Genomic DNA, 142686 nt, shown 5'->3' on the forward strand with positions numbered 1-142686 from the left:
CAACAAAATTAAATTAAACTAATCTCTACTTTTGCTCAAGGTACCAAGGGCAATCAAAAGTCTGCTACGTACCCCTTGACTTCAGGATTTTTATGGACACTACACACAACTGGATCACAACATACAGGAACAGGGCTCCTCACTGACACTTTTTATTAAATGGCACATTATTAGACTGGCCACGACTCCTCTTCTTGTTCAGAAACTCACAGAGCAGTACAAGGTAAACATGAAATTTTACCTGAAACACAGAGATGGCACACACTGTAACTAGGATCACTATTGTGACATCTACTTTTGGTGCCAGTCTTCTGCTGTAGTAGTGGTAATAATGCCTGTAATACTCTTCAGGATGATCCAGCATGTAGTCATAATCTTTACGTGTTTCTTCATCCTGCAGGACGAGATGAAAAGCTCATTCAGGTTTAAATTCCTGCATTCACTTGCTCTATTATACTTGCTCTGTGTTTTACATCTCATTAACGATCATGCTGCTGTAAAACTGGTGACAGCCCAAGTGAGTATGAAACAGAGAAAATTTGTCCTCACTTATCTGTCCAAGCACACATGACATGTTTAGTCTTAAAATGAATAAGCAGGCACTATGCAAAGGCATTTAAAACTAGAAAACAGACAAGCAACTAAAATGCGCAAAGTTGTTTAACTTCAGAATGGGAAGTCCAGACGGACTGGAGTTAATAAGCATTGCTCAGGAAAAGATTTTCAGATGAAGAACCTATTAGGAGATTGTTTTACAAAACTTAAAGGAATTAGTTTACAGGGCTATGGAATCTGTCCAATGGAAAGCCAATTCAAAACCTCATTGTTCTCATGTTCTCTGAGTTTTTCATCATTTTCCTCCATATAATTGTGGGATGGGAAATTTAATTTTGCCAGGGTCAACTGCATTCCTTTCAAACTCCGTTCCCCACTTCCCCCGAAAAGAAAAAAAAAAGGGAAAAGAAAAAAAAGAAAATAAAATAGTTCCTTTTTCTAATCCCCTGTAGCCTTAAAACACTTACAGGTCTCCTTCCATTCCTGGGTTCCATCTTTGCCAAGTCACACATGCTTTTCCCTGAGAAGCCTTCCCTTACGGATCCCATATGCTACCCGAGTCACTGCTACTTTTAAAGGTGTACAGACCTCCAAGATAAAGTCGGTTCGTTGTAAATAAATATTTTTTTTTAAAACAACGCATTCTAGACACAGGAAGATTTTCAAGAGCACTCCATCCTCCTTCCCGCACTCTCGGGCCGGCTACGGAAGGAGGATTTTTCGGGGTGTTTCTCCTCCCCTCCCTGACTGCTTACCGGAGCGGCTCCGGCCGCGGCGGCGGTCCCGCTCTCTCACCTTGAGGGTCTCGTAGGCGGCGGCGATGAGCAGGAACTTCTCGTGCGCCGCCTGCGCCCCGCTGCCCTCGCCGCCCGCGGGCTCCCCGCGGTAGCGGTCGGGGTGGTACTGCCGGGCGAGCTGCCGGTAGGCGCGGGCGATCTCCGCCTTGCTGGCCTGCCGGCTGACGCCCAGCACCTCGTAGCAGACTCGGCGGCCGCAGTAGAGGCGGTCGGTGAGGCCCCGCGCCGGCCGCGGCAGCAGCGCCGCACACAGGCACAGGCACAGCGCCCACCGCCCGCCCGGACACCGCGCCGCCGCCGCCATTTCTCCGCCGGGGCCGGGGCCGGGCCGCGCTCCGCGCCGTGCGCGCGGCCGGCGGCGGGGCCGGCGCGTGAGGGCGGGGGCGCGACAGGGGGCGGGTCGCGACAGAGCCCGCGCTCGGGGGCGGCGGGGGCAGGCGCGGAGCACGGCCTGCTCGACGGGCCCAGCGCTAGCGCTGCTCCTTTGTCCCCGGTTCCTCCCTCACAGGCTGCTGCCGGCCCGTTCTTCCAGCCGCGGTGTGCCCTTGCGTTTCACCCGCGCCAACGGAATCCTGGGATGCGTTCGGAAGAGCGGTGCCAGCAGGTCGATGAGGTGATCCTGCCCCTGCACTCAGCCCTAGTGGGGCCGTGTCTGAGCTGCTGTGTTCAACTCCGAGCTCCGCAGCTCAAGAAAAACACGGGGGGTCCAGAGGAGGCCACAGAGGTGATTTGGGGCCTGGAACATCTCCCTCATGAGGAGAGACTGCAGGAACTGGGCCTGTTCAGTCTGGAGAAGAGACCACTGAGAGGGGGTCTCATTAATGCATGTAAGTGTCTCAAAGGTGGGTACCAAGAGTGTGGTGCTAGACTTTATAATGGTGCCCAGCAACAGTATGAGGAGCAAAGGCTGTAAACACGAGAAGTTTCATCTCAACATGAGGAACTTCACACTAAGAGTGACAGAGCACTGGAACAGGCTGCTCAAGGAAGTCATAGGGTCTCTGTGTCTGGCTGTTTTCAAAACCCACCTGGACACGTTTCTGTGTCACCTGCTTTAGGTGACCCTGCCTGCAGGGTGATTTGAGTAGATGATCTCCAGAGCTCCCTTCCAACCTCAATGATTCTGTGGTTCTTTGAGGGAAGAAACCTTTTTCCTGAGCCTCTACCTGGTTTAGGCTTGCTTCTGGTGAAGTTCAGGGTCTGACCACCTGCCATGTGGGGTCCAAGGCAATTTAACTTGCAGTTCCCCTCATCTGAGAGATTCAAGAACTGTCCAGATGTAATCATGTGCCATGTCCTGCTTGAGCAGGGAGGTTGGACCTGATATCCTTCCAGCCTGACCCATTCTGTGATTCTGAGTGATTCTTTATGCACAGCTACGTGAAATGGTGACTTTGACAGCAAGTCTTCCACCTGTGATGTTCTGTACCCAAACACTTCTGGAAAGGATTACATCTCTGCTCTGATGTAACCAGCAGGAACATCACAGCAGTGTTTGACCTTTCCTAGAAAAGGAGATATGGGCTTGATGCTGTAAATATTCAGTGCAAAAATGCTCAGCTCGTCAGAGAGTATCTTCTGTTCTTAAAGCTAGAAATGAGTGTGCCTCCCATGTGGCTGGTCTCTGCCTGTCTCCTTTCTGCATTAATAAATGCTTATAATTTCCATCAGTTGTGAATGGGTCCCAAATCTGCTTCCAAAAAGAATAATAAACAAAACCACCTCCACCACCAAATATATATATAAAAGGCTACCTCTTTGCAGCTCATTAGAGCCCAGCCTCTCAGTATTGAAGGCTGGGAGCCAACTCCTCAGATCATGACCTTAAAAAATTGTGGTGGGTTGACCTGGGCTAGGTGGCTAGTGCCCACCAAGCTGCTCTATCACTTCCCATTCTCAGCTGGATGGGAGAGGGAATAAGATGGAAAACGACTTGTTGGTTGAGATTAGGCTGTACTAAAGCAAAAGTGGAAATTTATGCACACATAAGTGAAGAGAAAGAAAATAATTTTATTCTTTGCTTCCCATCTGCTAAGCCATGTCTGGCCATTTCCTGGGGAGTGGAACTTCAGGATGCATAGAAGTTGCTCTGGAGTGCAATCACTGTAAAAAAAATAATGCCCCCATCCCCAAAAAATGAATGTTTCTCCTTCTTCCCTCAGCTTTTGTATCTGAGCTGACATAGGCAGTGGAATATTTCTTTGGTCAGTTTGGCTCAGCTGGCCTGGTTGTGTCCCCTCCCAGGACGTTGCCCAGCCCCAGCCCCCTTGATGGAGGGAGGAATATTGGAGAGACAGTGCTGATGCTGTGCCAGTGCTGCTCAGCAATGACCAAAACACCGGTGTGTTACCAGCACCTTTCCAAACACCTGTGCAAAGTGCAGCAGCACTGTGGGGGCTGTTACAGGAAAAGAGCTCCTGCTCAGCCAGACACGTTGCACAAGTGTAGTAAGAATGGTGCACAGAAGCTTTTGTCACCCTTTTTTTTTTTTTTTTCCCTGACTCGAAAAACAAGCTAGTCCTATCGACACCTGTCACTTGAACTCACGTCTGCTTTGGGACTGGCCCTGGAGCTTTAGGGGACGTGGCCCTGGAGCTTTGGGGGACGTGGCCAGCTGCCCCCGTGCCGCCTGCAGGAAGCAGTAAGGGAGCTGCGGACCGGGCGCCACGCTGTCTGCTGCCAAAGGGGCCCCAGCGACGCCTCGGCTGCGGCATCTTGCCAAGATGCTCCATACAGAGATCACATATAGCATCCCAGAGTTTGGGACAAAGACGCAGTGTGGTGGTCTCTCTGAGCAACCTCAGAACGGTAGGCGAGGAGTTCCACGAGCACCTTTATCCCCGTCCGGGAAACGGTTTTGGAAGAACGACTGGGCATCGCCGGCGGGGGCGGGGCTGCGCCGCTCTGTGGGCGTGGTCCTGTCCCTCAGCGGGCGGAGCCACGCCCGGCTGTGGGCGGAGCCCTCCGCCCTCCCCGTTAGCGCACCCACGGCCGCGCGGGGGCGCCCCACGCCGCTCCCGTCCCGTCCCTGCGCCGCCGTGCCGAGCGCGGAGCCGGCGCGGCCGCCATGGAGGTCAGCGCGGACTCCGGTCAGTGCTGCCCCCGCAAACCTCCTCCTCGGGGCCCGCCGGGCGGGGCGGCGGCAGCGGGGCCGGGCCGTGTATGCGACGGGGGCGGGTGGCGGGGACGGCGGCTCTCTCTAAATATAAACTGGCTGTGACAGAAGAGCGGGCGCTGCTGTCTAGGGGATCCGCAGGGAGCAGGAGGAGGAGAAGGAGGGGGTGGAAGAGGTGGAGAGGGAGGAGGAGAGAGGCGGCCGCCGGCCCGGTGCCGGTGCCGGAGGGGGTGGGAGGTGCGGAGCGTCTCTCGCCGCCTCCCCTCCCTCCCCAGCCGGCAACATGGCCGCGGCCGCTCAGGACGAGCTCAGTAAGTGCTCGCGGCGCAGGGACTCGCAGCGGGGGCTGGCGGGCGGGCGAGGGGGCGGGCGTACCGGGGTTTCCCCGCAGAGGGTCTCCTCTGCGGTGGGGGGTCCGGCCGGGCGGTGACGGCAGCGGGGCCGGACCGGCGCTGGGAGGCCATCTCAGGAAGCGGAAAGCGGGAGCAGCGGCACCTCGCGCATCCCTGGCCCCTCCGCGGACTCGCCGGCTGCGTGACCTTGCGGGGCGGCGGCGGCTCCTGGCCGGGACGGAGCCTGGGGTCGCGGGACCCCCGGCGCAGGGGGAGCGGCCTCCGCCTACCGCTCGTGGACGGGCACGAACGGCTGCGCCTCTGCCCGTTTGGAGCTTTCGCCCCGCGTTGTGCGACTGCAGCGTCCGAACCCCAGCGGCGGTGTGACACAGGGCATGTCCAGGGGCGGGTTCCCGCAGCCCCTGGGGCGCTGTGCCGGGCGGTGGGTACGGCAGCGCAGCGCGGCCGCCCCTGCGGCGCTAGGCACATGACCGGAGGTGCCGCTGCCGCCGAGCATTCGAGAGAGCTCGGCCCTGCCTTGTCGCCTCTAAAACCTTTCTCGGAGACTCTGGGAAAGCGTATGATTAGCCTAGCTCTTTGGAGAAGCCTGTGGAACTTAAAAGAAAAAAAAAAAAAACAAAGGCGGTTCTTCTTTCCTTGGTTTTCCTGGCCTGGCATAAAGCTGGTTCCTATCTGGGAAGAGTTAATAGCAAAATAGCATATGACTCAGCCAAATGAGAGGGCCTTTGGTTGCCCTGAAATAGTACTTGGCAGTCGTCAGAGAGGAAGGGCAGAAGAAATGCTTTTAGCATATTTGAGCACTGTTGGCTTTCAGTACTCAGGAACTTCTGTGTGCTGTTTCTTAGTTTGTGTGTGTGTGTGGGGGGGGGTTGTTTGTTTGTTTTATTGTGAGCTTCTGCTTAGACAACATCCTAATTCCGCTCTTTGTTAGATGTTACTGAAACTAGGCTGAGGGATGTGAAAATGGTGGGGATGTCCCTTATGTTGCCAAGGTCCCATGGTGGAGTAGAGAAGAATCTTGATCCTGTACTCGTCCTAGAACGGGAGGACCCAAATGCCAAGCTATTTTTTCCAATGACAACTGGGATAAATTGATGTAAGGACAGTGGAAGCTCTCACTGCTGCTGTCATCCAAGTGATTCTGTTAGTTTTACAGTGTTAATGTGATTCCCCTTTGGTGAAACCAGTCAGTGTGAGTTCTCTTCCTTGTAACTCCTTGACTTTTATCTGTGTGTAATCTAGCTTTCCAGGCTCCAAATCTGCTTCTGCAAAAAATTAGTCCTCAGCCATGTGCCTGTTGCTGCACAGACCGTTCTCTTAAACTGGGCTAAAAAGACAAATGTCCCTAGACTGAGATTCACATTAATCATTTTGCCATCCATGCATTTGACCGCTGCATCCTTCAAAAATGAGAGAGTTTTATTGCTTTGCTTAGAAACCTTTTTTTCTTTGAGTGAGAGGAGGAATCTCTTTTTGGAGATTTTTTTTGTTTAGTTTGTTTTTTTTTTGTGGTACCTCTCTGTCACTGAATAGAAAGTACTGTAATCTTAAATAAAAAATTATTTAAAGCTAATGGAAAAAAGAGTAACTTCATGTAGAGAAAGAGAGGAAACTAAGTCTCCATGTGGGCTTGCTCCCTTTTGATACATTCGGATAGTTTAATTTCAGCATATTTGAAAATAAATAATTTTTCTAATAGGATGATGACTAGTCCTGAAATAACAAGAATAATTACCATTAGTTTTAGGTTGAAAAATCAAGTTTCCTTGCTTTACTTTCACATGGCTGTAGGCATGAATTTGTCTTTAGCCCCAGTCAAACATGGAAACTGTGTAGATGCTGTGTAAGGGTTGCTTCTCCTTTTAGAGGACAGATTGTTTGAAGGCAGCATAAGATGTGGCAGTTTAAAAATTTGTGCAAAATCAGTAAGTTTTCCATAAGAGTTCAAATGCAAGAGAGACAAATCATCCATTCAAATGGAGAACCTATGCTTGGCATATTGCAAATTATTTGGGTTCTGGTGTATTATTCAAGCTTTTGTGTAAACTTTTCTATAAAATGAAAGAATAGGATGGGAAAAAAACATAATATATCTCCCCTCTAACAGGCCTTCCTAGCCTTTTCAAGTGAAATCTTGTAAAACAGCCTGGTGACTATTTGTACAAATGCTCCCTTAAGTGTTTGGTTGTAGGCACACAGTGGGTTACTGGTAGAGACAAGAATAGCACCAACAAATCCTGGCTCGCTGTTTGCTGCTATAATCATACTAGATATATTTTCTTTCAGAGTCTAATAACATTTAAACAAGAATTTGACTCCTATTTTAGTAGTTGCACAGCAGATGAGAACTTTCTTCTTTCTTCTGCATGTGAAATAATGCAGAAGCAATTGCTTAGTTCTAGACAGACAAAAGGTTGTGTTAGAGCTTTTGCTTTAGTAGGAACCTGCCCCTAAAACTACCCCTGCCATCTAGGAGGTGAAGTTGAAATGCTTTTATGCCTAGGACTCTTTATTTGGTATAGGATCGTTTGGGGAAAATGGGGTGGAATGCTTGTGCATGTAATGGTTCTACAGAGTTCAGGTAATAGAGGAGGGTCCCAGGGGTTTTTTTGTCTGATTTACTGAAACTGTTAGAAATTATTTATTTAGCAGTTCTACCAATCTGTCTAAGTGATAGTTCTCAGGAAAGTGAAAATAAATTCTGACTGCATGCAGAGGTCTGCTCTTTTTAGTTCCTCAGATGTTTTGTGGCTAACAGTCAAACTATGAAGTACAGCTAGTTTGACATGTCCTAGCCCTAGCAGTTTCTTGAGTCAGTTTTCATAAAAGGAGAGGTGTGTGTTTTACTTGATACTCTGCTACACAAATGTGCATTGCTGACGGGTCTGTGTGGAATAACTGGTGTACTGTACATAATATCTACAAATACCAGAGGGAGCTGATTTGAAATGGAACTGTGCTTGGCTGAACTGAGAGATTTCTGTGATAAAAATGCAGATAAACAGTGGCATAGCTATGTCAGTAAAGTCAGGCCTTTTTTTTTTTTAATAATTAAAATAATGAGGGTAAGCTCTTAGAATTCTTGGCTGTATTGAGGTTGCTATTTCAGTGTTTATCTATATTTTAATCCTTTTTGTGTCTTTCTCTCAATTCTCTTTGTCAGAGTCTCTGTCAGTATTTACCAAATGGAAGGAAAGGGCATGTTTTGTCTATCAGCAGGCTGTGGGGTTTTACTGTTACCTTGGGTGACCAAAAGGTCTGTTCTGAGGTAACGAAATTACTCTGACCTTTTTATGGTATGGAAATTAGTGTGTCATTGTCAATGCAGCCTTTTTTTTTTTTTGTAGAATTTGTATCCTTTATCTGTGTTTTGAAAGTGATTCCTTTCTTTTTTGTCTTTGCAAGGCTAAGTGCTGAAGCCTGTATTTCTCCTTGTAGTCTTAAATGGAGATTGGAAAGAACCAGAAGTGAAACGCGCATTTTCTCACAGATAGGTAGCTGCATTGCCATGGTAACTTGGGAATTGCAGATTCCAAATACACTATGTCAGTTTACACAAATTGGACACTGGTGTTGGAAATAAGGATACAAAGATATATCTTGGTTTTCTGCCCCTTTGTTTCTTTTACATACAATGGAAGGAAATGTCTTCTTCATATGCAATGCCTTTTGTTTGGTTCTCCATATTTATCTTTGTCTTCTTGTAAATGTCTTTTTTTTCCTCAAGACAGTGCCACAAAATTGGCTTTTTTTTTGTGGAAGTACTGCACAGCAGCATAAAAAGAAGTGATTGTGCCAGAATACATGACTAACTGTTTAAAATTCTGCAAGGACTTAGTTGTACATTTTTTAAAAGTAGAACTACTTACTGATTTTTTTAACTCATGCACCTTATTCTTTGATGTGTTGTGTTTTTTAATCCATAGTAAAATGCTAACTGTCATAGCTGTAGCACACATACAATGTTTCTAAGGTTGGTTTCCAGTTGCTAAGGCTTTTTCCAAACAGTGTTTGTCCTTTCTGCCCTCTCCCACTCTCCTTGCTATGTAATAAAGCAAGTTAGACATCTTGCTTTATTTCTACTATCAGATAGACTCCTAAAATTGCAAATGTGCAGTTGTTTGGTTGGCAGTAGGGGCTGTAAAATCAGATGGAGGAGATTTTAGCTTTATACTTAAAACTTGGGAAATGCACAATGTGGGAAATTGAGACCAGTTGCTAGCCAACTATACTGTGTGATATCTGGTGCATAGTGGTCTGCCTGCTGGCTGAGGCTGAGTGGAGGCTGTGAAGAGATATAAAGGAGGGAAAGACACTTTCCTCATGCCAGCCAGGAGGTCTGCAGCAAACATGAAGACAGGACATAGCACCTGAGACCCAGATACTTCATCCACAGTTACTTTCCTGGACCATTGTTTGTGGTGCTTTAAGTCTCTAGTGTTTATGCTTTCCTGTAATGAATGCTGTCAGCTTGAGAAATGGTCTTAATTGTTAGTAGAATAAAAACTGTGGAGGAAATATTTGATGTACAATATTTGGGAGGTTATATGGCTCTTTGTTTTCCTGTCCCACTGCTATGGATACAGCCTCCATCAGCAGCAAGGGAGAGTGCTCTGACCAGAAACTTGACCAGTTTCTTAACTACATTCAGGTGACCAGTATCCTTGAATTTGCTGAAGAATCTTGTCATGATTATGGTTAAGGGCAGAATATCTGATGATGTATTAGGGCTTAACTGGCTTTGCAACAGAGGCATGAGAAAAGTAATAAACTTACCTCACAGGCTGCATAAAGAAGGGGTAGCTTTTTGTCCTCTTGATCTCTGTTATTGTTGTTGGTACTATTTCCAACATTCTGGTTGCTGCTTGAAACAAGAGAAAATAGAGGAAGGTGGAAATGGGGCAGATGCTTCTGATTCAGTGCATTGCTGCATTTCCTGAGTGCACATGTGAAATGGTTTCTCTGCCTTTCAGAAGGTGTGTGTGTAGTCCAGTGACTAGCAACAAATCACTTTAGAACTGACTTTGGTTGTGTTTCCTTGCACTTGTTTTTGGTATATTGCTGTGTGAAAGAACATGTTGAGAAAAGTTCCTCAGTTGATTTACTTGATGGATCTGCAGTGTTCTCCTGGCATTCTAGGTCCAGGGGGAGAGATTTGATAGTTTTTATTCATTGTTTGAGTAATTTCAGCTGCTTGAAGTGACTTCAGTAGCCCCTTACTGCCTGTGGGGTAGTGAGACACCAAGGAGGCCCTTGAATGGGGGTTCATTGGGATGGGAGGGGTGGGGGAAGGATGACACAAAAAGGAAGGTGAAAAGAAATCAAATGTCATGATTTTTTTAAAAAATTGAAGCATGAGATATGTTGTAAAGCCATTGATTAGCTGACAGCCTGAGTGGTCTTTGAAATCTGAAACAGGATTGACTCTTACCTTCAGTTTATATTATAGATGCTGCAGAGTTTTTGCTTGTAGTTTCCTTGACAGTAAAATTTCATCGTCCTCTGTTCAGCTGTCTGTCATATTTGCTTAGCAGAAAATGAAATCTTGGAAGGGGTATTTTTTTTGTTTAATGTGCATCTGGCAGACGAGGAATGATGATAAAAATACAGGGATAGCACAGGTTTTAAAAATAGAACGGTAAAGGCTTCTGAAGCTAAGTCATCATATGTTTGCTGGTTAGAGCTGTATTTGCATTTCAACATCCCTTTTGTTCACTTTGATTCTAACCATATCCGTTCACTTCAGGCATTACTGCTGCCCTGTACCTGTGCATTTTTTCTTTTTTTTTTCTCCTCCGTAGTCCTTTACAGTCAACTTGGTGATCCTCCTCTGCTCTCCTTGGTCTCCCTCTAATCTGAATTACTATAGGTCACTTTGCTTTAGTCTTCGGAGAAATTACTTCCTCCTTATCTCCTCCTATTTCCTTCCTGTCTTAAGACATTTAGCCCTTCAAAAGCGTTGGACCTCCTTACTACCTGTGAGACCGGGCTTCATTGTTGCAGGATGAAAAACAGATACTTCTGGTCCTGTGTGCAAGGATTCTTCTCCATCCAGCTGTTGGCAATGCTGCTGTTGCTGGGGAGGCTTGGTTTTGCTTCTGGTACCTGTTGGGGCAGCTGCATGCTGCCACTTGAAATAAGGACATTTAACCTTGTTTTTATCAAAACAAATGGTCCTCACCCTTTGTGCTTGAGCTCTTGACAGAAGATTTTGGTGCCATCTGTTTTTGTGAAATGATTTATTGTTTCTTCCTTTCTGGGTTTGGGGTGTAGATCAGCTGGCCAGAGGAAGGTGAATTAAAACACTCCAGCCACTTTGTAGAGTGATAATAGGATCACAACAACATGTCCTACCTTTCACGCTTGCGCTCTTACTCCTATTGATGATAGTGCTGTCTTTTTGAAAATGGATCAGCTGCTTATAACAAACAAGTAACTGCTACAGCCAGCATTTGTTCAGATTTTCTGGGAGACTGAATTGCCCCAGCTCACACGTGCTTGACAGGTTAGCCTGTGTCAAGATGTCATTTGAATACTTCTGTAACCCTAACCTGTGAGTATCGAATTTACCCTGGAGCAGTTGTCTCGAGCTTCAGTTTTTCTCTCTAGTTTGTTTCTTGTGCTTTCAGACGTGAGGACTGTACATGCAAAGGCAGCATTAATTACTTTTGTCTTTGCTAGGAGAGCTCTCCATGCACTTGTGAAGGCTAATACTGGAACTCATCAGGCTGGTTTCTACCATCATTAGTTTTCTTAGTGTTAAAAATCTGTGATGAATACTGTTGAGATATAAGTACTCTAATGACTGCAGCATTTCTTATAAGTCAATTATGGATGTTCAGAAAAAGTTTTCTTGCTACAGGAATTTTGAGTTCCAACCAGTTTCTCTTTTTCTTTATTTTTTTTCTTTAATTAACTGCAGATCAGCTGGAGCGCGTGTTCTTGCGCCTTGGCCATGCAGAAACGGATGAGCAGTTACAGAACATTATTTCAAAATTCCTGCCCCCTGTTCTCCTCAAGCTGTCCAGCACACAGGAAGGAGTTCGCAAAAAGGTAAGGGTTCAATTTATTGTAAAGATACATTGTCCTAATCGGGGAGATTGAAATGCCCATGATGTATCATGGATGTTCTCTGTTGAGAAAATTACTCTTTGAGAAAAAATTATCATTACTGTAATAGAGAATTGGTTCATTACACCCGTTAGAGCTTAAACAAAACAGTCAGTGCTTGTGTCAGCACAAGCTTTGCAGATGTGTGGAGGCTGTATTTGTTTCCACTTGAGGCTGGCCAGCTCTGAGTTAGCCTGGGACCGAGGCTTGCTGCCGTACAGACGGTTGTCTTAGCTTCCAGGGCTGTTGTGCTTCCACCTGACTTAGGGCACATGTGAAGCAAACTTGCTTCTGTGCACAAGATACCATGAAGCCATACTCATTGATGTCATTCACTTGGCTGATAACTGGAATGGGAGCAAGAACCAAGTAATTTTGAAGGTGGACTGTGGAAACCTGAAAAAATTCAGTTCCCTGGTATGGAAGGCAGCTTTGTCACAGAATTTGTCCAGATACTTTAATATGTACATGAATGGCCAAAACTGTTTGTTTGGTTTTTGCCTGTAACCGGGCATAGGGAGCAAGGACCAGGCAGTTTTAAAGGTGAAATTTAATTTTTAACTGGATAATTCAGTTTCCTGCATTAGGTATTAGGTCTGCTAGTAGGGGTGGACTGGAATGTTTTGGAGCAGAGTGCAGATGAAGTATTGGGGGTTACTGGTGGAAAAGAAGCTTGTCCCTCTGTCTTGTAGAAATAGGGAAATGATCATTCAATGCACTGTTACTGCATTTACAAGTAGATTTCAGAACTTGCAAGTAACTGTAGCATAGATTTTTCTCAAAGTTTTGCGCAAAGCATGGCCCTAAGAGTGATTACATGAAAGTGGATCTGTGGATGTCATGCCATTCCACTGGGCTGAAAGGCAGGTACTTCAACTCAGATCTGTTGTTTGTCTGAATACCTGATTACCATGTGTGCTTGAAGCTGTGAAGAAAGGCATTTAACCAGCTGGTGAAATTTCTTAGGGTATTTTTGTATGATTTTTTTTTCTCTAAGATGGAATGTGTTGTCAGTTATTTTGGAGTGTTGGAAGATCCAGGAAAGGGGGAGGACTAGTCTTTTGAAAATTAAATTTTAAGAGGCCTCTTGAAATTACCCAGCCTAGTTCAGGTTATACTGTAGTAGTAATTAATAGTTTTTGTGTTAGCATGAGTAATGAAATAAAATGCATTTCTTCCTCCTTTTTTAGGTGTTTAAACTATTGATTTTCATCCACACCAGATAATAATAATACAAGCAGTTATAGAACTTCCACATACTTTTTGATTTTGTCAAATTCATTGCAGTCATGTAGATTACCCTGAATTCTGCCCTTGCCATATCAGTGAAGGGCATTTGACCTTTTCTGTATTCTGTTTTCATTATAAATTTAAAATGTAGCCAGAAAGCTCGTATGGGTTGACTTTTTTCAATGTTATACTTTTTCCATAGCAAAATAAATTGTCAGTGAGACAGAAGTGAGGGGAAGACTTGCCAGTGTTTTATTCTAACTGATATCAGTGAACATTTACTATGTTGCATATAACTTGCAAGTAAATTTCTTCTATGTGCACGTTCATCTTTCCCATTACTTACATTGGAACTCAGCTTGTCAATCTTCTTGCTCTTATGTTGTTTAATGTAGTGGGAAAACATGCTAAGAATTCTGCTAAGAATTGCCTTTTCAAATTCCTAACTTTCCATTGTTAATTTTGCCTGTTGGATACTAGGCAAAATTAGCAATGCCTGGTGCTTGTTGTTCAACAGCAGCTTAAATAATATTAAGCAATGTAAGCAAAAGGAAAGCATGTATTTTTTGTCATGAGCATTCAGGTGATTGGAAAGCTGATCTAATAAAGCTAATAAATGAATAGAATAGAAAGAGAATGGCAAACTCTCTATTAACCCAGTGACTCCTATTACCAGTGACAAAACTGACACCTCATGTCATTCGTGTCTCTCTCCCACAGTGATTGTTGTAGTTAAAAACCCATAAACCCACCACCAACAGCAATAAAAGTGTGTGACAATATAGTTAACCATGGTTTAAAAACTTATATAATTTTAATTGAATTGGCAATATCGCTTTTGATAGTAGAGATATGAGCAAATGAGAACATTTGTGTTTTGTGAGTATACTGCTAAGTGTACAGCATTACAGTTGTTCAATGATTTCTTTCACCCAACTTTAGAGGCATGGTTTAGTTCACAAGTACATCAGAAGGGTTGACAATGTTCTAAGCTTACTTTGACTCCTCAGACTAACTTTGTCCTCAAGCTTGTACTGCTGGAATAAAATGGGGAAATTAAATTCCATTTTTCTTCCTGTTGCCTTAATGTATTCCTTTGTTGGTTTTATTGGAGCCCTTAATTTTTTGACTGTTATGTCACTGCTGCAATGAGTAGTTTGAGCTCATTGCCCTCATACATTTTCAGATCTAGGATGTAGTCTATCTGTGGGGATAAGCTTGTAATGCCTATACCTTCTTAATTCATTGAGGCTGAAGAAGTAATCCCTTTTCAGACCATGGTTTCACAAATGAGTTAAATTTTACTCTAGGATGTCTTCTACGAAATTGGTTATCCTAGTGGTGTCACATAAAGAATGAATCCAGGGTAAATTCACTCTTCTTCTTCAAATGAGCTCCAAGAGGTGTTTTTACACTGGCAGCATTTGTGCCAGACTGGATACCATTGGCACTTTAAATGTATCCTAAGTGAGGCCAGCAAAAATGAAGTCAAAAGTTGCACATGTTTGCTTGAATCAGGTCTGAAGGGTAGGACTGATGACATCCTTAGCTCACTTGTTTGACATTAATGATTAGAGAAATAGGACATGAGCTAAACCCTCACACATAATGCCAGTTGCAGCCACATGTTTTTTTACCAGCCAACACTGGTAATTTGAACATGTTTCTTGAGTTGTCTTAGTATCTCCTACCCTTTCACAAAGAGATCTGTGCAGACAGGTTTTTTTCCTCTCTAAAATATTATGAATTTGTAACTGTTGCAGTAAATTTACAGCAGCAAAATTTGGTAGCTGTCAATGTTACTTAGTTTGTTAGTTTATCTCTAGTTTTGATCACCAAAGATGGTGCCTAAGAGGCTGCTCCTAGGCATATGTAGGTCTAGGAGCACACATCTTATGTAGGCTGTTCAGCATACATATGGTTCTGCAGTTTCCATTACGGGCTTCTGTGATGGCAGTTTAGCTGCTTTTTCGGCATACTATGACCAAAGCAATGATCCCTTGAAAACACAGGATGCCCTATTTTTTTTGGCTTGAATTGCTCGAAGTCACCATGAATCTAGGACTGGCTCTGACTGGTTTTGCTGGATCTGAAGGGATTTCATCTAACGTCACTTCCATTTTTTTTTGTGCTGCCTTTTTTGAGAATCTGATTAAATTTGCAAGCAAGATACATCAGTGTGATATCTCAGAATGGATAATTATTCTAGAGTAGAAATTGTAGTTTTTCAGTTTCCTTCATTCAGTTACAATACCTCCTTCAGGATATTTAAAAATGGTGCTTTGGTGATGCTAAGAAACTCCCTAATGGGTTTGTAGAATCATGGGGTAATTCAGCTTGGAGGGGACCTTAGGAGGTCACCAGAGTAATTTCCTATTTAAAACAGCCCATTACAAGTTCAGTTCAGGATGAAGGTGAAGGTTTTATTGAGATGGGTCTTGGGAAACCACGGAGGATGAAGACTGTACAAATGCTCTGAGCACCAGCTTCACTGCTTGATAGTCTTTATCGTGGACCTCTCAACACACTCAGATTGTGTTTCAACACACTCTGGCCCCAGTTTTGCTTGCTGTCTGTCAGAGCCCAGGGTCACTCCCCTTAAGCAGCTGCCTGTTCCCCTTGGCATTGCTGCTGGGACTCTGCCTGCCCAGGGAGGACTGCACATTGCTTCTTACATTCACAGCACTCCTGTTGGCATCTCCTCTTGTTTGAAGGTTTTCAGTTCTGTAATGCTCCACTTCAAGCAGCTCAGTTCTTATACACTTATTTGGTGACTTTATTATGCTTTTGTCTGTTTTGTGAATTGGAGTTGTTCTGCAGATTTCCAAGCCAGAGCCATTTTGACAGATAGTAAACAAATTGTGGAGAGAACTTGTCGTCTTCAGTAATCCTTCCTTTCATATTTTTCTGTTGATGGATGTTATTGATTGTGAGGTTTGGGACTACTGTGTTTGTCTTACCAGTGACATGGTTTCAAGATAATGCTATAAATTATGGCTTCTGTTTTCTTACAGGTAAAATAATCTGTTAGATCAGACTTGATTTGCCTATACTAAGCCTGCTTAATGGACTGATCTTGATAATTGGACCCTGAAGTAGCAACATTAATGGTGGTTCTTTCAAGTTCTTTTGTTTTTTTCCTTCTTGTCAGGTCATGGAGCTGCTGGTTCATCTGAATAAGCGCATCAAAAGCAGACCAAAAATTCAGCTTCCAGTAGAGACATTGCTAGTTCAATATCAAGATCCTTCTGCAGTGTCATTTGTCACTGTAAGTGTCTGTTTTCCAAGACTGTTTGCTGTATTCTGCTTTAGCAAGCAGAATATTCTTTAAAGCTCCTTTATTTAGCTCTGCAGTTTTCCTAGCAAGTGTATAATTGTTACAAGGTTGATGTTTTAAGAGCTTTTTTACACTCAGTTTTATAGTTTGGTGTGGGTGAACCTTAGTTTCATAAAGCATTTTGCTGTTCAAATTACTGACAGTTACTCTTGATATTTCATGATTGCATGAATTGTCATTGTTTGTATTGTAAAGGGTCTGTTAATTGGTAGAAGCTTCATTTTGCAAGCATCTACCAATCCTTATCCTGAATCTGCAGGATCAGAGTTTTACTTTGAACACCTTTATCTCTTGAGGACCTGTATTTTTTTGTGGTTTTAGGGTCAGGACCTTAGCAGAGCAAGATAATGTTATAGATGGTGAAACTTCAATAGATTATTTTGTTCTATCTAATTTAAAAAGTGAAAATAGTTTTTAAATGTTTTTCTGAAACTTATGAAACTATGAATCAGTTTGCATTTCAGTTTTGATAGGTCTGTTGCAAATCATCATGAAGAAACAGAAGTGATTAAATCATAGGGAAACTTCTTACTTTTTGTTTTAAACTTTAAATAGCAGTTACATACATAAAAGTAATCTTAGCTTGTCTTAAGCAAGTGGCATTGTCTGGAATTCTTTTCTCTGGAAACTTTTTTAAAATTATCAAGACTTCTGGAGCGCATATGTTTTGTAGAGCAAAATGAACCATCTTGTTTGAAGACATACTTGACAAACTCTGCATTTGGCTGGACTTGTCCAAAACATTTTTTCATTCACATGTCTCAGCGATGCTTATTGCTTTTCATCACAAGTCCTCATAGCATTTAAACTCAAGTGTCCTCTACAAAGTAGTGTAGTGCACTACAGCACTCTTTGGCACTTCTTTCAACCATGTCATGGAACACAACTCTTTCCTCTGCGCTTCTTGGCTGGATTTAGATGTACAGCCTAACAGTTGGATAGTCCAATATTCAGTACTGGTCTGCTATGCTGTCCTGTCACTGGACTCTTAATTGCATTTGCAGTTTTTAAATAAGGTGATTTAGAAACATGTTTTCAAGAGAAATTTTGTCTATGCTACTGACTTTGTGTTTATTCAATATTGTTTTCTATTTTATTTCAGAAATAGGTAAGAGAGATCATTACATTTGCCTTCTTTTAAGCTGTTGCTTAGTTGCAACTGCTTCTGGAGAAATTGGCAGTGAAAAAAAACAAACCAAGAGAGAGGTTTTTTTCATTTTTTTCCACCTTTTAAAGCAGAGGCCCAGCAAGACCTGCTCTGAGTAGTCCTTGCTGGTCTCCACTTTAATGGTTGTCAGTTTGGTCAGTCTTAGTCTTACAAAATTGGTCTTAAAGAACGTACGTTATTTACAATACCCAATTATGTAACAGGACATACAAGAAGAGGTTAAGGAACACATACTTCTTTTCTGTTGCTACAATACTGTGTGCTTTTTCTATCCCTTTAGAATTTTACCATAATTTATGTTAAGATGGGATACCCCCGTCTGCCTGTGGAAAAACAGTGTGAATTGGCTCCAACCCTTCTCACTGCAATGGAAGGGAAACCTCAACCACAACAAGACAGGTATAACTACTTACTCTTGCAGCAAATTTTGTTGGTGTTGTTTTAGTTAAATAACTTGCATAAGTTTGTAAAAGACTTCTTTTCCTTAGTGCTGTCTTCATTACTTAGGATGTTATTGGCATGTACAATTTGGATGAGTAATTCAGTCATTTGGATGGTACAAAAAATTATAGTCTAATGATGTAATAATATACAGAATCTGCAGCAGCAGACTCCTTGTATGATAAGGGGTCTGTGTTATGATGGAAATGAAATGTTCGAGTTCTGGTTTCCAGCTGAAGGCCAGACTTTCAGTAAATAACCTCTGACCAGCTGCAGGAGCAGTGCTAGATGTCTGAATGCCACTCCAAATTGAGAAACAGTGTTTCAAGTAAGTAGGAATTTTAGCTAAGTTGTAATGTGTGGAAAAAAGACCGTTGGGAACTGCTGTATGCTAAGAACCTCTAGAAAACTGTGACTAATGGTCCTGGGTTCTTACCTACACTGAGATGAGTTTCCACTGTGCTGGCATTGAAAAATGTCATTTAAATCATGTCTTTGTTCACTCTATGTATTGTGATGATGTAAAAATATTTTTAAATGGCATTGCTAAAAAGTTTTGCAGTAAAATCTTGCTTCCATCTATGAGATTAGTGTGAAAATACCCTGGAGCATGGCTTTTCTCTGTTGGAAGGACCAAGTACATGAGTAAAGAGAGCGTTGGAAAATCTTTGTACTAGTATACAACCAGTGTATTTGCCAGCATTTCTTAAGGATGTGACAGACCTAGACTGTATTTTGTGGCATAATTATGAAACTGTCAAAAATCTGGATTTATTTCTCCAAATGTCTGCATGTATGCAGACATATATGTTCCATTTTAAGGACAAATCCTAATTTATCTTCTGCTTTCCATTTTTAAGTATATAAGGTGACAAAATATAGACCACTGGATTGTGAATATGTTTTAACTTTTGTTAAGATTTTCTTTTTTTGCTACTAAGAACCAGGTTTGTTGTAAAAGGTTTCTCTCTTGTGTGTTTTAAACAAACAGGTGTGGTTTTTTTAAATGGTTGCAGTAAATGTAATTGTTTTTCAGCCTAATGCATCTTCTAATACCAACCCTTTTTCACATGAAATACCCTGCTGAACCACTGAAAGCAGCAACTTCTCCGTTTAATCTTGCTGAAAAACCAAAGACTGTACAGCTGCTTTTGGACTTTATGTTGGATGTTCTTCTCATGCCTTATGGGTGAGTTGATACCAGTCTTCTCTGGCGTTGATATGTGAAACAGTACAAGCTGCACCCTTGAAAACTCATTTGAAATATGCTATTACTTCCTGGCTTGAATGAAACCAGTGGAAAGGTACTAAAGAAGTTGATAATTTTAAGAACAGAAGAAGATGAAGATTTAAGAAGATGGAGCACCATCTTCCTTATTTTACAAAACATCTATTTTCTACTGAATTGGGTGTTACAAAATTCTGTCCTTACCTCTTTTGAGATCAAAGTGAAACTGTGAGACCTGTGAACTATCTGATAAATAGCAAACCCTTTCAAATATAAGCCTGATAAAAATGCATGCTCATCTCTCTGCAGTTTTAAGGCTTATTCCTGTGAGGTCATAAGCGAGAATAATCTCTAAAAACTTGTGCTTTCCAGAGTTGAATGTTTGAACAAGGTTTGTCTTTTGTCTGTCTTCTGGTGAAAAATGTTCAAACTGCAGTGGTGTTGTCTTAGTGTGAATACTGTTTTTGAAACTAAGAAGAATGTACAGACAACTTGAATTTACTGATCACTGCTTGTTAGGAAGCTTCCAGTGTCTAAAATCAATACTTTCTCAAAATGTTTTTTCCAATAACTGTTTGGTTTTTTTTTTTCGTGTCTTTGTATTGCTAGGGGAGCTTTTGCTTTGAAGGAAAACAGAAATAATTTTGATGGTAGACCACATTTCTCTTTTTTCTGGCAATAAAAGTCTTACAGGATTGGTACCAGTATGATTTTTTTGAGCTCATAACTCTTGCTCACCTGAATGGATTAACCTGAAGGAATGAATTTAAAATAGTGATCACTATGGTTTTTCTTCATGTAGATTTGCTGGAGGCCATGCTCCCCAATTAGGGGGGCACACTTCCCTTCTGTTTGAATGCGCAGAATCCTGCAGCTTGTAGTTTTGAATGCCTGTTCTTCTGTTCATCTGTTCAACACTCTAGTAGGTCCAGGTTAATTGCACTGTACTTCATCCATGGCTGTAGCTTCAACAGATGACATCCTTGGGCTTTCCACTGAGACTTCATTCCCTTCCATGCTTTAATATTCTGGCCAAACATGAGTTTTTAAATCACAGAATCATTTTGCTTGGAAGAGACCTCTGAGAAAGCACTCAGACTGAGAGTATCAAACTGAGAGACACTGGAAGTAGGAGGTGAAGGTTTTAATTTTCTTTCCAGAAGGTGCAGAAAGTGTCTTGAGAGAGCTTGTGGCTCTGGATGTCTGTCTGTCTTAAAGTCTTGCTCCCTGGGGTGAGGCTGCTCACACTGGTTTATAACTAATTTGTACTTGTTAGAGCTTGATTTGTCATTGTCCAGTTGTGAATTAGCCTTTCACTGCAGTAAAGCAACCACAAAGCTTAACTGTAGGGTTTAAAGCTTGTAATAAAGTGTTTAAAGTTTTAACTAATGAGACTTGGAATGAATCCTTATTGTTGATATTGTTTACCTCTTTTTGTTGTCTTGTGTGCTGAATACAAAATGGGAGGCTGGCTGGGGTGAAATAATTCTTGTTGGTCTCTGTACTGCAATTTTGAGGCCATTTGGCCAACTTCCAAAGAGGTGGGCTGTCTTTTATGAAAGCATGGAGGTTAGCACCGGGCAGCTAGATCAGATGGTCTTACAAAAGAACAATCTCTGTAAACTTATTATTTTTGCTTTGCTTCCCTGCCCAGTACTAATACTGGGCATTTTCCAAAACAGTATCTCATTTATTTATTTTTTTATATCAGGATTTGTTTCCTTCCACTTATGTTACGTATGCTTCATTGTTTCCCTTGTTAGGTTTGTGTTTTTTATAGAAATCATACAAATGTTATTGGAGCTTTTGGTATGTGTTCCTTGAATGTAGTACTGCATGAGTATTTACTTCTAATACAAAAGAGATTTTTTTTTTTCTGGTTTATAAGCTAAGAACTCTTTCTGGAAATGCCAGTGGACAGTTCCCTTTTCGAACTGGAATTTGTTTTTGTTTACAATGACATTGTTATGGCTCTTGTAGAATATGTTGGGATGATTTGTAGCAGAGCTTCAAATTCTATCTTATGTTACAGCCATGGGATTAATTAAAGAAAAATAATCAAGTTGGACAAGCTATGTGTCTTTCTCAATTCCAGAACTTATTTCAGCTGGCAGTGTGGATTGGAAAAGGCACTAACAAGTCTTTCCCTGCCTGCTTAGGTTTGTATTGAATGAATCTCAAAGTCGACAAAATGTGCCCTCAGCCCAGGGGTCTTCATCAAGTAGCGTTGGAGGTGCTGGAATCCCTCAGCCACCTCCAGGGATGAGCTTTTATGCAGCCAAGAGGGTAATTGGAGATAGTCCATGGACACCAGAGCTGCTGGAACAGGTATTTAGGGTCTGGTCCTTGGTGAGCTGTGTGTGGTAATGGGGATGGTTGTGGATGGAGGAATGGAAAGCTGGAGGGAAAATATGTAACTGATTCTGGGCAGATCTTTAGTTGCCCTGGGGGAATTTATTGAGGAATTTTGCAGTGGGGAGGAAGGTGATTTGGAAGCAGCCCTGACTGCAACCTAGCCTTGTGTTTTATTCCCAAAGGCTGCAACAGTGTCTTCTGTTTCTGAAGCATCCTTTTTTAGGAGTGGTGTAATAAAGTATCCTGTAATGGTAATGCTGGTACTATGCTGTAGATAACTTCAGCAAGAGGCAAGCTAGAGGTGAAGAGCATGTGAACTTCTCCTTAAGCAAACTGAGGCCACGATTTCAGACAGCTGAGCTCCTACAGTTACTGTAACATCTGTTTTCTTGTCTGTAAAACTGTCTTTCCATGGTGTTCAACAGTGTAAGCTGGGGATAGTGAAGTTCATTGAAGCTGAGCAAGTGCCCGAACTTGAAGCTGTCATACACCTGGTTGTAGCCTCCAGTGATACAAGACACAGTGTTGCCACTGCAGCAGACCTTGAACTAAAGAGCAAGCAAAGGTAAGTTCTGGTTGGTTGCAAAAGATGGTGATAATATTCCTGAAACAGCTAGCTGCAATGAATGTAGTGCTCCAGAGAGGCTGTGCTCGAGGGGAGGAAGGCTGAAGTCCCCTGTATATCTGTGAAGCTGCCATGTATTCCCACTGGGCTTGGAATGGTGTGGTTTGCAGTCTTGCAGCTGTAAATGTCCCTTAGCTCCAGAGATGACAGCTTTAACTGTGTGGGTTTGATCATTTTTGGTATAATTTTTGATCCATTTTCTTACCAAATTGTAAAGAATAACAGTGGTTTCCACATTGCCCTCTGTGGATTATCAATTGTCAATAAGGCTTTAGTAAATGATTCCCCAGAAAAGTATACTTTCACTTAATTTATTAGGAGAGTAAAGAGCCTAATTGTGAAATGGATCATAGTCTAGAAAGTTTAGCAAACACTGCTGTCATTATTACTGAAACTTCTGCTCAGCTGCAGTTCACCCTACATCATCTAAAGACAATGCTTCTGTCTTTAACTCATCAAGAGGCCACAGTAATGGCTGCTGATACTGTTTGCTGATACACAGACAGTGGGAGTTCTGCTGGCTCGTGTAGGAGGTTGGGGCAAGACAAGCCCATCTTTAAAATGTGTAGGTGGCTTCTGTACGACTATTTAAAAGGGAGTCAGATTTGTAATGTGAAACCTTCTGCAACTGCTACCTTCTGTTGCTTTACCTCAGTGATGACAGGGGAGATAATTCTATTAAATGATGAAGCCTGATTAAGTAAGCTGGGCTCTCCTTTGCTGTTTGTTTCATCTTTCCTTTTGAGTTGGTACTCTTTGCCCAGAGAGAAAAATAACTGTGTGGACAATATGTGATGTTGAATGTCTTTTATGAGAAATATATGCTAGTTCACAGATTATTGTTCAATATTCAATTGGTAGATAAATGTGGTCTGCAGGTCTTATTTCAGTGGGAGAGAAGGGAGCATGTAGGTATCTAACAAATTAATTGATACCATGTTGTCAGAAATTGTTAAAGTGTAATTAGTTCACATTATTATTATATGTGATGTGGACATGGGAGAAGTGGTTGGAAGTCAAACTGAGGAGTTCTGTGTAAACTTTGGGAGTAATACTAATATGATGGAAAATGCTGTATTTTAAGAAGTAGTCAAAGGTCAGAATCATAACATGTGGGTGTTCAATGTGGTTTTTTCCTTCAGTTTAATTGACTGGAACAATCCTGCTATCATCAACAAAATGTATAAAGTGTATCTTGGGGATATACCACTGAAAACCAAGGAGGTAAGATTTGCCTTTAGAATTGTCTATCTTCTTAATTGCTGAAGAAGTAATTTTAGTTGTCTTATTAAAAAAAAAATACGTATTTCTTAAATCTATCACTTCCTTTGATATCTGCTTTCACAGAATATTTATGCTATTTGAATAATTTTTTTCTCTGTGCCAGTGTGTTCTGATTTGCAGCAGAAAGTAATTTACTGGTGTCTAAAGATGCATTACTTCATCTCTGTTTCTGACAGGGATCTGTTCTGAAACCAGAAATGAAACGAGAGTCAGTCAGCACCCGTGTTAAATTAAAGATAGTTCCTCATCTTCTACGATCCCGGCAAGCTGCAGAAATGTTCCCAGCTAACATTCAGGTGATGCTTATTTTCTAAAGCTACACTTCCTAATCAGTTTGATACATTTCCTCCAGTACTTAGAGGTAGGAAGCATTGTTACTGATGACAGTGTTTAAAGAAGCGGGGGAATGAAAATATTTCAGAGTTAAGACAGACACTCTCTAATCTCCTCCTTCCTTTTGGTCAGGTTGTTTATGATGGACTCTTCGGTGCAAACACAAATACAAAACTGAGAAGTCTGTCTTTGCAGTTTGTGCATCATATTTGTATCATGTAAGTAGTTCAGAGCGCCAATGTTTTTTAGCTATTTGCCTGGAAGCCACTCTTTTTGATAAAGATAAAACTGAACTTATGAGTTCTAAAACTCAGAGAAAGTACAATTCTTCTTACTTAATCTCAAAAGCTCAGTGTGTCTGTGCCTACACACAATAACTTGTAATTTCTCATCTTAACACAGTCAAGAGAAGTGATACTAGAGAAGATCCTTCTCAGGGATAATATTTTAAGATAATATTTTGTTGGTTTCTCCAATTGCAGCTGTCCAGAGAGTAAAATAAAGCCCTTAGGTCCAATGCTTTTAAATGGACTTACAAAGCTGATCAATGAATACAAAGAGGTAAGATGAAAAATTCTTTGCTATAATTCTTCATGTGAACCAAAGCAAATATAAATAAATTTATGACAGAAACTAGTGTATCTTTTTTTGTGCTTGCTTGAGAGGTTGCTAGAGGATACCTTGTAAGAATTTTTGTTGGAAGAGAAGCAAGTATTTTAAAATGCTATATAGAAAAACTCTTCTGTTTGTTTAATGCCAGTAGATATGTGCTTGGACACCAATTGCAGCATCTCAGGAAACAATAGTGATAGTAATATAAAGAGAGAAATCAAAGTCATAATAGTTGCTCTTACTCTGGAGTACACAAGGATCTCAACTCTGGATGCTTATCCATTGTGTTACGCATCTTTGTAGGCCTGCTTGTTATACATTCCATTTGGTCTATCCAGGAATGGTATTACTTTGGAAGGGATGTTGCCAAAGAGAATTGCAAATGCCAGTCTGGCCTGGAGAGGTGTTTCCAGTGCCATTTCAGAAGTCAAACCCCCATGATATTCCTACATGTACCTTAGAAAGGGCAGATGTTGCAGATCACCTCTTCTGCAGCTTTGAACTTTTTGCAGCTTCATTTGAACTTTGAATGTGACCTTCTGGCCTGAGTTAGCACTTGAATGCATGGGACACCCTTCCACTGGGAAGGGAATGAAAAATGATGAAGTAAGCCCCTGTTTATAAATGGGCTGTATTGGTCACCCACAGGATGCACTGTACAAACAGCTTCCTTTGTTTACAGCTGCTTTTCAGAGCTAATGGAAGATTTCTGTCCCTGTGCTACTGTTTCATATACACTTGCTGAATCTCCTTATTTGTTTCTTTTGAACTAAAATGTGGTTAGCTGAGACCAAAGAGATTTACATTTTGCCACAATTTGCAATTTCTCTGTTTCTTAGACAAGAGTGTGCTCCCTCTGTTTCTATATAATGTTTTTATTCTTGGCTAGAAATATAAAATATTTTAGAATTCTTTTTCCATGAAAGCCTTCTTGAGCAATTTGAAGACAGGACTTAAAGTAAATATGTATTTATAAAAGATACACCTGTATGTATTTCCTGTTTTGCTAAGTTCTATTTATTGTTTTATTGTTCAAGGATTCAAAACTGCTCTCAATGGCCTATTCAGCAGTTGGCAAGCTCTCCAGGTAACTGAAGCATCATTTAAGCAGCGGGACATTTGAATAACTTTTCCAGAGTAATTAGTTAATTTATCAGCAGCAATCTTTATGCCACCTGCCAATTTTGCAGTTGAGTGCACGGTGCAGAGAAAAGCTTTCTTCTTCTGACAACTCCAGAGATGTAAAAAGAAATGGTTTTAGCTGATAGCTTTTTTAGCAGTGATTAATGGCAACTCATGAATTATGCACAGAATTTAAGAAATGGTTCTACATTCTGGATTGTCAGAAATAAATATTTAAGGAATGCTCAGCAAAGACCAGAGTGCATGAAGCTAGGCAAGTGGTATGTTCAGTCATTGCTAGTGATCTAAGTGGCTGTCCATAAAAGTCACACTTTCCAAACTGTATGAAGGGAGGAAGAATGTACTGCTTTATGGTGGATATAGCTAAGATAGAGCAAACTTTCTGTGCTGACTCTTAATTGTTTGACACTTAAAATTTGGAATGAGGGGAAGACCAATGAAATGTGAAGCATTTTAATTAAAAAAAACCACAAAAGGTTCATGGATTAAAATGTCTTGTTTCAGCCGAATGCCTCAGCTCTTTACCAAGGATATAGCACTGGTACAGCAGTTTTTTGAAGCCTTATGCAAGGTAAGGTGCTGATGGGGCTTTGGGAAATCATTATTATTTTCTTCTGATTCTCCTCAGTTCTTGACACTACACACAGTAAAGTGAGAACACTTTTTTAATGCAGGAAGATGCTGATACTAGGCTTGCCATTCAAGAGGCGTTGTCTATGATGGTTGGAGCATATAGTAACTTGGAAGGAGCCCAGCGTACCCTGATGGAAGCTCTTGTAGCATCATATTTAATAAAGGTATTTTCAGTGAAATTGAAATCGCATACCTTAAAAAAAGAGCAGTTAATTGTCCTTCTATTTCCTGACACTTCCTGTTAGGTACTTCTGGAGCATACCTTCCTTTTCTTACTGAATGTATTGGCCTGCCTGTAAGAAGTCAGGGTGTGTATGCTCAGATAAAAATATTTTTAACATGGCTTGATGACAAGGAAGGTAACACTGCAGTTCTCTATTTGTGTTCTGCTTAGCAGAAAAATGAATCCATTGCTACTGCATTATATGTTTCTCATAGTCTTCTCCTTAGAAAACTTTGAGAAATAAATGCTTCAAGGGGAGTCTTCTGAAATGCTTTGGGACATGGAGAGTTTGGTAGGAAGAATCATTCACTGCTAAATGGGGTTTCAGCAGGCTGTGTGATATCTGACATAAGGCACCTGTGAACCTCTCCAGGAGTTCAGCCTTGAGACACTAGTCTAGACTAAACCAGACTTAACTTACTCATACTTTGAGTACCTTGCTTGTGTACAGAATACACCAGAAGTCTGGATTTTCGGAAGGGAGTGAGTGTTGTGTACTCGGTGTTTGCATAGGTGCGCAGGCTGACCATGGAGGTGTATGTATTTCTAGTGTAAGAGATAATTTTCATGCTGATAACTCCTTTGCTCAAGGGATCTAAGTCTCCAGGCATTACCTTTTTGAGACTATCTCTACCTTACAGACAGAATGACCACCCTAAGCTGATGTTTGTTCCCCCTCTCTGGCTATGCTGCTCCTAAGCATAGCTCTGTTTTCTGTAGAGAGAGGATGTATGTCAGTTTCATCTCAAAATTGCCTGGATGGAGCAGTTCAGTTTTTCAAGAATTAGTATGATTCCCCAGAGTGTGTATGTGTTTAATTAAACATTTAATTCCCCACTTGTGTATATATGAGAAGTTTGCTTTTCTTTGCTCTGTCTACTGCCATATGAAGTGTAAGCACAAGTAATGTCTCAAAATGTCTAAACTTTTTGAATCATATCAATACCAGAGGTAAAACAAATGACTGATGTACAAGTGGTGAAAGTCATTATTACTGCTGTCATTTACAACTCAGTCATATGTTTGTGTCTTTTTCCTTTAAGCCTGAAGTTCAAGTCCGTCAAGTGGCTGTAAAATTTGCTAGCACAGTGTTCCCTCCAGATCATATCCCTTCCAGATACTTACTCCTGTTAGCTGCGGGAGACCCGTAAGTTGTTTTCCTTTATAAATTATTTTCTCATATATATGTATGTATGTTTGTGTGTGTGTGTGTGTGTATATATGTGTGTGTGTATATATATATACATATGCCTATGCACACACACATGTATATACATTCTATATATTTGGATTAAATACGAATACATGTATCTGTGTGTGTTAAATTTGCACATAAATAACTCAAAGAAGATTAAAGATGGTAACTTGGAAATCAAACTTCACATTTTTGATGTTCCTGTGGAGTACTGTTACTGTACTGTGACAGTCTTTAGATTGTTTTTCTTGTTTCAGATGAACTGCAGTCACTAAAGCACTTCATATTAATGATCAGTTGCAGTTGGAAAATTAAAACTGCATTAACTAAAATCACTTTTATAGTGTCTAGAAATTATTTTTTCCTGGCAAATTCTATCAGCCTATTTTTAGCTTGTGTTTGAAAAGAGTTGAGCATGCAGTTTTGAGAGTTGCCACTCTTTGTTGAGTAGTAGGTGACTTGTTAAGTTACAGTAATAATTTCATTTGCAGTTTTCTGTTACTGCAGTGTAAGTGGTGGGGGCTTTTTTCCAGCTTACTTTAATTACTAAATTTTTGATGTGAGTAGCTATTGTGTAACTAAGGAAGCTAAACAGATCAGTTGCAACAACCAACTCCGTCATTGTAGTGTCTGCACTGTTTCAGGAGTAGTTATCTATTGTTAAGTAAATGATAATAAACCTGGTAGGTTGCAGCTGAAGCTTGACTACAGGAAGTGATAGGGAGAAGTAGCAGATAGGAGAACCAGGAAATTATGGTGAACACTGGAAGGACATAAGAGGAACAGAAGTGAGCTCATCCAGACAGTTTTGCAAAGTGCACTCAGTACTATCCCTTTTTATTTCCTGTCTCTAAAATAAACAAATACTAAAAGTTGTAATGGGAGATTTTTTTCCTCCCTTTCTTTCAAACCACCCTCCACAAATCCAATTTAAAAACTGTTCTCTCTCCCCCAGCTTCCCAACATACCTTATTGCTCATTAAAGTCTGTTTGTTCTATGAAGATAATGCTTGTTTCTCATATTTTCTTCTGAAAGGCGGGAGGAGGTACATGGAGAAGCCCAGCGGGTATTGAGAACATTTTCTGGAAAAAATGAAAAGGAGAGTTCTGGGAAGCAGATGCCTTCCTTCCCTGAAATGGTCCATTACATTCAAGACAAGGTACAGTGCTTCTGTCACAGTAAATGACAAAATAGATGCGTGATGCTCAGGCATGGGGTGCATGGTCTTGCCTTCCCTGTGTCTGTTTCCTAGAGCTGCCCCAAGAAATAAAGTTAGTGAAAATCAAAGTAAAGACAACACGTAGTATTTAATTGCCAAGATTACCACTTGTCATCACTTTCTGCTGGCAGCAATTGCAAGAGATCCAAGTGTTAAGTAGTAAGGCAGATCTTGTAAAAAAGATGAATAAAAGATGAGTCTTTTAAAAAGGGAATGTTCTGCTTTCTTGAAATTTGTGCAGATGATATGTGGAGTGAGGAATCCAGTTTTCAAGGCTGATAATCTGGCATGTTTCACATACACAGTTCTTGAAGATGCAAGAATACTACTTTTTATGTAGCCCAGTGAACAATAATGTACATAAACAAAGAAAAATATCCTGGGCTATGAAAGGAGACACTAGGACAAGTGCAGAAGCCTGATATTTTTGACTTAAAGGCTTGATTTTTCATTTTTGTTGCAATTTGTGGAATAATGGCCATATAAATGGCCTTTCATGAGTTTAGTGAAATGATGCACTATAAATTGTGCCACTCGGTTTACTCTCAACTGTTTGCACTGAGAGCTCATCTGGAGAAGTGCTAAAATACTGTCTGTGTTACATACTTCTGTGTATAGTAGCTATACTAGGTTTACAAGCAATGAAGGATATGTGGAAAGTCACTGACAATATTTTTTCCTGTCATAGCCTGCTATTAAAAAAATGTCAGAAGTATGTAATGTTGAGGCACATTTTGCAAGAGATCTGTGATAGCAGATCTTACACTAGAGAGATTTTTTCTGAATTGTGTTTTCTGATGATGTAGTACTCTACTAATATTCTGAAGTATTTGAAGTTCTATGAGAAAACTTGCTTTATGTCCAGAATGCTGACTATTTAAGTAGATATAAAAAAAATTAAGAAGCCAAGATTGAGTTTTAGATAAATTCTTAAATTCTGTCCCCCTGAAGTTAGTTTTAATTTCTTTTAACATTTGTGATATCACTGAATAATTATGGATCAGTGTAGTTTAATCACTACTGAGAAAAGCAAAAGTCCCTCAATCATGGGGGAATTAATTTTTTTTGAGTACTTTTCTGATCTTTGTGTCCTGAAGGTGTAGATAAAAATCCTAGAGGTATAATTATTTGTTTACTTATCTGAAAGTATGATTTTTCACATGCTAGCAATATTTTGGAGATTGCTTGAGAAGTCTGTATGCATTGCTTGGCACAGTTGGCTGAGATGAAAAAGGACTGCATGATTTAGCATTATCCTGTTCTCCTTCTGTAAGAAAAATATATGTGAAAAAGAGTAGGACCCAATGGGTGGGAAATCATTCCTCAAGGGAGTTACTGTCTGTTCACTAGATCAGGTTTTCTTTAATAAATCTCTGTCGTTGAAATTAGTATTGCAAAAGATCATGGTGTGTTAAGGGGAGTGTGGCTCTGTTGTCTTCTGCAACTACCTCGTGTGTTTAATCAAGTACAAGGCTGCCTGACTGAATCAAACCCCTTCCATGGATGTGCATGTTGCCTGTTTAATACATACATATTGCTTTTCTGCAACGTTTGCAGTGGGTGTCACTTAAAACATCCTGTTTAGATGTTTTTTGGCCGGCATATTCCTGCTCATCAATGCTAACATTTACATGGAAAGAAGTTGCTCACTTGATGCTGCAGCCTTCCACACAGCAGGTAGAGAGGTTCCCTCTGAGTCTCTCTCAGTCTGAGAGGCTCCCTGGACTTGGCTGGTGCAGCACAGGTACCCACCACCCAGTACTGGGGAAGCCTGGCTGCTTTGCAGCCTTTCCAAGCAGAGCTGCCATTTTAAAGCTTTCAGGCTGCCTGTTAGGGGGAGGCTCAGAGTAGGCTCAGAGTTTGGAAGTTTGAGATACTTTTTTTTTAAATTCTAGAGTGCTTCTTTGTTTCCTGGAAATAATGTTGTACTCCTTCAGCCTCCGCTGCTATTCCCTCTTATGCATTCTGAGTTTCCACTTTCTGAATTGATGTAAAGTAGTAGATCGACCTATTGCCAAGTGCACTGTGCCCTTTTTATTACACAGCTGTTACACATTTTTGGTTGCTAACTGAAGGATTAAGTCACATCAGCAAAATTTCACTGAGCTTTCCAACATCTCTGCTGTTATGGGTCTGAAGGTTCTACTCTTAAAATATTCTGTTGTTTAGGCTACTCACCGAATGAAAACTCCAGCTAAGTATATGACTGGAACTGCAGCGTTGCCTTTTAATCCTGCCACATTTGGAGAGGTAATTGTCCAGTTTTACTTTCTGAGATACGTGTACCACTGTTTATCTAGAGGACAGGCTAAGAAATTAACAGGTACCAGAAGTCACCCTACATTCCAAAATTCTTTGAAACAGATGTTGTGATTAACTCTCCATCCTTTGTCCTTAAATGACACTTTGAACAAGATTTTCATGGGGCTTTGGGAGGAATGTTCACGAGAGGGTTGCTGCACTGCTTTTCTGCAGCATCTCTAGTGAGTAGCATTAGCTATCAGATGGGCAGTCCTGTGCAGAGGTCCCATTATATGCTCCTTGGGGCTCTTTTCCTAACAGAATCCCAGGCTTCAGAGTTTTGTAGACACAAACTGAGATGGGAAGGGAGATCTATATTGGCAATGTGTCAGGTTGCATTTGTACAAATGCAGAATCGGTATGGGGTACAGGCTGAACTCTGCAAGGAGTTGCTTCAGCTGATGCTAAACCAAAAGTCTGCATATGATTTAGTCTTTAGAGTGATGTAGGGTTGTCAGGCCTATTGCAGGAAGAGGTCCTAAGGTTTGTTACACTTCATATTTGTACATGGTACTGTATTAACTCTTCTGTCTGTATTTGATAAAAACAAAAATTACTCTATTTTGGTTACATTAAATACAGCATATTCTCTCCTCTTTTGTCTCCTGCATAGTTTTTCAAGTGCTTATGCATTCAGGATCCTGTGTTTTTATCTTCTCTACTTAGATAATTCTCTATCTACGGATGTGTCTTGCTCACAGTGCTGGTGTAATGCCAACCTCACAGAGCTTGGCAGATATGCAAGATCATGCTCCAGCCATTGGACGTTACATAAGAAACCTCATGTCTGGCAACCACATATCTTTCTCTTCTTCCTCCTCCTCTTCAAAAGGTGCAGAAACCAACCCTGTACATATATATATTGGCCTTCTTCAGCAGCTCTTAGCTGGTGTTGGAGGTAAGAAGCTATGTGCAGCAGTATCCTGAAGAAACCAATATCTTCTCTTACTAAAAATGAATTGTCTTGTGTTTTGAACTTGGCTTCAGCAATAAGAGTTGAAACGCAGACTATGTACTATTTAGTTTAAACTTGTTTTTTTCTGTACTGTTTTGTAGGTGGGAGAAAGCATGGCTGTAAAATTGCAGCATCAGTTGACATAATAGTGTAAAATTGTGAAGCAATTGTATATGACAGCTTCCTCACCAGTGAATGCTGTGCCTTCCTCACTCTGATAATAGCCTATCTACCACAAGTGTAGTCTAAAACATTTGAATGCATTTTGAATTAATTGCTACTTGAGTGTTTGCTTTTATTAGTTTCCCTAATATGTCTGAGAAATATTACACCCTATTATTCTGTATTGTTTGTTATTCCTAATGAATTACAAATAAATGCCTTGAAATGCCTGATACTTCTTTACCTGTTTTTAGCACTGAATGTTACATTGTTGTAAATACTGGAATTGTTTAATAACCTGGTTCTTTAATTATTGTTTAGGTTTGCCGGTCATGTATTGTCTCCTGGAAGTTGTTTCAGTGTATCCAGAAAAACTAGCCACCAGATTTGTAGACAAGATGGATTGGATTAAGGTACTGTGAAAACCCCATTTTTGGGTGGGTTTTTTTGGGGTGGATAGAATTTGGCATTACCAAAATCGGCACATTTCCCTTAGTGAAACAGAGTATTATTTCCAAATATGCACTTGATTTAAAATCTCATATTTCTTCTCATAGTCAACACCTCATGAAATGTTTTATGTGCCAGGATGGGGAAAGTTATTTTTTGGTTCTTTTATATTACTGTTTTTGTTCATTCACTTACCTGTTCTAGTCTGTCATCTATCCTGTTGATATAGTAATCCATTTTTTCCTCTGTAGAAGAAAACAGAAGACAAAATTCTGCACATTTTTGGCAGTGTGAGTGTTTCAGTGGGAAGATGTGAATGACTTCTTAGAAGATGAGATTATTACATCCCTAGTTGTTTTAGAGAACTTTCTGTGGAGGTGTTTCTTTTTTTTTCCCTGTTTATTAGCCCCAGACAAAAAAAAGCCCTGTTACACTGGAGTCTGACTGGGAGTAAGCCAAAGAGAATTCTGCTTTCCCTAGATTCTTTTCTCAGGCAACACTATTTTTTCATTATTTGCCTCAAACACCTAGGATTTTTGAAGGTTTTGCAGCTTGCCACTGCTTTCATTGGAGCAATCTGGCAGAAACAAATACTTAGTCAAGGTTAAAAAACATTGAAATGTGTTCTAGCAGTTTCTCCTGATGATATCTGAGCTGCATTGCTCTGTATGCAGGTTATCACTTTCCATTTATTTGCAGGTATGAACTGCACAGGAGAATACTTAAAAACTTGCCCCTTTTCAGTATTCCTCATCATTTATAGAAAACTCTTCCTTGTCCTTGGCCCAGTGTCCATTCAAAATTAAGTTTCTAGGAGTAGTTGTTGGTAGTACCAAGTTTCAGAAATAGTGTTGTAAATCATATTTAATGTGTTTTTGCCTTGCCGAGTGAAATGAACAGGTTGAGGGCTTTGTTAGAAGTCAGATATGTGATCTGATGCTAGATTGAAGTTAACATTACATTTCATGACCCTGACAGATTATTTCTTGTTTGTTTGCGTGGCTCACTTTGGTTTCTTTGTGGTGGCCCAAGGCACTCAAAGATTTGGGTATGAATTTTTCATGGGAGTGTGTTGTGCATTATACATCAAGTTGCTGGTAGAGGTAAGATTGTTATAACAAATTACCTGAAGTTTACAAAATTTAAATTTTAATATCTTACTTTGACAACACCAGATTGCAGGTACAAATTGGGTAATTTTGCTTTGAGAATTGTGGTTTCCTGGACACTTCTGTCATGGTTAGATTTGAATTGTTAACTCTCTTGAGGGTTTTTTTAAAGAAGGGTATGGAAGCCTCCAGCAGCTTAGGGAAAGTAGTAGTTTGGGGTGTGGGTTTTTTAAGCACAGTATGAATGCAAAACCTGGAGCTCTTAGCTGAAGACAAAATTGGGCCAAGAATTCAATCTGCATGTTTTGACACAGAAGGTGGGTGGCCCTCTTGTGGTCTTCTTTCTTCAAAACACTCAGTGTGTTATGAATGTTTTGTTGAATTGAGGACTTAGTTTCTTAAGTGATAGTGCTGTTGGTTTAAAGAATGCTTTCTGAACTAATAACTATTTATGTGTCTCCATGACAATTGTCTTTGTATATTGAAGCTCTTTATGAACAAACTGGGTAAGAAGCTGCTTCCGTATTTCATGGTTTGTTTTTTATTTTTTTTTAACTTCCACAGAACCTGATGAACACTAACAAAGAGGAAATGCGTGAGCTTGCAGCCCTGTTTTATTCTGTAGTGCTGTCTACCATGTCTGGAGATGAGCTTAGGGCGTCCTTGGAGCAGCTGATCAAGATGACAAAAGACAGCCATGTAATTACCTTCCTTTGTCTGCTTCTTGTTTTTTTTCTCATGTCATGTAACTGATAGGATAGTTGAATCTGACCCTGTGTCCAGGATGTATTAACCTTAATCTGGGTGTAAAATTAACTAGCTGACTTCCAGTTGGATTGTGACAAGGGATTTTTGTTTCAGGTGAGTGCAGCAGATCTTTAAATAAATTAATCCCTGAGGCTGTTAAGGTCAGTAGGAGGATTTCATGGAAGCATGAAATCCCAAGCAAAGCACTGTCAGGTATTCAACCACTTTTAGCCAGCTAAATAGTCACGTCTGATTGAGTGGTTATGAATCGCACTACCTACCTCAAACTGTTTACCAGTTCCTTATTCCTGAGCACCCACAGAATAAAGACAGTTTTTAGCTTGTTAAAATGTTTAACTCATTCCCTCCTGAGCCAGGGTCGCCTCTTGCGTCCTCACTGCCTCAGGATCTTGTGCTGTGTTAGGGCTGTGCCTTCTTTCCTCTTGCCCCACAGGGACTGCTGAGCAGCCCTCCACAGCTGTGTCTTTACATGCTGAGTTTGCCTGCCTTCCCTTCTCCAGCAGCTTCTTTCGCCTCCCCTTATCCTTATTTCTCCATTTTGCCACTGCAAGCATGGAAAAGGAGTCCTGAAAACAAATTGGTCTGATTTCTGTGCTGGTGTGTCCTGAATCCTGTGTGGGAGGGAAAGGAGTAGTATTTCTAGGTTCTGTTTCCCCAAAATGTTTTTGTATCAGTCTCTCTAAAGGACTTAAAGGGTCACCATTTTACATTGCAGGTAGCAAACTGACAACAAGTGTTGATTGCTTTATGTTGTAGTTAACAAACATGATTTATTTTGAATTTGTGAAAGCTCTGCATGTGAGCCAAAGCCATGTCAGTGCTCAGTTTTGTGTAGGGCACAGCTCCTGCAGTCATGAAACCAGTATAGATGGGTCCCAATGCCACACTGCTGCTTTCAGCCCCACTTACCCCCACTCATAGTAAAAGGAAAAAAAAAGCAGAGTGTTCCCATGCCGTTGTGAATCTGAGTCAGCTAGAGCTTTGACTTGCTGCTACTGTACAAAAGCACTTGAATTTGTACAGCTAGGGGTGTTGGTGATCCTAGTGTCTCAATAAGGACTGCAGTGTGAATGGATAACTAAAATGGAGATGGAGGAAGGATCCATCTTCTGGTGACTTTGCTGCAGTGAGACTGCATCAAGGAACAGTCCCTGGTGGCCAGGCTAGGTTGAGGCTCCCATTCTGGCAGCACAATTGCACTGGCGCAATATATGTGATGTTAAAAAACAAGAGGGATGAGCTAATCCGAGATTAAGCTCCTGCACCCTTCCCTTTGTTGGTTTGGTATTTGTTTTGTTGTTGTTTTTTTTTGTTTGTTTGTTTATTTGTTTGTTTGTTTTATTGTTTTTTTCAGTTTGGTGGCGTTTGAGTCTCACAGCCTTGTTTCTCCAAAAATCCTTTTGCTAGAGTTCACTTGTAGGAATAAACATGGTCATTAAATAGTTCCAGCACCAAATCAGCATTGGAGAAATTGGTATTCTTAACATTTAATTGTATTAATTAGGTTTCACAATTTGTGGCCTGCCAAACTGTAGAGGCATTGCCTTCAGCATAGGCCAGGTGTTTTCTCATTCTTAGCCATACAAATGTAGAGCAATTACCCTTTACTGCTTTTTACCAAAGAGTACATTCTGTCCCTTTAGTCTGAATATGTCTGGTTTTTAAGTAGAGACAATGTAGTTTGTGTATTTTTTTAAAAGCGTAGCTTTAGGAATGTGAGTGTTGGTGATAAATTCCTAGTCTGTCCTCCTACATCCCTTTTAAGTTTTGTTAATTAATCGTAAAAAACTCCATTCATGAAAGAGCACTAACAATATCAAACTCTCTGTTGTTTTACTGTGTGTTAGAGTTCTGCATTCTTCAGGGTGCCTTCTGATCTGGCTTGTCCATATGTGTTTTTAAATCAATGCATTGTGCAAAGTGTTATGTACTTTGAAAATGAGATTTTCTTGCACTGTTGGTGTTGTCTGTAGAGCCCGGAGGTCCAACATGGATCCTTGCTGGCTTTGGGATTTACAGTAGGAAGGTACTTGGCCAAAGGGAAAATCAGAACAATGGAGCTACATGACACAGAACAACCAAACACTTCAGTCATGCCAGAACAAGAACAACTTATCAAGTTGACAACAGAGACAATAGGTAACTTCCTGCCTAAGACCTTGTTGCACGTAACTGTTGTTTTGTTGTTTTTTTTTTTTTTTTAAATGCACCCCAGGCTGAGGATTTTTCTGAGGTGCTCAGCCTATAGATAGTGTAATCTAAATTGAGTCAAATCTAAATTGAGTTAAATTTTTGTGATAGAATTTACAGCCTGTGAGAATGTAATTTGATTAGATGTATGGACCTTTCAGCAAAACCTAGGTGGACTTTGTAACTTGCAGACCAACACAGCACAATCAGGAGTGGTGTCATTGCCTAGATGCCTCTCAATGTCTCCTTTCACTTCAATTTTTTTCTAACATAATGCTTCCTACTAGCTGTAGAGGAGATTAGTGCTTTGCTTCTTGTATGAGTAAAATAGAAGTGCATGGCCACTGCTAAATAATAATAATGATGCAAAACACAAAATCTGAATCATCCTGGTTTGCTTTTCCCGGTAGGTTCTTTTCTGGACAGTACCTCTCCCTTCCTTGTGGTGGGTGCTTGTATGGCTCTTGGGGAGATTGGCAGGAATGGCCCCTTGCCAATCCCCAACGAAGGAACAGGATTTACAAAGCTGCAACTTGTTGAAAATTTACTGGCCCGAATCCCTTCCAGCAAGGAAACAAATAAGGCAAGATTTTTGTAGTGTTCTTATGATTCCTGTTCATTTCTTGAATGCTCACTAGGTATATGTATTACCTGCCAAACTCAAGCTCATTTTTTAAAGAAATTAGTTGGCTTTTTGTGAGTTGGTTTTTTGTTGGCTTCAGTGAGTTGGGTAGGTCTGGGTCTTTCTAATATTGTCTAGCACTGATTGCTTGTGCTTTTTATAGTTATAACTAGGGACTTAAGAGATGAAAATATGAATGGTCTTAATTTTAATTCAAGAAATACAGAAGTATTTTCTTTTACCTGCAAATAATCCTTAAAGGTAACAGGACATTTGTTCTGATCTACTTTGGAAAAGAGGTGCATTGATTGATCTGATAAGCTGCTTGCATGTACATCTGATTCCTTGAGTAAAACTTCAGCAAGGGTGAGAAATAGTGGGTTTACATTGCATCTTCTAGAATTACAGGAAGGTTATATGATAGTGTTATTTTTTTTGTTTGTTTGTATTTAAGATGAAGGAACGAGCAATACAGACATTAGGTTACTTCCCAGTGGGAGATGAAGATTTTCCCCACCAGAAGCTACTGCTGCAGGGTTTAATGGATTCTGTGGAGGTGAGACACTATCAATGTTTTATCCTTTATACTACAGTGAGTATTTCTCTTTGGATGCTTTTTATGTACTTTTGAGTCAGATTTACAAAGGGAGTTGACATTTTGTAATAGTGTCTCTGGCTTTTTAAAACTGCCTTGACATAGAGAGCAGAGGTAGACTTGGGGTGGTAAAAGGTTCTATGCCACAGTTTAAAAACTTGCTAGTTCAGGTCTCCACCTCAGTCTAAGACAAATACTCATTCCCCTTCAGGAGGCTTATGGCTTGTTTTTCTTTTTTTGGTACACTGTATGTAAAAAATCGTCAGATCTTATAAAAATTAAGTCTTAGGCCTGTATTTTGGCCTTCGAAAATACCCTGAAAGTAGGTAACAGAAATACTTCCGAATTAAATCAATTAATACAACTCACTTGAATTTGAAGTTTATAGGAATATATGTATCTCTTGTCCATCTAAATGCGTCTTTGAAGTGCACTGCATTCTTTCACAATACTTCAGAGAGCTTCTATACAGACTGTAATATGCCAGCTAACAAAACTAAATAAAAGGAGCTTTTTTAGTGTCCTTCAATTTACCTTTCCAGTTTGTTTTACCTTTCTTCTTTGCTGATACTGACACAGGATTCTGCATTGTAGAAGTGGCTGTTGAGTATCAGACACACATACTTTGCTGAGTGCTCCAATTCTGATGTGATCAAACAAGCAAGAGCCATAGAATTATGGAATGATTTGGGTTGGAAGGGACCTTAAAGGTGATCTAGTTCCACCCCCTCTGCTGTGAGCAGGGACACTCAACTAGACCAAGTTGCTCAAAGCCCAATCCAGCCTGACCTTGAACACTGCTGGTGTTGGGGCATCTGTGGATGAGCTCTTTAGTGCCTCACCATGTTCACAGTAAAGAATTTCTTCCTAGTAGTTCATCTAAGCCTACTCTCAGTTTGAAGCCATTAACCACTTGTCCTATCACTATACTTAAAATACTAAAAATATTGAGAATACTGTGTACCCAAACATCAAAAGATGTTTCTGAGTGCTGTGTTTTTCTTCTGTAACTGCATGGGGACATTGCAACTTTCTTTATGAAAGGTGTATGTGAAAAAATACAATTTACCTTTGATTGCAGGAAGCTAAGGGCTTAATTCTCCAAGATCCTGAGCATTCTGTGCTTCTAGAGCATAAGGAAAGCTATGTAGAAGGTACTCAGCGGTTATGGAAACCAGTTCTTCCAACATAAAATTCATCATAAGTACTGAGAACAGGCATATACTGTTCCTGAAAGCTCAGACAATAGTGTAAGGAGGACAGTGAAGCAAAACAAGTACCATCTGAATTACTTTAATGTGAAAAACAGATTTCTGTATCTTTTAAGAGATCAGCTTCTGTATGGAATTATAGGAGACTGAATAATCCCTATTATAGTAAAGCCATAATAATTTTCGCCAATCACTATCAGCATAATTTTCACTTTATTTTCATTCTACTGAATTATTTTTTTTCACCAAGTTGAGCTTCTGCAGAGACAAGTAAATCCTTTGTCAAAGGTATGCTTTAAAAAATGTGGAAATTATAGCTTTTATCATTCAATTCAGACAGTTTGGCATTGCCTCATTTTCCATCAACTTCAGTGGGTCTGAAATGCCATGTAGTCTCAGAAGCTTAGAAGAGTGATTTGACTGTAAATTGGTGCTGAACATTGGGAATGGGGAAGAGACTGTGGTTTTGTAGATTAAATGCTGGAAGTTTAGGTGTGTGCTTAGTTAGTACTGTCAGTGATGCTCCGATGTATTTTTCAGGCCAAACAGATAGAGCTGCAGTTCACTGTTGGTGAAGCTATTACCAGTGCTGCTGTTGGAACCAGCTCAGTGGCTGCACGGGATGCATGGACGGTCACAGAGGAGGAATATATCCCTCCTTCAGGTAGGCCTTCCCAGTGTAGGAGCTGGGTTGGGAAGTGTCTGGACTAAGACTTGGCTCCAAGCTTCATTTCTGTGGTGTTTGGTTTATAACTGACCATGCAAAAGAGGTTTTGTGTTTGTGATTATCTACAGGTTGTTTTACCTCTTCCTGTCCATCTGCTCAGACAGCAGAAGACTTTATTAATGGACTGTTTAAATATCCTATGTGATTCATTGCCACTTGGCTCTGTATTTGTGTGGGATTTTTCATTTTTGTTTGCCATGTTGAGTTTAATTTTGGGTTTTTAATACACAAATATTTTAAAATATCATTTTGAAGCCTAAACAGGAAAATAGGGTTATAAAATCAAATTGCAAGTGTTTTCCAATAATTCAAGTGATACAATTAAGTGGAATTTACATGCAGTAAATGCAGAAATTCTATTTAAGAACTAAGATTTTGTACCCATTGAAATACAAGTGTGACAAAAGGCTAGCTTCAAATCAGGCAACTGTAAAAGTAAAGATCAGTCTCAGACCTGCAAACACATGTTTTAATTTTGTGAGTATGGTGTTAAGTATTTAGTGTACACAAAGCTGAGGAGGTAGTAGAAATTAAACCTTGTCATTGCTCCAGAGATTGTGAGTCCTAACCAAAAAAAAAAAGTTTTGTCCTGAGTCTTAGGCAGTGTGAATGGTACCTCTTCTTCGTCACAGGCTCTGAAACATGTTCGTGAAGGGTTAGGAGGATTCTGTATTTCTATTATTCCTTCTACTATTATTACTTTCCCTGTAATTCCACTGACTTCTTAAATAAGTAGAGATTAAGGTGTCACCTGAGTACTCTTGAGTTCATTAGGTTTTTCATTGTTTTCATTAAAATGGGTGTGGACACTTATCAAAGTTCCTCCCCTCCACCTTTTTTTTTTTTTAACCTATAGATTTGAAAGTGAATGATGTGGTGCCCTGGGTCCTAGACCTTATTTTGAACAAGCACATCATCAGTCCCAACCCACATGTTAGGCAGGCAGCTTGCATCTGGCTTCTGTCATTGGTGAAGAAGCTGAGCACCCACAAAGCAATTAAGGTAAGAAATATGCCTTTTCCAGCACTGGCTCCTTGTCCCTATTCTGGCTTCCCACCTTGTTTCTGTCACTCCCTTCCCTTTCACTTTTGTTGCCTCTTTTCTCCCAGTGCTGGTACAGTGCTTACTGAGGTCTTCTTGAGACATGGCCTATCTTTTTGTTTCTAGAGGAACAGACTATCTGGCAGATGAACAAGGGTGTTTGTCACCTTTATACACATCTGACTTGCATCCAAGTCAGAGTAAGCTCAATGTAAATAGCTGTTGTAAGATGAGAAAGCACTACATCTTCCCTTAGAAGAAGAGTTTGGTATCAGTATACTTGTATCTGTATAGTTTGGTATCTGTATAGTGTTTGGGATTTATACTGGGAAAATATTGACAGTTCTAGGAGAGGAGGAAGGAGAACAGAACTTAATTTGTTTCATGATGTTTATCTTTGATACCTGGGAGCAGTTACAACAGCTTTATTTACTGTGTATTTTTGGTACACTTTTTGAATCTTGTATTTAAAGTGCTGGTTCATAATGAAAGAATGTGAAAAGTCCTATATAAGTACTAAATAAAACATTCCCAATCAAAATGTCCTCTTATCTGCATAGAGGTACTATGGACTGTGATGGGACCATTTTGTACTCTTCAGGTGTTGATAAAGAGCTTTGGGAGAAGCTGCTTTGCAAATACAAGCTTTTATATATAAAACATTGCCACAAATTGCACTCACCTAAATGGTGCACCATGTAGGGAGCTGGCAAAATTCACCAGTTTGGGGATGAAGAAAGTCCCATCTGGTTGCAAGCCAGATTTATGATGCATTGCTGCCTTGTACTAAACAAGGAAAATAAAACATGGTTTATTAATAACATGGTATATGTACATGGTGCGATGGACAAGTAACTGTTATCTTACATGAATGCCTGTCACTGCTGCTACTTGGGTGTCTGGAAAGAAGACCAGTTTTTGTCATAAGTGTAGCTCAGATGGGCATGTCAATTGATACAGTAGCCTCTGCTTGTCTGTTAGAAACTTGCCTGGAGACCAAATGAAGAATCCAAAAGAATGTCTTTTTTTTCTCATCTTACAGTCTCATCTCAAGGATATTCAAAGTGCATTTGTTTCAATTCTGTCAGATAGTGATGGTAAGTAGTGTTGCATTGTAAAGAGTTGTGTCTTTTTATGGGCATTCAGCAGAAAGTCAGTTACTCTGTCAGCATTAAAAGGTGACTGTAGGAACTTCCTATTTCTTATGTTATTAGGAATGATTTCTTTTCTAGGCATCATGTGCAGAGATAAGAAGCACAGTTTTTTGTGCATTTGGCTAAAAAGCATACTGCATTTGCCCCTTCAGACTGTAGTAACAGTAGTGGTGTTACTTCTGCACTGTTTTGGGCAGCAGGATGTATATCACAGAGTTGTTTTCTGCATGGATAGGAGCTCTGAGACCCCTTCAAACTAGCATATTTTGGCTTACAGCTCTATCCATGCCGGCTAGTGGAAAGGCATCCATCAGCCTATGCAAAGCTCACTGAAGCTGAAGAGAATATTACCACTAGTGATTTCAGGAGCCTCTAGCATGTCAGAATACCTGTGGCTCTTGGAACTCTTTCTGCTGTTTCAAAACTTGCAGTAACAGTACTTATGTGAAGATGTCACCTAATTTGAAGGGGTTTATGCCTTCAGAACAAATTGCAGCTTCAGAATTCAAAATTTGTGTCATGACAGACTAGATCTTGCCTGAAATGGAGAGCTGTCAAGTGCAGCACAGAGCTGTGTTTGCTATGTCCTGATTTTAGTTGACCCTTACTTTTGAAATTTGTGTACTGCTTAGTTACATATTTATCTTGAATTTTGCTTGGTAAAATCTCTTGCAGAGCTTAGTCAAGATGTTGCTTCAAAAGGTCTTGGGCTGATATATGAACTAGGAAGTGAAGAGGATCAGCAAGAGCTAGTTACTACACTCGTTGATACCCTTATGACTGGGAAAAGGTACAGTGAATTCAGAACACAGTGACCGAGTACTCTGAGTTATGTGTCTGGTGGGAATAAAAGCGTGCCTCTTTTTTTTTTTTTTGGGGAAAGAGATGTTTTGGGGCCAAGGGCAAGCCAATATCCATTCACAGGGAGTCAAACTGAGACATTTCTTAAACCAGCTTAGAGTATTTTGTGACTGAAGTTGTTCTGGTTTTGTTCCATTCAACAAAGCTTCAAAATAATATGTCAGTCCTGATTCAGGTGGTTCAAATGAGCTGGGATTTGATTGGATTTGCTATTTGCTGCATTGTGTAGTTGCAGAGAACAATGACCACTTGCAGCAACTCTGCATGTTGCGAATGTTGCAGAAGTGGTGACTTACTTGTGCTGAAAAGCACCTTTTACTAAGGAAGTGTTGTTAATGGTCACTTGTCAGCTTTAGTATGACTATTTAGCTTTACAAGACTCGTGACTAGAGATCATGTTGGTCAGTATTGGAAATGCTCTTTAATAGACTTTTCCTGTCTAACCTGGTGTAGATTTGGCCACTGAATGATAAAAACCTAGGCTTGGCCTGTAGGGATTCAGTCGTGGAAAGCAGGAAGAAATAAAATGAATGAAAATGGTGTTTTTTCATTTTGAAATAGATTTTTGCTGTCCATTACATGGCTCATGTCTGAACAGAACTAAAAAGTCATCATTCAGTATTTTGACTTTTTACCTTTGCACAGCAAAACTCTCACTTGCTGCAATATCTTCTTAGCATTACACGTGATACAAGTTAATGACATTCCTTGCAGTGTGTAGCTTTGCCCACCTATGTTTTTGTGGGATTTGAGCCGAGAAAAATGTCAAGTTCCTGAGTTAATAAAGCAAAATTAACTGTTCTGTAGTGTGCAGTGTATTCAGCTATAGAGTTTGGTAACGCTAATACTGGACTTCTTTTCTATCAGAGCCAAACATGAGATGACTGGAGAAACTGTGGTATTTCAAGGAGGTCTGAGTAAAACCCCAGATGGGTAAGTTTACTGATAGTCTTTGACAGAGACACAGTCAGTGTGACACAGAATTCCATAAGAAATCTGCTTCATGACCTTTTGTTCCTTCTTGTTCTCTTAAGTTACTATACTATTTCTGTGTAATACAGATGTGCTACTCACCCTTCTCTTCCTGCTTTAGGATGTGAATTGAAAATAGCTTTAGGTGTTATAGCATTTGTCTACCCGAAATTAGTAACAATGATTTCCCTTCTGCTTTTTAAAGTCAAGGTCTTTCTACCTACAAGGAGCTTTGTTCACTGGCTAGTGATCTCAATCAGCCTGACCTGGTGTACAAATTCATGAATCTGGCCAACCATCATGCCATGTGGAATTCTCGGAAGGTAATGTTCTGCTTTCATACAACTTCGATTCCTACTGTCAACTCTGGAAACCAAAATCCATTTCTCTATTCCTGTGTATATGTTTTATGTAAAACTGCATGTGGAGTTGATGCTTTGGTATCAGTCCAAGGCAAATTTTGCAGGCTGAGAAAAAAATGTATGATTACTTGAAATTCTTACAACAAGACTTTGGTATCAGAGTGTTTGTATCCTACATTGCCCTCTGAATCAACTGACATCCTTTTATTTTTTTAGTGTACTTAGAAAGACAATCTTTAATGTGTTCAAACAGTGATAGTGTTTTGAAAACTGGATGAATTTTTGGATGCCAAGAAAAGTGATCTTTGTTATCCAAGATGACAGAGCAAAAAGTAATCAGCAAGTTGCTAAAAGGTGCTGTTGTCTTAAGTGTCCCTTTTCAATTCAAGTTTTGGTATTTTAAAGCAGCCAGGAGCTTTAGAAAAGCCAAAATACTATTGGATCCACTTCCAGATGAAAAAGGAGCATAATAAATTTGAAGATTTAGGTGTACTATTCAGAGCTTTGATGTGGGACTCTTCACTGGCTTTACAGAAATGTGGAAGAACTTGTTTTGAGTCTGACAACAGCACTTAGTGCAAAAAAACAAATCCCAGCTTTAACTCTTCCAGAGTTTGACAATTCAGCATTTCTCAAGACCTTCCACAGCACTGTGACTTCAAAAGCACAGGAGCATAGTTAGGTTCCTGACCCTTGTGGAATTTCTCCAGCTAAGATGAGTGAAGAATAATGCACTCAGAAGGTGTGGATTGAGCTTTGGTATTTGAAGAATTTGCAGAATAGTTTAATTTGGAGGGAACTTCTGGAGAAATCTGTGCTCTAAACTCCCCAGAAGAGCTAAACAGAACATGCTGTTCAGCATGATATTTTGTTGGAGGCCATGCCTTGCTTTTCCTTACACTTTCTGCAACTTGCTTTTCATGGTTGTCCTAACTGAAAATGTGTCTTTATTGCTATTTTCTAGATTAACTAAAACAACACATCCTGTCCTGTGAAGTCCCTAGTGTGGAGTTTTGAGTGGCAGCTTTTGACACTGCAAGTCAGAAAACACGCAGTCATTAGAGGCAGTCACTGCACTGCCTTCATTGAGTAATTTCTCCTTGGGCTATCCTGCCAAATCCTGTGCGACTTCACAGGCAAGCATCCACTGTATCACAGGCAATTTCCACTGTATTAGAAGTGGCAGTGGAACTGACAGTGTTGGAGAAAGAAAAGGTCATAGAAGAATACTTAAGTTTAAAGTAAATATGGACAGATGCAGAATTGTAATCCCCAGGAACTTCAGGTTTTAGAAATAAGGTCAAGCTATTTTGTTTTTAGGTTTTCAGTTCCTAGGTTATTCTAATTCTTCTGAATCAGCAGAGTTATAAGGAAGCAGTGGCCCAGCCTCACCCGTTTTGCCAAGAAATAATCTCTTTTGGAAGAATGTATTTAAATCTTCATAGTTTTAATTCACCAGTACTACTTCTGCAAATGAGATCAATCAGTATCTTGAAATGAAGGTTGGAAGAAAGTTTTGAAATAGTATGTTGTCTGCTGAGTGTGATTGTACTCTTGAGATCATTGGTACTGTAGGAGTGAGGATGGGCTAATTCTAGGACCATTCTAGACCTTTTGATTTGGTCTAAATCTAAACCATGTCAGCCAACTTTGCCCCTGACTGCGGTGTGCCCATGAGCAATAACTGAGTGAGTGAACAGTGTTTCAGCAAATACTATTTTGTTGTCATTTCAGGGAGCAGCTTTTGGTTTCAATGTGATAGCTGCCAAGGCTGGAGAGCAGCTGGCTCCATTTTTGCCCCAGCTTCTTCCCCGGCTCTACCGTTACCAGTTTGACCCCAACCTGGGCATTCGACAGGCAATGACCAGCATTTGGAATGCATTGGTCACTGACAAGTCAATGGTGAGTGACCAGCAAAGTGCAGCAAGGGGCTTTGCTGACAGCCAGCAGTGTATTGGAGATCCTTATGGGACAGATGCGTTTTGTGAAAGGAGGGACAGTGCAGAAAGGGGTGAGGTACTGCGCAGGAAAGGAGATGTTTGAACCCATGGATGAGCTTGGAGCTTGTGCAGAGGATTTGCACTGTCTCTCATATGTGAAGGGGTATTGCAGACATTGTTTGTGCACTCAGCATTAAAATTTATGATTTACTTAAAATGGGGTCTTAACACTTTGATATTGCTTTAATACTGGTTATGAGAAGCTTTTCAGGAATCATTATGGCCTAAGATGCCTTCCTAAAGGAAGAGTATTTAAATATAGTTCCTCAGTTTTTAAGTGGGAGGAAGCCCATAACTGAGGGCTATTCCATCAGTCTGAGAATTCCTCCCAGGTGTATTTTAGGAATAAGTGGTTTTCATAAGATGTCCTTGCTCTTGTTCTGCAAGTCTTGGAGTCGGGTTTGCCTTTTTTTCTTCCAGGAAAGCTGATCTTAATGTGAAATCATTCACTCTGATCCCTCATCAAAGCACAACTGCTTCTTGAGTAAATACAAGTTTGGTGTTACATTTTAGCAGTTCAGCTGATAAAGGCCTTAGGGGACTTTCTTTGTTGTATCTTTCACAATGTTAAACACTCAAATAGTGCAGAGACAGACATGTCTAAAGCGCAGAGAAAGTTTGCACAACACTGGCAAGCATTAGTTCGTCTGATGTGGCTGAAAGCAGGTTGTATTGTCCAAAAGGACTTTTTTTTTTATTTTAAAGAGTACTGGGCAAGGATGCGTAGCTGTGCTTCTTTCATAATTTTTCCTTTTTTTAAATTATAGGTTGATAAGTACATGAAGGAAATTCTTGAAGATTTGATCAGTAACCTAACCAGCAGTCTTTGGAGGATCAGAGAATCCAGGTATTGCTAGGAAAATTAATAGATTTATCTTCAAACTCAGTTCTTTTCTCTTGTTCACAATAAACTTGCTAACCTGAAGAAGTTGAGGGGCAAAAGAGGACATATCCTTTCATCAGGATGGAACCCAGTCTTGTAGCCTGCCCTTGGAAGTATGATAGAATCTTGAAGCCATTTGCCTGAAATTTATTACGTTTAACTTTATACTAAACAGCATTTTCTGAAGAATGAGTTCTCTGGTTACTAGTTCTTGCCTATCCTTGAATTTGAAATAATGGTTTCTCTCAGAAAACCTTGTCAATCTGGCAGTTATGTGCTTGGCAGCCAGGATGCCATTTTTAATAAACTACTTTTTGTTTTTAATGGTTTGTAACTATGCTGTATTGAAAACTTCCGTTTTAATTTTAGTTCCATACTTTATACCACTTTGGTTTCTTATCACACGCTTAAAGAAAAGGAGTCTAAAACAGTTTTGTCACTGAAATGTTTGCAGTAGCAATTGTCACCACAGCAGGCTTTTTCACCTCCTATCACCTTTTAAGAGTTTACATGAACGACTGAGCATTTTTTTCCTCGGCTAAAGGATATGTTCTTGTCACAGATTAGATTTAGAATTTGGGGAAAGTAGGGAGTGTGAAACTATTCTGATTTTTCTAAACTATTTATTTATATTCATAAGCATATCTGTATATATACACCTGTATCAAGTAAGAACACTATGTGAAAGAAATAAAATTCCCTGTTTGCAGTTGTCTAGCACTAAATGACTTGCTAAGAGGAAGACCTTTGGATGACATCATAGACAAGCTTCCGGAGATCTGGGAAGTCCTATTCAGAGTGCAAGATGACATTAAGGTAGTGGAACTGAGAACTGAATAGGAATCTTCAACAAACAGCTCAACAACAGTGATCATGCTCTGAGGTGTTTGAGGAAAGACAAGTCAGCTTGAAGCCAATGAGAGTTTTGAGTATTCAACAGACTAGAAATTCATGCTCCTTGAAAGTAAAATTTCCATGCCACCTTGGAAATCCTCTTTATGTTTGAAGTGTTGGATTTTCTTCCTGCTGTGCTTATTCTAGATTATTTGAGATTTTTTTCTTGATATAAAAGAATTCCTGAGTTGTTGCTTAAATTTTGAATATAGAAACATTCATTTTGGGCTGCTAGTGTGCTGAATTGATATATGGTGTGCTGAACTTGGATATATTAAGTCAGAGTCTTTGGATCCTTCCAGGTTTCAGCTCTGTCAATCTATTGATTGTACCAGATATTCAGATGTCTCAAAGCCAGAATTTCTCTTAACAGTGTTCTAATACTTTATTCTAAAGATATTGCTACTTTGTTAAGTAATAGCTATGAAGACAGCCTTGTCTATTCTAGTGTTAATGCTTATCAATTAATATTAATCATTCTAGAAGAATAAAAATAACATAAATAATTGTTGACTTTTTTTTTAGGAGACTGTACGAAAGGCAGCAGAGCTAGCCCTAAAAACTTTAAGCAAGGTAAAACTACAGTTTTGTCATATGCACATGTAGACAAGACATGTATAGCATGTATAGTTTTGATGTCAGGAGTGACCATAAACTATATTTTCTGTAGACTGTTTTCTTCAGAGGATCTCTAGTGTAAGATCCATTTGAGAGAGACCGAAGAGTCCCCTAGAAAGCAATCATAATAAGCATCACCACATACACGCCTCTACTTTTATTTATGCTAGTGAAGTCCTGCTGCTTGAGGGTAATGTAATGTAATGTTAAAGTCTACACAAGCAAAGGAAGGATGTAATAAACTGTGGTTTTTTTCCTCCAATGTTGGGGGTGGAATTTAAGTAAACTTCTTGTAACTTCAACAGTTTACCAAGACTGATCTAGTTGACCAAGCCTGGTGGTACATTATTGGTATGAAATGGAGTGATTGTGTATGGACTTCTCTGTGATGCTGTTACTGACAAGGTGTTTTGGGTGTGGTGTACATCTATCACTTGATATTTTGTTGGGTAATCCTCTAAAAAAGTCACATTGGTGGCAGTGGATCTAAAGTACTGTGTTTGAAATTAGTCGTCATAGTGTACGACATTTTAATGCTGCAAGTGAGGATCTGGTCCCAAAATGTTGTTGTGAAATGTTGTGATTGCAGAATGTGTTCTCCTCTGGGACTTGCTGCTCTGCTTTGTGGAATGATTGAGTCCCTAGGACTGAGATAGGCTGTCCATCAACTGAGAGGCCATTTGGTTCATCTGTTTATCCAGATTCAGGTCAAGGCCTGCTAGGCTCTGAATATGCCTTTTCTGTAAGGGAATTGTAGTTGAAACCCCTTTTAGGAATGACTCTTAGGGCTTAACTACCTTGTTAGGTGAGGATGAAGGTGTAACAGAGCCTGGGCTTGGCTATTAGCAGTTTGCCTAGTTGCTGTTGGCTTCTCTCTAAAGGAGAAGTTGCTTTAATATAATCTGAGGAAGAGGTTTGTACATGGTTGCAGCACTGATTCTCACCTGTCCCCAGGTCTGTGTGAAAATGTGTGACCCCTCTAAAGGAGCAGCAGGTCAGAAGACGATAGCTGTGTTGCTCCCTTGCCTCCTAGACAAAGGAATAGTAAGCACAGTTGCTGAAGTCCGATCTCTCAGGTTAGTTTTGCGCTATGTAAATTCTCTGGGGGTCGGGTCATGACTTGTCCCCAAGACACCAAGTTTATTCAGCTGAGTTGCAGAATGTTCTTTGTGTTTGAAGTGGCAAGTTGCTCCCCAAAAAAGCTTTCCTGCTGAGTTCTCGTGGATTTTAAATAGCAGGCCTGTGAACTCTGCCTGCCTTTTTGGAATACATGGCCTCTCTGCAAATGCCCAGATTCAGTTCCCAGCAGGAAGTTCTTTTCTCCCTGTACAAATGGCAGGCTGATCCAGAAGAAATGTGCCATGCGAAGGCTGTTCTTTGAGACTGGCATATCTGTTCTGGTTGCAAACAAAAAGTCCTATGGTTCTTCAAACAGCCGTGTCTGATTTTAAAAGTGCATGTGAATATTGACAGTTCACATCCCAGATGTGACTGCATTTGGTCATGCCATTCAAGTACATTTTATTTCTTGTAACAGTTCGGTGTCCCTTGATGTGTAGGGACTTTATATGCTTGTCAATTTATGGCCGTGTTTATTCTTTCCTTTGACTGAGGTACAAAAAATCGGTAAAATTCAGAGGGAAGATAGCTGGCTGGTCTTCACAGAAATAATTATTAGGAAGGCTAGAAGGCTTCTAACAAAACAATATTTCTTGAACGTTTTTCATTCCTTTTGAAGATATGAAAACCCTTTGTCAAAATGCAGTATGAGAGATGTGATCAGTCTGAAACTGACTAGTAGGGTTTGAGTAGATTGTTGCAAGTTGTCTTTTCTTGGCCAGAGACAATGGATGGATGTCTCAGGGTGACTTTGCCCAGTGCTTGTTTAAAACATGGGGGTGTGTTATTTCTTCCCTCATCTGTCTGCAGTACTGCCTCTTCGCTCATTCCTTTTGCGATTCCTGAGCCAAAGTAAACAATCTCTGGCCAAAATATCCCTTGGAAGCTCAGGGCTATGGAGTAATTTTATTTAAGTAAAAATTGCACATGGTTTTGTTTGAAGGAAGATTTATATTGGTATATCTGGATTACAGTAGAACAGAGAGGCTTTTCAGATTAGTCTGTGTGTATTTCTGTTGACTTTCCCTTTTATCTTTTTCCAGCATTAACACTCTTGTGAAGATCAGTAAAAGTGCTGGGTCTATGCTAAAACCTCATGCGCCAAAACTTATCCCAGCCCTGTTGGAATCCTTGAGTGTGCTGGAGCCTCAAGTCCTCAATTATTTGAGTCTTTCTGCAACAGATCAAGAGAAAGTAAGTGCAGCTATAATGGGGAAGTATCAACAGAGCAGAGATACCAAAGATTTAATCTTCATTCAGTGAACAGAAAAATAGCAGATTTGATAGAGAGGTGTTCAAAAGCAAAGAGAAGTAGCTAGTAAGTTTCTAAAAAGTTTGGTCACAGAATATGGCTGGACAAATGTGGGAGTTTTTTTGAAGGATTTGGATTATTTCTGTATAATTCCCTAGACCACTGTATACTTCCAAAAGGGAAGAGCAGTTTTAGTAATCTTCTTCACTGCTGTTTTTTCCCAAGGGATTAACTTCAGGACTTCATTAACTTGAATTGTAAGGTGTGCCATAGTACTATATATGCTGGAGGTGAATGTTGTAAACACAGTGTCCTTTAATTGTTCCCAAAGAACCATGTTAATCAATCACAGTCTTTTTGGGAAAGTGACTGAAACCCATTGATGAGAAATAAATTAAGCTAATTTCGTTGTGGGAGGGAAGAGGGTCAATTAGATTAGTCCTTTTCAAATGAAAAGGAGTGAACAATGTGAACAGTTCAGTGAGAGGTTTTATCTCTTTGTTTTCCCTTCCTCTCTCCCCCCCTGTAGAACATCTGTCTGCCTCTGAAAGGGAAACATTCACAGTCTGTAGGCATAATTGCTTTCTCCATGCATCTGAAATAGACTTTAGTGTAAGGTTGTGAGTTACAGCTAATGTTGTTGCCCTTTCTAATGTTTTCATGTTGTGTTTACACTTGGATTTGTTTGGTGGTTTTTCCTGTTGTGTTTTTTCTTGGTTTTTTTTAGACTGCAATGGATAGTGCCAGACTTAGTGCTGTCAAATCATCTCCCATGATGGAAACCATTAACATGGTAAGTATTGATTTCAGAAGGGTTTCAGTGTAAGTTATGTTGTAGAGGAGTAGGAATTAAAATGTAAGCTTCACAGAATATCTCTTCAGGGTTCAGAGTTCATTTTCTTATCACATCTCCATGTTCCTGTCTGTCCACTTCCTTTTTCATGAACAGACTTCTTATCATGTCACCAATACTTGCCCCTCAGATCAGTTGTGAACAACTTTGGCTCCCTTTGGAGTCAGATGGATTGCTTCTTCATCTGAAGACCTGCCTGCTTAGATGAAGAGGGCATCCTTCAAGTGCTTTTCTTTGGATGGGGGCTCAGCTAGTTCTGGGTTAGCTAGCATTTCTGTTCATCTCTGGTCCACAACTCCAAAACTAACTTCTCACCTGGGCCTTCAGTTGACGATAGTCATTTTTGGTACAGCATAAATGCTGTTCAACCATTGCCTTCTGGTGCCTTAGATATTCATATCTGGGCCTTGCCCATACTTTCATGGTGGAGATATTTAGAGAAAATGCTGAAATCACTGGAAGCACTGTCAGAAAGTGATGTTCGGCACCAGAGTTTCCTGCTGCTTGAGGAGGAGCTGCTGATGCCTAGATGCTGTGCTATAGGATGTCCTGGCAGAACTCCCTGTCCTCTGTAAGAACCTGTCCCTTCCCAGAGAAAGGCCTCTCTTCTGCTCAGGCATTGCACACAGCCAGGGGCATGTGGGTATGTAGAGAATGTGAGGGTTGAGCAAGTTTTAGGGGAGTTGTATCCACCAGAGTAATTTATTGTTTTCTCAATTTATGGAGAAACAGAAACAGCAAACCCTCCTGTACATAACAGCGCGTGAAATTGAGTTTTGGTGTCGGGTGAAGTGGTCTCTATAAATAGAGTGTAAAGCAGCTTGGAATTAAAGGCTTCATGTAAAAGTGCACTTGCTGCAACCCTGCAGGCTGCAGCAGCTGCTGCCCTCCCTCCTCCAGGCCATGCCCTACCCTGCCAGCCCTGGGGGAACAGCTGTAGTGCCCTGATCATTGATTGGGATTTTGTAGGGTAGGGGAGAGATAGTAATGGCTTCTCTGTAATTTTGTGGAGATGTCCTGGCTTATGAGCAACCTCCTCTATATTCTGGGGCTGGCTGGGAGATTATATGGATAATTTCCTTCACCAAAGCAGTGATGGAGGGGGAAGTAACAGTTGATCTGACTTCAGAAGCTCAGTTACCTTCGTTTAGTATGTGATCCTTGAGTTTGCTAGAGAATGGATGTCCCCTCTGTGGACAGTGTGTTACACAGAATGTTGGTAACATGAGGCTTTCTGTTTTGCCTAGTGGCATTTTAGGCATAGCAGAATAAAAATTATACTAATCACATCCCTTTTGTACCTTTGTGTCATATGTGACTCTTTTGTCTTGACCTGTTTAGAAACTGTCTTGACTGGTTTCATGCCGTTGTCTGCTTTGGATATGTTATTGCTTCCTGGTTTCAGGGAGTTGGGGAAATGCTGGGTTTGGTTAAGATATAGACACTTTTGCATCTTATTCTTGCTAGTGTGTTAGTTTCAGGTTTCTGAAGAGTTGGAGCACATCAGTTCCAGCAAGTGATAGTTTTAGCAAGATTAGCTCAGCAGAGAAGTGGGACAGGAGAATCTATATGTGGTGGAGTCCACTTCATGTTAGCTTGTTCTCATCATGTGGCAGACTCTTGTGATTCAGCTGAGGATTAGCCAGCAGTCCTGAGGCAGCCTCCGCAAAAATACACCCACTTAAATCTGCCATTGTTACCTTTCCTTTTTTTTTTATTTGTTCCTTTTATTCTCTCTCTCCCTGTCTCTTGCCTTTCTCTAGAGCTTGCAGTATTTGGATGTGTCTGTCCTTGGAGAGTTGGTCCCTCGGCTGTGTGAACTGGTCAAAAGTGGAGTTGGCCTTGGCACAAAGGTATGTCTGTGGTTTTAATAGCTCTTTTGGAAATGAAGACGGGGATATAGACCAGTGTCAATGTAAATATGGTTCTTTTGAACTGTGTCTTTTAAAGCAACAGCTTGGGTTCATACATACTGAAGTCATTTGGCATCTGAGTCCCACTCCACTACGTCACTCTTCTGAATGCATGCTGCCCTAGGCTACCTGGCTGCTGTGCTCTGTGACATGAGTGCAGAAAGTTGTCCTTAATTGCTCCAAATATTCTAGGATCATTTATCCTGAGTGTGGGTCGTTTTTCACTTCTATTTCAATTCTTACCAGTCATGTTTTGCAAACTTTTACGACTACTACTGCTTTTGGATTATGGGGATAGAGGTGACTGGATGTAGATCATGTCTTACAAGTGCAGGTAACACCACAGCAAGTATTAACAATAATAGCAGCGGCAAATACTGTTTTATCTTACCTTTGTTTTCCATTGCAATTTTCCAGGGGGGCTGTGCCAGTGTAATTGTGTCATTAACCACACAGTGCCCTCAAGACTTAACACCTTATTCAGGTAAGGTTTGTCTCTTAGTGTCAGGTTTTAAAGGGGCTTTTGGTTGCTGTGATGTTTCTTCCATTGAGTTTAGCACAATAATGATCTTGACATGTGTATTTTTATCAGAGAGCTGTTCGAAGTTACCTGTTTTGTATGAGATTGGCATGCTTGGAGTAGGTTCAGTACCCTCACCAAATTGGAAGAGGTAGAAGGAGTTGAGGGAATTCACTAGCACTGAACAGGAATAGGCAAAAATATTTGTTTTCTTGCTTAGAGCAGTGTAACAATGCCTGTGTTAGTGCAGCACTGTCAGTGTGCACTTTTTCCTTGAACTTGAGCTATGGCTGGACCATGAACAGCAACTTTGCTTCACTGGGTGCATTCTGATAGCAGAAAGAACATTACCTTTCTGTTGCAAAATAGAAATGAAGCTGAAAGCATGATCAACTGGAGTGCTTGCATATAGGAACATTATCAGTCAAGGTGTACAAAACACTAGCACTAGTTTAAATGTAAGGATTTACAGATTTAAAATCCCATATACATGCAGTGAGGAAAAGTGCATAAATTCAGGCAGTCTAATGAAATGCAGGCTATTGTAATTCTTCCCATAACAATAAAACATGATGATTTTGATAAAGTGAAATCTCTTCTGACAGGCAAACTTATGAGTGCTTTACTTAGTGGCCTGACTGATCGCAACAGTGTGGTACAGAAGTCTTTTGCCTTTGCTATGGGGCATCTAGTCAGGGTGAGTTGTGCTTTTAAGTTTTGTGTCTTTATTGGTGGTCTTCTTTGAAGTGTTTGAATAATTTGAGTCTCTTCCTTGTTACAGACTTCCCGGGACAGTAGCACTGAGAAGCTGCTGCACAAACTCAGCAGCTGGTACATGGAGAAGGAAGGTATGTTGCTTTTGGGATATTAATTTACGGAATACAGTGCAGAAAACGTTCCTAGTGATAGCAAAAGCCAGTAAAGAAACATTTCTATACATTGTGATGCTTGGTTTCACTGGCTGAATAATTCCTATACAATGTTACACAATACTGTGCATTGCTCTGCTTTCTAAGAGGCAAACCAAGGAGTTAAAAGGATAATCCTACTTCCCAGTCATAACATGCTTGTTTTGCTCTTTCAGAGCCAGTTTACAGAGCAGGCTGTGCTTTAACTGTGCATGCTATGGGACGCTACAGCCCAGATGTACTGAAAAACCATGCCAAGCAGGTGCTGCCATTGGCTTTTCTTGGAATGCATGAAATTCCTGAAGAAGAGAAAGCAGAGAAAGAAAATCCTACTCTGTGGACTGAAGTTTGGCAGGAAAATGTACCTGGTATGTTCTGTTAAGAATAGTAAAGCTTTCTGGGAAGCATGGGACAATAAATAACATGCTTTATGGTATTCTACTAAGAAAATACAGAGTTCTCATAGTAAGAGATATGGGAAGCTTGTTCCCATTTTCTTCCTTGCTCTAGATGTCTTGTATGAAGGTTACCTTCTCTGGCTATTTAAAATAATTACAGGGACATTGATCACAAGGATGGACAGGCACAGTAGAAGTACTTTAAAATTGTGATGCACCAAATGTCAGTATAATGTGGCCCTGATGGTACAGATAGACATCTTTGGAAATGTTGATGCCAGCCTTTAGGGGCTGCTGCACACTTCAGAGTTAAGGGGCTTTGGCCTTTCTCTCTTGTTGGAGATCTCTGTGGTAATACCTGTGGTTTTAGCTTCAATGAATGAATCTTTTCTATAGAAGTGCAGTTCTTTCACTAGAGGAAGATCTGGATGCATTATAGTATTGTTTTGCTGACACTTTTAGATTTCGGATCTGGTTCCTTAATCATCAGATAATTTTTCTAGAATTTGAGAAAGGAACTGAAAAAGGTTTCCTAGTGATCTGTTCTTGGAAGAAAAAAAATAAAGATATTATATTCCTTAGGAACAGTCTAACTCAATGTCTGGAGTCTACTATATGGATGGGCTGAAATGAGCTCTGTGTCTAAAGGCACAAAAAATTTTAATGTGAAACCCCTAGCAAAGAACCCATCTTCAGTCAGTCTGGGAAGAATCCTTCATGCTTTTGCCTGGACTAGACCTTTCTGATGTGTCTCATAGACAAAAACCCCAAGAGATCTGTAACTGGTTGTTTTTTGGTTTTGTTTTTGGTTTTTTTTTTTCCCAGTGTAGGGCTAGGCTTGTTCTCTTGTGGTGTTTTTTATTGTGTTGTTATGGGATTTGGTTTGTTTTTTTTTTTTTTTCTTTAGTAAGATCAAAGGTTTGTTTTGTAACAAAATTAGTTTTCTTCCATTTGACTTGCAGGTACTCAGGGTGGGATCAGACTGTATATGCAGGAATTGATATCCATCACCCAGAAGGCTCTGCAGTCCCAGTCCTGGAAGATGAAAGCTCAGGGAGCAGCTGCCATGGCATCAATTGCCAAACAGACAGGCTCCCTTGTGCCACCACATCTGGGAATGGTGCTATCTGCACTGCTGCAAGGCCTGCCAGGGAGAACCTGGACTGGGAAGGTAAAGTGAGAATTGTCACCTCGTGGTTTGCTGTGAGCCCAGCAGTGTGCAGCCCTTGGGCCAGGAAATGGTATGTTCTGTGCTGCAGAGCATCATGATAAGAATGCTGATGCAATGAGTCTGCCTTTTGTCTTGAATTTAGCAGATACAGAAATACCTGGGAAGATAGGTAGGTGAAATTCAGACTGCTTTAGGAGTTGGGCTCCTGCTTAGACTAATTCCACTGCACCATTTGTAGCCTGGAGGAATACTAGCATGTGCCCAGAGGTGCTGCAAGGCCCATTTCTGCTGCCAGTTTCGGGCAGATTAAAAGCTAGGTCCTCTGCAGGAGGAGCGGCAGTAGATAGACAGACGTTGTTTCTTCAAACTGGTGTCACAGGCATGTTTCCCCACTGCCCCATGCAGAAGAACACAAAGGACCATGTGCAGCAGGAGTGTGCATTTTGGCTGTGTGGCACTTCTCAGTGATGTCTCTTTTATCATTACAGGAGGAGCTGTTAAAGGCCATTGCCAGTGTCGTTTCTGCATGCAGGTAAGTGGCTTGAATGAGGTGGTACCCTTGGGATCTGAGATCTCAAAAGGGAGGCTGCTGTACAGTGTTATTGCATATAGGGTATTAAGGAGATTGTAGAAAGTTTGTCACACCATCCTGATCTCCTGTCAGCATGTAAGGAGCAAGTGATGCTTCAGAGAGACCTGTAGAAGTAAATGGTTGATTTAGAGAGGAAGAGGAGGATGTTGAGAGGCCAGAATTGCTAAGAGGAAAGCAGAGACTAAGGGGGAAGATGGAGACCTTAAATGGGAAAAGGAAGAAGGGGTAGAGGAGTAGTAGAGGGAACAAGTGCCTTGGAAGCATATGAGAAAAGAAGAAAATACAACAGGGAGAACAGACAAAGAGAAGGAGCACCCTAGAGTAACTTCTGTTACAATTACGGGTAGGCAACTGGGTGCCTGGACACAGGAGTTAATTTCTCTCTGGGAGCAGTGGATTTTGGGAAGAGATTAATATGATAGTGTCTGTGTGCCTTGCATTTCAGTGCAGACCTACAGAAGTCAGTGCCTGGTCAGCCCACCATCACAGATGTCGTCCAGGCTCTTCTGAAAGAATGTCGTAAAGAAAATTTGAAGTATAAGATGGTGGCACTGCGCTGTGCAGCTGAGGTGCTGCAGGTAACCAAGGAAGACCGGTTCCAGGAACTTGCTGGTATCATCTTTCCCATGATAAAGAAGGTGACAGTTCAACTTCTTGAGTTTTCTCTCTTTCAAAGCAGAACACCCGGGTGGTGACAGTCCCAGTGATGCTGGCTGCATGGCAGGCTTCTGCCCAGAGGGTTGATAATATGAGGGACTCCCCACACTCAGACAGATCTTTGGTGGGGCTGAATACCAGACAGTTGAGCCCTACAATTATTCTACCCATGCTGCCCAAATTCTGAATTAGCTCAACTGTTCTCTAGACAGAGTCCTGCATGTGATGTCCACCACTGCCCTGTTACCACCTGCAAAGTTAATTCCTGGCTGCTAGGCAGCAAAAGGCTCCTGGGAAGCTGTGTGGAGTGCTTGTGTTTAGTATCAGCAGAGCCTTGCAGCTCTGGGCACAGGCATGAGTTTGGGTCCAGACCACAGAGCCTGCTGTGCTCTTTGCAGGCTGCTGGCAGTGCCAGAGCTGGGCTTGAGGGCTGGTGTGTGCAGACTGCAGGGGAAGACTGAGCTGCACCGCAGTGTGTGCCTAGCCTGCCCTCATTCTTCTGTCAGTCACACCTTCCCCGTGGCCTCTGCAGAACTCTCTGGAAAGCATGGGAGCGGCTTTTCCAAAGCGTGATGAAGAGGATGAGGACATGAGGGAGAAAGAGGTTCAGATGGAGTCCCTGATCTGTGCCTTCGAGACCCTGGGTAAAGCCTGGCCGAGGAGTCCAGAGACACAGTGTAAGTCAGCTGATGAAATGCAGAGCAAACTATTTTCTCTTAAAATAAAAAGTGAAAGAAGGGAAGGATGTGGAGATCACATGCACAGTGAGAAGAGTGCAGGAAAAGATGCAGGATCTCATTGCAGGCAGCTTGTAAGGGTCTTCAGTGAGAAAGCTGCCCCAACAGCTTTCCTGCAAAACAGCCCATCCTTGGGAAAAGTCTTTACTGTTGTTTTAAATTCACTTCACAAAAGTGTTCTGGGATGAGTGAGGTGGCTTGCCTGATGTAAAGAAGCCTATCTGTGCTGCTCATGTTTGTGTTTGCATCAAAGCTGGTACAAGGTGGAAGAACTGGGAATTCCTGGAGAGGAATGCTTTTATTAGCATGCCACAGTGTGTCAGCTGTTTTGTCTGCCAGTATTTGTAATGAGTTGATGTGGTGAAGATTTTCAGGGTCACTCATTACAGGATGTTGACTTAGTCATATTGAGTGATTGGCTTGATTCCACTTGTTGAGCAGTGCCTTGGAGACAGACCAGTACATGTTTCCTTCTGCTAACATGGTGATGTCCTTTTTTTGCCTGTAGGTTGCTATCGACAAGAGTTCTGCAAGTTAATGTGTGACCGTCTGAAACTGAGCACATGGAGAGTGCAGCTTGGAGTGCTACAAGCCATGAATGCCTACTTTCAAGGGTAATTCTTCTTTCTGCAACCCACTTCAATGATTTGTCTTCTCTTTCTTGTTTGAAACTGTTTAATGAACTTGATGACGCTGAATTCTTGGAAAAGTTGAGCAGGCTTCTGTCCCAGTGATGCATAGTGCCTGACTGTTTTTGCATTTGACAGGCTAATGCTGTTTGATGAAGAGCACTCTGACCCTGTGGCTTTGACAGAAATACTGTTTGAAACCTGTTCCTCTATCACCCATTCTTTAGGTAAATGGACTTCTCCTGGTTTGTGATGGATGAGGAATTGCTTGTTAATGCCGTTGTCCTCTGGGGGTTTGTGTAGTAGAGGAAATGCAGAATAAGCAGTTGTCAGAGGTAACATTTAGCTGTCCTTGCAGTGTGATTATTGTGAAGTTGCAGTGCTCAATAGAGTACTGTGCAGGATGCAGTTCACAGAGAAGTGCATTCCTCTTGTGCAAGGGAGCTCTGCAAGGGGAGGGAGAGGCAGACAGCAGACCACTCAACCTCTCAGAACACAAGCTATTCCTGATTTGATGAAACACAAGCTTTTCTCCTCCACCATTCAGATTTCTTAGATACATATACATTGTGTATCCAAGATTATAGTATCCGAAAGATACCTCAAATTTTCTCAGCCAGTGTGTGAAGCTCCAAGGCTTATAGAGGCAGTTTGCGCTCTGTTGGAGCAGGGCAGCAATATGTAAGTGCTGCTTTGTGTCATTTTGACAGTCATGGCCCTCTTCATCACTTTGGTAGTGTTCCCACTTGTCCTGCGACTGTAACAGTGCCCGTATCTCATGTGGTCTTGTTTCTGATGTACTTAAAGACAGCACCTACTTTAGAGCTGGCTACCAATTCAGAGACCCCTTTGGAGAAAGTTTCTTTTAGACTTCAGTCCTCATGGAATGAGGACTAGGGTCTTCACCTTAGTAAGATTTTAGCTCAGAGAATAAGTAACTTTTTGTGACAAGGCTGTTCTTGATGGCTGGCCTGGGGTTTATGTACCCTCACTTAATGCTACTTGTTAACATTTGTATGGTCTCCAGCCATTACAAATCACTAGAACATTCTGATATGCACACCAGTTTTCTGCCATCACCCTGCAGCTATGGCAGCATTTTGTTACTTGTTGGAATATGTAAGGAATAGCAGCTCTGTGGTAGTTGCAGAGGCAATGCACAAGGCTTAGTTGACTTGTCAACCTCCAGTTGTTGACTTTCTGCCATTCAAATGTGCCTAGCGTTCAAGTGCACTGCAGATTAACAGCACAAACAAGAGCTCAGTAAGCTGTGTTAACAAAAGTGGTCTGGAGGTCATAGAGCTGACTGCTTATTGTGAGATTAGTGCATTTGGTTCTTAACGTAGTTTTGGGTTTTCTTGTCTGTTTTCTTTAAATCCCTTAGAAAACAAAAGCTACACATCCATAAGAACAGAAGCTTTGTCTGTGATACAACTGCTGCTCACCAAACTACAAGGTGAGAACTTTTTACTTGCCACCTGGAAGAGCCACTGCTTGCTAAAGATGGTACCTGGCTGTGTGGCCTGGAACTCTAGAGAGATGGCCTTACCTTCTGCTTGCAGCACTGGGCAACCTGGGGAAGCTGGGACTTGGAAATAGGAGAGGCCTTGAAGTTACAGAGACTAATATCAAGTTCTAAAGTTCTGCTGGATATTCCTTTGGTGAGGAAAACGTTCAGCAAGGAGGGTCCCAAATTGAGCTCACAGAACTGTCTTGTCAGATATCTGTGTTGTGTTCAAGCTCCATAGAGAAGGGAGCTCCTCTTAGTTCAGAAGAGTGATTTTACCTTTTCAGTGTCCAGTTTGGTTTCTCATTATTAGTTAGTTTTCAAGCCTTGCAGAATTGATTTCATAGGGTAAGGTTCTCTTAGGGCTCAGGTTCATATGTGTCTGCAGTTATGTAGCAGATTTTTCCTGTGGGTTTCTGGTATGCATGTCATGTTTCTTTTATTCTGGCAAAAATCTTACATGCCTCTTTCATGAGCCAGTTGCAGCATGGGGAATGTGGTTTGTCAGGCCCTTGTGTTCACATGTTGTGGGCTTAGACAAAGACACCTGGTCTAGAGAGGTTCAACTCCCTGGCAGGAGGTAGCACATGCACGTGAGTGTCCAGGTGAATCTGAGTTCTCCTGGAAGCACAGTATGGACTGAACAAAAGGTTGAAGCAGTCACTCTTTTAGCCTGTCTGGAGAAAACAATGTCCTTTTGGAATTTTTTTGCTTTGTTTTCTGGTGTTCATGTCCAGTGTCTGTCTGTCTTTATCCACACAGAAACTCAAAAGTGGGAGAGCCTGACAAGAGAAAACAGAGAGCTCCTCATTCGTTCGTTGTCTACGATGGCATCAGATAGCAGACCTGAGCTACAAGAGAGGGCATTGGTGTTGAAAAAAACACTTGAAAATCTTGACTAAGTTGTAAAACATAAATTTCAAAGTGCCATGTAAAACAAAAACAAAAAAGTGCAGTGGTCTGAAAACCAAGTGGGGAAATGAAGATTACTCTGTAAGGATGCATCATTCCTGGCCAAAATAAAAAATGCCTTAAATTCTTTTCCCCATTAGTATTATTTTTACTTTTAAGATGCTTGTTAGTTGTTTTATCAGCAAATACCTCTGTCTGCCCTAGAATGTTTGTAAGTGTGCAACATAAGAAAACGCAAGGGCAAGATTACTTTTTTTTTTAAATCGGCAGAAGAATGTTGCTCATACCCCCTTTGTCCTTCAAAGAAACTGTTCAAAATCCACCAGCACAGAAAGTAAAAGCATATTTATTTTTTTTTAATTTTTTGTATGTAGAAGTCTGTTAACTGGTGTCTACTCCAGTAGTGCTTGCTTGTCCCTTGCAGCCTGTTTTCTGTGCATTATGAAAGGCAGAGTACTGTTAACTTCACTGCTTCCTCCTTCTCTGACCTCAGCATGGATTGACCGAGACTATGCCTTCCCCAGCTGGCAACCTCGGCCTCCCAAACTTTAAATGAGAACCTTTTATCCCAAAGGATGCACAAGAGAGCACTTTACTGAGCTGTGTGGGACAAAGTTGAGCCTAGTTGGTACCCAGGTGGAACACTGCTCTTCTCAAATTGTTTTGCATGGACACTCCTTAGCTCCAGGAAATTAAAAAAAAAAAAATGGAAAACAATCTTTTTTAGATATGTTTTTGAAGAGCGTTTGAAGTTTGAAATGACACATTTTTTTAATAGTGGTAATGTTTTATTCCCTTCCTGTTCGTAAACCTGTTCTTGCTTTGGAAACCTGTAACAGTTTAGACTTGTCAATATTTGTAAGAAACTGAATCATCTGTCATTTATCAGAGCCCAAGTCATACTGGTTTCTAGCAATTAGCACTTAAGAAGATTATATCTGCATTAACATGGGAGTAAAATTGCTGTATGGTGATGTGGCCCTCTGCCTCTTTCTTTTTCCTTCCTCTGACAAAAGACAAATCTGACCACTATAGCAGCAAACTTTAATAGTGTGAAGATGGCGCTGCTCCATAATCTGACCAGTATGTGTACAACTTTTTGGGGATAAATGCTTTGCTGACGGTGAAATAAAAATCATTAGTGTGGGTAATATCATGTTCATGGCTTTCAGCACTGGAAGGCTTGTTTCTTTTCTTGCAGTCTGCAGCTCCTTTTCAGATCTGCTCTGTTGAGGAGAGGATTGCTCAGGTGACATCATGTTTCCTCCATGCCCATTTATTCAGATTCAGGTATGCAGTACCTACTTTCCCCTCAGGTGCCATTCCCCAGTCAAGTGTTTCCTGGTACTGTAACAATCTTGTTGTCTGACTTGCTCTCCATAGGGAAGAATGTAATTTGTGCACCTGGTAAGAGAAGGTCAGGAAGAAATGGGCAGAGCTGTCCCACTGTGGCTCTCGTGTAGCAGAAACCTCAGCGAGCACTGTTGCATTGTACATTAGAACTGGTCAGTGGGCAACTTCTTGGTGCTGGGAGCTGGTGCTATGTTTTGATTTACACCTTGTTGCAGGGAGCTGCTCTTTGTTTACGTGTAGTTTGAATTATTGAGCACAGTGTACATTTTAAAATTTTACCGTGCAAACCATTTTGCAGTATCTTTAAAAACTTGCTTACCTTCTTACCTTGACATGTCATGAGTGCTTTTTCTTTTTTTTTTTTTTTTTTTGTTATTATTAGGTGAATATTACTGGTGATGCTTTGTTGTAGCAGTTCATTGTCTGACTTGGGTTTTTTCATATTGGTGAGTGACAGTAACAGAAAAGCAAGAGCCTCCATGTCTCTGGTAATTTGAGCTTTCACTGTGGACTGGAGTATTCAGAGGCAATGCCTAGTATAGTCAAATGACTGTACATAGAACTGTAATCATTGTCAATAGCAACCTGCATTTCTCTATTGGGGATTTACACTAGAGGGAAGAGCATATTCTAGGAACTCTATAAAACAGCTGGATTAACAACTCTGGCCAAGAGTGTTAGGAAGGTTAGAGATGGTATGACACTTTCTGAATCACAAAGCAATATGTCTATCTCGTGATTACAGAGCAGATTCAGAGCTCCTCTCTAAAGCATGTGCCTATACACAAAACCTACCTGTACAAAAGTTAAGTCAGAGGTTTGATTTCTATCCCCCTCGCATTTGTAAACTTGATAGGATTAAAAAAAATAAATAGATGTGGCCTTCCTAGAGTTTCTCCTCTAAAAGTGATTGCACTATGTAAAACACACTGTACTTTGCCCAGCACGGGCATTTCTTGTGCTGCTGCAATGCTTTGTATACCTGAGTGCAGTGCGCAGACTCGACTCTAGCACTCTCGCTCTGACTTACAAGCTGTTGCTTAAATGGATGTATATTGAGAAAATTTTCTAATGTTGCAAGATCTCCATCAAATTTACTGCAATCTGTACTGTCCAAATATGTGAATGGTTTGACTGAAAGAAAACCCTCTTGCTTACCAAAAAGGTAAAAACTAAATAAAAGCTGCATGACCTGTTCCTTGGAGTAATGGGTATTGGTTTTTTTTTTTCCTGTGGTGGGTATTTTTTAGTGTTCCTGTGCTCCAGATTCAGGGTATGCTGCTGTTGTGCTCCTTGCTGGCCTGCTGCCCTCACCTCGTGGCGGCACACGGTGGCTCTGCAGCCCTGGAAGAAACTGTGTGTTTTTGAACCCATAGCTTGGTCTCCTGCAACCAGGCAGGGTTAGGACATGTGTCTCTATTACAGACACATCCTTTGCATTTATTAGATGTACAGTCTTATATATATTACATATATATGAGACTATGAGATTAAAAACTTAAAATAATATTAAAGAACTTCACTATTTCCAAAGTATTCCATACATGCACACATTCCTCCCCCCAGTGCAACCTCAATTATATGTACTTTTCTAAACAGTATTCAGACAGGAAGAAGGGACACAAATGAGGCAAGCAGAGGATACATAAAAACACAAACCTCAGTGATGCTGGCCACCAAGTGGCTGAAGCATCATCCAGCAAGGGAGTTGCTGTCAGACCATACATTCACCATACACAGATCCCACATGGGTCCTGTGCTGTGGCCAGCAGGGACCTGCTCTGCACTGCTGTGATAAAGCTGGTTTGGGCTCGAGCCCCACGGACACATCATTTCTGGCCAGTGAAAGCAGCAGGATACATTCAGGTAAGTTAAAAATTGAGAAAGGGTTCAATTCTGAGAAGGTACTCTTCAGTGAAAAAACTTAAAGGAAAGCACACGCAACCAAGATTGTATAGTTACATTTAATAAAGACTGCTTAAAAATTGCAAAAGTAGCTTGGGAGTGAGTTGTTGATTGCTTTGCTCCTTAACAAACAATTACATACGAACAAAAATTGGTATGACACTTTTCTTTGGAATTTGACAACAGGCAAGGAAGACTTACTCCACTTTGCAGCAGGTCTTCTGAATGCTGTAGAACACTGGTAGTTGAATCAGCTTTTCCTCATCTAAAGGCTTTAAGTTTACCAAGCTACTGCTTATATACATTTATGTGCAAGTGTTACAGAGGAACGACAGGAATTAGTGCACAACATAAGGATTAGAATGGTCCAGCTTACTTAATAGAACAGGCTGTTAAAAGACTGTTTCCTGTGAATTTCAGTTCCTAATAAGAGGCAGATATGAACTACAAGCTACAACATTAAACCCCAAAATTTAAAGAATTTTAGAAGCAACAGGAAACACTTAACATGCAGGATAGGATTCCAGCTCTACAGATTGTGTTGCTTCCATCAGTGTTCTACATATTTTCTAAGATTTCTTGTGCGGAGACTCTTTTTTTCTGTTTTGATTTTGACTGTATCTTGCAATAGTTGATATACCATCCACAAATCTGGTCTTGTACAGGACATTTGCATTGTTGAACATGCCATCCTTCAAGGACACCACGATAAACTAAAACAAACCAGAAACACTTAAAATAAAGGTTGCTATCCAAACAATACTAGCAAAGGCTTCCAAAGAGAGGACTCCTTTTCCTTCATTTGGCTAATACCTCAATAATAATCTTAAAAAAATATTCCAGAACTAACCAAGGCCCAATAGAATGTGCTACACCTGTCAACATACACCTGCTTTTTCTGCAGCTAATGCCACCTGGCCTGGGCTACAGTCCACAATGCAAGATGCCTGTTCAGGGTGGAAGAAAACATTGAAAAAATTGTGCCACTAGCTGTGAAAGAATGTAGGACCCAGTCAAAACATACTACTCAAATTATTTTGCAATACTGGTAACAAATGTTACCCTGTTCACTCTCATAATATGTGATGGTCAAGTCCTTATATCAAACAGAGACAGGTACTGCCTTTTTTTCATGAACAGGTCACAGTGATAGAGATCCTTTCCAGTAGTGCCTGATTTACTTCATTAGGGTCAACATGAAATATCTTTAACCTGAAGTTAAAAATATGTAGGAAAAAAAATCCAGGATGTTGTCATGCCTGAAACTGAGCATATCACAGATGCTCCTCTCTATTGCTCTGTTTTAACCACTGCAGCAACAACATTCGTTTCACCACTGCCATGTCAGTCTAGCTTTCAGCTGAAACAATTCAGAACAAATGTCCCTAGAATAAAAAGAGATAAATAGCTCAGAGTCCTCAGTGGCAGACTGCATTTGGAAATAATGGATGACACTCTGAGCAACCTGGCCTGGGAGAAGGTGTCCCTGCCTGTGGCAGGGGATTGACCTAGATGATCTTTAAGGCCCCTTCCAACTCAAACCATTCTATTACCACAAAAATTTCAAGGTCATACCTGGGAGTGTCTGAAATGAGTTTGAAGCATCTGTCCAATATTCTGGGTATGAGAGAGATCAAGGGCTGCATCCACTTCATCCAAGATGTAAACTGGGGCAGGCCTGAAGAGGAGCATGGCTAATATCAAGGATAAGGCCACCAATGATCTAGTATGGAGACAAGAAAATTATGTTTTACTCTCATCTGAAAGGCCTTTGGCTTTTGAAAACAATTGTTGAAAGTCAATGAAGGTGGTAAAGAGTCTGGATCACAAGTCTGATGTGGAGCAGGTACTGCTGTTGTTTAGCATGGAGTGAAGGGGGCCCAGGAGGGACCGTATTGCTCTCTACAGCTGCCAGAAAGGAGAATATAGCCAGGTGGAGGTTATCCTCTTCTCCTAGGTAACAAGAGACAGGCCAAGAGGATATGGTCTCACGTTTAAATGGTCTAAACCAGGGTAGGTTTAGATTGGAAAAATTTCTTCACTGAAATGGTTATCAAGCATTGGAATAGGTTGCCCACAGAAGTGGTTGAATCAGCACTCAAGATGCTGGTAGATGCATGTAGATGTGGGGCTTAGCAACACAGTTTAATGGTGGACCTGGCAGTTACACTAATGGTTGGACTTGATAACTTAGTAATGGTTGGACTTAAGAGAGTTTTTCCAGCCTAAATGATTCTATGATTCTAAAATGCTCCCTTAAAGGCATATTACTGCTATGATTCTGAAGAGATGGAATGATAGCTTCCTCATTTCAAAATGTGAAGTCTTCTGTCAGAAACAGCAAATACTTTCTTATTGAAAGGTCACAGTTGGGTGATGATAGTTAAATTATGCTGTTGTGTGTTCTATTTCCAGTTCTGAATTTTGCAATGATGTTTTTCCATGTCTGGTTCTTCAAGTATTCTGTCCTTAGAAAGTTCTGTATCTCTGTCTCACCTCTTCCCAAATTCTTTTCATTTTGTTAAGATTTTTTTCCCTTAGAAGTTGCAAAGAAGCAAATAGCCTACACAGCAGTCATAGTCACCAGAGAAGAAAACTGTTGCCATGACACTACTTTTTATACCAAGGAAATACATGCACATATAGATTTTTGTGGTTACAATTCAAGGAGAGGAGCATGTAATTTAACATTACGTCAGTGCTACCTCGAGTTAAATGTGGGGGTTATTTTGCCACTTCTGTGTGACAGAAGTACAAACTTTTTTATTATCTTATATTAACTAAAGTCAGAATGTGTTAACAGTGCTTCGAGTATTGAGTCCATTTGGAAGGAGACAGAGTCCCTGACTTGACAAGGAAAAGATTAATATTTTGCTTCTCAGAACTTTAATTACTTAGGCATCTTAATTACATACACAATGACAACAGAAAACAAATTAATTCACCAACCTTTGTCCTCCACTAAGTTCTGTTAAGTTTTCCTTCCAGGTTTTTCCTAAAGCAACCCTGAACTCCATACCAACAAAAACATTGTGAGTTTTGGAGGCTGCTAGCATAGCTCTGGCTCCAGGTAGGAGTGTTGAGAAAATGGAACCAAAGTCTTCATTCACCTAGAAATCAGATCACAGAAAAGGTATGAACGTGCTTTCGATCAAGAGCACATAAGAGTGGAAAACTTAACAGCGAGCAGCACGACACTTGAGACATCTTTCCCAGTTCAACACGGTGACTTCCTGTGACACATACACAACAGTGAGAAAACACTAGCTTTTATTTTTTCTGTGCTGAAGAGAGAAGCAACACCAAAGGATATATCACACCTCATACTAAGCATTTTAGGAGGATCCAATGAAAAATGTATTGGAAGGCTTCTTGTGCTATCAGCCAGGGAAACACTTATGCCCTAACTCAGATTTATTAACTGGTAAATTGCAATTTCTTCCAATTAAAGGACTACTAAAACTATGAACACCATGTAAAAGATACATGCTGGCATCCTCCCCACTCTTTTTCTTCCCAGGTTTACTTAAGCTACTTAAGGACTTTACTGTCCAGGTATGGGATGGGATTCAACTTTGTAAATGCAGATTAAAATTTCCTAGGTTTAGGAATTTATCCAAAAACACACTTATTCCACCATGTATGATATTCTTGCATTACAGCTCACTACTTTCTACCAAACACTATTTTTACCGTGAGAAGGTACCATTTTGTCAGCGATATCCTAATTACAGGCAGGATAATTAATAATACTTCATCTATATGCAATTTAATCTTGCTTAAAGTAAATTTTCTCAAAGGCCAAAAAGCACAAGTTTTGCTGGTACAGCAGGAAAGAAAGATTTCCATGTAGAAAGGCATAATTTTATACTTCTGTTACAATTCATTATATGAAAGACCTGGTAAAAAGGCAGAGTGCCTAGGTAACCAAAACATAAGTCAAACATTACTCTGCCCCAAAATTATGTATCCTGACATTAGCAGAAGCAGTACCCCAGGTCCACAGCCTGCACTGTAGAGGGCAACATAGAACCAGAAAATTTTAACTCTGGTAAAATACTGGTTTAAGAAAAAAAGAAAAGAACCCCAAAAACCAAAAAAACCCCCCAAAAAAAAACAACAACAAAAATAAAACCGGATTATATTTCAATATGCCTTAGCCTTCATGAAATTTTGTGGGCACTAAAAGGGAAGGAGAAGGTAGTTTTGCAGGTTTAACTGGACCTTTACAATTCTCAGAGAATTCATCTCTTATTCTCAAAAGTAGGAATAAATAGGAAAAAATGAAGTGGTTATTTTTAAATATAAGTCAGGGATATTATTTCTAAAACCAGACTTTTTTCCCAAGGAAATATGTAATCCAAGATAAATCAGATCCTCTACTAAATCATGAAGATAAATTTCAAGTATCATACCTTTTTCCAAGCAATTTCTAGAGCTTGTTTTTTCTTCCGGTCAAGCTCTTCAATAACTGCAAGAATTTTCATCTTGTCATTCTCTACAATTCTTTTTTTCTTCATTAAGTCATTGTACTGGTGCAACGAGAAGAAAAGATTGATTTCAATGAACTTTGTGTTCAAATGCATTTTGTGCTAATCTTACAGCTTCACTGTATCATTGTGTAGCTGTGAAATAGTCATTAACCACTAGATTAAAATCCAATGCATTCATTTAGCTGCATGTGGGGTGTAAATTTTGGGATTATTTGCAAATTAAAGCATCATAATTTTCAACAATCAGCAAAGGGGAAAGACAACATTGCTCTGAAAGTTGCACTTCCAAGTTAATAAATGTTTCATTTGATTTTCCATAGAAGAAAGGATGTTTTTGGAGGCTGATAGGAGGAAAGAGTACTAGAAAAGTCAAAGGATAAAATCAGTGAGCACTTTTCAGACAAACCTGGAACAGCCTGAAGATAAAAATTAGTTCAATACAACCTTGCTACACCATCAAGTTTATCATGTTTGAAGATTAATACTGTTTTGGTCTGCAACTTTTAACACAGTATATAGTTCTCAGATACTCTAATGGATGCCACAAAGCTTCCTAATGCTTCAACTTAGGATGAACTGGGGTAGGAAGGATAAAATAGTATTTTTTGCCATCCAAAGTCAAGATAAGAGTAACTTGAAAACCTGGTGTGCCAATGAACAGTTCAAAGATGTAAATTAGTGTGAAAGAACCAACAAATGGTTTCCTGCTATCTCATAAAGGTTTAGTTTCATTTTTGGTGTATTGAGAAATAGAGCACATGAAAACATAACGCTACATTATATATATCTATAAATATTGTATATATACACCATATGACCAGCCTGCCCAATCTTTATAGATTAAAGCACAGAATGTTTACCCTTTCCTCTGCATCAGAAAGCATGTTCATAGCTCTCATGTTCACATTCCTTCCCACTTTCTCTTTATGCTCCTGCAATTTCTGTAGCTTCTGAATTGCTTCTTTAGGGCTGCTACTTTTGAAATCATAGGCTGAGTTTGGCTGGCCAAAGAGTGGCTTGTCTGAAGCTATCCACTTGTGTTCTTTCAGCATTTTGGCCACCTGTAAACAAAAAGATATGCTGAAGCTTTTTTCTCACCCTTCTCAAATGTGAACTAAAATTAAAACAAACAAACAAAAAACCACAAAAAACCAAACCAAAACAAAAAAGTCCCCATCTACATTCTGAAATTACTCTACCCCATTAGTTCTTCTACCCCAGTGTAGTACAGCTACATAGCTTACAATGCTTTGTGTGATTTCCTTCATTGTGGACAAACCAAGAATTTAAGGTACCTTTTATGTACATCTTATCTACTTACTTAAAGCACTTTCTCTATACCTGAACTATACCAATATCACTACATCATGGAATTACCTTTAATTAGTTACCTAATTTTTCCACACATTCAGAATGTTCTTACTGATCACTTTCTCACCATGATCTATCCTCTGTTACTCCATACACATAAGCTCTTTTATAATGTACAATTTCTACTCCCTCTTCCTGAGATAAAACTTTTCACATTGAGAGCTGCAAATATGACAGTACTTAAAGAAAAAAGGTCATGTCCTTTTCATGGGGCAAGGGAAATAACTATTCTTGGTCATAAGATCTAAAGAAAAGCACATTTTTAAAATACCTTGTCAGCAGCATCAGCAGCCTCTTGTTGACATTTGGTGATGCTGTGTTCTAATTCTTTAATTTTAAGCTGCAGTTCATTATTTTGTTCTCTGTATTTTACCATCTCTGCAGATTTTTCTTTAATTACATTATCATGTAATGCAATTACTTCCTTTTGCTTGGCAAGCTCCTTCTGTGCTCTCTCTACAGATTCCTGAAAAAGCAAATTAGCAGACATTTACTGGCCTCTTTTAAAGGTGGCATTAAAGCCTTACTAGAACTGACACAACAAGGAGAAAAAACTCATATATGAAAGTGAAGCAAAAAAACTAACTACCTAGGCTGATTGAATGTGGCAAGCAGGTCTGAAGAAAAAAAAATACACATTATAACGTGAGGTTCAGAGAATCACACAGAGTAATATCAAAATGGACACCAAAACACAGTATTTATTCACTTTTACCTGTGTCTTAGACACTTCAGCCACCATGGCCTCAATTTGATCCTTGTAGGATTTGATTGCTCCTTCTGCAGCTGTTATCTGCTGTTCATAGGAGGCCTGCTCTTGTTTCAGCTCTTCGAGTTCCAGAACTAAAGCTTTGACTTCCTAAAGAGATGTTTTCCAATTTATTAGTTATACTTATATGGAAAGGATTAACATTCGGTTTGATGTAGTAAATGCCGTAGAAGATTAACAGCATCCATTCTTAAGCAAGGGTGCAATCTCACAAAAGCAAAGAAAGAAAAACACAAAAAACATCAGTCTGTGACTATGTAAGCGACTACACAGTAATATACTAATTCTCAAAACTGAGAACATTAAAACCTCAGGAGAATCAAACTTTCTAATATTTGCAGCCACTTTTGACATTGAGAGAACTACCAACACAAGTGAAGTTTTACCTGTTGCTTGTCTTTTATTTTTTTGCTTGAAGTGTCTGCCTTTTTCTTAGCATTGTCCAGTTTCTGCTCTGCATTTTTTCGTTCTTTTAGAGACTCTGCTTCTGCGTTTTTAATTTTATTCTCTAATTCCTTGTAATTTTTTTCTGCTTTCTTTTTGCTCTCTTCAGTATTGCTTAACGTCTCTTCACAATGCGCTGAATCAAGAAGTAGAGTTCCAAGATTGAACACTGATCTTATTTTTAAATTTACATCCTAAACACATCTGAAAAAAATCTTTGCGTCCAACAGAAAAAAAAGTGGTTGAACACTCAACTAGTTGCTGATTAATCAATGATTAATCTAAGACATGTGCTGTTGCTACCAGCTATTGGGGACCAAACAGCCATTATGAAAATATAACCTTTTTTTGACAGAGGGTTGAGTATGTCAAATATCAGAATCAGGCATTAATTAATCAGTTGGCTAGCTAACAAGACATCACCTCATCCCTAGCATACTATGTCCAGATATGTATCACTTCTGTCCAATTTTTAGACGTTTCACTTGCTGCTGCATTTTGTGCATTTTTGTCTTTCCTTAGCTGTATGAAACACTATTTCTTTCCAATGCTTTCTTGTTAAACAAACTGTATTACTAACATTAAATATGTACAGAAACAGATGGCTTGAAAAAGGCAAAGATTACTCAAATATGGGATTAAATAATTTTTTTAACTTCCCTGCAAAGATGTATTTTCCTTTATTACAATGTCTACTAAAAACACTCAATATGAGTATAACCTTTACTATAAGAGAATGACCACCTCTAAGTGAATGACCTCTATGCAAGTACACTGTGATTCTGTGTTTGTTACATGTTCCAAAATATAAAGCTAGTATTTTTAAAGTGAGAAGTACTTCTTTCTTAAATAAAGGATCTGTTACTCAAACAGCCTGATATCCATCTCATTCTCATAATTAGTTTTCAGTTAAATGAGTAAGAACACATTTGTCACCAATGGTTTTCCTCAGGGCAAGAAGCTCTTCCTCTTGTTTGTGGTAAGCACTTTGCTGAAGCTTCTTATGCAACAGTTCTGCTTCCTCAGACTTCATCTCCCACTGCTGCTTCAGTTGCTGGTACCTTTAGAGACAGTAGTGACACACACTGCTATATGGAAGGACACCCAACATCTCACTTTCAAAGTGAAATAAGTACATGAATATCTGTATTCCATTTCTCATGTGAGATACAGTGATGACAGAAGGGCAAATAAACTTAAATTACTGAAAATCTGATATAATTGATTTAATAAGAATTGAGAGGTATGTAGACATGTAAGTTATTATATATGTAGCTACTGCTATTCAGCCTTAATCTGACATACTAAAACAAATTCAACTCATGGAGTTTGGCAACAATTCAGAGAACAACTTTCTCCCAGCTGGCAGCTAAGAGATGTTAGACTGAAGAATTCAAGAAAATATACCTAAAAGCAAAAGTTCTTTTCTCTTCTTGACTATATTTCTGGAAGTCTACTGCAGCTCAAAACAAATTGAAAAAATAAATCCAGCTGGTAGATAGTATGTTATGTAACACCATCTCCTTATGGCATTTTTGCAAAACTAACTAAATATATTTTCTATTCCATGATATATTAATACGATATTCAGTAACTGAGTAGCTGAAAATAAATATACTTAAAATTATTTCATTTAAATGCTTACAGCTGCATGTCTCGGATAGTCCTTTTAGCGTCTTTTTATTTTCTTGCAAGAAAAATAAGACTGATCACAAATTGGAATTCTGTACAGGTATTAAAAATATGTCTGTAACAGATCCATTCTTTGGTGGACTTCAAGAAAATTCAACCAATTTCAATTAGACATCAACGTGCACCCTGTTTCTTTCCCTGTATTGTCCAACACAAAGGACTTTTTGCATATTATTTAAAAACTGAATTTGCTTTTTGATTGCTGAAGTTACTAATTATATTGGGAGAAGAGGGTTGGAAGGGAATTATTTTCTGCCTATTACATTCTCAAAAGGCCTATGGGCTCCCAAACCAACTCATTATATTAAATTCACTCAGTCACATTAAGAGAAATAACACATTGTATAGTGCAAACCTTACTTTCCAGCAACTGTCTTCAAGCTTGCCAACTCATTCTCTACAGCTGCAAGTTCAGATTCCTTTTTCTTGAGTTCTACTTCAACAGCTTTCATTTCTTGAAGCTTAGACAATATTGGTGTAGCCTGTGAGGATGCACCTGTTAAATGAAAAAATTTAAAAAACAAGCTGATTGGAATTAGACCAGTGGATTCACCAGTGGTAACTGCAAATTCTATACATTAATAATGAGGCAGGATGATGATTTAATTTAGTTGAGAAACAGATAAGGCAGTTAGGCTAAAGTTAGAGTTCTCAGAGGAGAAAGACTACCTCCTCTGTTACAGAACATAGTTCTGCAGGCTTTGAATACTACACATGAGTGTCTTAAGCAAACAGTTAACTTTCCATAATTTATGAAATTATTGCAAATCAATGATTAATTACTTCAAAAAGGGCTTGAACTCCAAGTACTTTTGCTTCCAAGAGGATTATACAGTCTAATAAGATTTAAATATTTAAAATCTAAATTACTTTATGTGAAGTTTGTAATTTTTTTATTAAATTTATTAATGTTTCAGCTCAAGACAACTATAGCTCAAACAGATCATTCCCAGTATGCGTCTAATTAAAAAGATTACTGTTAATTTTTATAAAAAATATGCAAGAGCTGTAAACATATCAACAGACACACAATATTATTAGTATTATATGAATAGAACCAGCAATTGCCTCCATGCAGAGTTCCTTGGGGATCAAACACATCTCCATCAAGAGTAACACTTCTTGTCATTATTCTTTTGTCGAAAGTCACTTTCTTAGCATTATCCATGTTATTGCAGACCAGTGTTGTTCCAAAGACATATTCCATTGCTTTCTGCAGTTCAGATTCATATACGATTAGAGAAAGGGCTAAATGCAAATTAGCATGTCCAGCCTAGAAATAAAATTAAAGGCAATTAGTATGCCTTAAGTTATAAGAAGTTTCAAATTTGACTTGTCTTTTGTTGACAATGACTCCTCCAAAAGTGCCATTACATTTTAAAACTATTTCAGTTACAAGTGGAAAAATTAATACCCATTTAAACCTCACAAAATTGAAAGGATACAAAGGAAAACAAAATTAATATATCCTCAAACCCTGCAGAAATTTGTGTTACAATAACCATTAAGAATCACAAGTTTTTAGTACAGAAATAAAATGAAATTAAAATGGGAAGCAATATAGTGTAAAGAGTGTATTTATTTACATACCAAGCTTTGGGCCAACTTGACTGTGTCTTCTTGAACACACCTGGCTGAAATTTTGTTTAATGGAATGATGGTGTATCGATGCTTTAGTTCACCCTTTTCTAAGAGTTTTTTGCCAGTAACCTCAAATGAAAAATAGTTACAAAGCATACCTGAGTACACAAGTGATTTTGTAATGTGAGAAGAAGGAATTGGAAGAAGAACACATTGTTGCCACCAACTATGTAGACTTTCTTGACCCAATTATAATGGGTCTATGGGTCCAAACCCCTCTCAAGCATTCAGTAGGCAGGCACGTGCTTGCCAACCCCAAATCATATGACCACATCTCAAAATTCAGAGTTGCTAAACTAACACAATAAACTTACTTCTGTGTCCACAATAATGTTATAGAGTTTCCCTCCGGCCACCGCTTCCAGGGCTTTGGCATTGGATAGATTTTTCACAGTGAAAAGAGACACAACAGGGCCTTTCACATGGTTTAGATCCCAATTTTTCTCTGGATGTCTTAAAATAAATATAAATTAGGAGTATGAATCATGTTTGTCTTTCTCTCACACATCTTTAAAAATTTATATTTAAAATCCATTATGCTTATTGTTCCCTATTTTCTAAACTCTAAATTCTATCAGGAAAAAGAACCCCACACAAAAAAATTGTTAAATAAATACTTCACAGGAAGAGATTTGACAATAAAGAGTCAGTTACATAGTCATTAAAAGAATGTAATACCTGACGTATTTAGACATTCTTTCAATTGATTGTTCCAATGGATTCTATTATTAACACAGCTAGAGGAGTATGTTCAGTCTATTACACAAAAAATTAAACTTGGGGACTGGAGTTGACCTCCAAAGAACAAGTCCACTTGTGTACAGGCAGGGAACAATGACTACATTTTCCCAGTTTAGACTTTTGAATTCTATGGCTTTAGCTACTGAAGTTATGACTTGAAAATGCCATTAGACCAAAATTTTAAATTCTAGTGACTTTGATAAGATTATAACATTTCCTGATTTTGCCCTTCACCTCCCCCTTCACTTTGCAGCATGAGTAAGACAGTCATTATTCGCTGGCATTAAAAGAAAAGCAAGAGCTAAGACATTGGTACAATTATCTGGTAAAAGGCCCCCAAAAGCCCTTTCAAGTGTCTTTCAGGATTACACTGAGATCTTACTTGTATGTAAATTGTAGATGAGGAAATTTTGCCATTAAATTTTCACTCAGTTCTCTTAGCCGGCTGATATCAGAAACCAATGCCTTCCTTTTTGCTAGGAGGGCTTCTCCTTTCTCTTCTTCAGAGTTGAACATAAGCAGTACACATATGTTCAGAGCAGAGAAATCGATTAGCTTCAAAATTGGTATCCTACACTGTTTAGCTACTTATATGTAGACAAGACTTTCTAAAATTATTTGTAAATTTTCAGACAAAAAAGAATAATACCATCATGACGCCTAACATGCAAAGAAAAAATTTAAAGTGTAATGTTCTTCTCTAAAGGTTAATCTGGAACATCAGCTAACAGTTTTGAGTAGTGTCTGAAACAAATGTTACCCGGCATAAGAAATAAACTCCAAGAAGTGTTTTAGGTAGAGAAAACCAGAAAGCAATAATGGTGTTGATCCCTTTTTACATCTAAATTTTAGCTGGAATTTAATTGTGCCATCAAACTTCAAAATACTTGGCTTAAAGTTGATAAAATCAAATTTTAAGGTGCTTTCTGTGGAAATTAATGAGTTTGCAGAGCTTAGATCAGAGAAATTTCTTTATGCATGAAAGCAGTGTACTTGATTTTTCATTTCCCTCCTGCATTTGGGCTGGGTGAGATGGAGTTAACAACCCCCCACAGCAGCCCTCAGTGGTGCTCTTTGTGTTTCTACTGAAAAGACATAGATGTAACACAGTTTTGGCTACTGCTAAGCATGCTGGCACTGCACTAAGGCTGTCCCAGCAGTCCCCCTTCCAAAAGCCAGTAGGCTGTGTGTGGGCAACAGGCCAGGAGGGGACACAGACAGGATATGGGGAACAAGGGACATTATGAAGTAGTGCTATTATGAAGTAGTGCTCATCAGTAAAAGTTAAGATAAAAGATGAGGGAAGGGAGCATCCATTTATTAAACCCCTTGTCTTCCAAAACAGCATATAGTGAGGTCCTACTTCACAGGAAGTGGCTGAACATTGCCTCCCAATTCCTGATGCAAAGTAAGCAGTGCATAAATTCTTTTGTTTTCCATTGTTTCTGCATCCTCCAGCTGGCTCCAAGACAGAGCCGCCACTGCCCAAGGCCATCACTAATAGTGGTGAAGCCTTTGGGATAACATATTCTAGAAGAGGGAAAAAAAAGGCCAAACCTATCTTCAGTGGCTAGAAAGAGGAGCAACAATATGTGAGAGGAACAGCCCTGTAGATACCAAGGTCACTGAAGTTTCAGGGAAGTGGTGCTCCAAGCACTGGAATTGAGATTTTTCCTGCAGCCTGTGGTGCAATCTATGCTGAAGTAGCTGTGCTCTGCAACATGGACCATGGAGGTCCCTGGTGTAGCACATATCCACCTGCATCCTGTGGAAACCAACACTGGAGCAGGGTCCTGTCAGACCCTGCAGACCCATGGACAGATGAGCCCATGCTGAAGCAGGTTTGCTGGCAGGATGTGTGGCCCCCCCAAGGGGGATCCACACTGGAGTAGCCTGCTCCTGAGGGACTGCAGCCCACAAGAGGGACCCATGCTGGAGCAGTTTGTGAAGAACTGCAGACCTTAAGAAAGATTCACACTGGAGAAGTTCAGGGAGGACTGCCTCTCTTGGGAAGAGCTGCATAGCAGAACAGAGGAAGGGTGTGAGTCCTGCCCCTAAGGAAGGAGTGGCAGAGACAACATGTAAGGAACTGACTGCAGCACCCATTCCCTATCCCCCTGCACCACTCACAGAGAGGAGGTACAGAAAATCAGAAACTAAACAGAGCCTAGAAAATTAAGTTAAATTGATTTTCCAAAGTCAAGTCTATTTTGCCCATGACAGCAATTACCAAGTGAACTCTCCCTGTCCTTATCTCAACCCATGAGCTTTTGTGGTTTATCGTCCCCTCTGTCCAGTTAAAGAGTGTGATAGGACAGCTTTGGTGAACACCTGGCATCAAGTCTAGATCAACTCATGACTTGTATACTCCTTTGCAGATTGCCCCAAAATTATGCATTACAACTCTGTACAGACCTGAATAGTTCAGCTCCTTGATTTGTTTCTCTAGGGTTCTTTTCTTTTGTTCAACGGCTTCAAATGCTTTTTGGTCTTTCTTGTAGCCTTCATCCATTTTTTTGACTTCTGCTTCTTTTGCCTTTAATTCTTTTTGTGCATAACTCAATTTCATTCGAGCCTATAAGGAGTAAGCAAATGTGGAACTGGATCTTCAAAGACAATCTTGCAGGTGCAAATTAAGAACACTTGCACTATTCAAGCTGTCCATGTAATTTGTAAAATTTTCCACTGGTTGCAGACATGACAAAAACCAGCCTTAGTTTTTAAAAATAATGGCACAGGTTATTTGGGAACAAAACCACAGATCTTGTATTTAACTATGGTAATATATTAGAACATGAATAGAGTAAGAAGAGACAAAGTAAAATAAGGTGGGATGCAGCTGTCCTTGTTACTCTACCAGGAAGAATTTCTCCTTAAGTGAGACAAGGGAAGTGAACTTTGGAAATTTAAACTCCACTATCACAAGTACCCCAACAGAGGTTTTCTATCTTAAGACAAAACAAGCATTGTCTCTTTCAGTCATGTGATAAGCATACAATTTAACTAAGGAAGAAATAGTTTCTTCTAAACTCTCCATTTCACAAGCACAGGCATCTTTATTTTCATTCCATCAAAAATTTAAGAAATCTCTTTGATTGCATATCATGCTCAACAGTCCTAATTTTTTCCTATTCAATACTACTGATCATTTGAGTACAGTGAATCCTACTTTACATCTCAAATGTCTGTTTCCTCGCAGCAATCCTGCAGCATTTTCCCGTGCAAGGATATTTTGTTCATATTTGATCAAAAAGTTAGTTTAATGCATATGCCACAATGTAAAATAACTTGCATAGATATTCTGCACCTCTTTTCATTGATGTTTCAAGAATGTGCCAATTGGTTTTCAGACAATTTTCAAAAGCATGAAGGCAAGTCTGAGAAAGGCAGAGGTCTTTCTTTCTTACCTGTTTAGCCTCTGTTTCTGCTTTGCTAATTTCATTTTTGCAGATCATCATCTGTCCTGAAAGAGTAGCTTCTTCACCATCCTTATTGCTGGACAGGCCAGCAGACACAGCATTAAAGTGCTGTTGTGCTGCAGCTAAAGCATGTGCATCTTTTTCACTTTCTTCCAGTAAAACATTTAGTTCTTTCTCTAGATTCTTTACTTCTTTCTCCTTTGACACTAATGCTTTCGAATCCTTCAGCAAAAGAAAGAAAAAGAATTTTTAAAAAGCTAAGAGAGAACCTGAGTATTACCTTGAAATTCATGATGTTTAGGTGAGAACCAACAAGTTCGGTTCATCTTGCAATATATCTTTGCATATTTTCAAATGTGTTACTTGCCCCCGTGAGTGTACTGAGTATCTACAGAGAGATGAAATACTGGAAGTGGTAACAACTGCCCAAGAACTAGGAGAATTGTCTTGTTCTTCCCAGTATCTAAAAAATTATGCAAGGCAGAGATTTCTCATTTAATTTTAAGAGCAACATGTGTCCAGAGAGCATAACTCTTTGAAGCTACAGGGACCTCTGCTGAACTTAATAGAAAATGTGGAACCATAAGGAGTTGTCCTTTATTTGCATTTGCATCATGTCTTTTTCTAAAGGGAATCTACTACCTATGCTGTGCAATAATTAAACTATGCCCTTAACATTTGTCTCTGCTTTCCTGATGTAATTCTTGCCAATCACAGGATTCTTCATACCATAACAGGAAAGAAAAACCAGCTGTTTCCAGAAGCTGAATTAATTTAGTATTTAAAGAAAACTATATAAAAATATCTTACCTTCTGCATACGTGTTACCAATTCATTGTACTTAACCTCTTCAGATTTTAAGTTTTGCTTCTTGAGATCAAGAGCACTTAGTGCTTTTGTATTAACTCTTTGATTTTCTGAAAGAGCAGCTTCCAGTGCCTGGAGTCTACCACCAACTTCCTACAATCAGTAATAAAGGAAATTTAATTTAGCCTCTGAAACCAATGCAGTATTTGTAATATTTTGTCTGCTCTTCAGAGCTTTATGTAGAAGGAAATCTGACCAAGCAGGGAGCAGTCTCCAACACAAACAGGTCAGACCATCTCTTACCTCTGAAATCCAACCTAACTTGAAAGTACTATTGAAGACCCACATCACTCCATAAGATGGGACACTGTCCCTGTACAGAAGGTGGATTTAGACAAAATGGGCCATCCTGTATCTTGTCAAATTTACTACCCCCAAAATTGAAGTCAATACTCATTATTGTCAAACAAAACTTTGCTTACTTTTCATTTGAGACATCAACAAAAACAGAGAAAAAAGTCTCTGGTGAAACTTACCTTTGAATGCACAGAGTGAAAACATGAGGGCAAACAGTTTTTATGCTTCAGTTATTTTTCATTTGCATTTCAGACCAAAAAAAAACCAAAAACCTTTAAATGGATGTCTTCTAAGTAAAACCAACAATGAACTACCAATGAACAATGCATAATCTAAGCAACACACCAGAAGATAAAAATCCAAGGGTATATTACCTACAAAAATTCCAGTGTCTTAAAATTCTTCATATTCAGATGAGCACAACTGTTTTCATTTACCTTATCCTTTTTCTTTTCCATCTCTGCAATGTCTTCATTAAGTTGTTTTACCTTCTCTTGAATTTCAGTCCTTGATTCCAGAAACTTCTTTACATTAGATTGCATTTTGTTTAGCATAACAGTGGAGGATACCTTTGTTTCTTCAGCCAGAACAAACTGATAAGCTATACAAAAGCGGCTTAAATGTTCTGTCTCTCGCACTAATTTTTGGTATTCTAGATAGGATGCTCGTTCCTATCAGAAAAAAAAAAAAGGCTCTAAAATTTGATGGATAAACAATGTTACATAAGACTGCTATAGAAATCTTTTAAGCACTCTAAACATCAGTATTTATAAGAGGAAGGATTTTTCATGCTATTCTCAGCTAAAACAATATTAATATAATTGCACACCAGAAATATCTCTTGACTTAGTTTTTCAAGAACTAAGACACTTTTAAATCTACTTTTATCTAGCTCTCTTGTTTTCTTCCTTCTCTTTACATCTCTCTGTAGGATTTTCTGTAAGTAGAAAATGGCATTCTCTGTTGGAAATATGGACATTTTAACTTGGAAATATAGCAACATTCTCTCTCTTACAAGACTCTACAGAGCCTGAAAACACACCATTGTTTTAGCCAAAACATAATGGTTCAGGGTAGTTCAAAGCATTTTTTCAGTACCTGAAGGACCTACCTTACCACCCTTCTAATTTTTCCATACCTCTTTCAGTTTATGTAAAGTTGGACTGATCTCCTCATTTAAGACCTGGAACACATAACAGAAGACTTATATTCTGACTTCACTGTACTCTGAACTTTAAACATGTCTAGGCATGGATACATATTTCCAGGTGCAGAAATTAAATACAAGTCAAAGTCAACATTAAACTAGTTGTTCAGTTATCTTTAACAAACATGAATGAAAGTATACTTTACAACATGTAGTACCGTTTGAATGCTTTGCAGTTTGGATTCCTTCTTCTCTATGGTTTTCTGGACAGCTATTTTCTTGCACTCATACATCCTAGTACCAGCTGCTTCTTCAATCATGGCTAAAATCTAAAATAAAGCAATGGAAAAAACGTTGATGTTTCTTCTGACATTAGATTGGTTCAATTAAACTGAACACCTCATCTCCCTCCAACCTTTCTGTTGTCCCCCTCCCAACATACAGATTCTTATCATTCAAATTAGTTCAGTGAAACTGCAGACAAAAAAACTCCCACAACTTTCCTACCTCTGGTGGCTTCATATTTAGAACTTTGGTAATTTGTCCCTGGTGACAGAAAGATAAAACAAGAACAGTGGTTGTGTACCATGCAGTAGTAAAAAGAACAACAAAAACTAAAACCTCAAACCCCCACTCACTTTTATACATTTTAAGTTCAAGCACTTTTAAATTTTTTTTGCTGCAACAATAATCTAGTTTACTCAATTGTTTTGCTCTTCAAAGTTCAAATAAGTCACTCTGTCAGGTAATATACTTGAAATGGCCCTTACATCATATCTTAGGTTCATCCTCCACAGTCCTGATTACATCTTAATGGAGTAATGCAAGTATTTTTCCTAGAGTCTTACTGTTGCTAATGTTGAATAAGCTCCTAATCATAAACCACCTTTTTTGGCGACACAGCTCACATATAACAGGGAAAGGAAGTATGTACAAAATTGTCCCCACGTTTACCAACCGCTTGGGATACTTACATTTGAAACAATAAATCCGGCTTTACTGTATTATTCCCTGCAAATATTTCAGTGATTTGCCTAATCTCTTACAGTCTTCTCAATTTGTCAGCTTTCTTTTGATAATTGTAACTTAAGAAGGTATGCATCTCAACTACATTCAAGATACTGTCTAACAAAGCACAAATAATAGGGAATAAAATCTGCCATTTTAGAATATTTATACAAGCAATCTGTTAAGGGGAAAAAATAGAAAATAAAATGGGGACATCAGAAGTTTGCTAATATGAGGGCCACATGTGAGATCTTTTGTTACAAGATGTGCTTTTGGATCAAACTATGCTGTACTGGAAAACTTAACTACTTAATAGACTTCATTTTTACTTCATAAGATGTCACTCTAGTTAGGAAATTCAGTGTTTTCCCACTATCTCCCCTGTCTTAAACTTACTGCAAGTCCTATTCTTTCTGGATTTTATAAAGATGCACACAATACCTGCATAATGAGGAAGTGAGGATTATTGACATTGAGTCCAACGGAACAGAAGAGATCCTGCACACGACTGTTGGCAGCATTCACACCATTAATAAGATACTTACTTCTACCTCCAACAACAACCTAGAGAACAAAGACAAAACTGCTTGGTGTTGTGAGAATATAAACTGCAATGAAGAATAAAAAATCTGAGTGGATCACACGTGTTACATCTTTGCATACACATACACGTGCATACTGTCCAGAACAGCAAGCCAGAACTTGTTTGATATTAAAAATATTTAACTAAAATATAAGAAAGATTAGTCACCGAGAACAATACTGTCAAAAAACTGTGAAAACCTCTACTTTAGAAACTAAACAATCAAAAAATAATCAAAAACCAAAACCCCAACATCTTCATAAAAAAAAAAAGGTTCCTTTGTTCTTGGAGACCAAATTTAACACACAGTTCAGATATTAAGAGGAAAGATATGAAAACAGAAAAAGCCGTAAGATAGAAAATTTAAACTTGCTTTATGAACATTTCTAGATAGTAAACTGGATCTACTACAGTTTGTGTAATTAACTGCACTGGAGAAACAACATAGAAGCCTTGCCTCTTCTGCCCAAACATGGTAAATATATATATAGGTTATGAAAAATTAAGGTATTACTCACCTGCCTAGTTACAATAATCTCATCATTAGCTTCAAATCCCAGTGGACTTTGACTCTTGTCTTTATTATCAAAGTTAATAGACACGGTTGCCTTTGTAATTCCAGCTTGCCCACTCTTATAAACTAGATCTTGCAAGTTGGAAGCTCGCACCTAAGTTCAGAAAACAGACAAAAGCTTTTTTTGAAAGTAATTAACTTCACATTTTTATTGTACTACTGTAGGTTTTGGAGAAATTAATGAAAAAAATTAAGATCTATCTGCATAATTATGAGTTCATGTGAAGAGACACATGGGAGCTCTAAGGTGCTATCATCATAAAACCACAACCAGTGTGTGCCAGCCTAGTTTTACTTATCCAGCTAACTTTCTGCATGAGGCCCCTGACAAACACTGAATACATCTGTAAAAAAAGCCAGCTGACAGTATATTTATTTAACAAGAATTTATTTTTCACAATACAGTTCACAGTGAAATGATTCAGAAAGTGTTCCTTAGAAGTCTGCTGGCCTCCAAGCTGGGAGAAGATAGGGATGGGAAAGAATGGAAATTTAAAAATCACCTTCAGACACAGATTAAAATTGATGTCAGAGCACACAGTTTTTTATGTCATAAAGCAGATATATTATCTCTTAAATAGCAGGCATTGCATGAAAATCACTTCTAATTTTTTTTGATAAACCAGGTAGCCAGATTTTAAGAAACAATCCAGAACTGAAAACATTTCTTCCAAGTGAGTAAATTAGTACCTTTAGACACAGAAGACCTTTGACTTGAAGTTGTTAGCTTTTAAGTGCTTATTTTTAGTCTACTTAACTAAGTACTTACTTTAGTCTACTGTTTTTTATACCTTGTGTAACCGTTGTATGTGTATGAAGTTGTAACTCGACCTTAATGCAACAACGAGCAACAATAACAGAGACCCAGATTTATGTAATGAAAAAGCCAAATAATGAAACCATTTCTTTCAAAGAAGCACCACTTCAGGTCTTCTGTAAGAGATTACTCACTGGAGTAACATGAAAGTTGCTGACAAAAGAAAGACCCGTCTCTTTACCTGTGAGAGATTGCTGATTCCCAGGACGAAACAGATGGAGTCCAAGATATTTGATTTGCCGCTACCATTCAAGCCAGTAATGGCGTTAAATAACGGGTCAAAGTCATGAATTTCCGTTCTCTGAGCATAAGATTTAAAACCTTCAAGAACAATGGACTTGATGTACATCTTCTCGATGTTCCTGAGGGACCAGGTAAAACGTTCCTCTGAGAAACAGTAAGAAAGGTATCTGGACTATAATGATATACATTTCAGAATAAAGAAAAAAAAAAAAAAGGAAAAACAAGCAAATGAATCATACTGCCAAACAACTTAGACCTGCGAGAAAATCGAAAGAACGCGTGCCTTTTACAACAAAAACGTAATGTGCTTATAAACGAAAAAAGCTAAGCAGACGACAGATCAAGGCAGTATCTCAAAAACATAAACCCAGTAGTTCAGCATTTCTAAGAGACTTCCTTTACAAAAAGTTTATCACGACATTCGGGTATAGATTGGCCGCAAAACCATGGTTTGTCGCAAAGCTGGCCGCCAGCGAAGGGGAAGGGAAAGCCCGGATGTTTCGGAACACAGCAGAGCATCCCTCTCGTGCTTGCAGAATTGCTGTACCTACTCAGCCGCACCGCCCGCGAGGGATAAATCCCAGGGAAGCGGCAACCTCGGCTCTGAGGCGCCGCCAACAAGGAGCCATCACCGGCCCTGCCCCCGCGGCCTCGCCAGCGATCCCGCTCCAGCGAGCCCTCCCTGCCGGTTCTGATGCCAAACTGGCCGCGAGCAGCCCCCCTTCCCTCCCCGGTCCCGCTGCCTCACTCGCTCACCCCTCTCCAGAGCCGATCCCCGGTTCCGCTGCTTCACTCGCTCACCTCCGTCCGCAGCCGCTCTCCGACTCCCGCCAGGATCAAATTTTGGCGCCGAACGTGGCAGCCGTTAGGGGAGGTGCCTGATGGCGGCCGCCCCCGCCGGCAGCAGAGGGGCGGTGCAGGGCCGCGCCTGGCTCCTCCCGTGGGGAGAGGAGCGGACGCTGCTGGGACGCGGTCGGAAGGGGACGGTACGCAGTCCCGGGCAGGCGGGCATCGCGGGCATTGCGAGGAAAGGGCTCCTCCTGCTCTGACGGAGGCGGGAGCAGGAGGGAAGTGGCGGGTGCCGGCCCGTGAGGGAGGGCGGCCGGGGGCCTGCGGTCCGCGGGGAGGGTGGGGGTGGGCGGGAAGGTGCTTGGGCGTTCGTGGGGAGTTCTGTAGCGGGGCCGAAGAACATGAGCGTTAACTCCAGGCTGTGGCGGGAAGTGTCTTTGTACCTCCCTGGAATTATATTTAAATTAAGGAAGTGCTGTTCTATACTTTCTACAAGCATAACCACTATGCCACCCCCACCGCAATCTACCCCCTTTTCCCTTAAAAAAAAAAAAAAAAAAAAAAACCAAAAAAAAAAAAAACACCCACAAACCAGAAAACCAAGCGCCCCCCATGCCTGTTCAAATCTATTGCTGTAATTTACATAGACATTCTTCCAGTCAAACAGAATTAGGAGAACTTGCTCAAAATGCGTGAGTACGTGTTACTGGAAGAACAGTAGCTGTCTATTTATTGCTGCAGTGCACTGCACTGGTCAAAGCAGGAAAGCAAAGTCGACTGGATGCATTTATTCTTTCCTGAGCCCACTTTTGTTGTGCTGTGCTGTATAAATAGACCGGGACTTTGCAGGCAGGCTCCAGTCTTGCTGGACAGTGTTACTGCTGAGGTCTGCTGTAAAATTTGGTGTCCTGGACTACTGCGTTTGGTGTTATTTCAGTAATTTGAAATAATCCAGACTGCAGGTCTACATTACATCTGGGAAACAACACAATGTGTTTGCTTGCTTCGGGAATTACATTGTATGCAGCTGTTTAAGGGATTAGTGTGACAGCCCTACTGCTGGAAGTACTGCAGCCAAAAGCACTTGATGGTGGTCCCTTATCTGCTGTTCACTTGCTTATATCTGGAAACTAAACTGGGAAAAGTTGTTTTGCAGTATGGACAATAATCAGATTGATACTGTATAACTATACAAGCCTGCTCTTTATGTGGCAAACTGAAAATGTTCCCAAATTATCTTTGAATCTGCCTTCTGTGGCAAACATGCTAGAGTGTCTCTTGCCTGCAAGAGGGTTCCTGGTTTGTTCCTGTTAGAGGTGGCTGCTTGAACTACATTGAAGGTGGCACTTGGTTGTTCTTCAAATGGCCAAAGTCATTCCAAATGTGTGGTTGGTGGAGCTGGCAGCTGGGGAGCTAGTACTGTACCTGCTCCAGGTGTTCCTTTTCCATCCAGACTAACCACACCCTGAAATAAGGAAATGGAAATAAAGCAGAAGCAATCCTGCTAAGAGGCTTTGTCCTATAAAGATAGACAGATATGTTCCCTGTTTACATATGATATGGGGAAGAAAATAAGTATTAAGAAATAAGTTTTTAAGTAGATTTGTAATAGCTTTGATATCATAAGCCTTAAATTTGAGTGCTTCATTTTAAAAAATAAGAAGTCCAGTTGTAGCTACTTAACACACACTTAGCACATTGGAACGAATGTAACACATGGCTTGAGGAAAGAAAATATATTTTTAGCAGATAGCTATCCAGGAGAGGATTTTTCTTTGTTAAAATAACTTTATAGTGAGCTTCAGGGAAGCAAACTTCCAGCTGTTCAAGGAGCTAGTCAGTAGAACCCTGTGGAAAACTGCTCTTTTGGACAAAGGGTGGAACAGAGCTAATGTATTTTTAAGGACACCTTCCACAGAGCACGAGAGCTAGTGATCCCCAGTCACAAGAAATTGAGTAAAGAAGGCAAGAAATCAGCATGGGTGAGTAGGTGAAACTAAAAGGCAAGAAGGAAATGCAGCGGCAGTGGAAGGAGGGACAGGTATCTTCAGAAGAGTACAGGGAGCAGGGATGTGTGTAGGGATGGACTGAGGAAGGCCAGGGGTCATCTGGAGCTGAACTTGCCAAGGAGTGCGAAGAATAACAAGAAGGGTTTCTACAGGTGTGTTACTCAGACTGGAGAGGTGAAGGAAAGCGTAGATACACACACCACCGTGGGAAATGCAAGCATGGCAAACGGTATCAATGTGCAAGAAGGCTGAGGTACTCATTCCGTCTTCTATGACAAACCACCTCTCTTTCCACATGCTTCGAGTGGGTGGACAGCAGGGTAGCAAAATGTTTCCCACTATAAGTGAAGGTCTAGTGGCAGAATTGCGTCTGTGAAAAATGCCATCCTTGAAGTCCTAGTGTTATGACACAGGAGCTGTCCTCAGTGACATGTGGCACCTGACAGATTTGCCTCTTGCCACTTATCAGCGCTGGTCATGGATGTGAGCTCTGACTGAGGGAATTTCCTATGTTCTATAAATGTGAGTGTTCATCTAGCCCTACCTCGGAGACAAATTGCTGAGTTAAACCTGTCCCTAAATTGGAGGATTGTCCACTGCAGGACAAAGTCCAGTTGGCAGCCCATTACTAGTCATAATTTTTGATATCCTTATGAAGGACCTAGACAGTCATGATCTGGAAAAGCAGAATCTTTCCCCACTACCCTGAGCTTGTATCCAGATACATCCAGAGTTCTCAATTCCCTAGTAGAAGGAAAACCAAGAGAGAAACGGCTTTGTTCAGTATCCAGAAACAAAAGCTATTGTTTCTGCTGCCTTCTTTAGCTGCTTAGCATGACAGTGTTAAGAGAATGGAACCCAGCTCATCTGAGGGGAATGCATAGTAAGAGATGATAAATGTTGTTTGCTAAACACTGTTTTCCAATAAACATGTAGAGAGTCCTGAGATTTCCTCCTGCCAAATTATGTCAAGGTTAGGTATTAGAACAGGTTGCCTGAAGAGATTGTGAAATCTTTATCTTTTAAAAGTAATACAACTTCATATGTCTGTGTGCAATCTGATGTATGCTTCCACTCTTAAAATTTGTTTCCTTGGACTCTTGTTGACATCCCTCTTCTTTTTTGCCTCATCTCCCTTTAATTTCTCGTTTGTCTGTCTCCTTAATCTTACAAGATAACAGGTAACTGATATCAGATTTTACATTCTAAGTGAGCTGGAGCAGCGAGTTTCCGTCTTGAGGGAGAAGTTGGTTGTGCATATTGCAAGGAGGAAATTGTTCAACGATTAAACTACCCTTGTTATACTACAGAAATCCAGCAGGGGACTTCAGAGAGTTCGCTGGTGCTTGAAAGCACCAGCTTGAAACTTTGTCACTTCCCTTACAAGTTCATTTAGTACACTATGCTGCAAGAGATGTGTGTACTGCAAGGGGGTGTTTAACCTTTGTGGAAATCTATGCTTTTAAAAACTCAAAGTTTTCTTTGGCAGCTGTAAAATCAAGCAGATTAAACATTTCTCTCTGTGGGGCAGTAACAGGCCTGTTGCTGCAAATCAAAGAAGTGAAACTGGGGTTTCGGATGTCTCTACAGCTCTGATGAAATTTTGCATTTATTGATGTTACAACATATGTTTGTCCTGTATCAACATTTAAGTAAGGAAAAAGTAAAAAAAGTTCCTGAAAGAAGTTTAGGGTGCTGTGCAGTGACTGAGAAAGTACAGCTGACCCTTTAAGGAGCTTCAGCTTTTTTTGTCAGCTCACATTTGTGCCCCACAGAACCATAGAACTGCTGAAGTTGGAAAAAGACCTTCAAGATCAGCAAGTCCAACCTAGCACCACCATGATCACCAGTAAATGAGTGTAGTTTGTCCATGTAGTAGACATGTCCTCAGGTGCTGTATCCACAAATTTTTTGAACACTTCCAGGTATGGTGATTCCATCAGTTTCCTGGACATCATGTCCCAGTTCCAACGCTTTACAGCCCTTTCTGTGAAGAATATTTTCACAGTACCTATACCGAGTCTCCTTGACTCAGCTTAAACTCATTTCCTCTCATCCTGTTACTTGGAGACTATCCCCCAGCTGGCTACACCTCCTTTCAGATCACTGTAGAGAGTGGTCAGGTCCAGGTCTTACTTTGTGTGCAGTTTCTGAGAGCTGAATGCAGCTGACCTATTTCTGGGATAAAAAAACTGTTGCCTTCTCTTTTCACTTCCCCCTGTGACCTTTCTCTTTTGAGCTTCTGTTGGAATTGCAACCTTGTAAGAGCAGGGTCACACAGTCATTTAGCAGAGTGATAACTAGTCACCTCTAATCTTTGACCTTCTTCCTAGATTTGGTAGTATTGCATAACTAAGTGTAGTTGCAGCTTTATTGTTTCATAATGCAATGTCATGCTTGCATGGGTATTTGCTGTATGGTCTCTGCGAAAATTAGCATGGGAGTGGTTTGCCTTTATTTTGTTTTTACCACAAGGGAAAAAAACAGTTGAAAAAGCATTGTAAGAACTAAGTCAGAGGGGACAGACAAATAATTCTTGCTAAAGCTCGTAGGCACATAAGATTTGAGGCAATATTCACTCCCAGCTAATTGGTAATCCTTGTATGTGTATGGGAAGTCCTGAGGCAGCCTCTGGATTTTTACTCCTGTGGCAGTATCTACTGCCAAGAAGTCTTTCTATGTTAGTTTGGGGTTTTCCTGTGGGTTGTTGTTTGCTTTTTTTTTCTTTTTTTAAGGTATTCGTCCTTTATGGTGGTTCATGACAGTTTGCTGTGAAATGCTGCAAAAGACTAATAAATTAGATCTAGGGGAAGAAAATAGACTTGGTGACAAATTACCCGAAAAACTTCGCTGCTGTGGTGACTTTCTCCTCAGAACCATTCTACAAATGAATTATGTCTGAGATACACTTTACTCAGCTTTTAATCAAATCCTTTTCTTACAATGTGGGTGTGAGCATAGGTGTAACTGCTTCAGAATGGAGATAAAAGGAAAAGTACCACAATCCTATCTGCAAATTGTGACTGTCAAGAAGATGAACTGTTAAGATAACCCAAAATTTGAAATTAACTCATGTAACTGACAGGTATCTAAGAGGATTTTTGTCTTCAAGGTTAGATTTGGCTAAGTCCCGGCCAGGAAACCTTACCACGCCTGTCAAGAATAACAGCTGAGGCTATTTAAGAAAGGTAAACTTTTCTGATTTGACTCATGCTCTCTTGAAAACTTTACTACTTTTCTTCTTTAATATGACAATTCCCAGATTTCAGGTATCACCATTAGCTCTTCAGCCTTCAGTCAAACTATTTCTAGTTTCTCAGACTTGTCTGTCTCTTTAATTCCTGACCTTCTTTTCTAGTTTCTAGTATATTTTATGGTGTTCCAGTTTTCACCTCTTCTTTCTTCTCTTCCATTTCCCCTTGAATTGTGAACCTCCTTACCCATGGTGATTTTGAACCTCCTTACCCATGGGACTGAGCTATGATTACCTGTGTGAAGGTGTTTTGCTTTCAGCTCTGCTACAGGTTGCAGCAGCTACAGTGTCTGAACACAGATGGGATCTTTGCTTTGTTACATATATTATTAGTGCAAAAAGCCAAGACTTCCTAATCCATTACTTCTTTCCTTGATATTCTTTAGTATTTGATAATTTGATGGGCTAGACCACAGGGCAAGGATGGTTTGAAGGTCCCTGGAATAAATGCTGTCTTGGACTTCAATGTCAGCAAAGGCTTTGATGGTTCTTTTGTAATAAAATCAAGCAGAAATGCAGCACTTTATTTTCAAAGGAGTCTTCTTATAATTGTCTAGGCTGTTCATTCTCAAGTTATCATAGCAGACTCTCTTCTATAATTATTGTAATGGTCTGTGAAACACTTTATACAGAAAACACACAGAAGTGAAATGAAGAGTTTTAAATCTACCAGCAAAAAGCTGTTAGATAAACATTCCTAATAACAATTCTGAGTAAAAATTTGGAACATATTGGGAATTTATTTGCCGGAGACACGTTCAGAGAAGCAACAATTTTCAGGCACTTACACACTTATATACTATAACATCCAAGGTTTTTTATAGACACTCCCAAAAATCTGCTTAATTTGTTTAATCATGGTATATGTATTTTGTTTCTTTTAATTAGTTCCAGAACATTTTATCTATCTTTGCTTAATGTATAACCCAAGTTTCATCCAGCTAAACAGTGCTTTATTAAATTTACTGTCCTGGTTAGACAGTTACTATTGATTGAATTTTCTGGAGTGTACTCATCTATGAAATGGTTCCCTTACTGCACCTGCAATGTATCAGTCAAGTTTTCTGGGATGTATAGGCCTCTCACTCATTATCTTTTTAAAGATATATTTCTTGTTCTATTTTAATTCACCTCTAGTTAATTGATAACCATTCAGTAATTCTTTATTCGACTTTGTTCTTCCCCTATTGATTATATTCTTTTAGAGGTTTGGGTCCTTGGAGTTCCTTTCTGCAGGTGCAGTGAGTTAATTTCTCAGGGCTTTCTACTGACACTCAGCCAACAGAGATCTAAGTCAAAACCACAGGTAAAGTCACAGTCAAACTTTTTTAACTAATTAAATGTTGTTCATTACAAAAATTTTTAAAAAAACACAGAACTCCTAGTTAACTAAGATATAACTCACTGTCAAAATACATGTATTATTCAAACCTACTGACATTGAAAACAAAGTAGTATTACAGTTTACAAGAGCAGGTTACTACTCTTGGAACTGAGATTGTATCTATGACATGCTTAGTCCAGTAAGATTTAACTGGAGCCCACAAATGTATCACTGCTGTTTATCCTTTGGAATTATTTAATATGCTTTAGCAATGTAGTTCTTACCACTTCCTAAACATACAAAATAATCTTGGTTTGTTAACCTGGAAATTAGTTTGTGGCTCCATTAATCAAGCTGTGTTGTTTTCTGTTTGATTTGGGGCTTTTTGTTTTATGACCTACAGGAAAGTTTCCTAGCCTTGAAGTGGCTATAATTATGCAATTTCAGCAGAAAAAGAGAAATAGCAAGCAGAAAAATTGTACTGTTTCCCAAATCAGGCCTAAATGTAATAAAAAAGTGTTTAGAAATTAGTCTTTCAGTATTGTTCCTAAGCAGAATCATTGCTCTGCTGCAAAAATCTATATATGCCAAAAAATAGAGAATTTTGATAGGGAGGTGAGGATTCCTGTGATTGGGAGATGTGAGAGTGGAAGCACCGAAGAAACAACAGAAGGGAAACAGAAATGGCCAGTACTGATGGCATGTAGATTTGGAGAGTGTCATGATTACAGTGCTTTTGAATGGTAAAGATAACGAAGGTCAGTCTGAAGCAAGTAACAAGTTCCTGTACTCAGCTGTGAAGACTCAAGATATCAAGATGGGATAGTGGGAAAGCAAAGAACAGGGTGCCTCGGAGGCAGGCAGACAAAAGAGCCAAAAAGCAGGGATTCGGTACTGATGATTCACTAATGTGTGACAGGATGGAAGAGGAAGCATTTCTCAATCACTTTTGGCTCCCCGGAGGTAAAAATGGCACATCAGTGAATGGCTGCCAGCCTAGCCAGCATCCCTTTGTCCCTGGTCATTCTTGGTTGTAGCACTTGGGTATCTATCTGAGTGCAGGGCACACTGGTGGGATAAATCCCTCTCAATGCCTGTGAGTGTAAGCTAGTGAATAGGGTCAGTTTTGTGTTACTCTGAACTCATCTTTTGCTCCTGTAAACATGTTTTCTGGCTTTGCTTTGTTGTTGCTGCGGTGTCGTGGTATCTTTTTTAACAGCCGAACTCTATTGATGCCAAAACAAATACATAAAGCAGCAGACACAAATGATGGCTTTGGCTGCCTCGTTACCTACTGTGGGAAGCTTTGACGTGGATTTTGATGATACTTCCTTCACTACTTTTGTGAAAGATGATTTCCCCAGCACACACTTCTGGTGCAGGAAATCTTCACTTGTGTAGTGTTCTTTTGTCGTTGAGGAACACAGAATATCTCTGTTTCATCACAGAAAGTTGTTGAGTGCTGATTAGTTTCTGGATTTGGTGACTTACTCTTTTATCTAAATAGTGGAGAGCTTGCCCTTCTCCCTGATCTTTCCATGTGCATCTTTAAACACATTTCGCTTTTTTTTTCCCTCAGGTCCTTGTTACTAATTAGCACTTCTGTCTTCATGGGTTTTGTAGTTGAACCCGTCGCTATATATTGGTTTCTTTACACTTTTCACCCTTCATATTGTACTTGTGCGTTTTCACAAAAAGAACGAAAGCTGGACACAGTCCCCTGCACAAAGTTTTCTCCCTTGCTATATGCCTCATTGTGACATAGTTGGGGCAAAATGCCAAAATTTGCTATTGTTTCTTAAGGTGGCTCCTAGATAGAGGCTTAGCCAGGAAAGCTGTCATTGCGCTAGGAGCAGTGAGCATGTCAGGGCACACACCATGAGTGGCGAACGTATTTTCTGTGTTAACATATGAATTGGGCAATGAAATGGACATAAATTTTTATTAGATAATTGTGCACAGAGGTAGAACTCTTAAAGAGTTTCAGGGCTGGATGGGTAAAAGGTAATTTGAATAAACTCCTATTGTGGTGGACAGTCTTATCTATCTGCAGTATTCTGTGGATTCTAGAACCACGGGTTTTATGCATTTAGCATTGCGTGCTTCACAGCAGTGCCTGTGCGACTGGCTGGGCACTGAACTGTGGGGGAGGAGGGGGGGGTTGAAGGTTGGTCTAAAATTTTAGTGGGAAGAAGCTGAATCACAATGGGTGTGCCTTATGCTATGTTTACAGAGGATTTACACTTACTCCCAGGGCAGTCTACTGAGGGCGCTACTTGCCGACAGCAGACATTTTCACCCTTTTAGAGTGTGACTGAAGGAGTCCAGCCACTGACTGAGCAGACACGGAAGATTATTCACTTGTCAGCAGAAGACCCAGTTTTCACCTGCCTGATCTAAGTATAAGCTTTTCTTTCTTTGTTCTTGTTGATGCACTTGGGTATAAGAAGGGAAAAGGACCTGTGAGGATAGATTTAAAGCAAGTAATTTGTTTATGTCTTGTATGGAACTTACTGGTAGCAATGAGCTCCCAGTTTCAAGCTCTGAGCTTCACAACTGGAGAAGCGTTTTCTTTCAATATGAGCGTCACAGAAAGGGGTCTTGCTTACCTTTGTTTTTCTCAGTTGCACTTTGGTTCGAGCTTGTAAAGCTTTAGGTTCAGTAGACCTCAGGTAAGGGGGGCAATAGACTTAAGTTTTATTTTTTTTTTCTAAAGGGATTTTTTTTTCCCTCATAAAATAGTAGATTTTCCTTCTTTAGTATCTTTGGAGTGGGCGTTGTCCATTTTGCTGAGATGACTTCCCACATGAGGACTTGCTGCCAGCAGGCAGGGAGGTCTGACAGGTCACAGGAAGATCGGGGTTGCTAAAGCAATGAGGGGACTTTTCTGACATTTTTTTAACCTGGTGATATTACCACAGATGCAAGCAGTGTGATGGCACATTATCCAGATAGGTGTTTTGCCTGATAAAATCTAAACCAGTCCTATAACCAGCCCAGCACTGTTGGGCATCGCTTTGACAGCTGTGCTTTGTGTTTTTTGCACAGGATGGTGATTGCCAAGGCATGGGTTCTAAAGAAGCATTTTGAAGGTCTTCCCAAAACCAGTGACTTTGACCTGAAGAGCATAGAGCTACCGAATCTAAAGGATGGAGGTGAGCAGAGACCTGTTAACCTGTTACTTCTTATTTTTCTGGAGGTTATATGATTGCTGATGTGTGTGGTGGTGGATCTATAAAACTGCATGTTTCTCTTTGGAATTTCAAAAATTGGTGGCTTGTTACAAGCCGTGCACCTCAAGGGAGAAGGACAATTGCTGAAAAAGTATACTGATTTTTCTGGTAGTTTCAAAGAGACCTTTCCTTCTGATAATGCCTTTAAAAACAATGGTTGAATGCTAAGTTCATTACACAGCAATTGGGGCATACCTTTCAGAGTTTCGTGCTGCCTAATCACACTTGCTGCCTGATGACAAAGGCATTCAAAAGTGTTTGCAAATGAAGAAAATTACCGAAGTGATATGGCCTCAAGACCAACAACCACAAAGAAAACAGAAACTGTTTAATGCAGAAAGAGAGAAGTGGACTATGACACAGAACCAATGAAGTAACTGTGTTAAGATCCTAACACGTTTTACTAGTAAAATGTTTTGATCTACTTTAATTTGCAAAATCCTTCAGAAGAAGATGGAGAGCATGATACCCCGTAGGAGCAAGTTTTCAGTGAAGTTTTTCATGCTGAGAGGGATCATATTGAGGATGGTGGTGGGGGAGAGCAGAGTGACTGCATGGGAATGAGCCTGCAGCTGAAAGACCTAGGGGATGGAGTCAGTGAAGGTTGGTCTTTTATTTCAAAAAGTAAGATGGCAAGACTTCTGCCTGCATTCAAAATCTACTTTTTTTTTTTTTTTGCCAGTCTTTTTCTTACTTGATCGGTTGGAGCAAGAAGAGAGGTTGAATATAAATAAAAAAAGAAAGGCAGTTTTTACAGCAAGAGCTGTTGATAAATGAATGAACTTTGATTTTTGGTTTCACATGGATATTTGTATCGTATTTCCTGGAGCCTCATCCCACCACTTGTCATTTACAAAATTTGCCACACTTTAAAAGATGTGCAGGAGAATATTAAAGTACCAATTATGTTTGCAACTTAAATGTTTGAAAACTCATTTCTTCTTATATATATGGATGCACTTAAAAATTTCATGCCTGTAGGTATTTAAAAAACATGAAGTGTTTTTTTACTTCCTATTTTAATCCCTAGAGCAAAAAGAGGCATAAGTTCACACTACAATGGCCCTTTTAATGGCCTTCCTTGTTATGTTATATGGCTTTCCTGCTCTGTCTTGAGTAATGAGAAAGTATTTACATCTGAGTACATTTGTAGCTTGTACTAGCTAGACCATTGGAGCACAGGCAATAAAAAATATTAGTAGGTGAAGATGAACCTCTAAAAGTGCTATGTAAATCAGAAGTTTGAAACTTGTTTAGCAATGTCTTTCCCAAAGACTAGTGTTAATAGAGACAGTAAAGTGGATTAGGCTACTTAGAAAAGATAAACTAATGCCTTCTGTTTAAGGCAGCCAAGTAGTTTGTATTTGACCTGTGCCACCCTCTTCTGGCTGAATCATGGGATGGCATTTTATATACATCAAAATTAAATGAGAGTTTTGTTTAGAAATTCTGGCTGCTTGAGCCCTCTGTAGAGAGAGCAGTCACATGCAAAATTGCAGGGTTGAAAATAAGATAGTTTCCTAAAGCTACACTGGGAAAAGTTTACTTTTCAACAGCATACCAATAACCCAAAACTAATGAATGTAGTAGTTGCTTCTGGTAGGTTTTCCCTAAACAAAGATGGGATATGGGGGTTTTGAGCTGTCAGGAGTTCATATCAATTTAGCTGAAATGGTGACTTATGGAAACTATGTTCTACTGCACTGTTAATATCCAGGAATTTGCTTTGTCTTTCATTGCAGAGTTGCTGCTTGAATCAGTGTTTCTCAGCGTTGATCCTTATATGAGGTATACCTTTTTGCCTTTTCTGAATTTCTGGCTAAAGCATCTAATTTGATTTGCCACTGAAACCTCAAAACAGCAGTGGGCAGCACACACTGTTGTCAGAGTCCTGATGCCTTTGTCTGATTTTTAAAAAATATATGTTAATAAGACTCAAAATATGGAGCTGTGCCAGATTTAGCTAGACATTGGGGTAACATTTCTTCCACTGTAGACTTTTCTTGGAATCAGCTATTGTTCCTTGTCATGTCTTCAACTGGAATGCAATGTACTCAGGTGAGACTGCAGCCTCATAGCAGTTCCTGCCTAATTTAACTTAGTAAACTTGTGCTTAAAGACACATATTCTAGTTGGACATTGCTGATACACCCAACAGGCAGTAGTTGAAACATAGGGAGACTGGGTAGTTTGCAGAGGCATTGTGGATACTAAATTCAGAGATAGTTCTCTGAGTCTCAGGCTTCTTGTAGTGGTGGATCATGCTGGGAAGATTAATGCTATCATCCCTCCAACACTACTGCCCAGGATGCCCAAGTAGCTGGCTCTGGAAAACCTCCCATTATGCTGTTACAGTGACAAGCTCTTTGTGATCTGTTCAACAACACTGCTGATACTCTATTCCATGGTCAAGCAGTTTTTACTACTTTGTAGTGTGTCTGGAACATTATTAAAGTTGCATACAGTAAGCTGTGTTTGCCTGTGTTGCAGACCTTATAGTCAACGTTTGATGAAGGAAGGTGACATAATGATAGGCATGCAGGTTGCCAGGTAAGACCTTCAGTTCCTGTTATCAATGTGCGTGGCAGATCTCAACAGGAGTGTGCTGACACTCAAGAGATCTGCAGCCTATGTTACCCATGCTTGATTTGTGTCTACGTACTTCTGCTACTAGCATTCTTACCTGTGGGATGTGTTGGAATGTGTTTTCCTCTAAGAACCTCTTTTGCCTCTCTGGTGAGCATTTAGGCATACATCTGTATGTTGTTTCTGGTAATAATGTCTTCAAAGGTAATTTTTACAAGTATAAAGGACCAACTGTTGTACTTGCCACAGATTTTGAACTTCGCATTTTAAAACCTCATGTGCTAATAGCTGCATGTCTGCAACTGTGCCTGCTATCTACTCCAGCTGAAAATACCTCCACATCACCAAGGATACAGCTCTAGTGAAAGGGTTATATAACCTTAAGTCCATCGTTTTCCCAAGCTTGTGTCATCTGTGGCCTTTGACTTCTGTGTTTCTCTGCAGAAACATTGAGGGCTGGGATAAGTTAACAACCTGATGAACAGAAGGTCGACTGTTTCTAATAATTCTAAGCTGCTTATCTATCCATTTCCAGCAAAGTTTTCTTGTTGAGCTAAGAAAGTGGAATTTTCATTTGGCATAGACTGCTGATATGGATATCTCCCTGATTTTAGATATTGATTTTTATCTAGTTTTGTTATCCCAAGAGGTTCTATCTTCAACTTTTAAATGAGGTGCAGGTTGTCTGAGAACAGACAGCCTATAGCCACTCCTTGCTGTTCCGTGCTTTAATCCCAGTGTCCTCTTTCCTGCATTCTAGCTCACAGAAGCCTGGTCTGATCTCAGACCAAACTGGTGCTAGTCAAAGAAACAGTTGGCACTTGTGTGGGAAAATTTGGTTTATTGTGGGTGGGGCTGAATCTAAAATCATCTTGCTGCTATCTCCCTCATGCTAAGAGGTTGTGGACATTTCAGGAAGGACACTTGATACCTACAGCATCAGCAGGTATGGGATAAAAATCATGACATGAAATATTTCTTTTCTGAATCACAGGAAGAATGGAAGAGCCAGTATTGATTTGTTCTAAGAAGATGTTTTCTTTTTGTTTTCTTTTTTTTACTTTTTTTTTTTACTTTTTTTTTTTTTAACAGGATTGTAGAAAGCAAAAATCCTGCTTTCACAGTGGGGGCCTTTGTCGTGGGTGACAAGGGCTGGAGAACTCATTTTATCTCTGATGGGAAAGACCTACAACTCCTTCCTTCCAGTTGGCCAGAATCACTCCCCAAATCTCTAGCTCTTGGAACAGTTGGCATGCCAGGGTAAGTTTTGAGATAAAAAGGCAGCTGTCCCCTGGATTTTGGTGTGTAGGAGGTTTCTGGATGGCTGTTTTGACCTTTGTCTTTTTCTTTCAGCATATTGCCTATTCACAGTGGTAAAATGATGGTGTGCTTCTGGATGCCCTTGCCCTGCATAGGGCATGAAGTTTGGTCCATCCTCTAAATCAGAGGAGATTTGCCTTGGAGATTATTGTGCCTCTCCTTGAGGAGCTGTAATAAGTCAGAAAGAGGATCCAGGAAGAGATAGAAAGAATCTAGTTCAGTCTGTGTTAACCTCAGTGGAAGGTCTCAAACTTCACTGCTACCTGGACTAGTCTGCTTTTACTGATTGGGCTCTGTTGCCGTCACTGTATTTCCAGAATCAACCCCAAAATGCAAAAGACAGATGCTTTATCATACAGCAATGTAGATGTCTTTTAAATTGCACTGCAGCAGACAGAACTGCTGTGCTTTAGAATCCATATTTACTATTGGAATCTTTCAGTTATCTGCTTGCATTTCTTACCTCATTCTCTGTAATTTTTATGGGAAATCAGGATTTAGTCAGTCCTAATGATGTGGAAGGCTTTCAAAAGGATTGTAAAATTGTGTGTGGTAGAGAACTTCTAAGATTTCATTTTAACATCAGTCAACATGCATGTTTTTTCTAGGTATCTTATAGAGAGATTCAGTTAGCTCTTTCAGTTGAGACCACATGGGAAGCTCTAAGCTTGAATTTAGAAATTAAAAGAAGAGTTTTGTGGGATTCTTGTTCAGTCGATGAGCTACTTTACTGGTTCCTACAGATTACTAGTGCGCTGGAGAGACCTGAAGTACAATTTCCAGTTCTGAGCCCCTCACTAAAAGAATTACTTTGAGGTGCTCGGGCATATCCGGAGAAGGGCAACAGGGCTGATGAAGGACCTGGAGCACAAGTCTCATGAGAAGCAGCTGAAGGAGCTGGACTTGTTTAGCATGGATAAAAGCAGGCTCAAGTAGATCTTACTCTTCTCTACAGCTACCTGAAGGAGGTTGTAGCCAAATGGGGGTCAGGTGACAAGTGACAGGACAACAGGAAGTGGCCTCAAGCTGCTTTAGGGGATGTTCAGGTTGAACATCAGGAAGAATTTCTTCACAGAAGAGGCTGCCAAGCATTGGAACTGGCTGTCCAGGGAGATGGTGGATTCATTATCCCTGAAAGTGCTCAAGAAACACTGGATGTGGCTCTTAGTGCTAATGTTTAGTTGACAAGGTGGTAATTGGTCAAAGGTTGTACTCAGTGATCTTGGAGGTCTTTTCCAACCTTAACAACTCTGTGTTTCACCCAGTAGTCATATGAGCTAGCAGTGAGTCCATCAATTCAGCAAGTTTTTCTCACACTTTTTATCTTTTTCTGCCAGCTTTGATTTGTGCTAATAATTTAATCTGGTAGATACCAACTGGCAGCTGACCTCTGTCTAGCTTGGATTTACTATCTCTTCCAGTATGTAACTGAGTTGTCACAGAATTATCTGTGCTTCTCCTTCTGACTAATGAGCACAATGAAAGCTGTTTTTACCTTAAAGAGATTTCTACCTCAACATTCTCTTAGAGAGATTTCTACCTCAACATTCTATTTCCCAGCAGTTTATCTGTGGATTTTTTTCCTGGGATGGCTGTGAAAAAGCCAAATTAAGAAGGTTGGATTAAGTTTTGTATTTCACAAATAGGAAAACTTAATCTTGTTTTGATAGTGATGATATTTTGGTTCAGTGTGGTCAAATCATGTCTCTGTTTGTCATCTTTTATTTCTCACTGAACATGCTTTCCTTTTCTTTGCAGCCTCACTGCATATTTTGGTCTGCTGGAGGTCTGCAAGATGAAGCCAGGAGAGACAGTGCTGGTTAATGCTGCAGCTGGTGCTGTGGGCTCTGTGGTGGGTCAGCTTGCTAAAATTGGGGTGAGTGACTTGAACTGCTCATACTTGCTGCTGGGAAGATATAGCTATGAAACAGGGCAACAAGGCCATGAATGATAAGTCGAACAAGCATCCCTGAAGGTATGCCTACACTAGGATCTTGAGATGGAAAAGTTCCTGAAGACATAGCAAATGTTGTTGGACGTTTCAGGAGCTCATATGCTGACAACGACCTTACTTTAAGGATTAGCCCTTCACCCAGCACAGTCTTAAGTGTCAGCCTGTGTTGTCAGGGAATGTTTATAAATGTTTATCTCCTTTCCTTGCAGGGTTGCAAAGTGGTTGGCTGTGCTGGCTCAGATGACAAGGTTGCCTATCTGAAAAAAATAGGCTTTGATGAAGCCTTTAATTACAAGACTGTTAAGTCTCTGGATGAAGCACTGCGTGAAGCCTCTCCTGATGGCTACGACTGTTTCTTTGACAATGTAAGTTCAAAGAGAAGGCCTTGCCTTGAGCAGCTATAATTTTCTTTAAACTGTAGCAGGAACTCAATATTGTAATCATCTATAATAATCAATAACCAAGATTTCAATACAGAGATCCATTTAATCAAGCAGTTGTCTCTGTAGGAGCTTACTGCTTTTCTGTTCCCTTCCCACACATATTTCTGCAGCTCACTTAAGCAGTAACAGAAAGAACAAAACCCAAAAGGCAAAGCTGGATTATTGGCAGTATTTGTGAATGGAGAGAGAAAAGTTTTCACTCTCTGGAAAGCATGGCACGTTTTGGGGGAGGTGACAGTCACAGTAACATAAAACTGATCCAGTCCATTCCTGGCCCCACCTTCGACCACAGGCAGTTCTCTGCTATTGCTGAAAAGGGAGTGAGCATGGATGGCTCCAGATCATGTGGTCATGCAGGCTGCATTGATACCTGTAAACAAAAGAGTAGCAAGGCCCATTTGGAAAAGTACTGGAGTAGCCCTCAAAGTTTCTGACATCTCCCAAATTCATCTGAAATTATTGAATGCAGTTCACTTTCAAGATAAAGAACTAGCCCTGTCTCTTTTAATTTCCTACTACAGCTAACATATGCATTATACCTGATAATCTAATACCTGGGTATTAGCTGATATACCAGCCTTAAACTCCCCGCTAGGTGTCCGATTTAAAAGAAGCCATCATCATCTTTTCAGCAGTGCTTCTGCCAGTCCAGGGATGAAGGCCATGGTGTTCTGCCTTTCTCTGGCAATTGAAAGGAATATTTGGTGTCAGGGCAAAGTGCTTGTCTCTGTGGCAGTAGCTCCTGCCACTTTGTGTTAGCCTTCCAAATTTCATGTCCCATGCTGCTAAGGTCTTAAATAGGTTTTATGGTCATGTCTGTTCCCTTCATTCTCGCTTCCAACTTTTGTGCAGAGCTCCCCACAGCAGAATATTTTCTCATAGCTTTTCACTATTAAAAGCTTATATTCACAGCACATCCCTATTTTGGAGATGAGAACCATAAAGTAAAAAGTTTACATCACCATGTTGTAAAGATGCAAAATTGCAGTCCGGTGTATGGGAAAAGCAGAGATGGTGCTTCTTAGCACCCTTAGGAAGAGGATCTATGTTCTAGTCCTGCCTGATGCTTCCAAACCAAGCTTCATGAAGTAGATTTGGAATTAAAACTTATTCCCTACATTCAGGATTATTTTTTAGAAGAGTGAGATTGAATTCTCATAGCACTGTGTAAATACAAGGATTTCTGCAGCCTCCAAGTTTTTGGAGTAGTGGAAGTTACTTCCTCTGACAACATGTTGGTGCAACAATCAAGTGTTGGCAGATTTTGGCAGTCAGTGCTAAACACTGAATTGTCTCTAATGCTGCACATGCTCTGGTTCTTGTAGGTGGGTGGAGAATTTGCCAGTGTTGCTATCAACCAGATGAAGAAATATGGAAGGATTGCAGTCTGTGGTGCCATCTCTCAGTACAATGACTCTGTGCCTCAGAAAGGTGAGGGCCTTTATTGTGTCTAAATTGATTTTCTCTTTGGTGATGGCAAAAAGACAAAACAAAGGTCTACTATTTACTTCTCTGTGCCATTTAAGTGTGTATATATGCATATATGTGTATACATTTGGGTAACTAACTGCTGCTGTGAGACACTGAGACCATGCTCCTTGTGTGTACATGCACTCATCCTCCTTTGTGTACACTATCTGGTGAACATCAACTGATTAGAAATTAAGGACTGGCTAGAATATGTAAAACAGGACTCCACATGGCCCTATGCGGATATAGATCAGCAGAAGGCAGGTGTGGTGACAAGATGCCATTTATACAGTAGTATGCACTTTAAGATGAGATAATGGTTTTCTGTCATGTTTTTAGATGATGCAGTTTAAGATTTTGGGTTTTTTTTTCCCAGGAGATTTCAGCTACTAATAAAACTGATGAGAAATTTGGGTGAATGAATATTCATTTTCAATATAATTAAATTTTCCAGATTTGCCTTCTGGACCAAGTAGGACTGTATTCTCTTTGGTAGCTGACTAGCTTTGGACTGTCAAATCACTTTAAAAAAATTGAACAGGTTTTTGGTAATGAGGAAACTAGTACACATTTTTATGATTGAGGGAACTGCTTTTCTAGAGTTTATAACTTAAATTTTGAGAGTTAGAGAGAGCACGAGAGCCTATCAGGCTATCAAACAAATAGCTTGTCACACTATTAAAACAGTATTTTTGAGATTCAGCTTAAGTGTCTCAGGTGAAGCTGAGGCCGTTTTATTTCTGAATGAAATTGTTTAGCTCCATAGCTTTATGGATCAGGCCTTTGTCTCCCTAGGTGACTCTCTGTCCATGATTCTTCAGTCTTTTGCACTGGAAATTCTTTTTGGAAGAATACCTGTTGCTTCTGGTTGAAACAAAGTGATTTAGTGGTCTTTACTGTCTAAAAGCTCACTTTGTGCATTGGGACTTATTCTGAATGGAGCTAATATTGCAGATGGCTTGTTGGTTCTTTTCTCTTGCAGGGCCTTATGTGCAGATTCCCATGATTTTCAAAGAGCTTCAAATGGAAGGGTTTATTGTGAGCCGGTGGAGCAACCGCCGGGAGGAAGGTCTGCAGGCCCTGCTAAAGTGGGTTGTGGAGGTAAGGAGGGAAGGAAGAAGCAGTTGTTTGTAAGGTGTACTCACACTGCAGATTCCACCTCTGCAAAAGGTCTCTTGTCATATCTCTTTAGGTAAGATCCCAGCATAACACTTTCCTTCTCCCTGACTTGATCCTTGAGAATCCTGGGGACACTTAAACCATAGTAAATATGCCTGATCCCTTCTGTTTTGTTGAAACCTCTGATATCAGCTTGTAGATGCCAATATAATCCAGAATACCTGTATGCTTTGAAGAAGCATGCATCAGATCAATTCAAAACACTTATCTGGCAATGAAGATTTTCATATTTAGAATTAACTGTATTTCTATATTATATTAAATATATTTTAATATTATATTAAAAATAATTCCTGTATTTCTCAGTCATTTGTAGTATGGGCCAGGATTCCCATTGCAGTATGGTTCTGAAATCACTGAAAATAATGAATGTTTTTATAGTAAAGGGACTTACTAGGGATTTTCTTATATTTCATTTTTCTAGGTGGTGGCTGAGTGAGTAAGCAAAGTGGTTCATGGCTGTGAGAAGTTTGTGAGTGTGAATGCTAAAAGCTAAGAGACTCTAGTTTCTACAAACATGAGGATTTGGGATGGTTCAGGTTTGGTCGTTTGATTTGCTTTTCCATAATTCTGTATGAGTAGAGACAGGCCTGGCTTTGGGGAAATGATCCTTTATCTGTCAGTTGTTTGGGGATCAAGTAGCAATAAATCTATCCTGATATGTTTTTGCAGCATGTTCCTGTTATGACTCCAAGTAGAAGGTTTTACAACAAAAGCAGATCCTCACAAGAGCCCACCTGTTTTTGCAGTTATCCTGGTGCATGCCAGCTTGCACGTTTCAAATGAAATATATATGCTGGAGAAAATTTTACTGCAATTTATTCAGTTTTGGTGGATGAAAATTCAGCAATTTCCTCTCTTATTTTTGACAGGGAAAGGTGAAGTACCATGAACAAGTCACTGAAGGATTTGAGAACATGCCGATGGCTTTTATAGGAATGTTAAAGGGAGAAAATCTTGGAAAAGCTGTTGTAAAAGTGTGAAGATCAGCTATTCCTGGAAGACTGGCACAGGGGAATGTGATTCTACCCATTTACATGTTAAATGTAAATTCTACATGTTTAACCATGTTAAACGGTTTTAACTCAATCATCAAATAAAATGATCAGTATGTTATAATAACCTTGCTGGATGTTTGGTGATCATAACTTCTGTTAACAATTTGGCTAATAAGTCTCAGTATATTCCAATTGCTTTGAAGAAATTGAGAATTGCTTCCCAGAGCTACACAAAACAAAGTGCCTCTTGAACCTTTCTATGAGCAGGCTTGTAGAAAGGAAAATCAGTTAGAAATGCTTTGCTAACTGATGGCACATTTAATTTTTACCCATTGATTTGGCCCAGAACTTAGCATGGGGGATTTTATAAAACCCATATCAAGGAGTGGAGAACAAGCTAAGCTAACAACACTTGGGGATTCAGGCTTCCTCTCTAGCTGACTTTTTATTTTTCTTTTATTAAACAGTATAGCTATCTCAGTTATTCTGAGAATATGGAAAGGGAAAATAAATCTCTTAATGTATACTTTGCTTGTGTTATAGTTCTATTTGTGAAATACTCTCTCTTTCACTTTCTTGTGGTTAACACAGAGCTAAAATATTACAAGGACTTGTTTATCCTAGCAGATCTCAGTAGAGGATAGATTACTAATTTCCTTGAGAGACTTGTCATTGGTGTCTCAGCTTGGAGCTGGCCTTGCTATAATGTTCACCCTGGCTCTCCTGGAAGGTGAGATGAATACGATGGCCCTAGTGTGTTAGATTGGTTTCTGGCACACACAGTGTGCCAAAGAAAGGAGATACACAAGTTAGCAACACTAAATATTTTAGATGTTCTGAAAAAGAATAACGACCTATGGGATATAGACAGGCATTGAAGGTGATGGAGATAAATTTTCAGTCACTGTGGAGGACTTCTTGGTTAGTTTTAAGGTTTCATTACTGATCCTTGAAGAGAAATGCCAAGCAGCCTTAATATCTTTGCAGTACCAGGATTAGGTGGTCTGTATGTCAACAAAAAGAGATCACTTATTTAAGATGTAGATTGACAATACTTGCTGAGTGGACTTTACAAAACGCACCCTGAAATGCAGGTCAGCTGGCCACTGGGGAAATAATGAATCTTTGCACAAGTAGGGAAGAGGTCCTGATAGTTTCTGAGGAGAGTGAATTGACAATTTGTGTTAGCTCCAGAGCTGTGGTTTTACATTGGCCACTGACTGGACTAATACTGCATATGATGTAAAGCAGTAAACCAAAAAAGGGAACTTGTTGTCATTAGGCTTCAGATGCACTGAGTAGAGGTGTGCTATTGTGTGGTGGCTTTTTGTTGAGGAATTTTCAGAGGGCTTGCAAGTCCTAAAATACTGAATTGTTTTAAGTCCAGTGAATTAATGATCTCATTTCATGTAGAGTGATGATCGGGAAATTAATTAAGAATAGCCACATGGAGTTCCTGTCTCTTGGTCATAACTGCAGAAAGATTTGTCAGTTAGAATAATCCTTGCTCAGCTATTTCCTCATAAAATACTGATCTGTACATTCCCCTTGCTGTGTGTAGATTTTATGTTTCATAAATAGCAGTTGATTTTGAAAGGCTGTTTAACCATGAAAATATAATTATTCTATGTAAAACAAACACCATACACCTCTGAACTTCTCTGGCGGATATAGCTATATCCTCCTGAAAAATTCAGGTTTTCTGTTACACATCAGGTTCACTGCCACCACGTGAGTAATGACGATTATATCCTTCATTGTCTGGCACTGTCTGGAGGTCTTGCAGTAGTTTCTTACTGTGAGCTTTGTTGTCCTCAAAGTTCTAAGTTTGTGGAACAATACCTGGATTTTTCCACATATAGAAAATTAAAAGGCAATAAGAAAAGTTTAGGGTTTTTTTTTTTTCTTGTGGCAGTGGCACAAGGCAGAATGAAGTCTCTGTTTCCCCCCTGCTAGTGAAGCAAGCTAATTCTGCTAGTACAGTCAGGGTAATGAAGTTAACAAGGTGCCAACGCCCAGCCTAGAACAAAGGTGCAGCAATGTGTTGCTGGGATTGGCTTTTCTCCCAGCACATGGCTCTATGTGTTTTTAGGGGCAGAGCATGGGTAGCACCATGCAGGCAGTCCAGCCTGTCCTCTGACAGAGGCACAGGGCCTGTGAGCAGCACTGTGCCAGGCACTTCCTCCACTAATACTATCATTCTGCAGCTGAGCCTAAAGGCTTACTGGGAAAGGGTGAGCTCCTGTGGTCCCACAGGCTGTCAGAACGTGTTGAAAGGACTTGCCTCGGACTAGGTCAGTTCAGCAGGTCTGCACTGCATGTGTTTGGAAAGGGTGTCAGCTCTGCCCAGGGTGCAGTGGTCATTCTTCAATCAGCTTGCAACTGTGTCTATCTGATACTACTCATCTCTGGTCTTTTTCCACTGCTTTTCTCCAGTCCACATGGCCACTGCTTAAGTGACACTTCACAAGTAGGGGGGGCAGTAGGATTCTTGAGACTTTATTATCCCAACTAATTGAGGATGTAATATACAAGAGCAAGAGGGAGAATTTACTTAATCTTAAATGTAAACAGCTGCAGGCTTCATAATTTGTTGCTAAATAGCTCTTCATTTCTACATATCATTATTTCTAGAGTAGTGGTTTAACTACTTAACACTTTATGCTTGCCTGTGCAAAATGAAGCAGTCTCTAGAATTGTCCCAGGCTAATAAATATCCAACTTTTGTGTCTTGTTCCTAAGGAATGTTAAGCTGGGGCTAGCAGCAACAACTTGTCTGAGCTCATGACAGTGGGTATCCTCCTCGAGGAGTTCACCATGGCCTGCCGCACTAAAGGTGGCCACAGGACGTACTGGAGATTGTTTCAGAGGGTTGTGGGTTGTTGAAATCAGGGAGCTATCCCTGGAATGCATTATTGCCTGATAAGCTTCTCTCATGGTGCCCCCAAGGTCAGTGCCCACAGGAGAGGGGTCATGAAACACCATGGCCCAGCCACAGCATCCATTCCTATGTGAGGTGAGATCTATTCCCCAGCTGGATCAAATCCAACCTTAAACCTGCCACCACCTCTGCCTGCATTGAAGCAAGCAAGCTATACCTCTAATCCTTTGCTTTTACCTTGCTCACGTGCCCTCTTACTTTATTTGTTCATCTCAGGCCATGGGCTCCAGACAGGTTAGCTTGTTGCTGGCCCTTACCTACAGTGTAGGGAGATGGCTCCTGTCCCCATCATCACCAGCTCAGTGTGGGCTCAGCATCAGAGGAAGCTGAAATACTTTGGAGCAATCCTGCTAAGTTGTGCTAAAACTGCCCATTGTGTTTCCCTTATCAGCAGGCCTGAGAGATGTGAGTGCTGTTCCTGGTGTGTGTCCTTGCTCCCCTCCACGTTCCCCTGTCAGAGGAACTAGAAACAAAGAAAGTTGAAATACTAGAGTGCATTGTCTCCCTTACTCAAGTAGAAGGGAGATGACCCAAGCCTGGTCTAGAACTCTTTCTCCTTCTATGCCTTTGGACTTCACCACCTCCTGGAGTCTGTTTGTACATCTGTCACGTTCATGACAAACGCTCCAATTTCTCTAAGCCAGGCAGATGGTGCCAGCAGGGTGGTAGAAGCCAGCTTTCCTCCATGCATTCCCCTCTAGCCCATTACCTCAAGGTACAACCATCAACCCAGCACTGTCAGAAAGTTAAAAGCACAAGGCATTCCCAGAACCTGCCTGTGTATACACACGCCTATAAAACCGACAGACAGCCATAGCCACCTTGTGGTCATCCGCATGTCACAAGCTTGCGTTTGTCAGCTGCAGGTAGAAATAGAACTTCATGCAGCTCCCATGCCGCCCTCACCTTATCTGTCTACCAACCTGGACCATAGGAGGAAAAACTGCATTTCAGGTGGATGTCCTTTTCCACCATGTCCTCAGATTTTTTTCAGATTTCTCAAACTTACCAAGGTTTTGTTACTGGAGAGGTGTCAGGAGTGGCTTCTAGTGAGGACCAGAAGCTGCCACAACATCAGATAGAACCACTGACAGCCAACTCCAAAAGGGACTTAACCAATGGCCAAAAGCAAGGCCCTCTGTGATATCTTAGTTTAAATGAAAGCTCTAAACTGTAACAGCAGGGAGAAAGGAATGAGTGCATGAGGAAAAGCATATTGTAAGACACCTTTACCAGGTCAGACTCTCCCACCCTTTACCAAGAGCCAGGGACCAGTGCAACAGAGATAATCCAGCAAGGACCTCAAAAGCATGCTCCTCAAACCAATTCCTTTGGTGGCTGAAAGCTGCATGTCAGTAGCACACAACTCAGAGGAGCTGCTATGCCAGTTTGTTTGCATTGGTGAAAAAAAAAAAAAAAAATAGAAGCAATTTTAGCTTGGTAGATCCAGCTAGTTTTGATGTATGAACAGGTAAGAAATGAAACATTAAAATTATTACCAATACTCCTACTGGAATAATTCCACAGGGGAATAAAAGTCTAACTTTATTCAGGTCAAGGAAAGAATGGAAAGCAGATGGCTAACTGGAGTTGAAGTTCAGTTGACTGCTGCATGAGATCAAAAAGACGTATGGGTGGTTAAGCACCTCATGTGCATGACATACACTTCCCCAAGTGCACAACGACCCTTTCAGAAACCCTGGATGGAGGTAAGGAGTGTCACTATTCCACTGCAATTTGATTGGTGCACAGTTCATTTGTCCACTCACTGTGACCCCTTGGCCCTTCCTTTCATGTTAGTTAGTCCTCCCTCATTAAGCCTAATTATTCCAGCTATGTGCTTTAACTGCTGTACTCAAGGAAGTATTTCTCTTCCTGTTGGCCAGCCCATTATAAGCAAGCTATGTAACAGGCCTGCAGATGAAAATATCTTGTTTTTCTTGTTTGACAGCAAGGCAGCAGATCCCAGCTATTTCATAGCCAAATGACACAGACTACAGTCAGTGCCTGAGGGGAGAACTTCTTCCTGAAACCCATATTCCCAGAAGAAACTTCTATGTTGTTTTTTCTCTGCCATGTACATGCAATCCACCGAACATTCAAGTCAGTTGGCCATCTACCTACTTCCCTCTTACAGGCATCTTTGCAGATTATTTGGTCAAAGCAGCCAATTCTGTTCATGCCAGCAGCAGACCAGTTTAATGAAAGAGTGAACACTGTGCTACTGCCTGGCACGTAAGAATACTGGTCTTACACCTTCACATAAAAACCAAGCAAAAAAATGCACCCACTGAGCTCTCCATGAAGTATCATTACTTAATACTCCTGTGGGAGGGCATATGGCCCTAGGCTTTAGCAAGGATACTCATACCCATTGCATTTAGATAAAAATGTTTATTTGCTATAACTAATCTTTATCTAAAGACTGAAACACCCCATCCTTGCCTGCTGAAAGATTCAAGCCAGTTCCCACCCTGAACTAGGGCTCTCTCCTCCCAGTAGGGGCACTTTCACTCTGGGAACTGATACTCCTTCCATATAACCAGAACAAAGCATAGTCTTTGCTTTCCATCTCCTGAAACAACAAGCACCAACTACAGGCAAATTCTGGTATAACTCTGTGTTTGAGGACCATGTGTTGTTCCCTTTAAAGGGAAAATTTACTTAACATGGAGATCCTCATTGCATATTCCTCAAAGAGCCAAGCATTAGAGAACGTCTTTCAAATTAGGGTATGTGAGTTATTTTCATCACAGTATGCCTATATACCAGTTCTTGGGAGGGGAAGATACTGCAGCACAGAAAGCTGAACTCAGCACCCTTTTAAGAACTGCTTAGCACCCCTTGCTTCAGCACAAGAGGTATTCCAGCTATTCTGGTCTTCCCAATCATGACTTGAATTTCCAGTCACTGTCACCTGGATTGTCCAAAGCTACTGCAGAGTAGCATCTTATTAAAAAAGTAAATTTTTAGTTAAACTCAGCAGAGCAGCAATGCACCACTGATTGCACCTTTCCCCTGCAACAACTCTGTCTAGTCTTGCCTCAGTAGAACTGCTGTATGTTGCAGCACACTTCAGTATTACTCCTTAAGGATGAAGTGGGATGCCAGGGCCTCTTCATCTGGAACTTCCAGCAGGAATTTTTTAAATCTTTCTTGCTCACAGTTCCTGCCCAGAGGTAATTAGTAGGCCATGCAGAAACTGCTTTCAAAAGCAGTGCTTGTTTGCAGATAGTGTGGTGCTCACACTGCATTTTTGCTACAGATTCATTTTATTCTCTCTTCCTGAGTCTGTGCATGGCACCACTTGGGGGAGTGGTTTCCCACTTACCTTTGAACACTTCAAAGGTGCAGCTGCACTTCTCTTAGTCAAATAGCCAGAGCTACATGGAAAATATTTCCCATGTTCTTTCCATTGCATAATCACAACTTAGAACTTATATTCAAGAAAAGCCTTGATGGCTCATCCTCAAGTAAAGGGTGTGGCTACTTCTTGGACTAGAAAGATCTTGTTTCAAATTGGGAACACACACACTAAGCTGTTCAAGGCCCCCAGCTCTCCAGAGCCATCAAGAAATTAACACATGCTTGTGAAGTGAGTGTAAGGCTGAGTCATGGGTGAGTTCCCGACCACAAAGACAAGAAGTTCACTCATTCCACATTGTCTGTATATGCAACAGGAAGTCCAGCAGCACAGCTCACTAAGATGTACCTACTGCCAGCTACAGAGCCCTGCTCCCTTCTTTACCGAGTTCTTATACAGGCCGCATCCAAGCCAGCAAGGAAGCCATTTTGATACAGTGGGAAAAAAACACAGTTCCCCTTGGTTATAGAGCCAACAGTAGGTCAATGGCAGGTATATAAAGGCTGGCAGGTCAGCATTTATCTAGACAGCCTGATTCAGCATCGGAACACCACAGAGTTCAGTTTGCTGTCCAACAGTGTCAAACGTGTTCTAAGAGTGCAACAGTGCAATCAAATGAAAATTACAAGAGTATATAAATCTAAAATTCTCTTTACCTTAAGACATTACCAATTTTACTTCTTCAGTCATTTGTTCCAGATTATTGCCTAGGAACAAAGCAGCCCAACTCAAACCAAACACACTTTTTTACTAATAGAACCAGAAGGTACACACACCAATGGCAAGTCAAACTGGAAAGGCAAAAAGGCAGCAAATCCAAGTCCTACCTTGCACTTCCATGGTAGGATTGGCATTATGATCTGGAAGGGCAAGTCTTAAGTTTTGAAGCCTGAAATGCAGCTTGAAACATTAAAAAAGTAATTTAATAAACAGATGTAACAAAAGAAAGCACTATCCTACTCAGTGACCACCCTCTTTTCTCCAACTCCTCTTTCTGTATTTGTAAACCAGATTATTATAGCCTGGTGACTACCATCTGAGTGGGGTGGCAGCAGACTTCTCCTAAAGCAACTGTCACAGATCCTGAACCAACAGTACATGAGGTTGCCTTTGACAAGTCTTTGCATATAGACAGTACTCCTTTAACACAGCAAAACTTGACACTCTCCTGAAATTCTTAATATTTCTGTTAAACACACAGCAATATCCAAAAGTGAAGAGTTTATACTTTATTGTACTCTTATACATGGACCAAGAACATAGTTTGCACCATTTAATCTAGCTAGCTTGTTTAGGGTTTTTATTTTTAAGTAGAAAAGTTGCAGGCTGTAATTTAGCCAAAGCACTCATGCCTCAATGTCTTAATGGTTGGAGATTAGACTAGACTTTTAATGGTCTCTTCCAGCTTCTCTTTATTGGCCCCAGAGAACTCCTGCACCTGTAAAGAGAGATTGGTTTTTAGAACTCTTGCATTCAATGCTTCTTAACATTAGTTGCATAGCATCCAGTCACACACATGCCCATTCAACTCTGCTAAAAACAAAAACTTTTCCCACCCTCAAAACAGTGAGTATTTTGCAGATGTTCATGTATTTATTTCCCTCTCAATTCAACTCATGCAAAAGTTGAGACAAGAGACTATCAAAATTCACTTCCATACTACCACTGATCCTGAATCAATATTGTCTAAGACTCAAAAAGGCACTTGAAGAGACTCTGAAGGTTCCCATATATCAGAGGCAGCTCAAAGTCATCTTGAGTTGGTCAGGACCCTACCAATCAAATTCTGGAAGGACTGTTCAAACGACCTACCCCTGTGCCTGGCTTCTCCCTTGAGAACTGTTCTTGTAACTTACAGGACAGAAAGATAGAGGCAGCATACATCTGTTGTCTCAAGAACAGCAACTCTGTCCTCCTGTATCTACAGGGGTGCAAGGTACAGAGCAGACTACACTACAGGACATGAAACTGATTGCTTGATACAAAAAGCCACACACTGACTGTCACACTGCAATCACAATTCTTCCAGTAACATAATGAAGTGGCAGAAGTTTACCCTAACAGAACCGTCGAAGGCTCACACTGACCCCATACTGAACTGAAAGTCACTCTACATGTGACACTCAACTATCCAAGGTGCAATTTCATCACCTTCAGCCATCAAACTTACACCCAAACATTGTTTTCCTTTAGAAAAGCCTACCTTCAGCATACTTAGCAAACTAAAAGCCTAAGACAACACATTCAGCTCAGCAAGTTCAGGCAGACAACTGCTCAAACTACCCTGCACAGGCAGCCCACTGTGCTGTCAGAGCACAGTCTGTGTCCCATCTCATCCATCTCTTGGCAGAGCAGACAAGTTGTTTATTCAGTCCTCTTACAGGGACAGGACCACCATTTCAAAGGTTATACAGCCTCCCTGTGAAATAAACTAAACAAGTTGTCTGTTGTATATGACCTCAACCAGGTTAGAGACTTGTGTCTGGGTGGGATTCCACAGACACCTATAGTCATGTCTCTGCTTGAACACAAGCTGCATCCAGATAACAAACACTGTCCAAGTAAAAACCAGGGTGCCAGGCAGATAGACCTATCTTAACACAGACATCTCACCCCACTATCTGAGGAAACCATCTGTAAGATTGACCTGTAACTCAGTTCACTACCTGTGAACAACACAGTTTGCATCACCTATTAACTGCTGGTTACATTTGCTCGGTACTAAGATGAACTTGCTTGCTCTCAGGAGTGCCTTAATGCTAGTGGTACCAGAGAGACAATCAAGAGAAAGCAGACTAAGTAGTCCAACACTCCCAATCTTCTTTCAAGTGTTTAGCTTGCCTGCTCCAGTTCCAAAAAGTCAGAGCCTACCTTCTTTCCATCCTTGTAGAACTGGAAGGTTGGCATGCACTTCACATCACAGTGCGAAGCAACATCCTGGAAGAGTCAAAAAAAAACCATCTTCAACTGGGCATATTCTTAAGAACGTTATATATAGAACCCACTCTAGCTAACCCCTGTTCAGGTGACAGGATAAAGCCATTACTGCTCAAGATAAAGCAAAGGTGCTTCTGCTAGTCCATCCCTAGCAAAAACAGTGCAGTGTTAACATCTCCCTGAAGTAAGCCTTAAAGATCCCTTCTTCAACATTTAGTTCACGCAATAGCAAAAACTTTAACCTGTACTCTGTGTTTGGAAAAAAACCAACAGACTTCTGCATCAAAGCAGATGCCTGCTTGTAAGACTCAAGAGTCCTATGGCAACTCTTGGGCTTCCATGTGGTATTTTTCAAGTACCAATTTGACAACGCTGAAACTGCAATACAGCAGACATTTTATTGCACTTAATTCAAGACCTAATTGCATTCTTAATGAAAGAGGAAACAGTGCCAAGAGCTGTGGAGGGACCAGACAGATCAGTAGGTTGTGAACCATTAGGTTCAAGGAATACTGCATCAAATAACTTAAGACTTTAGACTAATGCTCCCTCCCAAAGTAAAGGGTCAGTGCTTCCAAGTTATCTGACCATATCCTGCCATAGGACTTCAAGTGTGCTGATAACCAAGGCAGGTTGTTCTATTCAGGTGTTCCCTGAAAAGAAAAATCATTCTTTCCAGCTAAATCCCCATGTTTCAATTTTAAGTTGAAGTCAACTCTTGTTTTGTCTCAGTATGTATGAAGACATTTTAAATTCTTGTCTTTTATTTGTATGCAAGTCCTTAGCTGTCCCCTCTCAGCACCATCTCAGACCTTACCTGGGCATCATCCACATCGATTTCTATGAACACCACATTGTCATACTTCTCACACAAACTCTAGAAAGAAATATAAAGAGCTATGCAGTTACAGCGTTCCAGGAAAGCTTCCTGAAAAGATGCATGCCTATCAACTGAAAGGCTGGCATTGCTTAAATTGCTAGTGAAACGTGCTTTGTTATCTTGAAGCAGCTATTTTACTACCAGAGCAAAAATATTCTGTTCTGCTGCCAGCTGTTTCTGGAGGAGTCTGGAAACATGTTCTCCCCAGAAGGACTCAAATATCCCAAGTCATAAGTAGAAGGCCTTCTCTTGCAGCCTTCAGCTAATCACCAAAAGGTGATACAACTTCTGGTACCTTCTCAGGAGACAACACAGTCACCTAAATACAGCTGGAGAAGTTACATTAACCATGTACAGCAGGATAAACATTGTTTCCTCTCTGTATCCCACCACTTGATGGAATACAACTGAGATGCCTTGTAACAGGACAAATGCAGGGGAAAAACTAAACTTCGTATTAGTTCCCAGAAACAGACCATTGACACAGCTTCTATTTCACTTGATAGTCTTAAAAATAGATACTTCTGCAACTTCTCACTTTTCCAGAAAATGCCAGCAATGACATAAGGCCAAAGGAATTTTCTTCCACATAATTGCAAAACAACACAAACATTTATATACAATTTAATACAGAAATAAATCCAGAAAAACTACTTACGTGGAAAAAGGGCTTGATCATCTTGCATGGTCCACACCATGTGGCAGAGAAATCAACTACTATAAGCTTCCCACCAGCAGATTTCAGTTCTGCCTCAAATTCAACCTACAACAAAATAAAATTAAACACACTGATGATTTCCCCCCTCCTTTTCTAAATGATATAAGACTAATCCAAGTGCTGGCTTGCTCTCAGACCTAACACTAATCATTATGGCAATGTTAAACACTTAACCCAGTTAAACACTTAACTGGGTAATTTTGTATCATCATGCAACTGCTTCAGTATGAATTGCTTCCACTGGTGCTAGCAGCAGTCAGTGTCTTATGACTCACCAATTAGAAAACAAGCACAATGCTCAGTCAAACTCCCTGAATTGTGGAAATAAGCAAGAAATTCTCTAGTTATGATGCTAAACTCTGACAGCTGTGTTATCCCCAAAATAGGATCCTTAGAGTTTTTTCTAATCCATATTCTCATTTCTGTCTTGGCATTAAGACTTTCATTTTCCTCTGGGACAGACTTTCCTCTGCAGAATTTGAAAAGGACAGATACAAACCTTTTAACATGCCTCCACTCTGGTGACTTTTCCAAACAATGGTTAACATTAAAATGATACTGTGTGTTTTACTCTAAAGCATGCTTTTAAAGACAACCTCATAGGATAGTTATTCTGCCAAATGAACCCACATTTGACATCATTAGCCAAAGCAATGCTGCACATACAGACTACACAAGTAAACACCCAATACTTATTCAGAGTCTTCAAGTCTGTGTACTGCACTTAGTCACACAAATAATCTCTGGACAATATTTCTTGGAACTAAACAGCCTTACATGCCATTACTCATTTTTACTCGTCAAAAAGTGAATGCTTTAATAGAACTGAAAGACATTAAAAGCAAAAAATACTTGCATGCTAGCAAATACCTCAGGCAGAAGCAGAATGTGCTGATCACCTACTTCCTGACACTGTCTTTGTCAAAGAAACTACAAGCCACCTCATTTTTCAACTTTGTTGTCTTGGCAATCAAACTTCAGGAGAGCTGCTAGGATAAACTTCAAAAGATAACTGCTTCAGTCCCCCCAGCTTAATGGAGCAAAGCACTGGAGTCCTGTCGGCAACAGCTGACTGAAAGCAGTATGGTTACTGCCAGACATGCACAGGGGTTGGTTTTGCAGTGCAGGACTTAACTAATTTATACCTGCTTCTGCAATCAGCCACAATAAATTGCGGCTCAACTCCAGTAAGCTAAAGAATGTCATGCAGGTGGGGAGCCAAAAATCAAACTGGACATGAATATATTTAACAAACAAGCAGAGATCCTGCATGAGCATTCTTATGTAAGTATAATCCTATGTGTAACGCTTAAGAGCACCCTATAACTTCAAATACACTCAGTATTATATCTCCCTGTAAACTGAGGTTTTCCCTCCTCACATAGCTCTTCAGAGACACCACATACATATTGGTTTTTCCACCCTTGCATCTTGGACAGTCAGTCTACTCTGCTACAAGACCAGTAGTAACACTCCACAGCACCTACTCTCATTTTGAAAGAGATAGGAACAGTTAAGTTTTCCCGTCTCCCTACATTCCCCTACTCCTGTACTAACACAGTATGCATTCCTGCACCTATTCCCACAAAAAATGTTTAATGTCCCTGTACACAGCAATCCATGCTCACTCCTTCCCAGCTCCCTCCCAGTACTTATACCACAAATTCCTCAGTCAATCCTCACTCCTTAGGGCCTTGAAATCCTACTGCTAATATTTGGTATAGCTTCTCAGAACTCTGCACTGTAACATCACCACACTATTGATTCCACTTCCAGCAGCTGCCAGTTAGACCATCCTCTTTTAACCCCCATGTATAATTTGTAGCTTCATAATTACTGTATTCTGCAAAAGGAAGCCCAGCCATGGAATGCTTTCATCATACATACCACACACCTTAGGTTTGCTATTGCACAGAACAAAGGGAAAGTGGGATGGCATAATTACAGCTGGTCACATATACCATTCACCACTGGTGACCTGGTCCTGACTATAAATCAGGTGTTACCCTGCAAATCATCTCTACTATCATCCAAAATTGCTGCAGTGAAAAGAGAAGATGGGTCCAAAGAAGTTAACCTGCAAGTTAAAAAAAAATACCAAACTAGTGAGAAGTTATGTAAGCTTTTCTAGTGGGCTCAATTTCCCTGGAGGAAGGAAGACAGTAGCAGGAACAAAACAAAAAACAAACTGCTTGACCTGTCCAACTGACTTCACTAGTTGTCTTTCATATTAAATGTAAAGTGACAAGCTTTTTAATAAAAATCTAAATAATCTGTGTTACCGAAAGGGGAACCTCCCATCACAAGACTATTCTGTCACACTTAGAGAGGCTCTCACAGCTTTGTTAAACAGCATTTTCTTCAGGTAGCAGCTCACTGGAGAAACCTCAGCTAACACGCTGGTCAATATTGGTTTGTGGTGGTGTTTTTTTTTCTTTCTTTCTTAATTATTTAACTATAACCTCCCTGAGCACACACAAGACGTCATTTTACTTGTATTTCTGTCCAGCAGAAAAGGGCATGCTACCCTCAGCAAACACATTGGTAGCAGCCATCTGTTCCAAAAGGTGAAGTAAGAAGCTCCAGTAATGAAAGCCTCTAGGGCCTCAAAGGTTCTCAGCACCAGGCAGTGTTTCAAAACAGAGGCTGCTGGCCACAAATGGTGCTGAAAGGAGTCTGCTGCTCTCAGCAATACATAATATAGGTCCACACTATCTGGCAGATTTGGTTAAAGCTTGGTTGTAAACATTATTTTCAACACATATCAAGTCACCCTTGAACTTGCCCAGTCATGCAATTTACTGGGGATTTTTAAATACAGAAGCTAGCATAAACAGACCAAAGGTTCAACTGCCTAAACTCCCTAGCACACACCACTTCTAAAATTATCACTTATAGCAAAAGCTGCAATTTTTCAGCATTTTCTTTAACTCAAATAACAAGAGAGGCAGCTAGAATGAGGAGGAAAGCTTTGGCAGCACCAGCTTTAAGTTTATATGCCCCTTTAGCTTTGGCTATAAAAGGCAGTATGTCCCATAGCCAAACCTTCTTACAAGTTACACTAGTTACTCATCTCAAGGCCACTACAAAACAACCAAAATACTGCTCCTTCTGTGCTGTGCTACAGTAGGTAGTACAGAGGGAACAGTCAAGCACCCTGAAAGCAGCAATTCTTCAGAAACTAGTCTGTTTCTGAAGAGGTGTGTAGGGTGAAGTACCACATCTAGCTAGCTCTCACTCATAGAAACTCTTGCAGACAGCACAAGAATGGGTTTTCCACTTTGTATCAGAGAAGAACACAAACCTGTTTTATTGAAAACTGGAGCTAATCCACAAATCCCAGATGCACTGTGCTTGAATTCTCTGGATGTCACTGATATTAAAATGCTGTTGTCAGCATGACTGTTGAGCCCACACTCCCCATGCATGAGTAATAAAAGTATGCCTTAACTACAATTTAACTACAGCAATCAATCAATGTTCATAGCTATGAGGATAGTGGAAGTCTAGCTAACTTAGAACAGGCTCTTCCTCCAGAGCCAGGTTTGACTTGCCATGTTTAATCTGTTCCTGCGTGTAATAAAAACCTCGAACCTTACACCAGAAGTTTGCCCCTCCTGTGCTACCATAAACAGAGAAGGGGGAAGAGATGTAAAGCAGAACAACAATTCCAGGTTGCATTCACACAGTATTCTCTCTCCAGGATTTCAATGGCAAGGCATTTCATTCATCTTAAGGAGCTTCCTGCATTCACCAGCTTTTGAGTTGTGGTGGCAAGTGTTAGTTTGTATATTTATGTATATTTATATTTATGTATCAGATGTCAACACTTTTGAGGTCCAGTGGGAGATGTCTGACAGGCCTTTAGTTCATAAAGTGAACTGACTGTAGAAGAGCACAGGGCAGAAACAAACTTGGATGTGTGAGAGACTGGAAAGACTGAGGTTCCAAAACATTTTGGGGGTGCAAATGTGGGGGGGAAGGAGCAGGTCAGGCCTTGCTCTGGTGATGCAGTGCACTACTGCATGCCCCCATCCCTAGAGCCTGTATCCCAGACACACAATATCCACCAATCATGGGCACCCTGGAGGCAAGAAGTATTTAAGGCCAAACAGGCTGCTAGTGTATGTCTTGACCCTACCTCCTCTTGGAATTTCTATCTGCTGAACACAGCTGGGACTCAGCAGCTAGTAGATACTATGTGCCCTTTTTAATGTCTTTTCTGTCTGTTCTTGGAATTCTTCTAACTCCTTCTCAGAATTCTGGAGTCACTTGAAATTAACAGTCTTAGAGTTGGCTAAGTGGAAAGGGCTAAGTTAACACTTTGAGAAGTGTCTTACCTTGACTGAATGTTGCACTAAACCTTTTGCCAAAATTCCCAGATTTTCTAAAGTTGCCAGTAAAATATTTTTTGTTGTTTTGACCTCTTGAGAATATCTTGTTGGCATTTCTCCCCTCTGTCTAACTCAGAGTACAAGAACAGTTGTAAACCCTGTTAGAGACCTTACTGAGTGACTTTTTGGGCCCTTACAGGATGCCCACACAGCATTACTTGCAGATATCCCAAAACAAGATCAAACTGACACCTGCACCAAATTTCAAGTTGAAAAGGTGAGACTAGCCTAAGTGGATTTTTCTTGAAATGAAGAGCTTGCTAAGCTTGCATGGAGTATATTTTTGGAGAATATTTTTTGAGACTTGGGTTCTTAAGTTACAGCTAACTAACAAATACTCTGTTGTTATCTATCAACCACATCAGCTGCCGTGCACAAGACCACATGCTATTTCATCACCAGCAGGGTATTCTCCATGTGTTGGTCTAGGCTTTATTACTACTCTGTATCTCAGAGCCACAGACGTGTTTGTTTGTATTCACAGAATCATCCAAACAGTGATGTGCTGCATTAGGGCTGTGAATATGTCAGACAGCACCATAACAAGCGAAATACTTCTTATGCCAGCAACTCCCGCTGATTAAGTATGGGGAACGGGCTCTAGCAGTTCCTTTCAAGTCCCGAATGGCTGAACTTTTCCATGATGTCCTGCCCAGAAATGCAACAGAATTTAGGCCAAACTCTATAAGCAAGCCACCTGGTCACCTACACACTAGAAGTAGATAAGGCCAATAGGGACTGCTAAACTAGGGTACTGTATCACAAAATCAGTTAGGCTGGAAAAGACATCCGGGATCATCGGGTCCAGCCTGTGACCCAACACCACACCATGGCACTCAGTGTGAGAGCTCCAGTTCCTCTTTAAACATTTGCGGGGACGGTGACTCAACCATCTCCCTGAGAAGCCCATTCCAACGCCTAATCACCCTGTCTTTTAGGAAATTCCTCCTAAATTTTAGTCCAATCTAAATCTGCCCTGACGAAGCTTAAGACTGTTCTCTCCTCCTGTCGCTGTAGTACCCTGCTATCCGCTTGAGAAACGAAACCTTTTCCTCAAGACTTTAGAGTGCGGTGACCGACAACCTGCCATAACATGAAACTGCATCACCTCCCTGCTCGTCCCGACTCCCCGAAGCCTCAGGTCGCGCAGTTTATTTGTTCCCTCCCTCTGCTCTGACCGAGCCCTCCGCGGCTTCCCCGCTCCCGCCGCATGGCTGAAGCAGGCTCCGCCTGCCCGGGCAGCACACGGGCTCTCACCCGCCATCTCGGGCAGGCCAAGGCCTCTCGGGAGCCCGGGGCAACCCGAGCAGGGTTCCCCGCCTGCCAAGCTGCCCTCAGCAGCGTTCACTCCCCGTTCGCCCGCCCGCCGGGGAGTGATGCTCGTCCCGCCGCCCGCTCCTCTCAAGGCGAAGACATGGCCGCCCCGCCTATCGAACTCACCAGGCTGCCCACGATCTTCACCATGGCGGCGACGGCTGGGAAAGGAGAGCGGGTGGTGTAAAGACAAGAGACCAAGGGCTTCGTCCCCGCGCTCGGCTCGCTCCCCTCCCTGGCCTCCGCCGCCCCAGCGCTTCACGCGCGCAGCCCCAGCCGCCCTTTTATGCCCAGCGCCGCGCCGCGCCGCGCATGCGCAAGTCCAGCCCCGCCTCCCGCTCCCCCCGCGCCCCCGCCCACGGCGCCGCCGGGGGGCCCTGCTGAGGGGCGGTGGCTGAGGCGAGCGGGCCGGGCTGCGCAGCCCCGGCCGGCAGGGGAGAGTGCGTCCCTGCCGGCTGCCGGGAGAACCGGCAGCAGCGGCGGAAGAAAGGAAGCCCCAGGAAGGCTGGAAAAGTGCTGTGTAACGATGAGCAGGAAGTGCTCGGCCTGCCCCCCTCCGCCCCCCACCCCCCCTCCTCCCCTCGCGGAGCGGCTCTGTCTGACGCGGCGCTCTGCTCACCTTACGAGAAAGGGAGCTGGTGTTTCCCGTAATGCGGGCAGCGCGGGGCGGCTGCAAAGCTGAGGCAGGAATATATCACGGGAATGAATGTTTTTTCTTTTTTTTCGCTTGCTGTTTTCCTTCCCACCACCAAAAGCACGGAGTGGTGCCGTTTCTCTGTGGGATGCGGGCCTTTCTGCAGCGCGGAAGGCTCAGCGACGCTAGCGGTGTTTGCCCGGGCTAAACAGTGACCTAACCCCCCCTGGAGGGACTCAGCCCGGACCAGAAAGACTCCGCACGGGAACAAGTCAGCCTTCCCCTCCGAGGGGACTCTGTGGTGGAACCTTAAGTTCCCATCTATCTTGTTTATTTCTCTGTGGTTTGGAGACAACCTTTGTTTCACCACATGCTGCACCACTGCCCTCCCCGCAGTGCTAAACGGGTCTGCCACAGCCCTCCTCTCCTCCTGTTGGGCTGGTGGGATTTAATGTTGGACTCTGGAGGTTGCTGACTACAGCTCCCGCTGCACGGGATACAGGAAAGTTTAGGTTTTGGGATATAGGTGCCGGGTGTGTCACGAATGGGCTGTTCCTGCAAGTTTTAGCAGCTGGGTTACCAGCCATGTGAAGGGTTTGCTCTGGGACACAGCTCAGCAAAGGATGGAAAGACTTAGTGCAGGTCCTGGATAAAAAAAATACTCTTCTTCCTTAAAAAGGAAAGGAAAACAAAAGACAGTTTGGCTTGGATACAGGTACCAACCCATCGCAACAGGATGTGCCCTCATATGTTGCTTTGCTTGTGGTGAAAACTGAGTAAGTAATTTTTTATTTTGGAAGTTTATTAAGTGTGTGGCATGCTACAACAGCAAAACTAGTAAGCTCTTTTTTGGTCCTGTGGTTGTATCCCCTTTGCTCAACCTTAGCTGCACCACAGCAGGCCCCCTCCTGCCTAGCTCTTTCCAGACCTGATAGGTTTTGTCTGCCTGCAACACTTTGGATGCTACTCTCACTGCCTCTTCCTCTGCCTGCGAGATGCTATAAGTATCCCCTTTTTTTCTTTAGTAGCATCACAAGAGGAGCCAGGATGCCTGTGGGTGAGAAGCAGCACCACCATGAAGGCTTGGTGGTTTCTGTTGGCTTTCATATTTTCTTCCATCTTCCTCCAGCTGGTCCTTGCTGCCTTTGTGTCTGTGTGCCCTGTGGCACAGCTGGTACATCTGCCCTGTGCTGCTTTGGGGAAGTGCAGCTGCTGCCACTGGCTCAAGAGAAAGTGGGAATTCCTCATCAGCCAAGGCACCTTGCTCTACAGCCTGCTGCCTGGCAGGATAAAATAAGAATCCTAGACGACCTTCAAAGTCCAACTCTTGAATGCCCCACCTTAGCCAAGTATCGTGTGACTCTTGCAGAAGCCAGTGCAAGCAAAGGCAGGAAACAGCCCATCCAGATAATAAATTCCTAGAAACCAAAAGCTTCCTATAGGCAAGTGTGGGTGGGTAAACCCTGGCTAGACTAGAACGAGAGAGAGGTGCGTCCCTCCTCAGGTGCCATGTGTGGCCACTTGCCTCCTGCTGTCAATTCAAGTACAGGCTTCGGCATAAAGCAGTTTGAAGTCCAAAATGTTGTTATAGGATTGTTGTATGGATGCCTAAAATAACTGGACTGTAATACAATTTATGTGATCTGTGCTTGATTCTTAGACTGTAATAATTACTATCATGACAGCACATAATAAAAATGGTACAGAAGAATGTGTGTCCTCTAAATGGGGGAAGAAAATCTACACATCCTGAAAACACATCCTGTTTGGGTTTGTTTTTTTCTGGTTTGTTTGTTTTTATTTTTTGTTTGTTTTCTTTTTTTGTTTTGTTTTGTTTTGTTTTTGTTTTTTGAACTGTGGATTGTCTAATTGTTTAGCTCAACAATTCTGTAGCTGTCCCATGTACACAGTCACTCAGCTGTAGAGGTCTCAGCTTCTCGTGCCCTCACTCCCACCCACCTTCTTCACAACCACAAATGCAACATACTTCTCTTCCCCAGACTGCCAGACAACAGATGTTAAAGATGTGCAAGTCAACTGTAGAGAAGTTGAAAATCACGTGTACTTCATGCTTCAGCAGACTGCTATATGATGTGTCATACCCAGGAGCCACTGGATAGGATGGTGGGCAATAGATGGCTCTTGGCAAATGTGGGTTTGGCATGGGACCAGGAAGCACTTAAAGACACTCAGGAAGATGTGTTTACCTGCTTCTGAAAGTCAGAAAATGTGGCCTGAGGAGGGACAGCGTGGAAAGGCAATGTACGTTTCAAAAATCAGTCCCTAGATAGTTTCTTTTGCAAAAGGTCTGGAGACATAGACAAATGTGTGAGCCACCCTTGCACTGTAAGTAAGTATATATTTGCTACACTCCTTGGATGTGTGGAAAAAGTGTGGGAGAGGAATTCAGCAGGTCTAAATTTGAAGAGAATTAATCAGTACCACTTAGGTGTAGGCCAGTAAAAAGGACTGCATTTTTGGAGAGTTCATGCTATGCCATGATTCTCACAAACATCCAGGTGGGAATTCAGTTTGCCTTGTTTTAGTCACCTTTAAAGCTCCTGTAATGGAAGGCATCTTTTTACTTTTTAGATTTTGCTTGTGCTGATTTCTGTCACCTGTTAGGTGAGAGCAGCATGTGCCAGCAGTAGGGAAGAGCTTCACCCAGAGCTAGAGATGAACTCAGGATGTGCTCAGGGTCAGAGCTGCAGTATGTTTGGGAGGCTGAGCAAATTACAAAATTTCAGTTCTTTCAAGAGGTGGGAAGCAGGGTAGGAAAGATGGGTAGCAGTAATCCCTGACAGAATGACCCATGAGGCAGATTGTAAATCATGGTGTCCATCTGAATGAATGAACCAGAGCTGTGACACATGGTCGTGGTGTGATGCCCCCCAACTCCACGTGGCTTTCCAGATCTGTTTCCCTGTCTGTAGTTTAAAGGTTTTGGAGCCATGAATCTGCTTTCCAGGGCTTGCTTTGTCTTTTCTACTTTGTGTGCCAATGCATGTTGGTGGATGGAGGAAACGCCATGGAGTGGCCCAAGGTAGGCTGGAGGTCTGCAGCTAGACATCCTGAGTGTGGTGTCACAAAGCATAACCACAAAAAAATATCTGCTCTTGGCAGGCTTTGGACTCCAGCACACAATGGTCACTCATGATCCATTTCCTCATAGGCAATGGAGAGTGAGGAAATATGAAAATAAGAGGGAAAAAGATGAGGAAGAACAAAGGAAATGGAAAAGGAGAAAAAGAGCAGGAAAACAGAGCCAGCAGCTTGTGCTAACTTCTCACAAGCTAACCTGTCCAAGCTCCCATGAGTATATCTAAGACAAACTTCTGTCTCCTAAAACTACCAAGTCTCCTGACCACTGAAATGTGTCATTCAGTAAATGGCACAGCTACAAGGATGACATTACTATAGCCATGGTACAGGTGGTCAGTCGTGTCCAACATTAAGAAATGGTACATCCAGTTGCAGAAATGAGGAAGCTGCTACAGGCAAAAGCTCCAGCCACCACAGCATCAGATTTTACTATAGGAAAGGCAGGTTATTTGCCAGTGTCTTACAATGGAAATTGAGAGTGTAACACCTAGCCCTGACAGTGCAACAGAGCAGCAACCTTTAATTGTACTTTCCCTTCCCTTCCAGCCTGCCCTTCTGGAAGATTTTGCTTTTGTAACTGACCTATTAAAGGTGCAATAAATGTTTAATAATTGGACAGGTGTGCTTGGTGTTTTGCCACCATAAGTCACAGAGGAAACGTGCTTCTTTTTCTCTCCCAAGCTGATGTACTACAGAAGTATTTGCCCAGTGTCTTTTGAATACTTGGTGTAGCCTGTCTGGTTAAAAGTGAGAGGAGAAGTTGAGTAAAATGCGAGAAGGAAAAATACAAAAAAATGGAATAAAGATTTTTAAGATATTGGCCAGAATTCACGTCCCCTTACCATGAGGGGAGGTTGGTTAACAAAAAATTTACTTTCATCACACTAATTTTTGCTTCAGTGTTAGTAAGTTCTTTGGAGAAAATAATTTCAAAACACACCAGAGCTGATGAAGCTGCTACTTTTGGGACTTGTATTAGAAGAAACCTGTTTTTTTTTTTTTAAAGGAGGCTTCTGTGAACTCACCTGTGTTTATGGCATGTTCCAGGTCTCCAGAAAGGAAGGTACCTTGACTTGAGGTCTGCAAACATGGGAATGTTCATCTGCTCTCTCTGGTCTTGAGGCACTTCAAGTCTTATTAATGAGAAACCCATGTTGTGTATTTGCCCTAAATGTCTCAAACTCAGTCACCTCCTCCATGTTCACTGCCTTTGTTCTTCCTGGGGTAGAAGAGCAGGCTGGAGCTAGCAGACCTGCATTTTTCCTATGAGACATGTGTCCTCTTTTTTCCTAGAGAACCACATCTTTTTTTAGGGATTTCATCATTTTCCTAGGGAATGCTGCTGAATCTGTCTGTGCAAAGCATCCCCTGCTGCTCCTCAGGAGCAACACTCTTTGGGGAGCAGGAGGATATTACAAGGCTCTTGACCATGAGGACAACAGTGGACAAAGAGGAAAAGAGAATTTCAAGGCTGAAAGCATGAAACTGAAATTCAGCACTTTGTGGTTGCTGTGCTTGTGCTGGGTATTTGCAGAATGGGAGACCAAGAGACTCCTGGAGAGGAGATGAGATATTTTTGCTTTTTTTGGACATGTTCATTTTCACAGCTTTTTGTCTAGGGGACAGTATCTGCTGATTTGGCCTGATCATAGGCAAACACTGGTGTTTCAGGACATGTGGAGATACACATGTGGAGGTGTCTTTGAGGAAGCAGGTCATGCAGAGTAAATGTGTATGTGGTGTCTATGTTGAGGATGAAATGGTTGGTGTGTGTTTTGCTTCCAGGTGTGGTGTGTTGACCTTGGCTGGCCACCAAAGCCACTCTATTACTCCCACTTCTGAACTGCACAGGGGAGTGAAATTATAACATAAGTCTTGTGGTTTGACAAACTGCTGTTACTGTCATAGGCAAAACAGTCTCAACTGTCTCAACTTGGGGAAATAAATGTATTGCCAGTTAAAATCACAAATAAGATACTGAGAAAGATGAACAAACCTTAAAACCCCTTTCTCCACCACTCCCTTCTTTCTGGCAAAACTTCACTGCTGATTTTCTTTACCTCTTGCCCCCAGTGGCACAGGAGAATGGGGAATGGGGCCTGCAGTCAGTTCCTCACATGTCTCTGCCACTCCTTCCTCTGCAGGGCAGTGCTCATACTCCTCCCCTGCTCCACCATGGGATGGCTCCCATAGGAGACAGTCTCCATGAGTTTCTTCAGCGTGGGTTCTTTCCATGGGCATCAGTTCTTAATGAACTGCTCCAGTGTTGGTTCCTTGCTTGGGGTGCTATCCATCAGGCACAGACTGCTCCAACCAGGGTCCCCTGGGGAGTCAGAAGTCCTGCCAGCAAACCTGTGCCAGTACAGGCTCCTTTCTCCATGGGTGCACAGATTTTGCCTGCAGCTGTTCCAGAATGAACTTCCCATGGGGTCTCAGCTTCCCTTGGGCATCCCCTTGCTCTGGGTATGAAATCCTCCACAGACTGCAGGTCCTGTAAGTTCTGCTTTACCATGAACTCCCATGGGCTGCAGCGGCAGAGATTTCCACATTGTGGTCTTCACCAAAGACTGCAGAGGAATCTCTGCTTTGGTGCCTGGATCATCTCCTCCCCCTTCTTCACTGACCTCGGTGTCTTCTTAAGTCTCTTACCCCAGACTCGCTAGCACCTTTGCTGATGGACTCACATTTGGCCAGTGTGGGTCCATCTTGGAGCCGGCTGGCATTGGCTCCATTGGACATGGGGGCAGCCTCTAGCAGTTTCTCACAGAAGCCACCCCTGCAGGCCTGTGGCTACCAAAACTTTCACATATAATTCCCATTCATCAGGGATTTGGTCCAGTACTTTTCATTTAGAATTTATCTGAAATACAATTGTTCCTGGAAATGACTATTGTATACATTTCACCAGAGATGAGTCTGCTCATTGTTGTGTGGGCAGGACCCTTTTCATCAGAGAGTTTCCAGGAAATCAACAGGACTCAGCCAGTTTCCACTAGCACAATTTGCCAGGTAAACTTGGTTTTCTTAATCTTAAATGCAAGTTTGTGAATGAAATACAGTGAGTTGGTGTATTACCAGTAAACTAACACTCACATTTCTATTAAAAGTATTGCCATTACACACAAGTGCTTTCTTATGTAATGTAGAGAAGTTGCAAGCTGTAATTATCTTTAGCTATCTTCTTAAATCTTGTTCACAGACCAAAAAAAAGTCTGAGATAGGCTTACGTGGTCCTGAAGTGTTTGTTCTGACTGCCACCATTCATGTGTCCTTGTATCAAGCCTGGCTCTGATCTCCTAATCAAATGTGTAGGAGTCCAGTGCCCTTTGGTACTGGCTGTGGCAGGCCATGCTGTGCTGCCCACAAGAAGCAGTGTGTGAGAAGGGGTGTGGGGTTAAGGTTCAGTTCTTCATTTTTCTTTGCACCACATTCAAATTGCGAACCAGTGCCAATGACAAACATTGTTTTTGACTATCTGCTGCCCAAAGCTGTTCTGCTTTATTTCTCTTTCTCTTTAAGCTTCACCCTCTTCCCTATCTTGTTCTTTTCTTAATTCCTGGCCTCTCCTAAATTTTTTTTTTCTTCTCACCATGCTCTGCATCTTTATTTCTGGATGTAAAATACTACATTTCTGTAGTTCTGCATCAAGAAACTCTGCATTCCTGCACTACCTGCAGGCTGAGGGACCCCAGATGCATAAGCCACACAGATTTTGACCTTCAGCAGTGATGCATTTGTCAGGGCTAATTTAAAAACACATAGTGTGGTTTGTAGCTGAGAATTGTTAATGGATTTTTGGGAAGGTGTGGGACTCACATGTCCCCTCTTTCCTGTTTTGCACATTCCCTGGACCACTGCAGAGACAAATTTGGCACCACGGTCCCTAAACTTAGTGCCTCTATGGTCCTCTCTGCTCCAAAATCTAGAATGGATGTTGGGTCATCTTCATTGGCTTCAGAAGAACAAGTGTATTAATCCTCTCTCAGGAGTCCATGCAGCTTTTACTTCCGTGCTCCACTTGCAAGCCTGAAGTGGGTAATCTAATGTCTGGAGACACTGTAGCAGTGCCATAAGGAAGCTGTCAGCAGCGCTAAGGAAAAAGGATAGAATGGCAAACTAGCTTTAAGCCTGCATCCCAAGGTCTGTCAAGGCCTTCATGTCATATCTGTGGGAGAGCATCACATCCTTCCCACAAGATGGATCTCAGAACACTAGAGGACTGCCTCAGCACTGTTTTCTATTCTTGCACCCATGGCTGACCCTAGGTTGGGGAGGTTGAAGAGTCTCTTAAAATGCAGCTGTATGGTTTCTTCTTGTGGTGGGTCAGCCCTGGCTGGACACCAGGTGCTTCTCAGAGCTGTTCTGTCATTCTGCTTTTCAGCTGGACAGAGGAGAGAATTCCTGTGGATTGAGATAAGTATGGGAAGATATCAGTCACTGATTACCATCATTGGCAAAACAGACTTGGCTTGGAGGAGAAATCAGTTGGATGTATTACCAGTCAAATCAGAGTAGGGTAATAAGAAATAAAACTAAATACTAAAGGATCACCTTCCACCCCATCTCTCCCTTTTTCCTGGCCAATTTCTCTGCCTCATCTCCCAGAAATGCAAGGAGTTGGGGAAGACTGCAGTCAATTCATCACACACTGTTTCTGCTGCTCCTTTCTCTCCAGGGGGAGGACTCCTCACACTTCCCTTTCTCTGCCTTGGATTTTTCCAGGGGCTGCAGATGGATCTCTGCTTTGTTGTGAACTTTTGTGAACTACAGGAGAACAGCTTCACCATGGTCTTCACCCCAGGTCCCTGGAACATCTCTTATGCTTCTTATCCATCCTCACCAGCTTTGATGTCTGCAAAGTTGCTTCTCTCACATCTCACACATTCTCTCCTTTCCTACACAGTAACTTTTTCTCCTGTTACTCCAGAGAAGCTAGGTCCACTGCTGATAGGCTTGGCCTTCACCTGTGGTGGGTCCATTTTGGAGCTGCATGGCATTGGCTCCATTGGGCATGGGAGAAGCTGGGAGAAGCTTCTAGAAGCTTCATATAGAAGACACCCCTGTAGACTGCCCCCCCTGCTGTCCCCCTCCCCCCACGAAAAACATGTCTTGCAAATGCAGCACATCCATAAACCATCACTGTCTCTTTTTCTTACCCAAAACCAACAGTGCTTCATCTCTTGTTGCTGGCTCAGGTCAGGAGATGGTTGTATGTGGGTATGGAGTCAAGCTTAAAAACCTGTAGTCTGTGATTTCCTAGATGGTTGTTTAACAGAACCATGATGTTTACCAGAGAGAGATCTGCCCAAGTTTTCTGTTTCCATTGTGCATACAATTGCATTTCTGTGCCTTAAAAAATAATGTTGAAGAGCCCATGTTTGCACTGCAGAACTTGTCCAGCTGACATTTTTCAAAGCAATTATATTTTTGGATATGCAAATATGCAGGGATGAGTAGGAAGATGGTCACTATATCCTGGAATAACTTAAGATCCTTGAAGGCATCTGTAATAAAGCATTTGAAAAACAGGGCTGAGATGACCTAGAACAGACAGGAAGCAACAAAACTAGCTGGCTGTCTCATGAAAATGTGCTCTTGGCCCTTCCACAAGCTTGGAGGTGGCTATGATTCATGCAATGACAGCAAGGCTTGAGGAACCACACAGCCAGAGCCCCAGGACCCTCCCTTCTAGTCTTAGACTTATCCATCAGACATCTCAAGCTACTGCTACATCTGGGCAGAAGAGATGCTGTAAATGTCACATCCATGTTGGTGGCAGCTGTCACCTGTTTTATAAGGATTCACAGCTGTTTGGCCAACATATACATGTGGTTTGTGGGTCTGTCCATATGACCAGGGTGACCACTGACAGGTGGTATCCAAGTGTATGATTGGCTACAGTTCACACAAGTGCCAGTGATGCATTTCAGGCATCTGTCAGCACCAGTTTTGTCTATTGGAGCAGAGTACAAGGGAACCTTTACCTACCAACAGTAGGCATGAGGAGAAGACCTGGCTTTGGCTTTTCTGTGTGCTACAGAGGAGCAATGGGTCCCTTTCCATCCTCTCTATAGCCAGGCTGAACATCAGCCTCTAACCAGAAGAGGTTTTCAAGTTACTTGGCTATGCCACACGTGGACCATGGCCCTCTCAGTGAAGCTGTGGCTGTATGCCTAGTCAAGATGCAGGGGAACGTGTGGATCTTCCTTTCATTTTCTGCTCTGCTGGAAAGGTGAATATTGCTGCAGCCAGTGCTGTCATACCAACTCCCTGAGCTGCTGCAGGGAAAAGGATATGACAGTGATTAATGATGCAGGAATGCATAGCTGCTGCTTTTCCTTCTTCTGGTGGACATTTAACTCCCCCTCAGCATGTTGTCATATCCTACAAGATCCCTGAGACAGCCCACATCCAGAAACCTCCAAAGGAAAAAAAACCCAAAACAGTGTTTTGGAGAGCTGAGAGGCAAACATTAACATCTGTATGCATCACATGATTCTCAAAGATAGTTAATTTTTACCACCTTTCTGGTTAATTAGCAGGAACCAAATAATTCTGCTTTATTTCCATGAAATTTCCTCTCATGGCAACTCCAGAATGACTTATGAGACATTCTAAGAAGTGTGATAGTACTACTACCACTACTACTGAGAAGTGTGAGTGTACTACTGCTGCCTGCCACTGGAGACAAATGGGCTGGGCATCTGTCCCTGGGTGCAGGTGCCCTGCTGCAACATAGACATCAAGTTCTTCCCTGACTACCTCATGTCTGGGATCTGTGCATGGTGTTGGAGCAGTGGGGGTTTCTGCAGGGGGGCACCGGGGCAGTCCACATGGACTGTTGGGCTTCTCCTTGGTCATCTGCTTTCTGATAAACCCTGGCTTTTCCCACCAGTGCTTCAGCATTGCACCAGGCAAGCACCAGTGGATGGGGATTGATGAGGCATCCTCTCCTCCAGATAGAGTCCCCCCTGACTGTGGTCTGGGGCAGCTACAAAGCACTGAACCCAATTAAAATGGAGGGGTTTTTTTCTTTTTTGGTTAAGAACTAGAAGAAAAGAGGCTGCAAGCAGGAAATAGAGTATGCAATGTAAAGAAAAGAAATTAAATTTTGTGTGTGTGTGAGGTCCCAAATTCTAATTTCAATAGTTGCAATAGAGGCTACAATAACAGTGTCCAGACACAGAGCTGGTCTAGACAGGCCAATTAATGTTTCAGTCCTCTGAGCTCTTAACAAGATTAAGGGCTCCCTTGACTCATTTCTCCTTTCAGCATTGGAATAAAGGCACAGATTTTGTCAACAGACTCTTACAGAAAGCATGCTGTCATTGCAACAAACTGGTTTGTTTTAGGGGGAGGGTTGTGTCCAAAAAGAAAATGGTCCAGTGAGAAGCCTGGACCCATTCTGAAGTGTCATTGCTGGAAAGCTTTTCTCCTGATCTGCTGAAAATAAAGTCACATGGAGACAGGAACCAGGATTCTGCAGCCTTGTACCTCTCTGGGAGCCAGCTTGCATCATGAGCTTTGGGACATTGGTTTTAGGCTGCAATTCAGCAAAACACTTGAAACTGGTGTCAGTGCAAACATACTTCATTTGGCAGCTGGTGGCCCGGAGAGTGAACAAAAAGCCAGAGTTCGGCTGTTTTGGGTTTTGGTCTGGGCTCAGCCTAGGCTTGCTTCTCTTAAAAGTGAGGCCAGTGGTTGGCTGGCTGAAGGAAATCAAAGGAAGTTTGTTAAGGCAAGTGAAATGGAGAGGACAAGACTGTGAGGGCGCTCAGGCCTGAGCAGTTACTGACAGCTGCAATACCCGGGAGTTATTTCCAGCTTTTGTCTTTGGACCACATCCACCCACTCAATGGCAGTTGACACCAATCACCCTTTGTTTCTTGACTCCAAACAAAGATGGTGTTTCCAAGAGAACCTCTGTCTTAATTTACATTGACTGATCACTGGCTTTTTGGGTGTTTTTGGACAGAGCAGAAGCAAAGGCTTCTGAACTGTATGTATGCTGCTTTTTTTTTTTTTTGGTGTGTGTGTGTATCTCTTTTATTGTAGCTGACTCACATTGCTTTTGTCTCCCATTGTCATGGTGTGACACTGGCCAAATGCCAGGTACCCAGAAGAGTCATTCACTCAACCTCTCATGCTATAGTTGGGCAGAGGAGAGGGAAAACGATTAACAAAGGGCTTATGAATTAAGATAAATATAGGGAGAAAAAGTACTCTAAAGGCAAAACAGGTTCAAATTTAAAGGTATAAAGTAAATTTATTTTTAACAAAGTCAGGGGAGGATAATGAGAAGTAAATATAAGCCTCTAAAGCACTTTGTTTTCCCCCCAACCTCTTCCTCCTTCCTACCAACAATGCTGGAAGACAGGGCATGGGGTTTTGGTCAGTTTGTCACTTGAGATCTTTTTCTGTCGGTTCAGGAACAGGAGTCTTTTCTCTTTGTCATGCCATGGGGTCCCTCCCACAGCCAAACAGTCTTCCCAGAACCATTGTGACATGGGTCACTGCTCCACGGGATGCAGTCTTTTAAGGATAAGCTGTTCTAGTTTGGAAGCCAGGATTCTTTCTATCTCTGGAAGCAGGGGCCCTCTTTCTCTATTTGGGTCTCCCACTAGACCACACCTTTCTCTGGCATCCAGCTGCTCCAGTGTGAGCATTTCTCACTTTTCCCCACAACCTTCGAGTGGACCTCTGCATCCCCCATGGGCTCCGTGCATTACAGGAGGACAATTTGTTTTGTCACAGTCCTTACCACAGAGGTCTGCAGAGGAATCTTGTCTCCAATGCTTGGAGAACTGGCTCCCCTCTTCCACTGACCTCAGTTTCACCATGTTGTTTTCCCATGTCCTCCCTTGCGCCCCTTCTCTGACTAGAAGAAAAACATTGCCAACAAGTTCCACTAATTCAAAAATTCTTGCAGGATCCCATGGTGCTGAGAGGTTGATCTCATCTAGGTTCCATGTTGGGGAATTGCTCACCATGCCTCTATTGCCAGCCAGTCGGCCCTGTGGCACATGGGCAGTGGTGGCACTGTGGTGCTGGTGCTACTTAATGCCTCTCTTTATGCAAAGCACTGGGAAGGGGGGGCACTGCCCCTGCCCTCTTCACCTGCAGCATTGTTGGCTAGGGGCAGCCAAGCAGGCAAGACTCACTGTGGGCCACCCCAAGATAGTGGTGGCCATGGTGGCACATCACCATGCACCATGCTGGTGATGGGCCCCAGCGGCAGTGCTTTACTACCTCTGAAAAAAAACCTGCACCTGTGCTGTTTTGATTTTCTTCTTAAATGTATTATCACAGAGGCGTTACTAACCTCTCTATTTGGGCCAGCAGCATGTTCACCTTCAGAATCATCAGAGATTGGGTCTGTCAGACATGCTTCTCACAGCTTGTCACAGAAGCCCAATCTGTGGCACCATCCACTGCCAAAAAATTAGGCTGTGCCAGACTAACACTCTCATGTAAGTTGGAAATCTGTTGATATACATTAGCTTGGGCATCTCTCTTGAGAAGCACTGGGCATCTCTCTAACACTTTCTCAAAGTTCTACTTTCTGCAGCCTCCATACACTATACAGCCATTCAGAAGCCTGCGAAAACAACCCAGTCCTTATAATTTTTTTCTTTTTTAGCACAGATAAAATCCCTTTTTAGCATAGATTAAATCCAAAGCACTAGAAATACCTTAAGACCATAGCTCAAGCCTTCAGCAGGCAAATGGTATTTGTTGGGATGCACTCTCATTGAAAGGTGATGAAGAAAATGCCTAATCCAATACTTTTGTCTATTTGGTCCTGAAATGAAACACTAACAAGCCTTGGAGCAGTACATCCCAAGACTGTGCATGAGACTGAGTGTATGTGGTAGTGCACATCCCCCACTTTCCTCCCTGCCTTGACTACTCTAAGATCAAGGAATTCTTGTTAGCCTTGGCCTTGATTAATAGGCAGTTAATTTACCCTTGAGTTTTTCAAAAGATCTGTTTGTTCCCAAGTACCTTTTTTGTCTAATGAGCTCCAGTTTTCTAATGAATAGCCTTAAAACCTTATTTTTGTCTAAATACCAGCCCAAGTGGAACAATATTATTGTTATTGGACTTTTTTGAGGAAAATCCCAGTTAAAATTCCCCAGTTGTGACCAGGATGACTAAAATAAATCATCTAACAACCCTGTGAACAGTTGTCTTGAGAGAAACACTTTGAGGTGTCCTGGAGCACAGCAGGCTGTGACCAGCATCTCTGTCTGCACTGGGTTTGTGTGGCAAGGTTCTGGTGGCAGGAGGGCTATGGGCTTGACTTCTCTGACAACCTGATGGAAGCTTTCCCCATGTCCAACACAGCCAATATCAGCTGGCTCCAAGATGGACCTGCCACTGGCCAAGGCCAAGCTCTTCAGTGACATGGTAGCACCTCTATAATAGCATATTTAAGAAGGGAAAAAAAAGTTATTGCACAGGAACAATTGTAGCCAAAGAGCAGAGTGAGAATATGTAGGAGGAACAGCTCTGCAGACACCAAGGCTAGTGGAGAAGGAGGGGCAGGAGGTGCTCCAGGCACCAGAGCTGAAGTTCCCCTGCATCCTGTGGTGCAGATCATAGTGAGGCAGCTGTGCCCCTGCAGCCCATGGAGAACATCATGCTGGAAAGGGGGATGCTGGAAAAACACCATCCACAGGCCCGTGGTGAGAAGCCCACACTGAAGAAGGTTGCTGGCAGGGACCTGCAGACCCTTGGAGAGAGAAGCCAGTGGTGGAAGAGGTTTGCTGTCAGGATGTCCTAATCCGAGAGGGAGCCACTGGTGAAGCAGTTAATGAAGGACTGCCCCCTGTGGGAAGGTCTCACACTGGGGGAGCTAATGGAGGACTGCCTCCCATGGGAGGCATGCCACTATGCAGCAGGGAAAGGTCTACTCTCCCTGAGGGGGAAGCAGTGGCAGAAACAATAAGTTATGAACTGAGCATTCCCTGTCTCCCTGCGCCAATGTGGGGGAGGAGGTAGAGATTCAGGAATAAAGTTAAGTCTGCGAAGGAGGGAGGGGTGTGGGCAAGCTGTTTTTAAGATTTTTTTTACTGCTGATTCTCCTACTCTGATTTTTATTAGTAATATATTAAACTAATTTCCCTAAGTCAAATCTGTTTTGCCTGTGGTGGTGACTGATGAGTAATCTCTTCCTGTCCTTTTCTTGACTGATGAAGCTTTCTCCCCTGTCCAGTTGAGGAGGGGAGTGATGGAATGTCTTTGGTGGGCATCTGGTATCCAGCCAGGGTCAACTCACCACTCTCTGAGTGGGATGCTACTTGGAGCTTACCAGCTCTCACATGTGGGACTCTGGGAGCTGTTGCCAAAAGTTGCCCATGGGACCAGGCTGATACCTCTGCCTCCTGGAGGGCCAGTCCATTGTCCATTGAGAAATGCGAGGACATTTGACATATTTCACTGAACTTGAGGGGGATTTTTAAACAGGCACATATAACTTTGTACATACTTCTATGTGAATGAATTTACACACCTTACAGCCTATAGCAAGTGTAGCCTAATGTTGCTGTCTCAGTTCTACTGCTATGGTTACAGTACAGCTTATTGAATAATTTTGTAGTTATTAAATTAGTCAGTGATTAAGGGATGTTAAATCCTTAAGCTGTAAACTGTTTTGGGCTACTTAGGCTTCATCAAGAGTTTAGAAAGAGAGGGGGTCTTCTTCTTCCAAACCTTGTTACTCAATGGGAGGGTCTCCCTCTTACCCTTTTGTGTCCCCAGCCTCTGTATAAATAATTCTAAAGTGATTCTAATATAATTTTACTTTGTGTGCTTTATCTAGGCAGTGAGTACTAGAGTGAACCTGCCGTTGAACTTTGTTGTGCTTTTACAAATTTATATTAAACCCACTTTTGCTGATGGTGATTTGTTAAATGACCTAAACCATTCACCCATGACAGTGTAAAATTTGAGTTTCTAGTTCCCATTTCACTCAAAATGCGACTGCCCTTTGTCCCCATGGTCTGTCTATGTTGGGCTCTCAGGACTGAAATAGAAGCAAAAAAAGCAATGTTTAAGCAGCACGTGGTTTTCTCCCAAGAGAGCCAGGTCGAGGCCTGGAGAAATTGAGGCTCCAGTTATTTATTGACACAGAGAGAAATAAGTGGCCACTAAATACAGAGACCATGAAAGGTTGCTCTGAAACATATTTTTGAGAAAACACACCACGTTCCTGCAGTTCAAGATATGTTCACTTTTTGTCAACACAGTCTGCCTCCTTTCTCTCAGGAAGAGATTTGCTTTTTCCTGGTTTCTTCTTCCTCATTTTTTTCCTAAATATTTGTCACAATTAAGAAATATGTTCATGATGAGAAGCATCCACCTCTCCAAACTGTATACCAAGGTGGAAATTTGAACAGCGATGAAAGATTGGGGTTTTGAAATAAAAAAATGTCCAGCTAATCCTTAATTATCTTTCTGGCAGATGGCCAGAAACCCTCTTCTATTTTCAGCAATAAAATATGATGTTTTATTTGTCTGTATTTGATTTGGAATTGCTCATCCCTCTTTATCAGCTGGCATGGATCTGGTAGCTTGAGTAGAACAGGATTGTTTCCAGAAATTAAGAATCCTTACCAGAAAACCAAAGGAAAAGGTGTGTTTTATATTTGGTATGTTAATATCACCTGTTTAGTTGCTGTGTACTCTCTTAGCACTAAACAAAATGGGCAAAGATTGGCAAAAATATTAGAAATATACACTGGAACTCCCTTTCTTATGCATACCTCTAGCAGAAAAGATCCCTACTGAGTAGGACCTAAGCTGATCTGACTTCCACCATGCAAAACTAGAACTGCATTAGATGCCCAGTATATATTTCCAACAAACCTGAATCAGTGGGTATTTTTGGGTGTTTAGTGATTGATCATATCCAGTGTACCTGAGGCTTTGGCTGTGCAAGAATCAAATCCAGGAGCAGTTTGATTCCTTTCTCATTTTATAGCAAAGCTTAGTTTGTTGGAGTACAGACAAGATACTTTAGGAAGGGGAAGTGGCTATTTCTTCATGCCTTACATCTCCTTTGTACCCAAGCTGCCAAATATTACCTGCAACTATCAGTTTGCATACTGGTCTGACCCTTGAAAGGGCAGCCTATAGCAGTCAATGGGACTGCTTACTTGGTTGAGTTGGTGGTGTTTTAAATTCTTGCAGTCTGGGCAGAGGTTCTTATTAGTTTGGATTTTGTGCTCAAGACATAGCATTGACAATGGGACTTTACAAACAGAGGTGACTCAGTCTTTGTTTTACAACCCTTAACCAATATAAGACTGACTTCAAAATTAGAAAACATTGTGTTGCTTATTCCTTTTGGAGTCGGTAGAATAAATGAACTTGCCATCATGACAAGTAACAAGCCCAGCACTTTCCAGCACACTGCAGCGCAGAAGCTGGGCTATTTTACCTGACTATGCTGTCTTCGGTACATAGACTCATGGGCAGAGGAGAGCTGCAGAATGTCCTTGAATGTGGATACATTTGGACAGGCTGCTTTTGTGCAATTAAACCACAGTACTTACAAACCATTCACTCCTTTGAAGTGCATTTTCTTGATTCCCTCAAAGCTGACAGATGAACCTTATTTCTTCCCCAGAAGAGATATGATTGTAGCAGTTCATTGCTAAAGCAAGCTACGGAGGCAGAGTCAGGAATGTTCTTTAGATTTCCACAGTACCGGCTAAAGGCAGAGAATCCTTGCGGATCTGTGGAACTGCCAGTAAGGGTTTTTTTGTGAATGTTACACCTAAGTCCATACAAATGCTTGGCCTGCTTTTGGGTGGGGGAGGGATTACTGGTGAAGAAGAGAAGAAAGCCAGACAAAATATCTTGTACCAAACCTTCCCAAGATTTGGGGAACTTCAGAATTCACTCCTAAATCCTGCATTCTGCATTTCACCCTGCACTTGTGTTTATCTGATCTTGTAGCTCCAGAGATGTCATGATTTGAGCTGAGTGCTCAGGGTTTGGAGTTTGTTTCAGGATCAGAGTAGCTAGATGTGAGTGGGACCCACAGGGTGCTGAGGGTTGACCTGCACTGGGGTGGCATGCTCAGCTGTCAGTCACCATGAGCAATAATCCTGGTCACTTCTGCCAGAATCAAGGACACTACTTTAGGGTCTCCCTGCTGTTGGGATTAGCATTGCAGAACAGTGCTGTCTCGCTTTGTTCTCCAGAACAGAAAATGTCACTCCCTCCACCTGATCCCAACTTTTGTCTATTGCTTACTGTGCATTAGCAGGTCTCTGCCTGAGTCTGTGGTAGCACCAGGACACAGTGCATCACAACACCCCAGCATCACAAGGTGCTCCCTGGGGTCTGGGTTGTCCAGGTGGTGCCCTTCACCTCCTGCAAGGTGAGCAGGTCCCAAATTTCCCTTACCTATTGGGATGCTTGAAGGGCAACCTTCTTCTTATTCAGCAATAACAACACAGCAGTATTCAGGGATAGAGAGACAAGGATGAAACAGTTTTGTATGTTGCCTCTGGACAACCAATTTTAGGTAAGGTGACCTCTTTGGCATGGCATAGCACTGTATTTCCTGAGCTGTATCTCTCAAAAAGAGCCAGAGGTTATTTTTTGAAAATGTGCATCATACCCCTTCCTCAAATTTTTGAACCATTTTACAGTCCTTTGAACCTTAAGCACGAGCAAAATTTGTAGCCAAACCACCCAGAAGGACTTGGTTAATATGAGATATTACTCTAGGCATTGTTCAAATTGCTCTGCTGAAAGCCCAGCACTGTGCTTGGAAGCAGGGCTGGAAAAATATCCATTAGTGACACTCTCAGCCTAACTGATGGTTGTTTTACTATTTTGTAGCATTAGTTGCCTTTATTATAGGTGGTTATTAAGTTCCAAGAGCTGGGATTCTGCTTCACCTTTATCCTAAGCAGCCAGAACAGTGTCTGGCTAATGCCCTAGGAATGAGAGGTCAAGGGTCTCTGCTCTCTCAGAGCCCACGGAGGTGCTCTGCTGGGTGCCTCCCCACTGCAGTTAAGATGCATGATGCTATAGCACAAGCCAGCAGGTCATTCTGACCCAGAAACCTTCTTGTTCACTGGGTAATGAGCACTCCCTGTGGAACAAAAAAGGATACTAAAAGCCAGTGTATCTTTTCAGCTAAAAATGGCTATAAAATTCACACTAGATGAACAAAAGATTAGTCTGGGACAAAGTGAATAGAACACAATTAGTGGCACAGACATCCTCCCTCATCCCTCTCCCTTTCTACACTTAAATCCACAAGCCCTGCCAGAGCAGATGCAGTTGCCACAGCCAGTGTTTTGCTTTTAACTACTATTGAGGTGGCAATGAACCCGTGTACCTTTGAGGGGAAAATAAGCCTCTTGGGCACTGGCTGAGGGCATGCAGGATGACTCCCCAGCCTCTACCTGCTCCCACTCTACCAACCCAAGTGTTTTGCCAGCATGTACCTTGGCTCTTAGGGAATTTGCTGTATTTGTAGGCTGAGTTTAGTCTTACAAGAAGTAGCAGATTCCTAGGGCAGTGCCTCAAATCTGAAAAAGGTGCCCCGGTAGAAAATCTTTTGTGCTATCTGGACTTTGCAAAATCTGAGGCATCTGGCTTTGTTCATACACCATTTTTATACTATCTCAGCTTTATTCTCAGTGCTGTGGCACTCCTCCTTTGTCAACGAGTGAGATCAGAAGGAGAGCTTGTGGAAATTCACAGAAACAGCATGCAGCACACACCCATGTACCAAGCAGTCTTGTGTATTCCCAAGAGTTTTCTTGGACTTTGCAATCTGCAAACTACTGTATTTTCCATATAACTAATTCTTATCAGCAGAGCTGAGATAGTCAAAGGATGTGATTTTATCAGATGACTCAGAAGTGGGAGCTTTTATTCCTCTCAAGCACCTTTACATCATCCTGACTCAGCAAAACAGGTCCAGTTCAACATTTTTTTTTCTTATGTAGCAAACTTCCTAGGGATGTTTTCTTTAATATGGACTCCATTCTGCACATCCTGATGGTCATACTCAGGAAAACTCCTGCTGCAGGAAAGGCACTTTGTCCAGGTGCTAACATCAAAAAAAGAGGCCAAGTTTGACAACAAGACCTGGCACAGAGTTTTTGTGCATGGAGGCTTCTTGGCCCAGAAGCACATACCCTGTGCATAGGTGTACCTCCATATGTGTCCATCCACACACATGGGTTTTCCAGTGCATGGTGGTGTATGCCACAAATACCACTGTAGGAAAATCCCAGAGCTGGGATATTGGACTAAGCAAGGTTTTTGTCAGTGATCACAGCTGGCTGTCATTTATCAGCAGAAAGAATTTCTAATCTGCAGTGAAACATTTGTTTTTCCTTTATTTTAAAAGCTCCTTGAAAACAATTTGTTCATTATTTGCTTCTTCCCCTGTCAGGTCAGTAATAAATTATTCAGATCCTTTTTACACTGTGCTCCACCTGAC

At 41.1% G+C, this 142686-nt stretch overlaps 5 protein-coding genes across 6 annotated transcripts in view; 2 read left to right on the plus strand and 3 right to left on the minus strand.

Annotated features, from left to right (window-relative positions):
- DNAJC25 (DnaJ heat shock protein family (Hsp40) member C25) overlaps positions 1-1656 on the minus strand; it is a 6867-nt gene extending 5211 nt beyond the window's left edge. Inside the window, exons 1-2 of the mRNA XM_062513138.1 lie at positions 1351-1656; positions 242-394 (exon numbers count right to left, since the gene is read on the minus strand). Of these exons, the coding sequence (XP_062369122.1) occupies positions 242-394; positions 1351-1656 (459 nt within the window). The remainder of the gene's footprint in view (positions 1-241; positions 395-1350) is intronic.
- A 2741-nt stretch (positions 1657-4397) lies between these two features.
- ECPAS (Ecm29 proteasome adaptor and scaffold) lies at positions 4398-62974 on the plus strand. Of its 2 annotated transcripts, none has more exons than XM_062514070.1 (49): positions 4398-4441; positions 11743-11873; positions 16312-16428; positions 17946-18064; positions 19143-19295; positions 21494-21662; positions 22115-22254; positions 23457-23538; positions 23775-23894; positions 24064-24149; positions 24414-24492; positions 25581-25630; positions 26191-26257; positions 26361-26483; positions 27586-27689; positions 28774-28897; positions 31127-31207; positions 31925-32156; positions 32697-32788; positions 34499-34633; positions 36676-36841; positions 37303-37475; positions 37969-38070; positions 39861-39984; positions 40904-41049; positions 42131-42185; positions 42918-43032; positions 43971-44036; positions 44281-44398; positions 46172-46339; positions 47205-47284; positions 48031-48136; positions 48740-48787; positions 49787-49908; positions 50995-51145; positions 51931-51996; positions 53820-53909; positions 54387-54453; positions 55095-55186; positions 55271-55337; positions 55574-55765; positions 56758-56966; positions 57455-57498; positions 58004-58196; positions 58748-58892; positions 59461-59566; positions 59720-59808; positions 60966-61037; positions 61851-62974. In XM_062514070.1, the coding sequence occupies exons 1-49, from the start codon at positions 4420-4422 to the stop codon at positions 61988-61990; spliced, it is 5538 nt and encodes a 1845-aa protein (XP_062370054.1). In that variant the 5' UTR covers positions 4398-4419; the 3' UTR covers positions 61991-62974. The 2 variants fall into 2 exon arrangements, with proteins under 2 accessions (XP_062370054.1, XP_062370053.1); XM_062514069.1 differs by lacking the exon at positions 4398-4441 and adding an exon at positions 4746-4778.
- Positions 62975-65358: 2384 nt separating this feature from the next.
- Positions 65359-85470, minus strand: SMC2 (structural maintenance of chromosomes 2). Its single transcript, XM_062512665.1, has 24 exons — positions 85303-85470; positions 84249-84398; positions 83589-83711; positions 82647-82685; positions 82358-82468; positions 82131-82175; positions 81430-81663; positions 80639-80788; positions 79817-80050; positions 78825-78984; positions 76792-76909; positions 75983-76121; positions 75618-75737; positions 75096-75300; positions 74388-74523; positions 73272-73396; positions 72278-72471; positions 71838-71981; positions 71394-71588; positions 70612-70812; positions 69674-69790; positions 68208-68368; positions 66834-66981; positions 65359-65971 (listed from the first exon to the last, which is right to left on the minus strand). Exons 1-24 carry the CDS (start codon positions 85468-85470, stop codon positions 65828-65830), a joined length of 3561 nt encoding a protein of 1186 aa, XP_062368649.1. The 3' UTR covers positions 65359-65827.
- Positions 85471-94939: 9469 nt separating this feature from the next.
- On the plus strand, positions 94940-106342 carry PTGR1 (prostaglandin reductase 1). Its single transcript, XM_062513036.1, has 10 exons — positions 94940-95139; positions 95788-95894; positions 97715-97760; positions 98463-98522; positions 99651-99818; positions 101637-101754; positions 102042-102197; positions 103601-103706; positions 104728-104846; positions 105797-106342. The coding sequence occupies exons 2-10, from the start codon at positions 95789-95791 to the stop codon at positions 105905-105907; spliced, it is 990 nt and encodes a 329-aa protein (XP_062369020.1). The 5' UTR covers positions 94940-95139; position 95788; the 3' UTR covers positions 105908-106342.
- Positions 106343-113441: 7099 nt separating this feature from the next.
- On the minus strand, positions 113442-122749 carry LOC134056633 (thioredoxin). The gene is made up of 5 exons (XM_062513483.1): positions 122597-122749; positions 116703-116807; positions 115982-116041; positions 115099-115164; positions 113442-113665 (listed from the first exon to the last, which is right to left on the minus strand). The coding sequence occupies exons 1-5, from the start codon at positions 122618-122620 to the stop codon at positions 113603-113605; spliced, it is 318 nt and encodes a 105-aa protein (XP_062369467.1). The 5' UTR covers positions 122621-122749; the 3' UTR covers positions 113442-113602.
- Positions 122750-142686: the final 19937 nt, after the last annotated feature.

This window comes from Cinclus cinclus, chromosome Z, assembly GCF_963662255.1.
Source record: "Cinclus cinclus chromosome Z, bCinCin1.1, whole genome shotgun sequence".
NCBI classification, from domain to species: Eukaryota; Metazoa; Chordata; class Aves; order Passeriformes; family Cinclidae; genus Cinclus; species Cinclus cinclus.

Coding starts and splice junctions, on each gene's coding strand:
- SMC2 (XM_062512665.1), bottom strand. CDS start 85,470: ATGTACATCAAGTCCATTGTTCTTGAAGGTTTTAAATCTTATGCTCAG. Junction 83,712..84,248: donor AGATTATTGTAACTAGGCAG/GTGAGTAATACC, acceptor TTTGTTCTCTAG/GTTGTTGTTGGAGGTAGAAG. Junction 74,524..75,095: donor CCAAGGAACTCTGCATGGAG/GCAATTGCTGGT, acceptor TTCATTTAACAG/GTGCATCCTCACAGGCTACA.
- PTGR1 (XM_062513036.1), top strand. CDS start 95,789: ATGGTGATTGCCAAGGCATGGGTTCTAAAGAAGCATTTTGAAGGTCTT. Junction 102,198..103,600: donor ACGACTGTTTCTTTGACAAT/GTAAGTTCAAAG, acceptor TGGTTCTTGTAG/GTGGGTGGAGAATTTGCCAG. Junction 103,707..104,727: donor TGACTCTGTGCCTCAGAAAG/GTGAGGGCCTTT, acceptor TTTCTCTTGCAG/GGCCTTATGTGCAGATTCCC.
- LOC134056633 (XM_062513483.1), bottom strand. CDS start 122,620: ATGGTGAAGATCGTGGGCAGCCTG. Junction 116,042..116,702: donor TGATCAAGCCCTTTTTCCAC/GTAAGTAGTTTT, acceptor ATTTCTTTCTAG/AGTTTGTGTGAGAAGTATGA. Junction 115,165..115,981: donor TCGATGTGGATGATGCCCAG/GTAAGGTCTGAG, acceptor TGACTCTTCCAG/GATGTTGCTTCGCACTGTGA.
- ECPAS (XM_062514069.1), top strand. CDS start 4,751: ATGGCCGCGGCCGCTCAGGACGAGCTCA. Junction 32,157..32,696: donor GCTCTTAGCTGGTGTTGGAG/GTAAGAAGCTAT, acceptor ATTATTGTTTAG/GTTTGCCGGTCATGTATTGT. Junction 44,399..46,171: donor CCATGTGGAATTCTCGGAAG/GTAATGTTCTGC, acceptor TTGTCATTTCAG/GGAGCAGCTTTTGGTTTCAA.